The sequence below is a fragment of the Hyperolius riggenbachi genome, chromosome 8 (assembly GCF_040937935.1).
Source record: "Hyperolius riggenbachi isolate aHypRig1 chromosome 8, aHypRig1.pri, whole genome shotgun sequence".
NCBI lineage: Eukaryota > Metazoa > Chordata > Amphibia > Anura > Hyperoliidae > Hyperolius > Hyperolius riggenbachi.
The window spans coordinates 53,923,218-54,067,396 of record NC_090653.1 but is presented as its reverse complement, the minus strand read 5'-3'; the positions used below and the strand labels follow the sequence as shown (position 1 = coordinate 54,067,396).

General features: G+C 42.9%; 2 protein-coding genes and 1 long non-coding RNA gene across 3 annotated transcripts; 1 reads left to right on the top strand and 2 right to left on the bottom strand.

Annotated features, from left to right (window-relative positions):
* Positions 1–1,693: 1,693 nt before the first annotated feature.
* Positions 1,694–2,644, bottom strand: LOC137527302 (olfactory receptor 8G17-like). Its single transcript, XM_068247810.1, has one exon. It carries the CDS (start codon positions 2,642–2,644, stop codon positions 1,694–1,696), a length of 951 nt encoding a protein of 316 aa, XP_068103911.1.
* Positions 2,645–13,467: 10,823 nt separating this feature from the next.
* Positions 13,468–14,397, bottom strand: LOC137527301 (olfactory receptor 8D1-like). Its single transcript, XM_068247809.1, has one exon. It carries the CDS (start codon positions 14,395–14,397, stop codon positions 13,468–13,470), a length of 930 nt encoding a protein of 309 aa, XP_068103910.1.
* Positions 14,398–43,072: 28,675 nt separating this feature from the next.
* Positions 43,073–114,564, top strand: LOC137528160 (uncharacterized). Its single transcript, XR_011023299.1, has 3 exons — positions 43,073–43,182; positions 47,832–47,918; positions 113,978–114,564. It is a non-coding gene; the product is annotated as an uncharacterized lncRNA (long non-coding RNA).
* The last annotated feature ends 29,615 nt before the right edge of the window (positions 114,565–144,179 follow it).

The window sequence follows — 144,179 nt, the reverse complement described above, 5'->3', positions numbered from 1 at the left end:
ACATCTGTGGATGTGCAGAGACTTTGTTTCTCTGTGCTCCACAGCACCACCTGCTGGTTGGAATTCCTCTCCACATATATATACATCTATGTACTGGGTACTCTGCTTCCGTGATTGTGGAGATTCTCCTCTGCTCAGCGCACACGGCGTGCGCTGACTCTGGAAATCTACCTCAGATCGTTACACACAGTCACCGGTATGCTCCTCTGAATGGGAAGGGAGTGTGATGTTGTTCTTTTACTGCCTACATTGATGCATATTTGAACCTCTGAAGGACCACATAAAATGGCAAGGAGGTCCGCATTCGACCAGCAGGCCTTGTTTGACACCTGTAATTTTTTTTGTTAGCAAATTAGTACTTTTCCTGATTGAAAGTGGGTTTCCTGGGTGAATACAAAATCAGCATCAGGACAATCAATCATTTATTTTCAAATGACAGTAGAGTCCCAGTTATCCAGAACTCAACTAACCAGTAGCCTCAACCAACCAGCACAAATTGCCGGCAGTACTCACAGTGGCAAAACTCAACTTCTTAGGCTGTTTCTGGGCACTGCTGTGCTTAAAGTTTAAGTTCCACGGCTCTCCCAAAGTTAATACAGTGTAAGGAAGTACTGTATTTTAGCATTTAATACAGTGTTCATGGCATATATACATTGAGTAGGTTATAGTATTGTATTAGCTAGGCTTATTTGTAACACTGGGCTTTATGCACATAACAGAGGTAATATTGTTGTGCAGCGCACGGCAATATTACTCTTACTTCTGCCAGTAAGTAACGCGAGTTACGCTATTAGTGCGCCACATGGTACTCAAGTAGTGCAACCATTGTAGGACGGGTCACATGACCTTAAAGAGGAACTTAACCAAAACATAGTAGGGGCCGGGGGGTGGAATAAGTCAATACATTGCAAAGTGAGAACTTAGAAAATAGAAGATAGATCAAGAAATGATTGATACTTGCTGTATGAATCATTCATGATGTTTGCTCCAATGTGAGCCTGCAGGTCATCATCTTTACTACTGGCAGACGTGAAAAAAAGTACCAACTGTCATTATCTATAAACACACCTACTAACACACACCTGCTAGCAATGTGGTAGGCTAGAAGATGATATATATATGGGCCACGTCCTTAAAGAGGAACTTCAGCCTAAACTAACATACTGTCATTAAGTTACATTAGTTATGTTAATTAAAATAGATAGGTAGTATAATCTTTTACCCACCCTGTTTAACAGGCAAATGTTTGGGATTTTATGGGAGCAGCCATATTTTTGGTTGAAAGGAGGTGACGGGGAGCATGAGACACAGTTCCAACTGTCCTGTGTGCTGATCACTACTCCCAGCTGAGCGCGCTGGGCTGCAAATACAATAACATCAGAAATCCCATCATGCTTTGCACAGCATCAGGAGAAAAATGTTTGGGCAGATTTATTTGAATGGGCAGAGCTTAGCTTCTGTGCAGCTAAAAATGAGGCTTGGGTAAGAAAAACAAAGTTCTGATGCTGTGAAACTATTAAAGAAACACCAAGCCTTTTCAGTGCTGCTGAGCAGATGTTTTAGTTTGAAGGTTCACTTTAATGACACAGTTTACAATTTGATGGGATTACACTGTCCCAGAAAATCTGTTACTAGATACAGTAGATCATATTAGAGAGAAAAGACACGGGTTTTCATGCCCTTCAGTGACCATTTATTTATGCTTTTTATGAAACCTCAGAGTCTTTCTCAAGGCTAATTTAACATCTTTATTTTTCAAACTGTAAATCAAGGGATTTAGCATGGGGACTGCTGCTGTGTTAAAAAGTGAAAACATTTTACTGGAGTCCAAGTTGCCCTGCCATGTTGGCTTCAAGTACTGGAATCCCAAAGTCACATACAGAAGACCAATGACGGTGAGGTGGGAGGAACATGTGTAGAAGGCTTTCCATCGGTCAATGTTGGAGTGGATTTTCAGTATGGAGATTATAATGAAGACATAAGACAAGAAAGTCAGAAGAAAGGGAAAAATACACATTAAAAGTCCATTGACAAGAATGTAGAGTTCCAAAGTTGATGTATCATTGCAGGAGAGTTTTATTAGTGGCACCATATCACAGAAGAAATGATTGATCTCATTGGATTTGTAAAGAGAGAAGCTTGACAGGTAAATAAGAATTGGAATTATTTGAGACAAACCAAGGACCCAACACACTGTGGCCAGCAAGAGGCAAACCTTTCGGCTCATGACCGTGGTATAGTGTAGGGGTTTGCATATGGCCACATAACGGTCATAACTCATAGCTGTCAGTACATACAAGCTATCACAAGAAAATGAGGAGAAAATGAACATTTGGGTCATGCAAGCAATGAAGTAAACAATTTTATTATGAGTTACAAAAATTACAAGAATTTTATGAAGGGTGATGGTGGTTGAAGACATGTCTAGGATGGACAAGTTGCCCAGAAAGAAGTACATGGGAGTGTGCAGATGACTATCGAAACAGACCAGCAGAAGGATAGTCAAGTTGCCACCAAGAGAGAGTAGGTACATTATTAACACCAGGAGAAAGATCGGAGCTTGAAGTTCTGGAACATCTGAAACACCCTTCATAATAAAGTACTTCAGTGTTGTCTGGTTAGTGGGGCACATTGCTTTTGCCATGTCTCTAGAAACATATAAAAAATAACTACTCTATTTCATGTTTACAGAAGTATTACTAGTTCATGGGAGGTAAATTGTTCAAATATTTTTTCTCTCTTATTGGAAAGAATTCAGACGTTTATGTGTCACAAGAGTATCAAGTTGGGGCTGGTAGTCTCAGCTTGTTAAAATATATAAAGTTTGATCTGCAATACAATAAATAAAGAAAAGGTGAACTGTAAATAGTGCAGTTATTTTCACTATTTGGTGTTACATTTAATTCAACCCCTCTCCTTCATTTTACACATCCAGATAATCTCAAGGCCCTGCCACTTCCCTAACATCTGAAAAAAAATGCCCCTCTTAGCTTGAGAGTCCACCAAACTCCTACGCCCATATGCCATTCACTTTTTCTTATAAGTTTTCTCCTAGGAGATAATGTTCATCTTCTGTTTACAATAACATTTTAGCCTTCTGCAATTGAGAACATACTAAAAAGTAGATGAATAAATACTGCCAACATTATTTTCTTGCTTGGTTGGTGGCTTAAAAAACATTTTATTGACAAGATGTGAAAATATCTCCTTGGAGAAAACTTAGGAGAAAGAGTGAAATGCATATGGCCCCTAGTTTGTGATATCATAAGTCTTTGCCCCAACCCTGTATCTTAATTAATGCAGCATCCTCTTATGTAGCGTTCCACTAAGAATCTCTGTAACCATAGGCAAAACCAACTTTCCAAGAACAGGCCATTCCAGCAAGTTCCACCCTAAAGCTAGGTACACTAATGCGACTACTGGCAGGGATCAGGAATCCTTCGAGCGACAGTTTGAGTCTTGATGCTATATAGAAGTGTTGCTAGCCAGCAGGTTAGCACAGCATTTTGTTACTATGGAGGGAGGAAAATGGACAACAAGCAGTGCATTACAGAGCAGAAGAGGGGAAACGTTCAGCCAAGATCATCCGGAAGGCCAGATCATTTGCAGACAGTCTCTAGTAACCACCTCAGCCAAGTGTAATCAAGCATGTATATGAAGCTTAAGGCCCGTACACACGCCTGACTGCAGGCAACGACGGGTCCGTCGTCACCTCCTGCTGGGCAGGCGTTCCAGCAACAGTCCGGCGTGTGTACAGTCTGTCTGCAGACTGATAAGGCTGTTTCTGAGCGATCCGCCCGGCGGATTGCTCAGAAATAGCCTTATCAGTTCACCGACAGACTGTACACACGCCGGACTGTCTGCTGAAAACCCGCCCAGCGGGAGGTGACGACGGACCCGTCGTTGCCTGCAGTCAGGTGTGTGTACAGGCCTTAAAAGGGAACATTAAGTGAAAATAAACTGATAAGATTAACAATTGTATCCGTCCTCCTACTCCTAAAAATGACTTTTAGATATCCAACAGTTTTATGTTATGTTTAAAAAAGTAGATTTTTTTTCTCAGCTCAATGGCAGTCTGTACCGTGTCTCAGAGAGCTCAAATATATGAACTATTGACTTTTTTTTATCAATCCCTTGCTTTCCCTGCCAGGAAAGTGTTTTATGGCTGTAATTACTTATCAGTGAGGGTTATGCTATAGTGCGACTGGATCCTGACTGGGGAGAGACTGTCATTTGCACAGCTGAATATTAACTCTTTCAGGCAGAGAAAGTAGAAAAGGAGCACAGCATAGATATTGGTATGAATGCCATTGCACATACACATGTTTATCTCATCATGTCACAGGTCAGTTAAGGTCCCCTTTAACTACTCTAAGACCGGCTAACGTCAGTGGGCGTGGCCATGGCGGCAGCCCCAGGACCTCCTAACGCCAATTGGCGTCAAGTCCTGGGACTGCACTTTGCAGGAGATCGCGCGCAGGCTCTTGAGACTGTTAGACGGCGTAAATTATCACCGTCTATTTACACAGTGCAGCGCTGCGATCAGCAGCAGCGCTGCACTGGGGACAGCAGTGTGGCATGGCTGTCCCCCTGGGGGACAAGAGAGCAATCAGCTCTCATAGGCAGAAGCCTATGACAGCCGATCGCGGGATTGACAGGCTGGGGGAAGGGAGGGACGGAGCAGGGGGAGCCTCAATATACAAATATCACTTTTTATTAAAAATATTAACATAAATGTTTATATAACAAAAGAACAAACACAGATGGGGGCGATCAGACCCCACCAACAGAGAGCTCTGTTGGTGGGGGAAAGGGGGGGGATCACTCGTGTGCTGTGTTGTGCAGCCCTGCAGCTTGGCCTTAAAACTGCAGTGGTCATTTTAGTTAAAATGTGCCTGGTCTTTAGGGGGGTTTACCACTGTGGTCCTCAAGTGGTTAAAGCAGAATTCAGGGGGGTGCTTGCTTGTCAAAATAATAAGAAGGCAACATTTTGTTTTACAAGTCTAACATAAAGATACAAAAGTCAGCACAGTGGTGCACACCTGAAGTCAAGCAACTTTTAGAATATGTATGAAGACAATGAAAGGTTGCGTTGCAGAAAGTGGGAGGAGTTGTGTACTCCTAAACAAGTCACAATTTAATAAAAATAAGAAATGATGCTCCTACACTACTAGACTTGCTCAAATATATGTGCTAATCAGTGGCAGCTTCAGCTTCAAATTTGTGGGGGGGGGGGGGGGGGGTTAGGGGCACAATGACTGGCTGGTAAGGCCTATCTGGGTGATCAAAATCGATGTTTATATAGGGCGCCTTAGATATTTTTGCCCTAACTCAGGTGATAAAATAAAGGCTAACTAGTTCAGCAATGATAGGAACCAAATGTAAATATCACAAACAGAACTCAGAGGCTTTTGAGCAGAGGAGATTATCCAATTGATGGTGCTATTATGGAAGAAAAGTTATCTACAGATGTACTAGTTGGCAAGTTGGCTGGCATGCTTTAATCCTTGCTTGTGCTCCTGTGTAGATAGATCACAGAACTGTATGTTACGGGGGGGCACAGTGATTCCTAGGGGGGCAATGCCCCAGCATGCCCCAGTGTAGCGCCGCCCCTGGTGCTAATTGCTCTCATTTAATGTAGATATTTATGCAGAAATCGCACATTGTAAAGCAAAGTAATGAACAAATAACAAAATTACAATTCCAAAGTACGCAGGAAAAAGATACAGTTAACAGATTGTTTACAACTCTAAAATATACAAAGGCAGGTTTTCTAGAATACTATAGCAAAGGAGAAACCGACAAGGAGAATCCCAGCAGGCAGTTTTGAAGCAAAGGGGGAACACAACTATCCCTGTTGTATAGAGTAAAAGAAAATGGCATCAATACAGTTTAGTGCTAGCTCTAAGGGAGAGTGAGGAACGATCTGAAAGAATCACTCCAACGTTTGGTGGGATATCACCTTTGTCAAGGGATTTAGGTACGTCGAGTTCCAGTTTTAAATGAGTGTGATTAGCACATATATTTTAGCAGGTCAATTGGTGTTCGAGCATATTTTTTTTTTATTGAAATCTATAAATCTAACAATAATAATTACTGATCTAAAATGCATATTCAAAAATAAAATCTTAATCGTTTGCAAACCACTCTCTCCTTTTTAACTTTTTTTTGTAAGATACTCAGAGTAACCGCTTAGTTCTGCTAATCTAATTAAAAAAAAAAGTATATTAATACTATTTGTAAATTGGTGACTTAGTGTAGATTATAATTTTGCATTGACTGTTCCTGAATGAAAAGATGGATCTGATTGGTGGATTGCATTGCAGACTGGAACCTACATCTAGTTTTCATAAGAGAGGCCTGCCGTGTTCTAAAATGGCGATCAAGGGTCTTCTTCTCTGGTCACCTCACTCCCGCTTACAAGACTTCCTCCGATCCTCTCCCCTCCTCTGGAACAAAGTGAAAGGAAGGACACGGCACTCAGAAGCTGTGTAGCAACAAGCTGTGTTGGATTCACAAGCTACTCAACATGTTTCGGGCGGAGCCCTTCCTCAGGTGAGGAAGGGCTTCACCCGAAACATGTTGTGTATCTTGTGACTCCAACACAGCTTGTTGCACACCTGAGGAAGGGCTCCACCTGAAACATGTTGTGTATCTTGTGACTCCAATACAGCTTGTTGCTACACAGCTTCTGAGTGTCGTGTCCTTCCTTTTACTTTGTCTTGTACTTGCAGAGGTGGTGTGCCTGCAGGACACTGGTCACCGGCTGGCTGGTTTAGTGCCGGTTTTTCCCAAAACGTGGAGTTTTCCTGTTTATTCCCCTCCTCTGGAACACCCACCTTCAACACATCCACTACTACTCACCCTCACTTACCTCACTTACCCTTTTTAGGTGCAATCTGAAAACTCATCACTTCAGGCAAGCATACTCTCCTAGGACACTTCACCCACTGACCACCATTTTACCACCTCACACATAGCTTCCCTTTACCTGCTGTCATATTCTGTGAGGGCTCCTCTCCACTAGTGCAGCGTGTGTCTCGCAGACGCACGCCGGCACTGAGTGGGTGGGCGGGATCGCAGGTGAATCCCATGAGCCGTGCCGTGCACGGCTATGGGATTCACAGCCTCCGCCGCGAATTCTGCAGGGGGTTCCGGCCGAATCGCTCCCGCAAGCGATTCGGCTGCGGCGCCGTTATCCCCTATGGCAGAGTTTCCCTGTGCGATTCATGTGCGGGGAAACTCTGCGGAATCGCGGCGGAAACCGCAATAGTGGAAACGGGCCCTAAACCTTAGACTGCAAGGCCTTTTGGCCCAGGCTCTCTTCCCCTTTTGTCTCAGAATGCTGTGTAATGTGTGTGCATACCTCCCACCCCTGTGTAGCAATATGAAGTTGATTTGCTCTCTGCATCAGCTGTTCTCTTTACCATTGTCTTGCATTAACTTTGTATTGTTCATTTCTTATTGTTATACCCTGTATGCTGTTGTAAAGCGCCACGGAAGATGGTGGCACTAGATAAATCCATAATAATAATAATATAAATCAATAATAACAATAATACGTTTCCTTCTTCTGTTAGTAGGAAATAAAACAATAATGAAGCATTCTGTAAGTATTAATAAAACATGTGATAGCTAAATTCTCCATACTTGGTGTAGGCTCTTTTGTAAGCTCAAAATTAGTTCTTCTGGTCTACTGAATTGTATGAGACAGCAGAGGCTCAAACATCTGATACGGTACAGTGTCTTCTAAACACGACTGTTGTCCTTGTTCATAGAGCTTATATACTTGTAAATCCCTTTGTTTACTATTAGGAGACTCATAAGTATCAACTGGGAATTGGGATCAGGGAATTAGGGAATAACATGTAATTAGGATTTTAATAATGACGTGTACATTTTAATTGTTATTATTTTTAAATATAGCAAATACCAATTATGGTTATGCTTTAAAATATCACACAAATTATTCTTGTGTTTGATAAATGTAACTGTAGTGAAAATAACTCAATGAAAAAATATTTTTTTCTCTTTATAATATTCCTATATAAATTATTTACTCAGTGTTTGGCCATCGTAAAATATTTCATCTCCCTGATTTACTTTTTGAAATGTATCACTCACTGGAGGTGACATTTTTAGTCCTGCCAGGTGATCTCTATGTAATGTTCTTTTACTGAGAGTTCTATTCACAGAGGGAGATACTGCTTCCTTGGCCATGGCCCTGACATCACACTGTGGGAGGGGTTTCACCACAATATGAGCCATACAGACATCCCTGATGATCTATTCAAGAAAAGGTAAACATTACACATGGTAAAGGGGGTATCAGATGCTGATTAGTTTAATCCTGGTTTAAAGAGAAACTCTGACCAAGAATTGAACTTTATCCCAATCAGTAGCTGATACCCCCTTTTACATGAGAAATCTATTCCTTTTCACAAACAGACCATCAGGGGGCGCTGTATGGCTGATATTGTGGTGAAACCCCTCCCACTAAGAAATTCTGAGTACGTACTCTTTTCAGTTTCCTGTCTGTGAACCCTGTTGCATTGTGGGAAATAGCTGTTTACAGCTGTTTCCAACTGCCAAAACAGCAAGCAGCCGCTACATAACATGCCAGCAGTAAAAATGTCACCATGTGATAAATGTCAGAATATAAAAGGGATTTAACTGGTTCCCCGCCGCCGTACAGTATATCTACGCTCCTTTGGACTTAACTTCCCCGCCCGGAGCGTAGATATACGCACCCCCCGCCGCTACCGCCGCTACCGCCGATGTCCGCTCTCCCGCTCGCACTCCCGCGATCGTGCACGCCGCTGCCCGCTCGCCCGGAGATCAATGAACGGGAAAATACATTCCCGTTCGTTGATCTCTGCCCCCGCAATGATCTGCTGCTTTCGCTAAGCAGCTCGATCATTGTAAAAAAAAAAAAAAAAATACCAGCCTCTTTGTACTTCCTCCAAGCTTCCGGAAGGAAGCTTGGAGGTCGCATTAAACTGTTGCCATCTTGTGGCCAAATAGTAAACTACACCCTAAACTATTTTTCACACACACATACATTACTTATACAAAAAAATTAACTCATTACCTCCCACACTCCCCATTTTTTTTTTTTTTGTAATTAAAAAAAAAATAAAAAATGTACAATTAAAAGAAATACATAAATAGTTACCTTAGGGACTGAACTTTTTAAATATTTATATCAGGGGGGTACAACACTGTTACTTTATAAACTATGGGCTTGTAATTAGGGATGGACGCAAAACTGAAAAAAATGCACCTTTATTTCCAAATAAAATATTGGCGCCAAACATTGTGATAGGGACATAATTTAAATGGTTTTATAACCGGGACAAAAGGGCAAATACATTTCATGGGTTTTAATTACAGTAGCATGCATTATTTAAAAACTATAATGGCCGAAAACTGAAAAATAATGTTTTTTTTCCCATATGTTTTCCTATTTACCCATTAAAACAGATTTAGAATAAAATTATTCTTGGCATAATGTCCCACCTAAAGAAAGCCTAATTGGTGGCGAAAAAAACAAGATATAGTTAATTTCATTGCGATAAGTAATGATAAAGTTATAGGCGAATGAATGTAAGGAGCGCTGAAAGGAGAAAATTGCTCGGATGCTGAAGGGGTAAAACCCCTCAGTTGGGAAGTGGTTAAAATATTTTAGAATGGGCAAACACTGACTAAATCATTTATACATAACTATTGTAAAAATGAAGCACTTTTTTATTACATTATTTTCACTGGAGTTCCTCTTTAAAGTTCCTCTTTAAACTGTGTTGTAATGGATCCCTGATCAGCAGTGAAATATGCTTACATACTTGATTTTGTGATAGTGGCGGCATGTCACTTCAAATTCCTACGATAAATCTGTCCCTCTGTGCCTATACTGGTGATCAGGGGCGTAACAATAGACCCTGCAAGGGATGCAGCTGCAGGGGGGCCCAGGAACCACAGGGGGCCCCGTCCTGAGAGACTGACTGAACTAAGGGCAAGGAGAGAAAAAACAATCTGTTCTCTGCACAATTGTTCTAATGATTGCATCTGCTCAGCCACTGATAACAAATCAAACATGGTTTTGTAGTCAAAGATTTGTAGAGAGTTCCTATTCAGAGTGCAGGGGTAGGGGGCCCCATCCAAAGTTTTGCAGGGGGTCCTTGTGATTTCTAGTTATGCCCCTGCTGGTGATACACCAGTTACGGTTGTGTGCTGACCCCTCTTTGAAATTTGTGCTTCTAAAATGTTTCCACTGCTACTGAAGTGTTTCTCTCGCTGTTTATACCCCTTCCCTTAGATTCGATAAATTGCAGGGAAGACATTTCTCCTGAGTTTTTGTTTTTTCTTACCTTATAGTGATGTTAAATTAGAGAAAAAAGATATACAGTACAGCAGTATATGAAGGAATGTAACGCAGAAGGTGGCAGCACAATATGAGCAAGAGGACCACCACTGCATACCACTACCATCTGCCTCTGGTCATCCCCCACAGCTTGAACACCAACCAAGTTCATCAAGAGTCATTAAGCCTGATGTGAGAAAGGCCGGCAGTGCACGGCAATTTAACTGGTCCTAATGCCAGGGGAGTTCTGTCCATTACTCTGTTACCATCACATATGTTAACAGGATAACAAACTCGTTGCTATGGTGCAATAAAGCATGTGGCACTGATAGAGTAACGTCCATTGCTCCTCTGACGTTAGGACCGCTATAATTGCTGTTCACTGGCGGCACATGTAAACATTTCCAGCCTCTTGTGCATCCGGCCCATTGATATACCAATTTTATCTGTCTGTGGCTATCTTTACCTGAGCAGGGAACATCCATGGTCATCACAGCTCATACCAATGTGGCTCTGAGTACCTACCTGTTTCACACCAGGCAATAGTGTTTTCTCTCTCCAGGGCAATGAATGGTCAACGTGGATTAATTCTTTAATGTTGCTGCTACATCATCCATTACTACCCAACATATCACTGCCTCTGACCAGAGGTCCAACGATTAACCTCTGTATTTGGGGACTTTATTCTCAAGTATATGGATAGTGGATAACCATTTGACCAACCTTGCAGTGCAATGTCAGGGCCTTATTAATCTTGGCACCAATGGAAGATGTGGGCGACCCCATAACATGGAGAGTAAGCATTCGCTGGCATTGACTAGATATGCCAACGTTAAACCAACAAATGTTGATTCAGCTAATTCCTTTAATGACTACATAATGACAATAATGTAGTCATTAGTACGTAATTTATTGCATGCTTTCAAAACTTTTGGTCTTGACTAGAGTGTCCTCCAAGGGTCGATGGGCTCCTACCCCTAGTGAGCAGTAGACTACCTGTTTGAAAATGGCTACCAGGTCATGACCCTTGGGCTTACTCCCCCACCTTTACCCCACTATGAAAAAAGAGGAGGGCAAACATTACAATGTAGAGAGGGTGAGGATGAGATCAGACTGATGCTAGTGGTGCACTGCAGAGTAATGACCAAAATACAGACCATGATAAGTGCTGGCAGACCAAAACCAGGGTGAGGTCATGACTGACAGAACTGGGTCAGGGTATGAGCTAAAGCCAGGACTGGTGGCTGGGGAACTGAGGTAAGTGTACTGGCAGAGGTTAGGATTTACAGTTAGCAGAGCAGGATGTGGGTATTGGGTCAGGACAGACAGCTGTGCAAAGGACTGATTACTCATTATTTCGACAGAAATGGGCAATAACAATAATGGGCAAAGAAAGGAGTCTGACCAGTTGAGAAGTGGACAGAGCTATTGTAGGTGAATATAACTGTAGGAAACAATTTCACTTAGTCATTTTGAGGGGCTGAGATAACACAATGGTTGTATTGCTTGAGTTTGGTGATATCTGAATGAAATTAAGAAATGTATATGAATCTACAACCATTAACCCTCTACTCTTAAACACAACACACGGGAACTCTGGTAATGATAAAAACAACCTGAATGCACAGTAAATTAAGGTGCACTAGTTTAGGATATTCGCTTCCAAAATCATTTGCATTCTGTACTAAACCCTTTCACTAACGTTGAGGTACCCTCCAGGTTGAAAGAGTCCCTACTCTACGAACACCAGTCAGCAAGCAAGCACTCAAACACTCACAACAACCTGGAAGTCTAGTAATAATAAAAATAACATGAATGCAAGTTGTAATTGGTTGCACATATGGTGGATATTCACTTCCAAAATGGTTTGCATGCAAGAGCATACTGTACTAAACCTTTTCACCAGCACTGAGGTTCCCTCTAGGAGGTCGAAAGGGTCCCTACTTTACTGACACCAGTCAGGTTCTGTGGCTATCTAAACACTGTCAGGTTCTATCATTCTAGGGCACACATGCGTGCACATAATTAACTAATTAGCTATCTATCTTTGTACAGCACCTATTATTATTATAATTTATTTATATAGAGCCAACATCTTCTGTACCACTGTACACAGTACTAAACACACATTGTTGAGGATAGATACATGAGAAATTCAAAACTCTATGCAATCATGACATCCAGCAATACAAGTACAAAAACATACATAGTTGATGTGTGGTTTGGACATCCCCAATACTGGTACAAAGTCATATGATAATTTACAGGAGAATAAAAAAAAAACAAGTAGGAGGTCCTTGCCCTTGTGAGCTTACAATCTAGAGGGTAGTGTGGTGGGGGACACTAGAGTAGAAGACACAGGGGTTAGTGGATGAAGCACTGAGCCTCCAATGCTACCTAATGCAAATTATAGGCTTGTCTGAATAGGTGTGTTTTGAGATTACGTTTGAAGGTTTCCAGACTCAAAGTATGACAAACAGGCTGTGGTAGAGCATTGAAAAGAAGAGATATGCAAAGTTGTACAGAGGCACCAGTAGGATAAAATATACTAAAATCGTTGAAAAAATTCGGGCTGCGGTGGTGGACCAGCCAACCCAAAACAGACACATGTACTGTCAATTTGATGCAAAGACAATTTATTCATAAACTCCAAACAGGGGTTGCAACGCGGTTCGCAGGTAAATTCCGGCTTCCTCAGGCAATAAACAACAGTAGTGATACACAGTACGGGGTCAAGGAAAATCTTGGCACCTCTGTAAAAGAAGAGGTGTAGCTCGTGAAAAGTCCTGGATGCAGGAGTGAGAGGAGGTGCCCAAGCTAGAAGACAAAAGAGGAGTGAAGCTTCCAGGTAGGATGGTATCTTTAGATTAATAAGGAAATATGTGGAGGTGACAATTTATTTAGAACCTTGTATGATAGGTCTAGGATTTTAAACAGGATTATTTGGGTAGTTAATATCCAATGGAGAGATACAGTATGTGAATTCAGTCTACTTACTTGCTGGTATTTCTTTTAGAGAACAGTGTACTTAAATGAGTCCTATTTTGAGTTCATTTTGGAAAACAAAAAATCTAGAACAGGAACAAGTGAAAAAAGTTACATTTATTTCAGGTTAGTAATGTTTTTAAAACCCGTTTAACATCTTTATTTTTTAAGCTATAAATGAGAGGATTAAGCATAGGAACAGCAGCTGTGTTAAATAAGGATAAAACCTTTTTTAGGTTCAAGGTACTCAATACATTTGGTGTTAAATATTGGCTGGCTAGAGTTGTGTAGAGCATCGTCACAACTGTTAGATGTGAGGAGCATGTGTAGAACGCTTTACGCCTTCCAGTGCTAGATGAGATCTTCAATATAGAACTAATTATAAATATGTAAGGAACAAAGGTGATTACAAAAGGCGTTAGGATTAGAGGAAAAATGCCTTCTATGAAGAATAACATTTCCAAAACATAGGTGTCATTACAGGAAATCTTCATCAAAGGAACAATGTCACAGAAGAAGTGGTTGATTTCAATGGATGAGTAGCAGGTATAGCTGAATACTATGCCACAGGGGGGAAGAACTTGGAAAAAGCCCATAATCCAACAGGCAAAGGCCAACGTCATGCACATTCTTCTGTTCATGACCATGTGGTAATGAAGAGGATTGCAGATGGCTACATAGCGATCATAACTCATTGCTGTGAGTATCAACAGCTCATGACCAGCGAAGGATCCAAACATGTACATTTGTATCATACACTGTAGAAACGTAACAGATTTATCACCAGTAATGAAATTTATAAGGATCTTATGCAAGGAAATGGTAGAACAAGAGATGTCCACTATGGACAGGTTTCCCAAGAAGAAGTACATGGGAGTGTGAAGCAGGGGGTGTCGACAAGCAATAAGGATGGTCATATTACCACTCAGCGTCGTAATATACATGAGTAGGACCAGAAGGAAAATGGGAATTTGCAATATTGGGTTTTCAGAGATGCCTTTGATGATGAAATATCTGGCAGTTGTCTGGTTTAAATTAATGTTTATTGCCATGTTCTAAGATCTGGATGTGACACAAAAATATAGATGAGTTAACTTGCTTTATCTGGCTTATTACGATGCTATGGTATTAGTGTTTGTTTTATACTAATATATGGTAGTAAGAGCTTACTGCACTAATGGAAAAATGAGGATATGCTGAGATCACCTCTGGAGCCACAAGGGTCTTGTAATATATTCCATACGATCCGCACCATCCAAGGTAAATACTTTATTAGCTCAGTTAAAACATCATAATGTATTAAAGATATTAATCTCACCAACTTGTCCCGACATATGGTGGCCCCAAGTGGAAAAAAAGAATAATGCACATTAGTATTAAATAATAGCAGTAAGGTCATAGTCCCTATTGAGGCCCTTAGGTTCACAAGTTTCCAGTTTGTTTATCCAATAAAATTCCCTCAAGGCTAGCAACCTATGTCTGTCTCCCCCCCTCCATGGGTGAGGTATCCCTTCTATAACTTGAACTCGCAATTGTGATAGGGAGTGGTTCTTACTACAAAAGTGATCAGATACAGCTAGATCCCTATTTTTGTTATGAATATTAGATTTGTGAGAAGCCATACGATCTTTTAAAGGTTGGGTTGTCTTCCCCACATATCCCAAGCCGCAGGGACATTTCAATAAATAAACAACAAATTTAGAATCACAATTATAAAGACCATTAATCTTATATTTAGTCCCCTGGCTGGGGTGGGTGAAGACATCTCCTTTGATCATATAGCTACACAAATGACAATTAAGGCATGGATAATTCCCATTTCTTTTACTACCCATACTTTCTGTTGGACCCAGGTCATTTTTCACCAATTTATCCCTTAGTGATGGAGCTCGTTTGTAAGAAAAGAGGGGGTAGTCATGAAATTCTTTCACTGTAGGAAGCCCCTGTCGCAAAATCGGCCAATGCTTGTTGATGATATGTGCAATTTTGTCAGATAGTATGTTATAGGTCATTACACAGGGTATTCTCTCAGAGATTCCCAGTTTGATTGTTCCACGTTTTCCACATTTATAACCTTTTGATCTAAACTTAAAATCTTCTCTCAAGCATGATATAGGATATTTTCTCGCTAGAAATTTATATTTCATCTCCTCCAATCGTTTATCTCTCACTATGGGGTCCCCCACTATTCTTTCTATACGCTTAAATTGGCCCTTCGGTATATTATATAGGGTATGAGGTTGGTGAAAGGATTCAAAATGGAGGATTGAGTTCCTATCCGTATCTTTCACATGCAGGTCAGTGGTCAAGATCCCTCCATTCTTCTCAACCCACATATCCAAAAAACGGACTCTCTGCTGGTCAGCATGGACAGTAAGCTGTATACAGGGACATCTGCCATGCAGCTCTGAAACAAAATCATCGAGGCTCGAACGTGGCCCCCTCCAAATTAAAAAAATGTCATCAATAAAACGTTTCCACGTCATGGCAAACTGACAAAATAACTGACTGGAAAAAACAAACACCTCCTCGTAGAGTCCCATGAAGAGGTTAGCATAAGAAGGGGCCAAGTTCGAGCCCATAGCAGTGCCTCGCCACTGCATGTAGAAAGTAAATTCAAAAAGAAAATAATTATTTCTCAAAATCAATTCTAAAAGCTGCATGACAAAGCGTCTCTGCCCAGTATCAAAATCAGAACATAGCATCAAATAGAATTCCTTCGCCTCTAATCCACCCTCATGTGGTATGGCGCTGATGTTTTAACTGAGCTAATAAAGTATTTACCTTGGATGGTGCGGATCGTATGGAATATGTTTTATACTAATAGGCATATTTATAAGCAATTTGCAATTTCTTAACATATCACTACTTCTTTAGGCTCCGTTCAGATGGTTGGCGGGTGATTCGGAATCATTGTTTACTGCCCGGATCGACCAACACCCACATTGAGATGAATGAGAGCATTCAGCTCAAGGCATTTACCATAGTTTGTCCACGATTGCAAGTATATAGCGGTCAATCAAAATTTTCTGGATGCTTCATGTTGTTTTTCTTGTGGTTGCGTTCGGCGGTTCCATGCCCCCCTTAGGGCTCAAAACGCAATGTGACACCAGGACAACGGGATCCGATGCCAATCGCTTTTCTGCTCTGTTGCAGATAATAGAAAAAGGAAAATAATTTTTAGACCCTGGAGGATTTATAACTGTAATGGAACCAAATGTGATGTGTGAAATCGGGGGCATGTGCTAGAATTGTTTTAGCAAAGAGATTAAAAAATACACATCAATAGTAGGAAAGTATGCCAGGGTTTGGTTAGGCTGGCACTAGAAATGGTGGCCACTCAGTATTATTAATATATTGGTCAAAATTATTACAGATAAGCTTCAGTGAGAGGGTTACAGAGGCAATAGTGAAAGGAGCAACGCCACCAACAGAATCCCAATGGTGGAATGTGTTCTCCCAGGATGTAAATGTAAACACGTGGCAGCTAATCTATGGAATCTGCTAAGGCAGTGTTCCTCAAACCTGTCCTCGTGACACCCCAATGGTGTATGTTTTGCAAGAAACCTCACCTATGCACAGGTGGGGTAATTAGAGTCTCTGCTACACGGATTCCACTTAGCTGAGACACCCCACCTGTGCAAGTGAGGTTGCCTGCAAAACATGCACTGTGGGGAGTCACGAGGACTGGTTTGAGGAACACTATGCAAGGGGCTGTGGAAATTGGCTGAGACCAAAGACTAGTTTATTAGGCAAAGTTCAGGTGGTCCACATTTACTGTGGACAGACAGAGGCATCTATCAATCTCCCCCGACGCCCCCCCCCCCAGCTAAGCTGAACACATTTTAATAGATGTCCAATGCATGTGGTAGGGGTGCTACATTCTTCCTGAACTATCTATAATTAAGAAAACAAGGCAGTGTAACAGTACCTTCTAACTGCTCAACCCATCCACAGGCAATGGGGTTTATGAAGGATGCCTGTTGTGTTCCCTTTCTCCTTGGCAGTGAGCAGTGCTCAGCTGGCATTGATATTGGGATAACAGCAATCAGCAGCCTTTCATTCCTACTCTTCCTACTCTTCCTCCTCTTTCTGTGATGCCACAACTCTGTCCTGGAAACACAAGAACATCTTTTCCAGAAGCCAGAATATAGGGATGTTTTATGTTTCACTGATTATGGTTGACCACAACCAACTATTTTTATTTCTTCTCTAAATGGGGCTAAAATAACACACACACTGAATCTGTAGTTGCTTCATAGAGCTAATGTACTCAGACTTTACAAAGTGTTTGCTATTCTTGGACTCCATCAGGTACTCTGAAACAACTTACAGATCGCACAGAGGAGCTTGTTTTGAGACTGGTTTTATTGCATATCTGTCAAGCGAGTGGTACCTGGATAAGACCATTAAAAATTAGGGAAAACATACACGACCTTAGGTGCTATTCTAGTTTATGTGCCCCAGCGGAAAACCTCATAGACCAATGGCCGCTCCCTGCTCATGGCAATTTGGTCTCAACCACTAATTGGTAACAAAACGGGGACACAGCTGGAAAGACTACTCAGGCCACCAACTGAATTGGTTTAGTAAAGTTTTGGTAAAGTTTTGCGAGCAGAGGTGGTAACTGAAGCGAACACCATGCCCTAAGGCCAGCGACTGAAGGCCACAGGCAAGGGTCCTTTTGTGCAATTTTAGAGTTTATTTAATGGATAGTGTTTCCCACTGGGTCACCTGTTTCTTCTTGGTGGCTACCAAATTGCCGCAAGTAGGGAGCAGCCGTTGGTCCATGAGCTTTCATGCTGGATCACCTCAACTAGACAAGCTTATGGCCTCATTGAGCAGTAGCTGTAAGTGCCGGTAACTGTTTAGAAAGTATTTGACTACCAGGTTCATCACGTGTTCAAAGTGAAGGACTGGCAGCAAGTTGGCCCAACTGTCACATATGACCTTGCCTGATTCAAGGTTGGTTGAGGTCCAGGTAAAGGAAACTGATGCAGCTACAGCAGAGAGAGAGAGGGAGCATGGTGATCTAGCTTGTCAAGTGAGACCTTTACGGGAGTTGGTAGTGGTTCTTTATACATTACTCATGTACATTTCAATGACAAATCTCAGATGATGCAGATGACAAATGATTTATCACAAGACGAGCTATGAAAGCAGCCCAGCTGTAAGGAGACCCTGCAGAGGGCTATGGCAAACTTCTGCTGAAAGATGAGGATATCCTGATGTGCCCTTCTTCCTGCATCAGCTACTTTGCTGGCTCAAGTCTTCACATCATGTTGTGTCTTGTTAGCATCATCTACCACCCCCTTCTCCTGACTGGCCTCAATTGACACAGCTGCCTTCCATCATCTTTTGGTCTGTGCTATCCTGCAATACAACATGCCTAGCCGCCACTTCTTCTGGAAGCTGTGCTTGAGCATGTGACCGAATATGTGTCTCACAGTCCAACTCTGCATGCCTGCGGTCCCCATCTTCAGCCTTCTCTTTCTGCCTTGGTTAGTCCTTCTCCTCAGAGGAAGTTAAGGGTTGAGCATCAGTGCATGTGGTAATTCCTACCTCAAAATCATGGAATTCTGAAACAGTTCTTCATACTACTACTATGGGAGCCTGTTTATGGATCAGTGCTATTTGACTGCCCTGTACCTGGAAGGAGGTGGTGGTTTGGGTTATTTGCACTGTGGCCGTAAGGGATAAAGGACAACGTCCAATTTAACAAACTGTACCCATGCCTGGTGTCTTGCATACTGTGAAGCTCTAATACAGTTTGGTTGAGGAAAAGCTTAATGAGGAGTAAAGATGTAGCGAACGGTTCGCTGGCGAACGGTTCCAGGCGAACATTGGGGGTTCGCGTTCGCCTGCACCAGGCGAACTTTTCCGGATTCGCCCCATAATGCACTATGAGGGTCAACTTTGACCCTCTGCATCACAGTCAGCAGGCACATTGTAGCTATTAAGGCTACACTAAGCCCTGGAGCCCCACCCCCCCCCCCCCCCCACCCCTTATATAAGGCAGCCTCCGGCAGCCATTACATTCACTCGTCTGCCTGCTATTAGACAGACTAGGGAGAGCTGCTGCATACTTGTTCTTCTAGGGACAGATTAGTTAGGTTCTTGGCTGCTTAGCTTGCTCCTGGCTGATTGTTATTGCTTTTATAGCACCCCTCAATAGCTCTTGTCAGAGCTCATCCTGTACTTTTTTTTCTTCTGTGTGTCAAACTGACACTTTTGTTGCATGCACAGCATTGCTAATTGATAGTGTGTGTGCCACTGCCAGCAGCCCAGCACATTCAGTGACTACCTGTGTGTGTGACAGGGAGCTGCACATTGTACTACCCAGTACTGCATATACCCCAGTACCTGTTGTGTTTACTTAACCCACCTCATCACTGCATATACCTAGCTTTGTGTTGAGTGAATCCAGCTCACTGTATCCTACTACTACCTGTTGTGTTTACTTAACCCACCTCATCACTGCACATAACTACCTGTAGTGTTGAGTGAACCCAGCTCACTGCATATACCTACTACCTGTTGTGTTGAGTGAACCCAGCTCACTGCATATACCTACTACCTGTTGTGTTTACTTAACCCACCTCATCACTGCATATACCTAGCTTTGTGTTGAGTGAACCCAGCTCACTGCATCCTACTACTACCTGTTGTGTTTACTTAACCCACCTCATCACTGCACATAACTACCTGTAGTGTTGAGTGAACCCAGCTCACTGCATATACCTACTACCTGTTGTGTTGAGTGAACCCAGCTCACTGCATATACCTACTACCTGTTGTGTTTACTTAACCCACCTCATCACTGCACATAACTACCTGTAGTGTTGAGTGAACCCAGCTCACTGCATATACCTACTACCTGTTGTGTTGAGTGAACCCAGCTCACTGCATATACCTACTACCTGTTGTGTTGAGTGAACCCAGCTCACTGCATATACCTACTACCTGTAGTGTTGAGTGAACCCAGCTCACTGCATATACCTACTACCTGTTGTGTTTACTTAACCCACCTCATCACTGCACATAACTACCTGTTGTGTTGAGTGAACCCAGCTCACTGCATATACCTACTACCTGTTGTGTTTACTTAACCCACCTCATCACTGCACATAACTACCTGTTGTGTTGCGTGAACCCAGCTCACTGCATATACCTACTACCTGTTGTGTTGAGTAAACCCAGCTCACTGCATATACCTACTACCTGTTGTGTTTACTTAACCCACCTCATCACTGCACATAACTACCTGTAGTGTTGAGTGAACCCAGCTCACTACATATACCTACTACCTGTTGTGTTGAGTGAACCCAGCTCACTGCATATACCTACTACCTGTTGTGTTGAGTGAACCCAGCTCACTGCATATACCTACTACCTGTAGTGTTGAGTGAACCCAGCTCACTGCATATACCTACTACCTGTTGTGTTTACTTTACCCACCTCAGCACTGCACATAACTACCTGTTGTGTTGAGTGAACCCAGCTCACTGCATATACCTACTACCTGTTGTGTTGAGTGAACCCAGCTCACTGCATATACCTACTACCTGTTGTGTTTACTTAACCCACCTCATCACTGCATATACATAGCTTTGTGTTGCGTGAACCCAGCTCACTGCATCCTACTACTACCTGTTGTGTTTACTTAACCCACCTCATCACTGCACATAACTACCTGTAGTGTTGAGTGAACCCAGCTCACTGCATATACCTACTACCTGTTGTGTTGAGTGAACCCAGCTCACTGCATATACCTACTACCTGTAGTGTTGAGTGAACCCAGCTCACTGCAAATACCTACTACCTGTAGTGTTGAGTGAACCAAGCTCACTGCATATACCTACTACCTTTTGTGTTGAGTGAACCCAGCTCACTGCATATACCTACTACCTGTTGCGTTTACTTAACCCACCTCATCAGTGCACATAACTACCTGTTGTGTTGAGTAAACCCAGCTCACTGCATATACCTAGCATCCCCCCGAGATGGACAAAATGGACAAACCAGGTAGAGGAAGAGGTAGAGGCAGACCCAGAGGAAGGCCACCAGGCACCGGCAGGTCTGTGCGAGGTGGTGTTGCTGTGATTTCATGCGGACCTGCCCCAAAATACAGTGCTCAGAAGAAGGCACGTGCCATCACTTCCCAAAATCGTGAGGAGGTGATTGAGTATTTAACACAGAACACCTCATCTCCCGCAGTCACCAGCGCTACAACAAGCACCACATCCGCTGCATTTGACACTTTGCAGGAGTTATTTGGTGGTGGTGGTGGTGAAATCACCGATTCACAGCCACTACTGCAACAACAAGAAGAAGGCGCAGGTACACCACCTCCTACGTCTGAGTTAGGTGGCGATAGTATGGACGTAACGTGTGTGGATGTGGATGATGGACCACCTGAAGTTGGTGCAGTTGAGGAGGTTTCTGAGGAAAGCGCAGCTGGCCAGGAGGATTATGATGACGATTATACGGATACCACATATGTTCCCGGTAGAGGAGATGACCAGGGGGAAAGTTCAGAGGAGGATTCAGAGAGGACTAGGAGGAGACGACTCCATGATAGAAGCAAAGGGAGCTCGTCCTCAGAAACAGCTGGGGGCAGTGTCCGGCGCCAGCTATGGCCAGACAGCCAGCATGCCCTTCATAGTCAACTGCTGATGCCACCGTAGCGCCATCAGCCCAGGGGGGCTCAGCGGTTTGGAAATTTTTTAACGTGTGTGTCTCAGATCGGAGCAAAGCCATCTGTTGTCTCTGCCAGCAAAAGTTGAGCCGTGGAAAGGCCAACTGTCACGTAGGGACAAGTGCTTTACGAAGGCACCTGGAGAGAAGGCACAAACAGCTATGGCAAGAAAACCTGAGGAAAAGCAGCACCCCTCAAAAGACAAGCCACGGAGAACAACCGCGGCAGCCGTCACAGGGGGCTTCTGCTGCTCCACGTTCCCATGGTATTGTTCGTGGCTGGGGGGAGGAAGAATGGATACACTTTTAAACAATTTAAAAATACAACCATCTAAATTTTCAAACAATTTGAAAATACAACCATCTAAACTTTCAAACAATTTAAAAATACAACCATCTAAACTTTCAAACAATTTAAAAATACAACCATCTATCATTTTCAAAACATTTAAAAAAAGGGCAAAAAAACTTGCCCACCGTAAAACATTCTTGACAAATGCTTTCGACTTGCTTTGTCTTCCGCTGGCTCAAGGGTCCATCTGACCACAGATGCCTGGTCTGCAAAGCACGGTCAGGGCAGCTACAGCATTGGTCTCAGCAGGCTCCCACTTCGGGCCGGAATCCAACCTTCATTCCCCGTGGTGACAATGGCAGACTTGCCCTCCATAACGGATTCCCATTAACGGATTTAAAGTTAATTCATTTCAAATACACAGCAGGGTCTCTAAAGTCCGCCTCCTGTATTGTTATTTTTGGTCACTACCTCGAGGCGGGCGTGCATGCCTGCCTGCTGCCCTCCTTGGATGTGTAGTGGTAGCCGTTTCTCAGGCTCCACACCGGATTCCATCCCTCATTCCCCGGCCATTACCCGGGGTCACAAATGGCAGACTTGCCCGCCTCCATATGATTCTCGTGAAAGGAATGTGGTGTCATCTTTGCCCGCCATAACTGGTTCTCGTTAAAGGATTTAAAGTACGTTCATTTTAAATACACAGCAGGGCCTCGAAAGTCCTCCTCCTGTATTGTTATTTTTGGTCACTACCTCGGGGCGGGCGTGCATGCCTGCCCACTGCCCTCCTTGGATGTGTAGTGGTAGCCGTTGCTCAGGCTCCACACCGGATTCAAACCCCTCATTCCCCGGCCATTACCCGGGGTCACAATGGCAGACTTGCCCGCCTCCACATGATTCTCATTGTAGCGGTACTGAACAAGTACACAGCAAGTAGAAAATGTAATTTAAAAATAAAACGTAAGCTTTTTAACAATGCCATGGAAAGTTGAGAAGGAAGTCACACATTACCTGACATCACTGAGTGAGGAAGAGCAATCTCGCCATGTTGCGCAGTAGTCCAGCATGGCCGTCACTACACAAACAGCTGTTTGCGGTGCGTTACACAGTGAGTTTGGTGTGTCAGTGTGAAGCGGTACTCTAATTACACTCCCTGATTGATGTATACACATGCAAGATGTTTGAAAGCACGTTAGGCCTGCAATTCAGCATTCAATGTGATTTCTGCCCTTAAAACGCTGCTTTGCGTCACATCCAGATTTTTCCCCGGGACTTTTGGCATGTATCCCACTCCGCCATGCCCCCCTCCAGGTGTTAGACCCCTTGAAACATCTTTTCCATCACTTTTGTGGCCAGCATAATTTTTCCTATTTTTCAAAGTTCGCCTCCCCATTGAAGTCTATTGCGGTTCTCGAACTTTTTCGTGAATCGAACCTTCCGCGGAAGTTCGCGAACCCGGTTCGCGAACCGAAAATCGGAGGTTCGCGACATCTCTAATGAGGAGACAATTTCACTTACGGTATTCCCTATCAATCCCATGTTTATCATTGTGGTCCTTTCCTTTGGTTCTGCACATGCTTTTTTCAAGAGTTGAATGTGTTAGATATACAGGATGGCTATCAACAGATGCACCAATTCATTTAATAATACTTTTTTTTAATAAGAGTAAAAAAAGTAGTTTTGTTCAGGGGCGTAACTAGAAATCACTGGGCCCCCCCTGCGAAACTTTGGATGGGGCCCCCTCCTGCCAAACCTCCTCCCCAGAAATGCTGGGAGTAGAACAGCACTGTACACAAAACCCTGCTGAACACTGAATAGGGACTGCCTATAAATCTTTGTCTGCAAAACTTTGTATAATTCCTTATCAGTGGCTGAGCAGATGCAGTCATTAGAACAATTGTGCAGAGAGCAGAAAGTTTTTTTCTTTCTGTGCCCTTAGTTGTCAGTCTCTCAGGATGGGGCCCCCTGTGGCCTCTGGGCTCCACTGCAGCTGCATCCCTTGCAGGGTCTATTGTTACGCCCCTGGTTTTGTTTCAACTGGTGACATACAAAAGAAATGACAGTCCCCACTTAAAGCTAAGAAATAGTATAACCACAATCTCCCAGACAGAGATTAAAATGATTGGCTACAGATATTCATTAGTTAACCACTGAGGGTTTTTTCCCATTATGGACCAGAGCGATTTTCACATTTCAGCACTCCTCCCTTTCATCCCCCAGTACATGTATCACTACTTATCACAACGAAATGATCTATATCTTGGGGTCTTTTGCCACCAATTAGGCGTGTATGCTTTACTTTCACTTTTGTCAATGACTACCGGCTTCTCATTGATGCTGATGAACATTGATCACTGGTACTTAGATTGGTGAATGTGTACTGTGTTCTCATTCACTGATTTGTGTACCAACGGTTGGCGTCGAGAATGCATGCAGAAGTGTGCACCGGCGCACAGGGCGGGCGATCGTGGTGGTAGATGAATGTCTACATCTCTGAAACTACGTCCCTGGGATCCTCTAACCCCAGAAGGAAGCTACCAATTGCCTACCTATGGAACTAAAACAAAGAGAATTGTAATTTTAACAAAAATACTTCACATCTGTTTGTGACAATCCCTCCATCTCTAGTCAAGCACAACTTTTATAGGGATTGGTACAATAAAAAAAACTTCTAGGATGGGTCTTAATAAAAAGAGACCTAAAACAAGTAAAGGTACACATAAATCTGACTTGAACCTTTTTTTATCCTCAACTGAATGAAGGGGAAATAAGTATTTCAAGGCCTTTCATTTTAAAGTAAAGATTTGAAGTAGTGACCTTCAGCTTTGAATGATTGTTAAAACACAAGCAATTATTTGAAAATTAACCAGTAATCAGCACATGGAACAATTCTGTTTTTCCATTGTGCAGGAGGAAACCTTCAGTTATCTGATTGATAAACCAAAATTAAAGCTTACTCTTTATTGCTCAAATACCAGCATTCTTATTCAATTCACTTGTTTTCCCAACTTTCTCCTAGGAGATAACTTTTCATCTTCTGTTAAAGAAAAACTGAAGCCAGTTTAAAAATGGCTTTTTCCCTTTTATTTATCTGAGGCATGTTTGCCCCTGTTAAAACGCCACTATCCCACAGCAGAACGAGGGGTCTTTACCCCCCAAATCCCCCCTGCAAAATCCATGACTTTCTTGGTCATGGATTTTGCTGCTGTTGGAGGCAGAGCTTTCAGCAGCATCTCTGCCTCTACCTGAGTCTATCAGCCGGCGGATCTCCGCCTCTCCCCTGCCCCACTCAGTGAAGGAAGACTGGGAGGGGCGGGGGAGAGGTGGAGATACGCGCTGATAGACGCGTGTAGAGGCAGAGCTGCTGCTGAAAGCTCTGCCTCTACAGGAGGCACTCCCCGAGTGTTCCCCAGGGGATTTGGGGGGTAAAGACCCCTCATTCTGCCATGGGATAGTGGCGTTTTAACAGGGGCAAACATGCCTCAGATAAATATAAGGTAAAAAGCCGTTTTTTAAACTGGCTTCAGAGTCTCTTTAAAATTAACTTTTTAGCACTCTGCAATTGAAAAAGCACCAAAAAGTAGGTGAGTAGTATCTTTTTTTCTTGTTGGTGGCATTTTATTGACAAGTTGGGAAATTATCATTTAGGAGAAAAAGTTAATTCCGTATTGGCAAAGCAGTTGTTTGCAAATAAACCAGTAATCAACTCAACTAAAAATACTCAACTAAATATTCTCCATTGTGCCAGGAGAAAACATTTACTTATCTGAGCAAAATTAAAGATCACTCTTGATTGCTCAAAGACCGTGAGGCCCATATGCATGTATCCTTTTTTCCTTGGTATTTTCCAAGGTGTTATTTTCAAACTATAAAATGCCTTTTAAACCCCAGCAATCAAGAAAATACTCAAAATAATTGTCATAGTAATTTTTCACCTATTGTTTGGATTTTTTTTTTAATTGCAAAGTGCTGAAATGTTATATTTATTATTATTTATTTATTTATTGTATTTATAAAGCGCCAACATATTACGCAGCGCTGAACATTAGTTTAGGTTACAGACAATATTTAGGGGTGACATACAGCGATATGACAATACAGGAATACCAGAAAAACCAGATCATGCAGCACAGTATGAGTACTAGGTAATGCTTAGTCAGTCACTGGATGGGAGCATGGAGATTAGGCAAGTCGAGTTCACTCAAATGCATAGCATGGGTGCACAGTAATGGAGGTGCATGATCAGGTAGGACACAAAAGGAGGAGGACCCTGCCCAAAGGCTTACAATCTAGAGGGAGAGGTAGGGACATGAGAGGTAGGGGACCAGAGTTCAGCTGTGGGTTTAGAGCACTTGTGAGGGGTGGTAGGCCAGAGTAAAAAGGTGAGTTTTGAGGGCCTTCTTGAAGATGTTGAAAGAGGGGGCTGTCCTAATGGGTGGAGGTAGAAAGTCCCATAGTGTTGGAGCAGCTCTTGAGAAGTCCTGGAGGCATGCATGGAGCTGGGTGATTCGGCGGGCAGTCAGGCGAAGTTCATTGGAGGAGCGGAGTGAACGGCCAGGTGTGTACCTCTGAGTAAGATCGGAAATGTAGGTTGGACAGGTTTTGTGGACAGATTTGTAGGTCAGACACAGTGGCCCATATGCAATTAACTTTTTCTCCTGAGCTTTTTCCTAGGAGATAATTTTTCATCTTTTATTTAGATTAGCATTTCAGCACTTTGCAATGGAAAAAAATACCAAAAAGTTGATGAAAAAAATACCATCCAAATTATTTTCAGTATTTTCCTGCTTGCTAGTTAGTGGTTTAAACTGCATTTTATTGACAACAAGTTTGAAAATATCACCTAAGAGAAAAATCAGGAGAAGAAGTTAATTGCAATTGGCCCTTGTCAATAAAACACCTTTTAAACTTTTGAGAAAACCCTCAAAATGAATTTGATAGTAATTGCTCACCTATTTTTTACTACTTTTTCAAATGTGAAGTCATTTTAAACAGGAAATGAAAAAAATATCACATAGGAAAAAACTCAGGAGTAAATATTAATTGCATAAGGGCCTTTGGGCAGTTTAGACAAAGAGTGATTTGACCAAAAATACATATTTGATGAAAACCAAAGACAACGTTTCACCAGAAGAACCTGCTACCAGCTGCAAGGCCTGTTATTGAAATTGTTATGGTTTGGTATGCTTTGATGCATCAAGTTCTGGACCATTCAGCAAACCAGAATCCATTGTCTATTCCATACCATCTGTTAGAAGACTGAAACTAAACCAAAAGTGAAAACAAAAGGAGAAAACGAGAGCCCCAATAGTGTATTAACGTTGTTTCAATTCACAGTTTTAAATTGAAGGACTAATATTCACAAGTGTGGGTTGCCAAGTTTTAGGCAACCATTAATCTCGCGTGACTGTCCCCACTCAGGCTAAAAGGTCGCTCTCCGTAGAAAGGAAAAGGGTGTTCACACCCATCCAGCCAGTGGATACAGTTATATTCTAGATTATTACAGAGGCCCCCAAAGGATAAAACCCCATCAATTAAAATCATAAAATGGGGGGTACTGGATGACTTACCTCCCCAATGATGACATATTGCAATTGTTCAAATAAAAGAAACAATTTATTCTTACTCCACAATACACTTTGCAACACGTTTAACGGGTCTACAGCCCGCTTCTTCAGGCAACATAAAAATAGTAGGAGCAACCAGCAATGTCAAAGAGCCTGTTAAGCGGGTCAGAGGCGCTCTTTGCCATTGCTGGTTGCACCTATTTTTATGTTGCCTGAAGAAGCGGGCTGTAGACCTGTGAAACGCGCTGCAAAGTGTATTGTGGAGTAAGAATAAATTGTTTCTTTTATTTGAATGATTGCAATTTGTCATCATTGGGGAGGTAAGTCGTCCAGTACCCCCCATTTTATGATTTTAATTGATGGTGTTTTATCCTTTGGGCGCCTCTGTAATAATTTAGAGTATAAACCAAAAGTTGCCCAAATAGCAGTGCCCATTCTTGGAAAACCATGAAGTAGGTCTGTCAAACATAGGAATTAATGGAGGGATCAGTCAGCTAAGCCAAAACCTGAAACAATTGCTGCTCTGTACTGAGGAAGAGGATCTGTGCATTCACAAAATTCCTTAGTCATCACACAGGTCAAAAATTCTGCATGTCGGGTAGTAATGAGCACAGTTTTTACATATTCATAATTTTGCATCATAATTCACAAGTACGATGCAAAATTGTAAAGTGAAATTTCTGGAAAAATCATAATTATTTTCATATGTAAACGTAGTGAGAAACTAGTGTACAAGATACAGAGGCGCCAAAAGAATTAAAGGTAATTAAATTAACTTAAAAAAAACAACTGGTTAAACAGAGGAGGCAGCGGTGGTCTTACCCCCTCCAGACAGACACAGGCAAGGACTGCGATTCAGACAGTCAACAATTTATTCGGAACTTCAAAAAACAATGCAACGCGTTTCACGGGCCATATATCCCGCTTCCTCAAAAATACAGTAGGAGTCACAGCATCTGTATTAGATCAGCAAACTTGTTCTGAGAAACTGTAATTTTGCTATTTTGCGTAATTTTCATGTAATTTTGTGACAACTTACATGCTATTGTCAATTTTGTGACAACATACATGCTATTGTCACCAATCTATGTTAAGGGGAATAGTGGGAACAAGGGGAAAAAAAAGTAACTTTTTGAAAAGACCTTATAATTTTTGAGATAATTGATTTTGAAATTACAAAAGAAATTTTTTTTTTTTAACTGACTTTTTTAAACGTCACATTTTTAAAATTGATTTTCTCAAAAAGTACAAGGTCTTTTTAAGAATTTTTTTTTCACTTACTTTCACTATTCCCTTTAAGTGCTTACATAAGGTTTTGCTGAAATATATATTATTAGGTAAGAGAGCCAAGTCTTTCTCTAGAGAACAAAAAGGTTGTTTGCAAAGTCGATTTTCATCTCTATATTTATATCTTGTTTGAATCAAGATAAGAGTTTGAAAAGCGTAGACATGTGAAAAAAGAAAGCAAACTATAATAATAATATTAATATAACCTACCGTATCCTTACTACTTGTACATCCTTTTGGCCCATATGCAATTACATTTTTCTTCTGAGTTTTCTCCTAGATGAAATGTTCATGCCTTGTCAATTAAAAGCCCTTTAAACCACCAGCAAGCATGGAAATACTCAATATAATTTTAATTGTACCTTTTCACCTACTTTTTGGTATTTTTTTCATTTGCAAAGTGATTACAAGTATATTACAGAGAAGATTAAAAAGTATCTCCTAGGAGAAAACTCAAGAGAAAATGTTAATTGTATATGGGCTCTTGTCATAAATTGCCTTTTAAACCACCAGCAAGCAAGAAAATACTCAAAGTAATTTTGATAATACTTTTTCATCAACTTTTAGTTAATTTTTAATTGTAAAATACTTAAACATTATTCTAAAGTGGATATGAAAATGATCTCTTAGAAGATAACTCAGGAAAAAAAAGTTAATTGCATACAGACCTTTTGTAGCATGCTGGGACATTATAAATAAAGGATAAAAATATAACAGTAATAATAACTGTTCTAAGAAACATATGCCTTCTTGCTTGACTTTTACTCAGAATGTTTGAGAATAACGATTTATCTCTGCAAATCCAGTTTAAAGGGAAGGTCCAAGCAAAATAAAAAAATAAGTTTCACTTACCTGGGGCTTCTCCCAGCCCCATGCAGCCATCCTGTGCCCTCGTAATCACTCACTGCTGCTCCAGTCCCCCGCTGGCAGCTTGCCGACCTCGGAGGTCGGCGGACCGCATTGCGTACATTTTTACGCATTCCCGCTAGTGCAGGAACATTAACACATACATTTTTACGCATAACTGGTTCAATACATAAAAATGTACGCATTGAACCAGTAATGCATAAAAATGTAAGTGTTAATGTTCCTGCACTAGCGGGAATGCGTAAAAATGTACGCAATGCGGCCTGCCGACCTCCGAGGTCGGCAAGCTGCCAGCGGGGGACTGGAGCAGCAGTGAGTGACTACGAGGGCACAGGATGGCTGCATGGGACTGGTAGAAGCCCCAGGTAAGTAAAACTCATTTTTTTATTTTGCTTGAACCTTCCCTTTAATAAAACGTAGATATGTAACATTTACATAGGAGTGACTTAAGGTATTTTTGTATTGACAGTATTAGATGTAAAGATGTCTAGTTGATTGCCCTCCACTCTGTATTCTATACCAATTGTTCATATATGTGGGGTTCTACAATAGTCATCAAGGTCATAGTAAGATTCTTTGTTTTGTTGGTAGGAAATAAAATCACAAAAATAACATTGCAGTAGTAATAAGCGATATAACAACCACCTTTTTACTCTGGCCTACCCCCCTCACTAGCGCTCTGAACCCGCAGCTGAACTCTGGTTCTCTACCTTTTGTGTTCCCACCTCTCCCTCTAGATTGTAAGCCTTCAGGCAAGGCCCTCCTCCTTATGTCTCCTACCAGTTCCTGCACCTCCATTACCGTACACCCGTCCTGGATCTGAGTGAGTTTAACTTGCCTAATCTCCATGTTCCCTTCAAATGACTGACTAAGCATTACCTTGTACTCATACTGTGCTGCGTGATCTGGTTTTTCTTGTATTCCTGTATTGTCTTATTGCTGTATGTCACCCCTAAATATTGTCTGTAACCTATTAATATATTAAGCGCTGCGGAATATGTTGTCGCTTTACAAAAACAATTGACACCTAAATAAATAAACCAAATGACACATACTTACTTGTATAGGTTCTCTTCTCTTATCTCAATACCAGCTTTCCCAGTCTATCAAGCCACAGAGACGTGGATGTGTGATGCAGCATAGCTTCTTCTAAGCATGAATGTTATCTTTGTGTGTAGTAGAGCTTTTATGTGTTTAGAATCCTTTAGTTTACTACTCAGAGATTCATAAGTGTTAACTGGGAATTGGGGCCAGGGGATTAGGGAGTTACATGTAATTAGTCATTTTCATATTTTGGGTTTACACTAATTATTTTCATTCAACAAATACAATTATTACTATGATTATGCTTTAACATAAATATGTTGTTTGTTTTTATGTTAATAATTTTAAAGGGATTCAACATAGTAGATTTTTGACAAACTGCTTAAAGAGAATATGTATTGTTAAAATCGCTCAAAAGTAAACATACCAGTGCGTTAGGGGACATCTCCTATTACCCTCTGTCACAATTTCGCCGCTCCTCGCCGCATTAAAAGTGGTTAAAAACAGTTTTAAAAATGTTTGTTTGTAAACAAACAAAATGGCCACCAACACAGGAAGTAGGTTGATGTACAGTATGTCCACACATAGAAAAATACATTCATACACAAGCAGGCTGTATACAGCATTCCTTTTGAATCTCAAGAGATCATTTGTGTGTTTCTTTCCCCCATGCACTGAAGTTTCAGGCTGCTCTTTTCTTCCTGCAAACAGCTTTGCCCTTGTTTGTAATTCCTCAGTATGTGAAAGCCCAGCCAGCTCAGAGGACGATTTATCCAGCTTGTAAAAGATAAGAGAGAAGCTGCTCTAATCTAAATAACACACAGGCAGTGTGCATAGAGGGGCCAGGAAGGGTGAGTTCATAGCAGAACCACAACACTGAAGAACTTGGCAGCCTTCCAGACACAGGCCGACAAGTCTGACAGGGGAAAGATACATTGATTTATTACAGAGACAGTGATAGTATAAAGTGCTGCAGAACACAGTAGAATAGCTTTTGGAACTTGTAGGATGATAAAAAACAGGATGCAATTTTTGTTACGGAGTCTCTTTAAAGAGACTCAGAGATGAAATTAACTCAAGCTCTGATACTTACCTGGGGCTTCCTCCCACCCCATAAACGTGTCTAAGTCCCACGCTGTCCTCCCCCGGTCTGCCGTTCAGCCGCGGTGAGCTCCGTTACCAGCCTCAGTGACGTCAGTCCGAGTCTACTGTGCATGCGCGAGAGGTCTGCACATGTGCAGTACCCCTGACTGGCATCGTCTGAGGCTCATAACAGGGATCATTGCGGCTGAACGGCAGACCGTGGGAGGACAGCCTGGGACTTAGATACGTTTATGAGGTGAGAGGAGCCCTGGGTAAGTATCAGAGCTTCAGTTAATTTCATCTCTGAGCCTCTTTAAAATATTTGTGGACTCATGTTTTTGTGAACTTAAAATAATAATGCATTGTCATACATACATAGACATACATAGACATATAACTATGGTAGGGACTAGATTGTGAGCCCCTCTAAAGGGACAGTTAGTAACACATAATATTTGTACAGCGATGCGTAATATGTCTGCGCTATATAAATATAGGGATGCTCATTCGGATTCCACGGAAATGCAATTTCCGAAATTCCGATCGGAAATGTAAGTGTGTTAGGCGGATTTCTGCCGGAAATCGCGGAAATTTCCACCGAAAATCGCGGAAATTCCGCCCGACTTTAACATCGATTTTCTCAAAAACTAAAAAAAGGTCTTTTTGAAAACTTTTTTTTGCATCTTGTTCAGGAGATTCTGCTTAATAAACCTTGAATTTGGTGTTTCTAGGCCTTACGGGGGCTTTGCTATTAACCGCTTAAGTTGGCGGATTTTTACTGTAATGTAAAATGCAGAAAATCCGCATCTGCCTATTTTCTGCATTTAAATTACAGTAAAAATCCACCGAATTTAGCGGTTAATAGCAAAGCCCCCGTACGTCCTAGAAACACCAAATTTTCAGGGTTTATTAAGCAGAATCTCCTGAACAAGATGCAAAAGAAAGTTTTCAAAAAGACCTTACAGTTTTTGAGAAAATCGATGTTAAAGTCGGGCAGAATTTCCGCGATTTCCGGCGGAAATTCCGCATCGGAATGCAGAAATTGGTAGCGGAATGCGGAATCGGTATTTGGCAATGGCGGAATGCGGATTTACCGTGGAATCGGAAATTGGCATTTCCGACCATCCCTATATAAATACATAAATAAATAATTGTCTTTACATCATTGAACTTATAATACTGGTATAATATAATACTTATAATACTGGTATGTTGCCCCCACCCCCATTATAAACAGTAAAGCCACCATCACCCTGGGGGTCAAAAAGAAAGGGGAGCCAGGCCAGAGCAGTAGGTGACTTCCAGATAAAGCACACTATAAGGCTGGTAAAACAGAGTAGAATACCGTTACGCTCCAAATGTCTGCAGGCAGTGCACAACCAAAAACATACAGTCCAGTGTTATGCAAGGAAGAGCAGGTCCGCATGATGATGAACGTAACTTTATTTAGGACGTATCCAATCACTGCATAATATAGCACTGAACTACGTGACACATTTCACTACATTGTTAAAATGACTATACAGCATATAGGAAAGAAGCTGTTACCAGTATACAAAAACAGCATCAATGTTTGCTATAAACTCTTCTGTTTCATAATATTACATTGGAGTCATATGCATACTCAATATAGATTGACTTAAAGTTGGACTACAGGAAACAAAACCAGCATAAGGATGTATAGTTAAAGGTGGTCTTAGTTTACCCCCAAGTAACATTTTAAAGCTCTTTTAACATCTTTATTTTTTAAGCTATAGATGAGTGGATTGAGCATAGGAACAGCACCTGTGTTAAATAAGGCTAACCATTTTTTGAACGCTAAGGTACTAGATATGTTCGGTGTCAAATATTGGCAGGCCACAATGGTATAAAGTAATGTCACAACGATGAGGTGTGAGGAACATGTGTAGAAGGCTTTACGTCTTCCAGCACTCGATGGGATCTTCAGTATGGAACTAATGATAAAGATGTAAGGAACAAAGGTCAAGAGAAAGGGAGTAAGTATTAGTGGAAAAATTCCTTCAATGAAGAAGAGAATTTCTAAAACAGAAGTGTCGTTGCAGGAAATCTTCATTATGGGGACAATGTCACAGAAGAAGTGGTTGATTTCGATGGATGAGTAGCAGGTATAGCTGAATACTATGCCGCAAGGTGGAATGTTTTGGCAAAAGCCTAATATCAGAGACGCAGCCGCCAATAATGTGCACATTCTTCTATTCATGACCATATGGTAATGTAGAGGTTTACAGATAGCTACATATCGGTCGTAACTCATCACTGCCAATATCAAAAGTTCTTGGCCACCAAGTGATGCAAACAGATACATTTCTAACATACACTGAAGAAATGGGACAGTTTTATCTCCAGTGAAGAAATGTATTAGGATTTTGTGCAAACAAATGGTAGAGCATGAGAGGTCCAGTATGGCCAAGTTACCCAGGAAGAAGTACATGGGAGTGTGAAGCAGGGGGTTTCGGCAAGCGATAAGAATGGTCATATTAGAGTTGTAATATACATAAGTAGGACCAGAAGGAAAATGGGAAGCTGCAATATGGGATGACTTGAGATTCCTTTAATGAGGAAAAATATGATGGTTGTCTGATTTGCATTCATTATTATTGCCTGGGTCTATGATCTGAAAGTAATCAAATAGGTAAAAATTAATAGACCCCATTGCACCCAACTGTAGGGTAGTCATAATATTTTCTGTACATTTCTCAGCCTCATTTAAAGAGAACCTGAACTGAAAATAAAAAGTCAAAATAACCATACACAGGTTATACTTACCTACTGTGCAGTGGCGGATCTAGAGGGGTGCAGGCATGGCTAGTGCCATGGGCTCCAGTGCACCATGGGCGCCATGTCTACCCCATGTTCCCCGCCACCTCCGCATCTTGTGCCTGCCGTCCGGTGCTTGATTCCTCCGGTCTCCCCGTCTCCGCCGCCGGCTCTCTGTCCCTGCCGTTAGAATTTACATTAGCGGCAAGAGGAGAGACACGGAGTATGCACACCATCCACCCGTGCGTCAAATGCGGAAGTGACGTCATCAGTCACTTCCTGCATTTGAAGCGCATCGGGTAGGAAGTGTGTGCCCTCTCTGTCTCGCCTCTTGCCGCTAATCTAAACTAATAGCAGGGACAGAGAGCCCGCGGAGGAAACCAGAGGAATTGAGAAGGATTCATGATAGCAACACAGCCACAGGGGGGCCCTACTGCGATTTGGAGGTCGCAGAGGGCATCCTGGAGACCCGCGGTGGGCCCCCCCAATGTGCAGATCATCTGCAGTAATAACGGCAGCTTTCAGCTGGAGCCGAGTCAGTCAGACTCTCCAGCGTGCATGCAGGCCGCCCTGCCCCCCTTCCTCACCCAGCGTGCACGGAAGCTCTCCGTCTCCAAGCCTGTCGCAGCCTCAGCGAAGACAGAGCTGCGGCTGCTAGATCTGTCTGCTCAGGTCAGTGTCCCAGCAGCAGAGAAAGAGCAGCAGTAGCCGAGAAGGCTTATCAGTGAGTGAATGTGCACAGTGCTGACCGCAGGGGTCATCTGGGGAAGAGAGGGGGGCACAGACTCATAGAAGAACATACTTAGAAAACCTGAGGGGGAGGTGGGAGTCTGGGAGACGCATACTTTTGTAAAAGTGCAGTGTCTGGGGGACACTGCATCATCACTGTTTTTAATAAAAAGGAAAAATCTGTGTTAAAAGTGATCTGTGCCAAATATTTGAATGGTGTCTGGTTCAGGGTCCCCTGATCTTTATTTACCTTACAAGTAGTGATAGCTCAAAGTGTTTACTAGCAAACAGTTCACCATGTACCTACTTGCAGGCGAATAAGCTATGGCAGTAGTATGTATAAGTAGGAACGAGCTAGCAGACTGTCCTCAGAGGAGCTCACAATCTAATCCTACCATAGTCATAGTCTAATGTCCTACCATATTATTATTATGTATTTATATAGCACTGACATCTTCTGCAGCACTGTACAGAGTACATAGTCATGTCACTGACTGTCCTCGGAGGAGTTCACACTCTAATCCTACCATAGTCATAGTCTAATGTCCTACCATATTATTATTATGTATTTATATAGCACTGACATCTTCTGCAGCACTGTACAGAGTACATAGTCATGTCACTGACTGTCCTCAGAGGAGCTCACAATCTAATCCTATCATAGTCATAGTCTAATGTCCTACCATATTATTATTATGTATTTATATAGCACTGACATCTTCTGCAGCACTGTACAGAGTACATAGTCATGTCACTGACTGTCCTCGGAGGAGTTCACACTCTCATCCTACCATAGTCTTAGTCTAATGTCCTACCATATTAGTATGTACTTATATAGCACTGACACTTTCTGCAGCACTTTCCGGCTATTGAAAAGTAGTGTGTGTGTGTGAGGGGCACAATTACTTTTTTTGGAGTGAGGGGGGAGGGGCAAACAAAACTTTGCTATGGAGCCCTATTATTTCTAGCTATGCCACTGCCAAGAGGCACAAGATTCGGAGGTGGTGGACATCTAATGTTTGACAGCTAGGAACAGAGAGCCGGGGATGCGGAAGTGGTGATCACTTTATCCCCCTTTCTTTTTGCAAGTCGCATAGAGTTCTGCTGTGATAGCTCATCAGTCTCAGTGATGGCCATGCAACCCTAAATGCATTGTTCTCCTCACTCTGCCTGCCAGACGCCACCAATAATGTATCTAGAGGGGTGCAGGCATAGCTTGTGTGTGTTGGGGGGTCGGGCTATGCGAGAGATTCTTACAATCTAACTCCTGCCGCACTTTGCTATCTAATTATGTGATCTTGATGCCCTTGACTGTGTAATGCTTTTTGTGAGGCCCCTGGCTATTAAATTATTGTATCTGGAGGTGTGTAACTACTTAATATTTAATTGGGAGGCAGTGACTACTTGATTATCTGGAGGCATGTGACTACTGGGGGGGGCGCAATCTCAGTGTTTGCCACGGGTGCTATATTGCCTAGATACGCCTCTGCTCCTGTGTAGTCTACTCCTCAATCTTTTTCTCCTCTCCTGCGTCCCATTTGTCCACTGTGATCAATGGAATTTTCCATCCTCCATTTTAAAAATGGCCATTACCCCATAACAGCTTCCTGGTCAGCACACTGTTAAACTGTAATATCAACCACTTGAGCCATAGGGCAACATGGACATTACCTTGCACATTCAGTTGTTGTAACTGACAGCTGCTGATATATAACCACTAAATGATTATGCAAAATGGAGTGGAGTCCACTGCTGCTACCCAGAAGATCAGTGCTCCACTGAGGTAGGACACCGCGCTGAGTGGGAAACCTTTGGTCTAACTGGATGCCTGTTCTATCCATCCATCCATTAGCTGCTGATGCTCCACCGCAGCAGGGACACCTTTGGTTCAGCCTCTCTATGATGCCAGCCACTAAACCAGAAGTGAGGGCTGCCGCAGCCGGACGCTTCTGTGACAGCCAGATTATCTTGACCAGCACTGCTGAATGCTGCCCAGGAGTCAGGACCCACCACAGAAATGAAAACTACTGCACCTTTTGAACTGGAACACCTTGGCCTGCACTGCCAGATGTCATCAATCGGGATCCTCAGCAGCATTAGCCATCACCGCAGGTTTCCTTCATGAAGAACTGGGTCATCACTGCTGAACCTTTGCCTCCCTATGTCCCCCTCCCCCCCATGTCTCCTTAGGGATGACAGATGATTGGCAAGTGTGACTGGTGGCACTGTAGTATGGCAGCCACGACTCTTGACTTTCGGACATTATCCCCCCATCCTTCCAGAACCTGAATGAGCCAAAACCTATTCCGGGTACAACCCCCCCATTTGTACTTGGTGAAATAAATGCTTCTGATTCTGAAAATATCAAAAATGTCTCCCGCCACTGCTACAGCCCGCTTCATCAAAACATAACAACCCTGAGACAATCTTGGTTGACTATTTGTCTTAATTTGCAATATTTTTCTATGTAGAAAAAGTTGGTCAAATTTGGGATGCAATCATATTCTAGAATATACATGTGAAACTATGGCCCACAGCCATAAAATTTCACCCGCAAGTGGTTTCCCCACTTTGTATCATGTTTGACCCACTGTAGACCACCTGGGAAGCTATATTCGAGGTGAAGCCCTAGATCACCAGAAAGCCTAATGTGGGAGGGGGAAAGCACTAGACACCAGGGAACTGTACAAGGAAGTGTGTGTGTGTGTGTGTGTGGGGGGGGGGGGGGGTCACTAGACACTGGGTAACTGTTTAGGGATGCAAGGGAGGACCACTAGAAACCAAGGAACTGTATAGGAGAGGGAGGGGGGCACTAGACACCAGGGAACTGTATTTGAAAGGGAGGACCACTGAAAACTAGGGAGCTGTATATGGTAGGGAGGAGGACCTCTAGATACCAGGGGACTGTATAAGAAAGGAAATACCACGGAGGACCACTAGACATTAGGAAACTGTATAGTGGAAGGAATGATGACCTCTAGGCACCAGGGAACTGTATACCGGAGGTAAGAAGGACACTAGACCCCAGGGAAGTGCATAGGGGAGGGAGGAGGACCACTAGACATCAGGGAAGTGTATAGAGAAGATGCCAATAGACACCAGTGAACTTTTATAAGGGCGGGAGGTAGCCATTAGACATTGAGGTCAACTTAGTGCCAGTGTTCAATGTTGGCCCACTTTGACACCACTGTTCTAGAATTAATTTTTTTTTCATTTTGTTTGAAAATCAAAACCTTGCAGATAACCAATGCAAGTAAATTAATCTTTAGTCCAAGACCTAGTCAACCTAGAGATTATTTATTTTATTTCCTGCAAGTTGCAACTGAGGGGGAAAATTAAGATGGTAAGAAACTACTGATCCACTGTGACCTCCTATTCTATGCTCCCAATGTGACCAAGTGTAGGCATTCATATGTGGTTGTGACTGGCAGTCAGCAATTGCATGGTTACCACTAGGGATGAGGAAGAACAGTTTCTCAAAAAGCATTCTGGCGTGTAAACGAGCAGGGGGCACAGCAGAGAGGGTTAAGGGGAACAAGTGAAAAAATATATTTTTCAAAAAGACCTTGTTATTTTGGAGAAAATTGATTTTAAAAATGCAACGGAAAAATGGTTTTTAAACTCAGAAAATTACAGTTTAAAAACCATTTTTATTTTTAAAATCGATTTTCTCAAAAACTACAATTTCTTTTACAAGAAAATTATTTGTGTAGAGCATTTTACTCCAGGACAAATATTTATTTTATATTTATATAAATATATTATAAATATATTTTAATTTCAGTCAATTTTAAATATATTATATTTTAATTTCAGTAAAATGTTAATGAATTTGTGTATAGTCCATTATACAGTGTTTAAATAATCTTTTGAGGTATGCCTGTTACAGTGTTATGGTATTTTGCACCTTAGTGGGCCTTACATATTACAATTATCCACCTTAAACATTATTAGAGCTTAAAAGTGGTCTTGCGAAACGTGAGCTGGAATTTTTAAGAAATCTCTGAAATCAGGTCACAATAGTTTACATCCCTCACCTTGGACATCTTGGACTGTGGTAAAAGCTGTGGAAATGTTAGTGGATCTACTATTGAGTGATTGCAGTCATGCAATCTCTAGTTCACTTACCTTTTTGGTTCCAACTGTTAGGCCTGGAACCCACTAGCAGTGCTTTTCTAAGCCTTTTCTATGTGCTTGTGATTTGAAAAGCTTTTGCTAATGTATTGCTATGGGTGTGATACCACTGAAGGGATGTGATTTTTTTTTTAAACCCCCCATAGCATTGCATGAGCAAGAGCTTTTCAAATCACTAGCATTTAGAAAAGCACTGCTAGTAGGCCCCAGAGCTTTTTCTAAATGCTTGTGATTTTAAAAGCTCTTGCTAATGTATTGCTATGTTTGTATTCTCACTTAAAGGGACTCCGAGCAGTGCAAAAACTATGGAAAGATGCATATCATTTAAAGCTCTCTTTCTCCTCTTTCCAATGATATATAAACCGCTGCCCTATGCCTTTTAGTGTTTGCTATTTTCGCGATTGAAATTGCTGCGGCCGCGATTTCGATCACGAAAATAGAGAAAACTAAAAGGCGTAGGGCAATGATTTAGAGGTCGTCAGAAAGAGGAGAAAGAGAGCTTTAAAATGATATCCATCTTTCCATAGTTACATTGTATTACACAAGGCGACTTTTTCTCAAAGTCAGCAGCTCCATTCAGCAAATCGCAGCCGCGGCAATTTCAATCGCGAAAATAGCGAAAACTAAAAGGCATAGGGCGGCGATTTATATATCAATGGAAAGAGGAGAAAGAGAGCTTTAAATGATATGCATCTTTCCATAGTTTCTGCACTGTTCAGAGTCCCTTTAAATGATGTGATTTTATTATAATAAAAAAATCACCAACAGTATTACATTAGCAAGAGCTTTTAAGATCACTAGCGCTTAAAAAGCTTTTGTGGGGTGAATCTGACCTTAAAGTGGGATAAAACTCCGTATTAACTGTAAAAAAAATAATTAAATCATACAATGAGAATTATTTATTTAGCTTACCTATCCTAATTTTTTTTAGTGTTCACTGTCAGATGTAAGAGAAATGTGATATGAAAAATAAAAGAATACTCCTGCTTGTTTCCATCTTTACTGTTTCTCTGTGATGCCAAAAGTGACATCACTTCTGCCCTTTTCTTTTCTTTTAACCCAGCTCAGTGTTAACTTACTGCTTATTTTATGGATTACTGCCCCTTTCACAGCAAACATCACCTAGATAACAGGCTTACATCACTGTGTAAACTCTTCAAAAGGGAGCAGAGGGGGAATTCAATTATGTTCTGGTCATAAAAATGAGAAGCTTCTGTTACTTGCATTTTGAGATAAGCTTGTTACTGTAGCTGAAAAACAAACAAACAACAACAACAAAAAAACCCACGTCCCACAATCCTGCTGGCACTGCACAGTTCGGCACAGTTCAGCACACGGATTAGGTAAAAAAAAAAAAAAATAGGGGACATACAGGGACCTATTTTGAAAAAAAAAGGGTTTACATATATGTTTGAGGCATTAACTATTTTTAGGCAATTTTTTTTCTTTTTTTTTTTTTTGCAGGGAATGTTACAACCACCTTTAGGCTGCTTCCACACAGGGACGTTACAGGCGCACGTTAGTGCGGCCTGTAACGCTCCCCAACTCACAGCAATACAAAGTCAATGGGGCTGTTCACACTGCCCACGTTGCGTTACATGTAACGCTACACGTTCTTCAGAACGTGCAGCATACTATAGTGTTCCAGCGACTTAAGCCGCGTTAGACTGTTTCCACATGCTCAGTGTTGGGGCGGGAAGAGGCCGCTACGTAGCCGCGCACATGGCTACTCAATATGCACTGCACTGGTGGCCGCTGATTGGCTGGCGGTACCACATGATGCGGAGTGTTTCACTCCGCATCACGTGGTCCCACCAGCCAATCAGCGCCACTCTCACTGCCCTAATGCGGAAAGAGACGCTTAACGCGGCTCACTCAACGTCCTCTACCAACACCGGCAGGCGTTGCGTTAGGGGACGTTATGCGACCATAATGTCCACTATAACGCAACGTCCCGGTGTGTAACTAGCCTTAAAGTATACATCCAGGGGGGAAAAATCCACTTACCTGGGGTTTTCTCCAGCCCCTGGCAGCTGTCCTGTGCCCTTGCAGTAGTTCTGCCCCTGTGCAGAAGAAGCCAACCTGGAAGTCTACCTGGCGAGGTCGGCTTCTGCAGCGGAGAGGACCGGGAGACACCCCGGAGCAGCGGCAATGGCACAAGACGGCTGCCAGGGGATGGAGGAAGCCCCAGGTAAGTGGATTTTTGTTTTGTTTTTCCCCTAGCCGTATCCTTTAAGCATTTCTTACTCTTGACTTACATGATTCATGTAAGGACTACCAACTTTTGCCAAGTGACAGGAAACAGTGTTTTACAAATCCAGGCAAATTAGAATAATTACTTATGTCATCTAATGATCTCTTGACCTCTGCACATTAATAAATCATTAAAAATATCTTATTAGTGCTTGTTAATTAACTATTTTACTTGGCAAGTTTCAGCAAAAGAATGTACTAATAAATATTAGATTCAATAAAATCTTCAAAAATAAGATGTACAGTATGTAGATAAAACAGTGATATTTCTGCTGCCATATAATAATGCCTGCAAATGGTCAATTGAATGGAATAATTTTTGGTTGGTGGATTCATATACATACATTGTTCCTTACCATCAAAAAGCAAAGTGTTCCCATGAATTGTATTGTGTGAGCTCTGCACACCACCCTCTGCTGGTCACAGGAAAATAATAGGTCATGATAGCAATAATTTGGAATTAACATATTTCACATACAAGTATGTCACAGTTTATTACAGCTTAGGCCAGAACAGAAGTCCCCATTGTAATCACATGTACCAAAATGTCTGCTGCAGTGTAGTGTCTGAATGCTGACGGCGGGGTATATATACTGTAGCTCATATTTTCTCATAAGTCTCTTATGTTGTTATTAGCAGACTCATATGTATGAGATCTTTGGGGATATAAGACAGGGAATTAGGGAATAAGATGTAATTAGAATTGTTAAATTGTACTTATTAAACTTTTTAAATAAATACAATACAAGTATTATAATTACAGCTATAATATTGCAATTATTATAATTATACTATCACTAGTAAAAAGGCCCGCCTGTTAAAAAGAGCGCTAGGCCCCAGCCGCTACCATCCCGCAACGTGCGCACAGACGTGTCCCGCTCACCCGCCCCCCCACCACTGTCTGAAGTATATGCACACAGGGAGATGTTGCTTGCTTGGCAGTTGGAAAAAGCTGTTATTTCCCACAATGCAATGAGGCTCACAGGCAGCAAACTGTCAGGTCTGGAAGCACGGACACAGAGACACAGGGGTTTTATTATATAGGATAGCTTTATAGTGGACCTGAACTCTTGCACAGGACAGAAGGAAAACAGAGAGAAATGCACCCTGTATGTATTTAGAGAGTTTAGCCTCTCTAGTTCCCCCTAATCTGTGACTAATCACAAGTGTACTTTGATCTCTAACTGTCATTTCAGAGCAGCTAATTCGTAAACACAGGATGTGAACCCAATATCTGCTTCCATGAAAGCAGGAAGTAGACAAACTGCAGGTTTATTGCAGGATTTGTATCAACTGTAACAAATAAATGTTTTTCTTTAACCCCTTCAGGACCATAGGCTTACACCCCCCTAGTGACCAGGCTATTTTTTTACAATTAAGGCCACTGCAGCTTTAAGGGCTCGCTGCAGGGCCGCACACATCAGCACGCAAGTGATCCCCCCCCCCTCCCTTTTCTGATCCCTGCTGGGATGTTTGTTTATTTTTTTATATTTATTTTTTTTCTTAATAAATGTTACTATTTTTTAAACATTTTTTTGTATCCCCTCCCTCCCACCGCCAGCCAATCCCAGCAAGCGGCTCTCATAAACATCAGCCTATGAGAGCCGATCACTCTCTAAACCTCCCAGGGGGACAGCTGTGTCACATGGCTGTTCCCAGTACAGTGCTGCCATAGATCGCATCACTGTATAATGTAAATAGATGGCAGTTTCGCTGTCTAACAGTCTCCTAGCTGCGAGCGCCGCTGGGAGACTGATGACTGTCATTCAAGTGGAGATGCCATCAGCGCACGTGATCTCCTGCAAACCCCCCCCCCCCCCCCGACTTCACGCCAATTGGCGTTGAGCGGTCCTGGGGCCGCCGCCGCGTTCACGCCGATCGGCGTGGACTGGTCAACTACAGGTTAAAGGTTATTATGCCGTTGCTTATATTTTAGAGCAGAGAGGAAGTTCAAGTCCACTTTAATATGATCTTTTTTACAATAAATATAATTATTGTTTATTGTAATAATTCTAACCTTACATTGCTTAAATGTTTCCCAATTAAAACATGTACATACAAAACTATACAAAACTCAGATATTCCACGGGGTCCCTGGCAGAGAATGTGATATAGAAGTATCCAAGTTTACTGCAATTCAATAGGAAAGTCCAAGCTCCTCCTCCACTGTGCAACTTAATACTCCTGCATCAAGATGGGAAGTCTGTAAGCAAACCATACTCTGCAAAGAGAGTACAGATCCCAGGCTGGCAAAGAAGAGCCATTTTAGCTTAACCACTTTACCATTGAGGGGTTTACCCCTGAAACACCAGAGCAATTTTCACCTTTCAGCACTCCTTCCATTCATTCGTCTATAACTTTATTATTACTTATCGCAATGAAATTAACTATTTCTTGTTTTTTTCGCCACCAATTAGGCTTTCTTTAGGTGGGATATTATGCCAAGAATTATTTCATTCTAAATGTGTTTTAATGGGAAAATAGGAAAAAATGTGGGAAAAAATCATTATTTTTCAGTTTTCGGCCATTATAGTTTTTAAATAATGCATGCTACTGTAATTAAAACCCATGAAATGTATTTGCCCATTTGTTTCGGTTATAAAACCAATTAAATTATGGCCCTATCACAATGTTTGGCGCCAATATTTTATTTGGAAATAAAGGTGCATTTTTTCAGTTTTGCATCCATCCCTAATTACAAGCCGAATCGTTTATAAAGTAACAGTGTTATACCCTCTTGACATAAATATTTAAAAAGTTCAGTCCCTAAGGTAACTATTTATGTTTTTTTTATTGTATTTTTTTTTTAATTACAAAAAAAAATAAAAATTGGGGAGTGTGGGAGGTAATGAGTTAATTTAATGTGTAAAACTAATGTATTTGTATATGTAAAATGCTTTAGGGTGTAGTTTTACTATTTGGCCACAAGATGGCCACAGTGAGTTTGTGTTCATGCGACCTGTAAGGGTCTGGAAGGACGCTTACAGGAAGCACTATAAGGCTGGGAAAATCACAATAATCGCGCTGCTTCTCATAGTTGCAGCAGATCATTGCGGGGGCTTAGATCAACGAACGGGAATGGATTTTCCCGTTCATTGATCTCCGGGCGAGCGGGCGGCGGCATGCACGAGCGGCGAGAGCGCGCGCACGAGTGGCGGGAGTGCGGACAGCGGCGGTAACGCGGGAGGTACGGATTTCTCCGTCCCTTGGTTTTATAAGGATAGGAAAAGGGACAGAGAAATCCGTACCGCGGGGAGTAAAGTGGTTAAGTAAGTTTTGGGAACTTCAGATGGCTGGAAATTGAAATGAAAAGATAATTGTAATAATATTAAATAACAAAAAGTATTGCAAAGCACGGTTACATATTTGTAGCAATTTTCAATTAACCCTATATTTTCCTACTTCAAGTTCAGAAGAGGATGAGGTCTTTTGCTGTACCACCAGCTCCTTACCAAACTCCCATTGTTTTATGCAGCGGTAGGCAGAGATATTTTTAGGTTAAATTATGGGGCCCTGGGCAAAATGAACATGAGTCCCTTTACATCCCCCCCCTAAAATGCCTCTAAAATGATTGGGGCCCAAGGCAATTGCCCAGTTGGAAGCACCAGCTCTGGGTGCAGGACAGCTTACTGCACTATACTGGACAATGATAGAAACCTGAAAATTCCAGAGGTATACGCACACACGCTGTAATACCACCTTCCAGGATTGAGCTTAAAGAAAATCTGTAACGAAAAAACGTCCTCTGGGGGGTGCTCACCTCGGGTGGGGGAATTCTCCGGATCCTAATGAGGCTTCCCCCGTCCTCCTCGGTCCCACGGTGGCGGCGAAAATCCTCTCAGAATGATGGCGATGTAAATATTTACCTTTTGGCTCCAACGCAGGTGCAGTATCTGCTCCTTCCCACAGAGATAGGCGGAAATAGTCGATCTCCGTCGGGCCGCTCTACTGCGCAGGCGCAAGTCTCCTGCACCTGCAGTGTAGAGCAGACCTGAAGGAGATCGGCTATTTCTGCCTATCGCCGTCAGAAGAGCCGCAATAGCGACCCCGCTGGAGCCTGGAGAGGTAATTATTGAACAGGCTATCGGGTCTATTGGGCCGCTGTTCAGAGGGCTGCAGCGAGACCCCCGTGGGACAGAGGAAGACTGGGGAAGCCTCATTAGGATCTGAAGGCTTCCCCCTCCCGAGGTGAGTACCCCCCAGGGGACGTTTTTCTTTTTACAGTGTCTCTTTAATCCTGTGGGTGACACTGTGGGGAATGAGCGCGGTAAAGACATTTTGCTCAGGTACAGCCAAGTAACATGTACTGTCTCTATGGACATGGGAGTATGGACTACAGCGTGGTGCATGATAGAGAAGCTTATGGAAGGCAGGGTAAGGAGAAGAACAATGCTCTTAGCTGTTTTTGTTGTTTAAAGATCTGTTGCACTGAATCCTTAAAGGGGTTCTGTGGGCTACAAAAAAAAAACGTGTCACTTACCTGGGGCTTCTACTGCCCCCTGCAGCTATTAAGTCCAACGCCGTCACTGAAGCCCCCTCCGTTCGTCGCCACTGGTGACCTGCTAATTATTCGTCTAATTAGACGAATAGCACAGCGGTTGCGTGGCTGTGGTCGCGGACATCCTCGCTCCCACGCGTGTCATCAGGAGTAGCTGCTCAGGCGCAATACAACATTTTCTTGTACTGCACCTGCGCAGTAAGCTCCTGATGACGTGCACGGCCGCAGTGCTATTTGTCTAGTTAGACGAATAATTAGCAGGTCACCGGCAGCGACGAATGGAGGGAGCTTCAGTGATGGCGTGGGACTTAATACCTGCAGGGGGCCGGTAGAAGCCCTAGGTTAGTGACACTTTTTGGTTTTCTTTATAGCCCACAGAACCCCTTTAAGGGATCGTTCACGCTGCAGAAACAACCTCAGTGTTTTCCAAAAGCACAGGAAAACACAAAATTGGACAGTGAACGCATCTTATGTTATAAATAGGATGCTTTCATCGTTTCAATTGGAATGCAAATGCAAAGCATGCAGATTGGACCACAAATAAAGTCCTACTGCATTTTTCCACAACCAAATCGCATGATGCATCCAACCCCCTTTGATCCAATGCCCCCACTTGTGTAGGCGCCAGTTGCCCACACCACTACTTTCGTTTTATTTCTCTGTTTTGTACTACTACTGAGCTGCCTGTACCAATAATAATTCCATGTACAAACCCCCTCTACTTGGCGAATAAACCTGATTCTGATTTTAATGGAAAAGGTTGTGTGGTTGTGTAATGGAAAGGGAGAACTGGTCACTAGTAGAAGAGAGAGAGGTGGCTGAGCTTGGCTCTGTCTGGCAGCCTGGCATAGTCCCACGGGGATAAACAAGATGGAAATAGCATCTGGATACCTCTGCCCCACTGTCAGCCAGACACAAGGATCCCTGTATGCTAGACAGTGCTCATCGCTGCTGACCAGGAGGAGAGTGATTCTGTCCAGCTGAGCTGCCCATGAGACCGAGCTGTGCGTAGCTGTGGTGATGAGGTCATGTCAGTGGAGCAAGGCTAGCATGACCTTAGAGTAGGGCTGCTTATGGGAGAATCACTGAAAAGGAGATGGAGGAACTTCTTCCTATTTTGACTCACATGCTGCATGGGAGATCTGAGAGCTGTCTATTTATTATGAGAGTTTGACCTGCAAAGTTTATTTCCCTGTGGCACCATAATTCAGGACCAAGGATACTGGCTTTTAATAATTAATGAAAGGTCTTTTTTGACAGGCAATAAAGCGATAAAGAGACAGGGGTCCTGAAGAGCGGAGGCATCCCACATAGATGCTGTTTGATCTAACTGGTCACATCAATTGGGTGAGTTTATTCCCTGATGGGTACCCCAGTGGTGGTCTTGCTCTCTCTGATTGGATTCTATATGAAGTTATTGAATAAGAACTTCTAATGGTGAATAGGACATTTTTTTATGTGTGCTTGAATTATAATTTGTATGGTATTTGATTTTGAGCACCACCAAAGTACAATTAGAGTTGTGATTTGTTTGATTTAATATATTAAACCAAGAAACTAACAGTCTCTAAATCGTTTCACCCCAGGGCCCATATGTAATTCACGTTTTCTCCTGAGTTTACTCCTAGGAGATAATTTTTCATTTTGTATTTAAAATAATTTTTCAGCACTTTGCAATTGAAAAAGTACCAAAAAGTCAGAGAAAAGGTATTATAAAAATGATTCTGATTCTTTTCTTGCTTGTTTGTGGCAAGTTGTGAAAATAAAACCTAGGAGAAAACACAGGAGAAAAAGTGAATCGCATATGGCCCCAGCTAATTCATCTAACGTGATATTGAAGAAATGCCACACTCCCCAACACACTTCTTAAAATACAGTACCAAGTACTTCATATTTTTCTTCTTTATCAGAACCAGAAGTTCTTCATTTTGAGTTTCAGGTATAAGCACTCCAAGATTTTACAGATAAGCCAGGTTTCACCTTTGCTGTTTGCTCCTTTCAAAAATAAATAAAAGCAATTCAGAACCGGGAAGGATGAAGTAATGTCAATGTAGGCACTTTAGCAATGCTCTTTTTACGTCTTTATTTTTTAAGCTATAGATGAGTGGATTTAGCATAGGAACAGCAGCCGTGTTCAATAAAGATAAACATTTTTTAAACTCCAACGTACTAGAGAGATTCGGCGTTAAATATTGGCTGGCAAGAGTTGTATAGAGCAATGTCACAACAGTGAGGTGTGAGGAACATGTGTAGAAGGCCTTACGTCTTCCAGTAGCAGAAGAGATCTTCAATATGGCAGCTATTATAAATATGTAAGGAACAAAGGTGAGGACAAAAGGGGTAAGTATTAGTGGAAAAATCCCTTCTACGAGGAACAGAATTTCCAACACAGAAGTATCATTGCAGGAAATTTTCATGACTGGGACAATGTCACAGAAGAAGTGGTTGATTTCAAAGGATGAATAGCAGGTGTAACTATATATTATAGCAAAAGGTGGAAGAACCTGACAAAATCCTAAAGTCCAACATCCAATGGCCATAATAGCACACAATCTATCAGTCATGACCATGTGGTAGTGAAGAGGATTGCAGATGGCTACATAGCGATCATAACTCATGGCTGTGAGTATCAACAGTTCATGACCAGCGAAGGATCCAAACATGTACATTTGTATCATACACTGAAGATAAGGCACACTCTTATCTCCGGTAATGAAATTTATAAGAATCTTGTGTAACGAGATGGTTGAGCATGAGATGTCTATTATAGACAAGTTACCCAAGAAGAAGTACATCGGAGTGTGAAGACGTGGGTGTCGGCAAGCAATTAGAATGGTTATGTTACCACTCAGAGTCATAATATACATAAGAAACACCAAAAGGAAAATGGGAACTTGCAATCTAGGGTCTTCAGAGATCCCTTTAATAATGAAGTATCTATAGGTTGAATGGGTTGCATTCATGTTACTAAGTTCTGAAAGTGGCAAGACATATGCGTTAGTGTAAAATGTTGAATGCTTGCAGATTTTGTTTTCATAAATTACATTGTGATGTATACAAATATTGTTTATTCAATGAGAAGAGTTGTTTTACATTCCAGGCACAATCATTGTTCTTCTTTGATTAATCCTTTTTCCAAATATTGTAAGATCTGCTGTCCCAGATAGATAAATAGATTAATAAGTTCTTGCTCTGTGCTTGATTGAACTGCAAAATATCATTGTCCGTGATGTTTTGTACAAGCAAATCTAAGTTACGCACACAATGGCCAAGTGTAACGATTGGTGTCAGCAATAACAGATTTTCTGATTACTGGTGATCTGCAGTATCACTAATAATACAGATACTATACCTGATTATGTGGTGATCTGCAGAATCACCAATAATGCGAGTATAGCGAGACACAGGACAACCAGATGTAAAGATAGGTGTTTGGTGCAACAGTAATACAGATAGAGACACCAACTCCCCCAGAGAAACTGGTAGAGGGAGATATCTCTATAGAACACAGGGATCAGCACTCCAGGAAGCTGGAGATGCAGATGAACTAGTAATCAGTTCACCCAAGGAGCAGATGAACTAGTAATCAGTTCACCCAAGGAGTGGGTGGTGCACAGTAAGACAACATATACTGATCACCCGTGGAGCGGGTGATTCAGACTGTACTGCAGCAGGTGATCACCTGAGGAGCAGGAGATCAAGACTGTACTGCAACTCCTAATCACCTGAGGAGCAGGTGATGAGGACAGTACCATAGTTACTAGTCACCTGAGGATCAGGTAATTAAGACTGTACTGCAGCTACTGGTCACCTGAGGAGCAGATGATTAAGACTGTACTGCATCTACTGGTCACCTGAGGAGCAGATGATTAAGACTGTACTGCAGCTACTGGTCACCTAAGGAGCAGGTGATTAAGACTGTACTGCAGCTACTGGTCACCTGAGGAGCAGGTGATTAAGCTGTACAGAGAATCCCTCACCAGGGACTAGGCTCACTGGTGAGGGCAGGAGAGTCAGACAAGCAGATTCGGCAACAAACGGACAGATACGATACAAAGACAGAAGGCTTAAATCAGAGTAGTGTTCAGGCTGAGTCGGCAACAGGATAAGATAGGCAGAAGCACAAAATCTTTAAGCAGAAGAGTAGTCAAGGCTAGCAGAAGGTCATAACAAATAATACAATTCAATTACTACTTTAGCTATCAACAGAATCTGACTAAGTGTGGATCCCCAGCTCCTGCTGGTTCTAGCACACTTTGGGATCTGACTAAGGTCTGAGTGCTAACACGTAGCATTTGCAACAGCAGACAAGGAGCTACTGACAGGCAGACTGAGAGCGCCCCACAGCGCTGCCCCAGTCACTCAACCAATCAGGAGCACTGCTGGAGTCAGCTGACCGGCCGATCAGCTGACTCCCCTTCTATTCGCATAAAGGTCCTGTCGCCTGGCGCGTGCGCGTAGCCCTCAGTCTATGTGCAACTGACGGACCAGGCAAAACTCCACCATGTAACTGCACGGCAAAGGCCGCCGGCTGAGACGCGGAGACAGCCGCCATGCCGCTCACCGCTGCGGCGGCATCTCCGCTATCTATTACACCAAGTTGGTTGCTCTTTTCATTCTCTTCTAATAAGTGTTGTAAACATAATATACTTTTTTGGTGCAATGAATAAACATCTGTAAAAAAGGAAATTATACCATGTTTTCAAATGATAAAACTAATAATTTTATTGATATGAAATTACACCTACCCCTCATGCCACAATTCACATTACACAAACTTTACACAAAAATCCTCTCGGACACCACCTTTAAAAAAAATGTTCAATTGTAGAAAACTGAGGTCCACATGGAATTCACTTTTTCTCTTAAGTTTTCTCCTAGTCCATATATCACATCTAGGGCCGTATGCAATTCACTTTTTCAGGAGTTTTCTCCTAGATTAAATCTTCACACCTTGAAAATAAATTGCTTTTTTAACCACCAGCAAGCAAACAAATGCTCAAAATAATGTTGCCAGTACTTTTTCACCTACTTTTTAGTACTTTTTCCATTACAAAAGTGCTAAAAAGTTATTTTGGTACTTATCCGTTAGCCGGGCGCATCCGGAAGGTGGCGCTAATTACTATTCACCCTCCAGGCCGACATGGATAGTAGGGAAAGCTGTAACTAAGCTGGTGGAGTTTTGTCGCCACCTAGAGGATGCGCCCGGCTAACGGATAAGTACCGTTATTTTAAATCAAAGATGAAAAAATATCTCCTAGGAGAAAACTCAGGAGAAAAAAATGAATAGCATATGGGCCCTTATCATTAATGTGGACCCAAATTAAAAATACAAGATTTCAGAAATAAAATCTATTTTCTAAATTATAATAATAAATAGCAGCCCTTTTTTAGCTACATGATGACAAATATAAAATATTTTACATTTATTGGAGGAACTCCTCCCTTCCTTTCAAATTGCCGGGATTTTTCCAGCAAAATGCTGGAGTAGGTGGTGTCCAGCAAAGAAGGAATTGCTAATGGCTGCCACCTGTATAACCCTAGTTATGAAAAGAGAAGGGTGAAAAGCATGCACTGAAATGCTCATAAGCTTGAAGGAGTGTTTGTCTTTATATGTGTCAGAGTGGTGCAACTAAATATTTTTAATTAAAAAAATGTTTGGTTTGGGTCCGCTTTAAGGGGACTTTTAAGCCACCAGCTAGCAAGAAAACACTCAGGGCCATATGCAATTAGCTTTTTCACCTGAGTTTTCTCCTAGGTGATATTTTCATGACTTGTAAATAAAATGCCTTTTAAACTACCTGCAGGAAAACAAATACTATTTTCCCAGTACTTTTTCACCTACTTTTTGATACTTTTTCCATTGCAAAGTGCTAAAAAGTTATTTTAAATAGAAGATGAAAAATTATCTCCTAGGAGAAAACTCGGGAGAAAAAGTGAATTGCATATGGCCCTCAGAGGCACATATGCAATTAAGTTTTTCTCCTGAGTTTTTTCCTAGGGGATATTTTTAATCTTGTTAATAAAATGCCTTTCACACCACCAGCAAGCAGGAAAATACTCAAAATAATTTTGATTGTACTTTTTCATCTAGTTTTTGTTACTTTTTTAATTGCAGAGTGCTGAAGAGTTATTTTAAATGAGAAGAAAAATTATCTCCCAGGGGAAAACTCAGTAGAAAAAGTTAATTGCATATGGACCAGCATTAATTTTGACAGTTTGTGACTCCGCCACTCTAGAGCGTTTGAACCCCAGTCACCCAATGACCGACTGTAGCAGGTTTAAGGCATCTGCTATTAACAGTGTAAAATGGCAGCAATTTTTTATTATTCCCCTTGAAAATCAACAGGTGAATTTTGATTGTCAAAATCTCAGTCACCCAGTGACCATCTTGGCAAAGTTTGAGAATTAACAGTGTAAGAAGGCCTGCGGTTTATATTTTCCCAGTGAAATTTTTTTGACTCTGCCTACTTTTTGTAACCTGGACACATAATCAATCAATGACTAAGTTTGTAAGTTTTCAGGTTATGTTTGAGAACCCTGCCAGAAACAGAATGGCTGAAATCAATCTAACAAATCTAATTGGCTATTTGTGACTCTACCCCCTTTAGTGAATTTGGACCCCAGTCACCCAATGACTGACTGTATCAGGTTTGAGGCCTCTGCCATTAACAGTGAAAGAATGGTAGCAATGTAAATATTCCCCTTGAAAAACTAATAGGTGAATTTTGATTGTCTGTTGTAGGCTCCACCCACTTTCTAAATATTAATCCCAGTCACCCAGTGGTCAACTGTGTTAAGTTTGGGAACCCTGCCATTAACAGTGTAAGAATGGTTGCAGTTTATATTTTCCCATGTAAAAAATGTAGCTGTTGGCGCCACCCACTTTTTCTAACCTTGACATACAGTCACTCAAATATCAAGTTTGTGAGCTTTGAGGTCCTTGGTATCAATAATTTGTATATTCCCATTGAAATTAATCAAATCTGATTGGCTGTTTGTGGCTCCACCCCTTTTCTGAATTTGAACCCCCAGTCACCCATTGACCAACTGTAGCAGGTTTGTGGCATCTGCTATTAACAGTGTAAGAATGGCAGCAATTTAAAGAGAGACCGAGGTGGGTTTAAAAAAAGAAAAAAAGTAGGCTACCTGATCCGCAGGGCTGAGCGAAACATATAGCCACAAAAAACGCCACTCCCGTGGGCTGCAATGGCCCATTTTCACTTGTGAGAACTCTGGGTCACAGTGCTGAACTGAGAGACTGTATGTATCTCACAGCATACAGGGAGGCAGGGGATAAGCAGGAGGCGTGGCCAGTGAGAGAGAGCTGCCCAGTGGCAGCTCAGGAAACTCTGCAGGAACACCCTTGGGGGGTGTTTTAAACAGGGAATTCCTCTCCCCATGCTTACCTCCGAGTTAGTGACAAATCTTTTCGCTAAACTCGGGGGGATGGGGAGCTATAGCGCGGCAGGGTGGGGGCAGAGAGGGGCGGTTGGGGGGGGGGGGGGTAGAGCCATGTCATTAGGCAGAGGACATGGCTCTGTGTCCCATCTTCCCCCCCCCCCCCCCCCCCCCGAAGAGCCACCTCGGATTCTCTTTAAATATTCCCCTTGAAGCTTGAGACTCAACAGGTGAATTTTGATTGGCTGTTGTAGGCTCCATCCATTTTCCTGAATATTAATCTTAGTCACCCAGTGACAAACTGTGCAAAGTTTGAGAACCCTGCCAATAACGGTGCAAGAATGGCTGCAGTTTATATTTGACCAGTGAAATTTGGTTTTGGCTCCGCCCACTTTTTGTAACCTTGACACACAGTCGCTCAATGACCAAGTTTGTGAGCTTTAAAGAGGAACTCCAGTGAAAATAATGTAATAAAAAAAGTGCTTCATTTTTACAATAATTATGTATAAATGATTTAGTCAGTGTTTGCTCATTGTAAAATCTTTCCTCTCCCCGATTTACATTCTGACATTTATTACATGGTGACATTTTACTGTGGGCAGGTTATGTAGCTGCTGCTAGCTGTTTTGGCTGTTAGAGACAGCTGTAAACAGCTATTTCCTGTCTGTGAACCTTGTTACATTGTAACAAACTGCCAAAAGTACCACGGTCCCAGAGCTTCATGTGGGAGGGGTTTTAGCACAAAATCAGTCATACAGCGCCCCCTGATGGTCTGTTTGTGAAAAGCAATATATTTCTCATGTAAAAGGGGGTATCAGCTACTGATTGGGATAAAGTTCAATTCTTAGTTGGAGTTTTTCTTTAAGGTTCCTGGTGTTAGGAAACCTGCAATTCCATGTCCTACCTGTGGATGGCATCTTGGACTGCCTGGCATATCCACTACTTGCCACTAGATGTCCTCAGCAGGACTTTCTCTGCAATTATGCAGTCAGCTGCAGTGAGCCTATTCAAAGACTCCACCCTGCTACAGACTTTGCAAGTGCCTCTGCGTGCTGCTAGCTGCCTGAACTCCTGGTCCCATTGCTTGTTCTTGATTTCCCGGTCTGACCTCTTGCCTGTTTATTTACCTTGTCTCTGGATTCTGATTTTGTACTGTATTGCTCTCCTGGTTTGTGATTTTGTGCGTGTCTTGACTTTCCCTCGATTATGATTTGGTACTTCATTCTCGGATCTGTATATAGTGTATATAGTCCTGTCACTGATAGTATTTAGCCTGTGTGGTGTGTATGTGGCATTATTATTCACTGTTGTATATATTTTTGCACTTGCTGAATAAACACCATTGTTTGATACTTGCTGTCTCATCTCCTGTATGTGCTGTACAGAGTGGTCACCAGCCCTGCTGTCTGTGAGGTTTATAACACCTGGCATCAAAAAAGTGTGACTGGATGCAGTTTATCAACCAAGGAAATCTGATTGGTTGTTTGTGGTCCCGCCTCTTTAGTGAATTTGGACCCCTGTCACTCAATAACCGACTGTAGCAAATTCGAAGCCTCTGCCATAAACAGTGTAAGAATAGCAGCAGTGCAAATATTCCCCTTGAAAATCAATAGGTGAATTTTGATTGGCTGTTGTAGGCTCCACCCACTTACCTGAATCTTAATCTCATTCACCCAGTGACCAACTGTGCCAAGTTTTAAAACCCTGCGATAAACAGTCTAAGAATGACTGCAGTTTACATTTTCCCATGTAAAATGAATGGCTGAAATTTGATTGGCTGTTTTATGCTCCGCCCACTTTTCCTGGATTTGTAACCTCGGTCACCAAGTGACCAACTGTGCCAAGTGTGGGGACTCGCTTGATTACTGTGAGAATGGCAGCCTTTTACATTTTTTTCATGGACATGAATGGGTGAAATCTGATTAGCTATTTGTAGCTCCGCCCAGGTGTGCAGGGGGGACCCAAGACCCCCAGAACCTATCATCCCAGGTAGTAAGGGATCTGTGTACCAAGTTTCGTTCCAATCGGTCAAGCCGTTTTCGAGTGATCGCGGCACACACACACACATATACATCCAATTTTATATATATGTTATGGCCAGAACCCGAAGTGGCCGGCCAGAACGCGAAGTGGCCACACTACGGGTTCTGGCCGTAACATATATATATATAGATTTTGTAACTATCACCTAGGAGAAAACTCAGGAGAAAAAAAGCTAATTGCGTGGTGCAGATAATTCATGAGAAAAGCTTTCTACCTATACCTATACTGAAGGGGGGGAGGGGGAAAGGAAGGGAATAAGGGAGTCATCTGGCTACCAATACTGGTGGGGGGGTGTCATCAGGCTACCTATAGTAGAGGGAAGGGGAAGAGGGGTCATCTGGCTACCTATACAGGAGGACCCCCTCCTGTATAGGTAGCCAGATGACCCCTCCCCCATCAGGCTACCTATACTAGATGGAAGGGGGGAGGGGTCATCACGCTACCTATACTGAAGGGGGGCAGCTGATGACAGTGGCCTTGGGTGATAAAGAGTACAAATCCGGCCCTGCTCAGGGCCGTTCACACTATGAGCATTTCCGTTTCTTTTTAACGCACTGGCGATTTTAGAAATCACCCTAAAAGCGCTTGTGCAATGTTTCCCTATGAGAGTTTTCACATGTGAGCGTTTCGGTTTCTTTGAATTCGCGAACACGCTACATGTTCCATTTTCTGAGCGCTTTGGCTCAATGGTAGGAATAGGGAAATCGCAAAGCACTTGAAAAAGGGCTTTGTATAGCGATTTCCCGAGCATTTTTATGAATAAATACATTGTATTTATTTATTTCCAGGTGAAAGAGTTCACTTCCTGTGACATCAGGAAGTGAAAAAATAAATCAACAAGCAAAAGCGCTTAGAAAAGCGCTTTTCTACGTGCAAAGCGCAGGGAAAAGCGCTGTTAAAAAAGCTCAATAAACTGCTCAGTGCTTGCAATAGCTCTGGCGATTTATAATGTGAACATAGCCTTAGGGTCTAAAAGCCGTGCAATTTTTTCGCAAGCTTTTAGACCCTAAAAACAAGACAAAAAAACATAATACAGAGAGATCCAGAGCAACCCCTGCATATAACTCAGGCACGGGATTACCGGTCAAAGCTGTGGATTTCTGTCCCAAGCCTGACTCGGGATTGCTGCTAAGGAGGTTCTAAAAAACAAACTTATATCTTTCCATGCAGTTTTTAAATAATCAATGTATTTTCTCTGCTTAGGTAGGTAGGTAAATAATAATATAACAATGCAATAAGACTGTTGAAAGTACACAATACCTCAATTTGGCATGCCTGCTTGTGTAGAGTTTGTTTTCTGATTTCACGGGTGCTAAATTTGTAAAAAGAAAAAAAGAGGAACACAAATCTGAAGGCCTGTTGCAATATAGCATCGGATGAATATTACTATTGGTTTAGTACAAGTAGCTTATATTTACTTTTCAGTCCCTTAGGTTATCATTCACAGCCTTCACAGCCTCATCAATGTGTGCTCTCTGGGAATTAGAGAGAATAACATGCAATTAGGGCTTAGGGATTCAGAAAATAACAAGCAATTGGGATTTTTTGTTTAACTTGCATATTTTATTTATCGTAATTCTCTTATTTACCCAACACATTGTTATGTTGTAAATACTTTTTGGTGATGACATTTGGAAATAAAGTTTGAAATGTTTGAGTTGCAGGTGGACAGGCAACCTAGTTTATAAAGATGATTTTGAAAAGTTTAGCAACTGATTGAGAGAGCCAAGAATGTGTCAATAAACTCAATACCCACTACTCTATAAAATGAGAGCATTCATCCAGACAGAGATGGATTTAGGGGTAATGGGGAAATTGGGGTATATTTGTTTTTTATATTAGTTTTGTTATTGTTCTTTATTTTGTCAGTGTTTAGTAAGCCCCAAACGAGAAGGCATGTAAAAAGAATGGGTAGTGCCTAAGACAGTCTGTTTACTCTCCGTTCCAGTCCAGACCAAACTTCTCATGAATCTCTCCTCTTGGACAAAAATAATTTAAAAAGTTCATCATTGATCCTGTTCTGACCCCTCTTGACGTCTCTCTAACTGCTACCACTGCAATTTCTGCAGGTTTTATTGCTGAACAGTTGGTCAAACTAAGCCATACCACATAGAATAACACTAAAAATCATATTACAGTGCTTATGGCCCTTAAAGAGAACCCGAGGTGTGTTTAAAGAACGTTATCTGCATACAGAGGCTGGATCTGCCTATACAGCCAAGACTCTGTTGCTATCCCAAACCCCACTAAGGTCCCTCTGCACTCTGCAATCCCTCATAAATCACAGCCCTGCTGTGAGGCTGTATTTACATCTGTAGTGTCAGTCTCAGCTGTTCCCCCGCCTCCTGCATAGCTCCGGTCCCTGCCCCTGTCCCTTCCCTCCAATCAGCAGGGAGGGAAGGGATGCAGGCGGGGACTGGAGTTCTGCAGGAGGCGGGGAGAGCAGCAGACTGACACTATAGAGATAAACACAGCCAGCTCTGACAAGCTGTTTGTCAGCAGCTTGGCTGTGATTTATGAGGGATTGCAGAGTACAGGGGGATCTTAAGGGGGTTTGGGATAGCAACAGAGGCTGGGCTGTATAGGCAGATCCAGCCTCTGTATGCAGATAATATTCTTCAAACCCACCTCGGGTTCTCTTTAACATGCCTATCAAATGAAGCCATTAATTAATAAAAAAAATAAAAAACAAAAAAAAAAAACTTACCTAAAATGTTCTGAATACAGGAGAATGACGTTTGTCAGTGTACACCAAAATACTCGGAAAAGTCCTACACTAGACATCTTAATTCAGCAGCCCCCAACACATAGTGGTCACAACTGTGCTTAAAAGTAGTGAAGGCCAAACCTTGCAATTTGACCACAAACCAAAAATTTGTGGCAAGCCCCATTGACTTGAATGGCAGCTGAACTTCTAAAGCCTTCAGGGCATGTCTGCAGCCTCAATTTATCTTAGAAAAGTGTACAAACTGTACCAAACCCGGGGCAGTGACATGGCGGAGAGGGATCAAAGGCAAATTGTTCTGTAAAAAACATATTTTATGCGGAAGCATTTTTTTATGCGTCACAAAAATCACATGTACTGTATTTTTCGCCGTATAAGACGCTCCGGCATATAAGACGCACCCAGATTTAGAGGGCAAAAATCAGGAAAAAAAGAAAAAACTAAACCTAGGTGTGTCTATGATGGAGGGGTGTCTTAAGGACATTTTACCCCCCCTTTTCCAGTTACATTACATACTATTACACCACATAAGGGGACAGTGTTATGATTGGTTGTTCCCATGTTGCCTGCCTATGTTCCTCTATGTGGTCAGTGTAGTGATTGGCTGTTCCTCTGTCCCCCTGTGCTGGTCCTGTGCTGTGTCTCCCTGTGCCTGCTGTGTCCCCCTGTTCTGCCTGCCATGTCCCCCTGTTGTGCCTGTGGCCCCCTGTGTCAGTGTCCCCCTATTGTGCCAGTGTCCCCCTGTTGTGCCAGTGTCCACTGTGGCAGTGTCCCCCTATTGTGCCAGTGTCCCCTGTGGCAGTATCCCCTGTGCCTGTGGCCCCCTGTGCCTGCCATGTCCGCCTGTTGTGCCCCCCTGTTGTGCCAGTGTCCCTTGTGCCTGTGGCCCCCTGTTGTGCCTGCCATGTCCCCCTGTTGTGCCTGTGCCCCCCTGTTGTCCCAGTGTCCCCCTGTTGTACCTGTGCCCCCCTGTTGTGACAGTGTCCCCCTGTTGTGCCAGTGTCCCTTGTGCCTGTGGCCCCCTATTGTGCCAGTGGCCCCTGTGCCTGCCATGTCCCCCTGTTGTGCCTGTGCCCCCTTGTTGTACCTGTGCCCCCCTGTTGTGACAGTGGCCCCCTGTTGTGCCTGCCATGTCCCCCTGTTGTGCCTGCCATGTCCCCCTGTCGTACCTGTGCCCCCCTGTTGTGCCAGTGTCCCCCTGTTGTGCCAGTGTCTCTTGTGCCTGTGGCCCCCTGTTGTGCCTGCCATGTCCCTCCGTTGTGCCTGTGCCCCCCTGTTGTGCCAGTGTCCCCCTCTGTAAGCGTCCTCCAGTGCCGGTGTCCCCCCTGTGCAGGCAGCGTGAGTGCACTTAATACATTACCTGCTCCTGCCGCCGCGCTCCTGGCTCCAATCCTGCCCGATCCTCTTCTTCCATCTACCGCTGCCCGCTGCTGCCCCCGCCGAACATAGCTGGCCGGTCCTAATTAGCCGCAGGGATACGCTATCATCACACGCATGCCGCTGAAAAACGCTGGCCGGATCTAATTAGCCGCGCAGGGATACGCGATCAGCACACCACGTGCGCTGGAGTCATGCATACGCATGCGTGACCCGGTGCACGCTGATCTCGTATTCCTGTGCGGCTAATTGGGACCGGCCAGCGTTGTTCAGCGACATGCGTGTGATGATAGCGTATCCCTGCGACTAATTAGGACCGGCTAGCGTTGTTCGGCGGCATGCGTGTGATGATAGCGTATCCCTGCGACTAATTAGGACCGGCCAGCGATGTTCGGCGGGGGCAGCAGCGGGTAGCGGTAGATGGAAGAAGAGGATCGGGCAGGATTGGAGCCAGGAGCGCGGCGGCAGGAGCAGGTAATGTATATACTGCTTCCCTGCGCACCTCTGCACCCCAAAATCCGTACCTTCTCCGCATTAGACTTTTTAGGGAAGAAAAAGTGCGTCTTATACGGCGAAAAATACGGTAGATTGAAGATTTTTTCAAATAAAGCTCTTTAGAATGCCCACCGTAGTTACCTGCCTAAAAATTGTTGTGTGCAGCCACTTTCTGAGATGCCTGAAAAATGTTGTATTTATCTGCCTTAACATTTTAAATTGCAGCAACACATAGTATGTGAGGCTTCGAAAATTGGGAAATTACCTGCTGAATAAATATTTGAATTTCATCCTCTGTAGGGATGCTCACCGCATTCTGTGGAATTCCGTTTTCTGCAATCCCGGACGGAATTTGGTGGTTCCGTTCCGTCGCATCGGAACGGAATTGCTATACCCTTCCGACGGAATTCTGGATTTGCTATGTGTAATTCCGCCGGAATGCGGATTTTTGTACGCCAATCACAAGAAAGCCCCTTAACCACTTGCCGACCGCCCACAGCTGGGGCAAGGGCTGGGCCCAAACAACCGCAATACGCCCATCGGCGGTGGCGGGCGTGGTTATGCGGCGATCGCGTCATGCGTGATGCGATCAGCCGCCGGTGACAGGCTCTGCCCCCCTTGCGCAGTAACCCGCCGGCCGTTCGGAAGCGCCGGCGGGTTACTAGCTGCCAGATTGCCGCTACGAAGTGTATAATACACTTTGTAATGGCAACAAAGTATATTATACAGGCTGCCTCCTGCCCTGGTGGTCCCAGTGATCGAGGGACCACCAGGGCAGGCTGCAGCCCCTCAGGTAAGCACCTAAGCACACTGATCTGCCCCCTCCTTCCCTCTGATCGCCCACAGCACCCCTCAGACCCTTCCCTGCGCACCCCCCAGACCCCTGTCAATCACCCGTCAATCACCCCGTCACCACCTCTCACTGCCACCCATCAGATCAGACCCTAACCTGCCTCTTACGGGCATCTGATCACTCAACCACACCATCAGATCACCCACAGACCCACCCTCAGATCACCCCCAAAGTGCATTGTTTACATCTGTTCTGCCGCCTAATCACCCACTGATCACCCATCAATCACCCCTTGTCACCACCTGTCACTGCTACCCATCTGATCAGACCCTAATCTGCCCCTTGGGCACCCAATCACCCGACCACACCCTCAGAGCGCCCTCAGACCCCAGCCCTGATCCCCTCACCAGTGCATTGCTTGCATCTATTCCCCCCTCTAATCACACCTTGAGACACCCATCAATCACCTCCTGTCACCACCTGTCACCCCCTAGCACACCTACCCATCAGATCAGGCCCTAATTTGCCCCGTGTAGGCTCCTGATCACTTAGCCAAACCCTCAGATCCCCCTCAGACCCCCTTCCGATCACCTCCCCAGTGCATTGATTTCATCTATTTTCCCTTCTAATAACCCCCGGAGACACCCATCAATAGCCTCCTGTCACCCCCCTAGCACTCCTATCCATCAGATCAGGCCCTAATCTGCCCCCTGCGGGCTTCTGATCACCCAGCCAAACCCTCACCCTCCCTACCGCAGTGTCAGAATTTTTTCTTTCTGATCACTGCTGGTCTCCACGACTTAATTGTGGCTGAGACCAAACATTATGCCACACAATACGCAACCGCCAATCCAAGAAGTTGCCATGCCTAGCCTTTTCGGTGGAAACCACTCCAAGTTTCCAAACGTAACATTTTTTTGGGCCTTCTCCTTAACATGGGTCTAGTCAAAAAGAATGTATTGCGGTCTAATTAGTCTACTCACCCAATACATCACATGCCCATGTTCTCTGCTGCCATGTCCAGGTCACGATTTGAGAACATCCTGCGCTTCCTGCACTTCAGTGCCAATACAACCTGTCATGTAAGAGGCCACCCTGCTTATGACCGGTTCCTCAAAATTCGCCCCCTCATAGACCACCTGTCATCAAAATTTTCAGATGCTTATACTCCTGAACAGTCATTTTGAGGCATTTGGTTTCCAGACTACTCATGGTTTTGGACCCCTAAAATGCCAGGGCAGTATAGGAACTGCACAAGTGACCCCATTTTAGAAAAAAGACACCCCAAGGTATTCCGTTAGGTGTATGAAGAGTTCATAGAAGATTTTATTTTTTGTCACAAGTTAACGGAAATTGATTTTTATTGTTTTTTTTTTCACAAAGTGTCAATTTCTGCTAACTTGTGACAAAAAAAAAATTCTTCTATGAACTCACCATACTCCTAACAGAACACATTATACTACTTCTTCTGAGTACGGCAGTACCACATGTGTGGCACTTTTTTGCAGCCTAACTGCACTAAGGGGCCCAAAGTCCAATGAGTACCTTTAGGATTTCACAGGTCATTTTGAGACATTTGGATTAGAGACTACTCCTCACGATTTAGGGCCCCTAAAATGCCAGAGCAGTATAGGAATGCCACAAGTGACCCCATTTTAGAAAGAAGACACCCCAAGGTATTCTGGTAGGTGCATGATGAGTTCATAGAAGATTTTATTTTTTGTCACAAGTTAGCGGAAATTGATTTTTATTGTTTTTTTTTTCACAAAGTGTCAATTTCCGCTAACTTGTGACAAAACAAAATCTTCTATGAACTCACCAGACTCTTAACAGAATACCTTGGGGTGTCTTCTTTCTAAAATGAGGTCACTTGTGGGGTTCTTATACTGCCCTGGCATTTTAGGGGCCCTAAACCGTGAGGAGTAGTCTAGAAATCAAATCCCTCAAAATGACCTGGGAATAGGACGTTGGGCCCCTTAGCGCACTTAGGCTGCAAAAAAGTGTCACACATGTGGTTTCGCCATACTCAGGAGAAGTAGTATAATGTGTTTTGGGGTGTATTTTTACACATACCCATGCTGGGTGGGAGAAATCTCTCTGTAAATGGACAATTGTGTGTAAAAAAAATGAAAAAATTGTTATTTACAGAGATATTTCTCCCACCCAGCATGGGTATTTGTAAAAATACACCACAAAACACATTATACTACTTCTTCTGAGTACGGCAATACCACATGTGTGGCACTTTTTTGCAGCAAGTGAAGTGACCCCATTTTAGAAAGAAGACACCCAAAGTTATTCCGTTAGGTGTATAACGAGTACATAGAAGATTTTATTTTTTGTCACAAGTTAGCGGAAATTGATTTTTATTGTTTTTTTTTTCACAAAGTGTCAATTTCCGCTAACTTGTGACAAAAAAAAATCTTCTATGAACTCACCAGACTCTTAACAGAATACCTTGGGGTGTCTTCTTTCTAAAATGAGGTCACTTGTGGGGTTCTTATACTGCCCTGGCATTTTAGGGGCCCTAAACCGTGAGGAGTAGTCTAGAAATCAAATCCCTCAAAATGACCTGGGAATAGGACGTTGGGCCCCTTAGCGCACTTAGGCTGCAAAAAAGTGTCACACATGTGGTTTCGCCATACTCAGGAGAAGTAGTATAATGTGTTTTGGGGTGTATTTTTACACATACCCATGCTGGGTGGGAGAAATCTCTCTGTAAATGGACAATTGTGTGTAAAAAAAATGAAAAAATTGTTATTTACAGAGATATTTCTCCCACCCAGCATGGGTATTTGTAAAAATACACCACAAAACACATTATACTACTTCTTCTGAGTACGGCAATACCACATGTGTGGCACTTTTTTGCAGCAAGTGAAGTGACCCCATTTTAGAAAGAAGACACCCAAAGTTATTCCGTTAGGTGTATAACGAGTACATAGAAGATTTAATTTTTTGTCACAAGTTAGCGGAAATTGATTTTTATTGTTTTTTTCACAAAGTGTCAATTTCCGCTAACTTGTGACAAAAAAAAAATCTTCTATGAACTCACCAGACTCTTAACAGAATACCTTGGGGTGTCTTCTTTCTAAAATGAGGTCACTTGTGGGGTTCTTATACTGCCCTGGCATTTTAGGGGCCCTAAACCGTGAGGAGTAGTCTAGAAATCAAATTCCTCAAAATAACCTGGGAATAGGACGTTGGGCCCCTTAGCGCACTTAGGCTGCAAAAAAGTGTCACACATGTGGTTTCGCCATACTCAGGAGAAGTAGTATAATGTGTTTTGGGGTGTATTTTTACACATACCCATGCTGGGTGGGAGAAATCTCTCTGTAAATGGACAATTGTGTGTAAAAAAAATGAAAAAATTGTCATTTACAGAGATATTTCTCCCACCCAGCATGGGTATTTGTAAAAATACACCACAAAACACATTATACTACTTCTTCTGAGTACGGCAATACCACATGTGTGGCACTTTTTTGCAGCAAGTGAAGTGACCCCATTTTAGAAAGAAGACACCCAAAGTTATTCCGTTAGGTGTATAACGAGTACATAGAAGATTTTATTTTTTGTCACAAGTTAGCGGAAATTGATTTTTATTGTTTTTTTCACAAAGTGTCAATTTCCGCTAACTTGTGACAAAAAAAATCTTCTATGAACTCACCATACTCCTAACAGAATACCTTGTGGTGTTGTCTTTCTAAAATGGGGTGCTTGTGGGGTTCCTAAACTGCCCTGGCATTTTAGGGGGCCTAAACCGTGAGGAGTAGTCTTGTTACCAAATGTCTCAAAAGGTACCCATTGGACTTTGGGTCCCTTAGCGCAGTTAGGGTGCAAAAAAGTGTCACACATGTGGTATCGCTGTACTCAGGAGAAGTAGTATAATGGGTTTTGGGGTGTATTGCTGGGTGGGATAAATCTCTCTTTAAATGGACAATTGTGTGTAAAAAAAATCAAAACATTGTCATTTACAGAGATATTTCTCCCACCCAGCATGGGTATGTGTAAAAATACACCCCCAAACACATTATACTTCTTCTCCTGAATACGGCAATACCACATGTGTGGCACTTTTTTGCAGCCTAACTGCACTAAGGGGCCCAAAGTCCAATGAGCACCTTTAGGCTTTACAGGGGTGCTTACAATTTAGCACCCCCCAAAATGCCAGGACAGGAAACACACCCCACAAATGACCCCATTTTGGAAAGTAGACACTTCAAGGTATTCAGACAGGGGCATGGTGAGTCTGTGGCAGATTTCATTTTTTTTGTCACAAGTTAGCAGAAATGGAAACTTTTTTTTTTCTTCTCAAAAAGGCATTTTCCGCTTACTTGTGACAAAAAATAAAATCTTCTATGAACTCACCATGCCTCTTTGTGAATACTTTGGGATGTCTTCTTTCCAAAATGGGGTCATTTGGGGGGTATTTATACTATCCTGGAATTTTAGCACCTCATGAAACCTGACAGGTGCTCAGAAAAGTCAGAGATGCTTCAAAATGGGAAAATTCACTTTTGGCACCATAGTTTGTAAACGCTATAACTTTTACCCAAACCAATAAGTATACACTGAATGGTTTTTTTTGTCAAAGACATGTAGCACAATAAATTTGGACAAAATGTATATAGAAATTTTACTTTATTTGAAAAATGTCAGCACAGAAAGTTAAAAAAAAAAATCATTTTTTTGACAAAATTCATGTCTTTTTTGATGAATATAATAAAAACTAAAACTCGCAGCAGCAATCAAATAGCACCAAAAGAAATCTGTATTAGTGACAAGAAAAGGAGGTAAAATTCATTTAGATAGTAGGTTGTATGACCGAGCAATAAACCGTTAAAGCTGCAGTGGTCTGAATGGGAAAAAAGGTTCTGGTCCTTAAGGGGCGAAAATACTGTGGTCCTTAAGTGGTTAAAGTGAAAACAACTGGTTCTCCCGAGTTTTCTCCCAGGAGATAATTTTTCATCTTCTATTTAAAATAACTTTTCAGCACTTTGCAAATGAAAAAGTACAAAAAAGTAGGTGAATAACTACTATAAAAATTATTTTGAGTATGTTTTGTTTGTAAGCGGTTATAAAGGGCATTTTATTGACAAGGTTTGATAATATCACCTAGGAGAAAACTCAGGAGAAAAAGGGAATTGCATATGCGTTCTTGTGATAAAATGCCTTTTAAACAACCAACCGGCAAGACTTTTTGGCCCATGTTTAGGCACTTTTTCAATTGTCAAATTATTAAAAAAATATTTTATATAGAAGATGAAAGGAGATAACTGAGGAGAAAAACCCAATCGCACATGGGCCAAATTATCCAATCCACTATCCAATAACTTTTCTCCTGAGTTCTCTCTCAGGAGAACATTTTTCATCGTACCTAAAAATAACTGTTCAGCACTTACCAATTGAACAAGAAAACAGAAGCTAAAAAAATAATATAAACTTATTTTGAGTAATTTCGTGCTTGGTTTGGACCTATAAAGTAATTTTATTGATGATGTTTGAAAATATCTCCTTGGAGAAAACTCAGGAAAACAATTATTAGGATAAGGGCCAGTATGCATTAAAGGGAAGGTCCAAGCAAAAAAAAAAAATGAGATTCACTTACCTGGGGCTTCTACCAGCCCCATGCAGCCATTCTGTGCCCTCGTAGTCACTCACTGCTGCTCCAGGCCACCGCTGGCAGCTTTCTGACCTCGGAGGTCAGGGCCAAATTGCGTACATTTTTACACATTCCCGCTAGTGCAGGAACATTAACACATACATTTTTACGCGTTAGTGGTGAAACGCGTAAATTTTTGTTCCTGCACTAGCTGGAATGCGTAAAAATGTATGCAATGTGGCCCTGACCTCCGAGGTCAGAAAGCTGCCAGCAGGGGACTGGAGCAGCAGTGAGTGACTACAAGGGCACAGGATGGCTACATGGGGCTGGTAGAAGCCCCAGGTAAGTGAATCTCATTTTTTTTTTTTTGCTTGAACCTTCCCTTTAACAATTTATGCTTGAACTAGAGCTTTCACTGTTCTAAAGTCAACTGTAGGATATACATGGACAACACTTCATTGAAATTTGAACTGCATAGCAAAGCTTGGCTTGCCCCAGCTGTAAATGTGAGTGCATACGTCCAACTTTCATTGGTCAATTTTACCTCTTCCAAGTAGTATTAGAGCTTATCTAATCTGTTCATAGTATTTAAAAGCCATTGGCCTTCATACTACATGGAAGAGGAGATGGGCCGAACGATCCGCCTGCGAACAGTTCCAGGCAAACTTCGGGTGGTTCGCGTTCGTCTGCAAAGGCGAACTGACCCGGAAGTTTGATTCGCCCCATAATGCTCTATTGAGCAGAACTTTGACCCTCTACATCACAGTCAGCAGGCACATTGTTGCCAATCAGACTGCACTCACTCCTGGAGCCCCACCCCCCCTTATAAAAGGCAAGGTCCTTGTGCTGTTTTACTCACTAGTCTGCCTGCACTAATTAGTTAAGGGACAGCTGCTTGACCGACTCTGCTAGAGAGAGTTTAGTTAGGCTCTTATAGGCTTGTTCCTAGCTAATTGTTATTACTTTCCTCACTCCCTCACTCCCGGAAGGAGGAGGGTCTCATATTCCAGGGAATTGTAGAATTTCAAATGCCAGCTTATATACCTTGGCCAGGAATTGAACCCAGGTCTGAGTGCTTGGTAGATAGCTCTCTTAACCGCTATACCACCACCAACACTACATGCTGAAGGCGGCCTAGCATGTACCATTATGATATATCCTAGAGAAAAATTTGCTTGCTTAAAGATTTGTAGGCTTTTAAAGGCCAGCTTACATACCTTGGCCAGGAATTGAACCCAGGTCTGAGTGCGTGGTAGATAGCTCTCTTAACCGCTATACCACCACCAACACTACATTCTGAAACCAGCCTAGCATGTACCATTATGATATATCCTAGAGAAAAATTAGCTTGCTTAAAGATTTGTAGGCTTTTAAAGGCCAGCTTACATACCTTGGCCAGGAATTGAACCCAGGTCTGAGTGCGTGGTAGATAGCTCTCTTAACCGCTATACCACCACCAACACTACATTCTGAAACCAGCCTAGCATGTACCATTATGATATATCCTAGAGAAAAATGAGCTTGCTTAAGGATGTGTAGTATGTCAAAAGCCAACTCACATTGGCCAGGAATAGAGCACAGTCTCTGTGGCACAATTGGTTAGCGTGTTTGGCTGTTAACTAAAAGGTTGGTGGTTCAACCCCACCCAGGCATGGCCTTGCCTTTTGTGTTCAACAGTTGTCTGAAGAGAACCCCAGATAGCCATGTAGATTCATCTCTCTCTTTCTCTCTCTCTCTCTAGTAGGGATGGTCACCGCTTTCCAAGGAATTGTATTTTCCACAATTTTGGGCGGAAATTGGTCATTCCATTCCATTTGGTCGGAGCGGAATTGCTTTTTCAATCTGGCAGAATTCCGAAATTGCCTGTGAAATTCTGCTGGTATCCGTCGATGCCATTGAAGTAAATTTTCAGCTTAAAACCATCAAGTCCTAGAGAGAGAGAGAGAGAGCAAGTTCATTTATCTCTTGGGTATATCACAATGGTACATGCTAGGCTGGCTTCAGCATGTAGTGTTGGTGGTGTAATAGCGGTTAAGAGAGCTATCTACCATGCACTCAGACATGGGTTTAATTCCCAGCCAAGGTATGTTTAAGCTGGCTTTTGAAAGCCTACAAATCTTTAAGCGAGCTCATTTTTCTCTAAGATATATCATAATGGTACATGCTAGGCTGGTTTCAGAATGTAGTGTAGGTGGTGGTATAGCGGTTAAGAGAGCTATCTACCATGCACTCAGACCTGGGTTCAATTCCCGGCCAAGGTATGTAAGCTGTTTTTTGAAAGCCTACAAATCTTTAAGCAAGCTCATTTTTCTCTAGGATATATCATAATGGTACTTGCTAGGCTGCCTTCAGCATGTAGTGTTGGTGGTGGTATAGCGGTTAAGAGAGCTATCTACCAAGCACTCAGACCTGGGTTCAATTCCTGGCCAAGACCTGGGTTCAGTTACCGGCCAAGGTATATAAGCTGGCTTTTGAAATTCTACAATTCCCTGGAAGATGAGACCCTCCTCCGGGAGGAGGGAGTGAGGGAGAGAGGGATACACTGCCTGATGTTGTAAAGCAGTGTAGGCCTGTAATTGAACATTGAATGAGATTTGTGACCTTAAAATATGTGTTTATGTGAAATCTAGATTTTTGCCTGGGACTTTTGATGTGTATTTCACTCAATCGTGTCTGCCTCCAGGTATTAGATCCCTTGAAACATGTTTTATATAATTTTTCCAGCCGGTAGAAATGTTTCTAAAATTTTAAGTTCGCCTCCCCATTGAAGTCTATTGTGGTTCGCAAATTTTTCCGCGAACCGAACCTTCCGCGTAAATTCGCAAATGGGGTTCGCGAACCGAAAATCGGAGGTTCGGCCCATCTGGAAGTAATAAAATTGGCCAATTATTGGCCAATCAAAATTGAATGTGTGTAAGCACCCTTAGAAGGAGAGCAGAGAGGACCCCCAACTTAATGGAGATTGTCTCCCTCTATCCAAAACTGTGAAATGTTAAATTAATGCAATGAATACATTGATTAAGATTAAAGAGGACCTGAACTGAAAATAAAAAGTAAAAATAACCATACACAGGTCATACTTACCTCCTGTGTAGTCTACTCCTCAATCTCTTTCGCCTCAGCTGCATCCCATTTCTCCACTGTGATCAACGGAATTCTCTGTCTTACATTTTAAAAATGGCCATTACCCCATAACAGCTTCCTGGTCAGCACACTGTTAAACTGTAAGATCACCCACTTGAACCATAGGGAAACATGGACATTACCTTGCACAATTAAGTTGTAACTGACAGCTGCTGATATATAACTGACAGCAACTGGTATATTTCAGTTCTGACAAAATATTGTCAGAACTGGAAGTGATCACTATAAGAAGAAAATGGTGAGCTTCTGAGATGAACTGATGGTGAGCTAAGTACGTAATATTAATTTGCAGCTATGTCCTGTGTTTATTTTAAATAATTTTCTTGCTTGCTGATGGCTTAAAAGGCTTTTTATTGATAAGATGTAAAGTAGAAAACTTTGGAGGAAGAGTGAATTGAACAAGGGCCTAAATATCTATTTTGATTTGTCCTTTGAGGGCTTTTCTGACATCTTTGTTTTTTAAGCTATAGATGAGTGGATTAAGCATTGGGACAGCACCTGCATTAAAGAGAGCTAAATATTTTTTGGTGTCTAGCGTGCTACTTAGGTTAGGGGTCAAGTACTGGCTGAACAGAGCTGTGTAGAGGATTAAGACAACAGTGAGGTGTGAGGAACATGTGTAGAAGGCCTTCTGTCGTCCGAACTTAGAACGGATTTTCAGTATAGCTACTATAATAAAAATGTAAGAAACAAAAGTAAGAAGAAATTGGGTGAAAATCATAGGAAAGAATGCTTCGATTAAGAACAGTAGTTCCAAAAGTTTTGTATCATCGCAGGTCATCTGCAAAAGAGGGACAATATCACAGAGGAAATGGTTGACCGCAGTGGTCAAATAGCAAGAAAAGTTGTACAAGATCATGAACGGAGGAAAGACTTGAAGAAATGCCATCAGCCAACAGAAAGAAGCCAGCACAAAACATTTTCTTTGGTTCATAATTATCTGGTAAAACAAAGGTTTACAGATGGCCACATAGCGATCATAACTCATGGCGGTCAAAATCAACAACTCAAGAGCTTGAAATGACCCAAAAAAGTAGATCTGTGCCATGCAGGCAAAAAATGATATAACTTTACAACCAGTAATGAAACTTGAAAATATCCTATGGAGAGAAACTGTTGAAAACAAAATATCTTCTACAGACAAATTGGCAAGAAAGAAATACATGGGTGTATGAAGCCGGGGATCTTTGCAGGCAGTAAGAATAACGATATTTCCGCACAGGGTTATTAGGTAAATGATGAGGATCAGAAGAAAGAGGGGGAGCTGCAGCTTAGGGTCATCAGATATTCCTTTTATTATGAAATAGTCAATAAATGTTTTATTTATAAACATTTCTTTCTTTAAGGTCCAAATGCGTAGCCACTCTAAAGAAAACTAAGATCAAATTTCTTTTTTAACGTCCTCTTCACCTTTTCATGTCCAGAAAACAGCCTTCAGTTGGAAAAGATAAAGTACAAAGTCTATGATGGGAATTTTTCCAAACTTTTGATTGTAACATTTTTCCTAAATTCATGAACACTTCAAGGCCCCTTTTATACTTGCCTTGCAAGTGTGCGTTGTGTTACACTGTTGCGCCGCAGGGTAACGCAACAACAATGCAAGGCAATGGGTCCTAGCACACTTACTGTGGTGCGTCGTGTTGGTCCGAAAGTGCCCGATCGGCTGCCGACCTGCCGCAAAGTTAAAGGACCACTACCATAAAACATTACATTTTGAAACACCCCCACAGTAGTTATATCAGTCATACAGAATAATCAGTGTCATTTATTTCATTCTCTAGCATGGCCCTTTAAAGATCCATATGACACTGTATACTGTATACGTCAGTCCCTGCACTCCCGCTGACGGACTTCTGTATCTATTAACTGATCATAGGGGAAGCCTTGTCAGTGGTTGTAAATAAACTAAACAACTGATGGTATAATCCTTTTTTTTACCTCGGCCCCAGTCTTCCCAACTGCCATAAATCCTCGAGAAAACTCTCGTGCTGACAAGGTCCCAGCGCAGCCTGCGCGTCATTACAAGCAGGAAGCTCAGCGGTGATGAAATAGGCTGAACAGGGGAAGAGCAGCTCAGGTATCTTATTGCACAGCCGTGTCCGCGCTGTGCTGAGAGCTGTCTCACTGAATGCTTGGAGGGCAGAGGGGGGGGGGGGCAGCGAGGAGGTTATCAGCGCGAGGATTTATGGCAGTTGGGAAGACTGGGGCCGAGATGAAAAAAAAAAGGATTATATCATCAGTTGTTTAGTTTATTTACAACCACTGATGAGACTTCCCCTATGATGAGTTTATAGTTACAGAAGTCTGTCAGCGGGAGTGCAGGGACTGATGGATACAGTATACAGTGTCATATGGATCTTTAAAGCGGATCCGAGATGAAAAAGTAACTATAACAAGTAACTTGTCTATATATCTTATCTAAAGTTTAGATAGATTACACAGCAAATCTAGCTGCAAACAGCTTTAATAGAATATGATTATTTCTTCCTGTGATACAATGACAGCAGCCATGTTTTTTGTAAACATTCCCCTCCTCCTCCCTCCTCCCCTCTGCCTATGAAATCTCTGGCTAGTAATACCTCCCCCTCCTCCTGCCCAGACTGAGCTCCCATGAGCCCTTGCTACTGTCTGAAAGTGCCCTGGCTCTCTGAAAACCTGTGGGCGTGGCTTGTTTAGTTTATAGGGAATTAGAGTATTAAAACAAAAACAAAAAAGTATTTGGCTTGAGGAATGCCCTATAAACAATAGGAAAGGAACACAATTATGCAATGAGTAAAAGTTCATCTCGGATCCACTTTAAAGGGCCATGCTAGAGAATTAAATAAATGACACTACGAATTGTAACATATGTGGCTGCGGGCACGCAGGGTGTCTCTGCAGCCGCTTCGGTTCCCTATTCAGAGTCTTTTTCCGTTCCCTCGGCGTCTAGCATGCCAAGGACGGAATTGTCATTTGCACATAAGGTTTCTGTAACGAGACCTTTATGCTGGGAGGAGGGGCGTCAGCTGACCCACTGGTCGGCTGACGTCAGAGCGGACGTTCGCCGCTCAGGATTGGCTGATTGGAGTGGGCGTGGCTTGGAGGTGTACTCTGCTTCTTAAGCCGTCGCTGCTCACTCGCAACTTGTCTGCGGTTGCGAATACTTATGTGCTAGCGCTCAGACCTTAGACTAGTATCCGGTGTGCTTTGATCTGGGAGGAAACCAGGGATTTCACACAAGACTAGGAGATTGTTTACTGTATATTATTGATATTCTGTGTATGATTCTGGCTAACCTCTGACTCTGCTATTGCTACTCGTCTTTGTACTTTGCCCATCTGATCTAGTTGCCGAATCCCTGCCTGACTAGCTACTACTCTTTTGCCTTCTGACTCTGTACTGTATCTGCCTCTTAGTTACCGAACCTAGCCTGTCTGATGCTCCGACTCACCAGTGGGCCCTCGCCACTGGTGAGGCATTCTCAATAGTGCCCACCAGCTCCTCTGGTGAGGTCTTGCTAAACTTATTGTTACTGTGTTCTATAAGTACCCACCAGCTCCTCTGGTGAGGTCTTGCTAAACGTATCATTACCGTGTTCTAATAAGTCCCCACCAGCTCCTCTGGTGAGGTCTTGCTAAACTTATTGTTGCTGAGTTCTTATAGTGCCTACCAGCTCCTCTGGTAAGGCCCAGTCTATTGTTGCACCAAGCACTACACATACCTTGTATCTTGCCAGCTATACGTGTATTATTGGTGATACTGCAGATCACCACATAATCAGGTATATCTTCTGTATTATTGGTGATTCTGCAGATCACACATAATCAGACGTCTGTGTTGCTACACCGATCGTTACATGAATATTCTGTATGATTGATATAACTACGGTGGGGGTGTTTCAAAATGTAATGTTTCGTGGTAGTGGTCCTTTAACAGTGTGTTACCATTGTACTTCTGTGGCAAAACAACGGCAGCAGAAGTCATGTAAGTCAATGGGCAATGCAGGGATTATAAATTTGTTGGTGGTGACGGTGCAGCGTGCATGCTCGAAATGACGTAATTATGAAAGGGCAACCTAGGAATCCCAGTGATGTACTTCCTGGTCAGCAGGGAGTGTGTCACTGAGCGAGGGGGGGAGACAGGCTGTGAAGGGCATTTTGAGGGCCAGTGAAGGTAGAGGGGAGGGGCAGCGCTATGCATAGGCATGCAGTGTCAGTGCACTCTGCCCCTGGGTCATATGAAGGAAGTGTTTTTGCATTGTGGTGTGATGCCATGGGGGCGGAGCAACACAACACAATGGCCAGGTGTAAAACCAGCCTAAATATAAAGTCGGTTTGCAGAAAAAACAAGCAGACTTCTCTGAGACAACTCAGAGAAGGTTTGCAAGGTTACAAGATTTTAACGAACATACAAAATGAAAGGAAAGGCCTTTTCACTAAAGATTGCAATTACAAATACTGCTTCTCAATTTTGCCATTTTACAAAGAGAGTTTTCCCTGTGTGTTTAGGTTTAAATTTGGCACTGTTATTAGCAAAGTGACCTTGCAATTGGGTAATCGCCAGCAAGTGCATGTGTTCAGAAAATCGTATTGGAAAGTGTGCAACAAACTGTTTAAAGGACAACTGAAGTGAGAGAGCAGGCTGCTATATTTATTTCCTTTTAAACAATATTAAACAATGAAAATTTCCTGGCTGTCTTGCTGATCCTCTACTACTTTTTGTCATAGACCCTGAACAAGTATGCAGACCAGATGTTTGACTTAAAGGGATACTGTAAGGGGGTCAGGGGAAAATGAGCTGAACTTACCCGGGGCTTCTAACCGTCCCTCGCAGACATCCTGTGTTGGCGCAGCCTCTCACCAATGCTCCGGCCCCGCCTCTGGTTCACTTCTGGAATTTCTGACTTTAAAGTCTGAAAACCACTGCGCCTGCATGCCCGTGTCCTCGCTCCCGCTGATGTCACCAGGAGGGTACTGCGCAGACACAGACCATACTGGACCTGCGCTGTGCGCTCTTGATGACATCAGCGGGATCGAGGACACGGCAACGCAGGCGCAGTGGTTTTCAGACTTTAAAGTCAGAAATTCCAAAAGTGACCCGGAGGCGGGGCCAGAGCATCGGTGAGAGGCTGCGCCAACACAGGATGTCTGCGGGGGACCATTAGAAGCCCTGGGTAAGTTCAGCTCATTTTCCCCCGACCCCCCTACAGTATCCCTTTAAGTTTGACTGCATTTGCCGCATGCTTGTTCAGGTATGTGATTCAGACACTACTGATGCATAAAAGATCGGTAGGATGCCAGGCAACTGGTAAAAAAAGGAAATGAATATGCTTCCATATTTCTTTCAGCTCAGTTTTCCTTTAACCTCACATTAGAGGTTACAAAAAGTTAAAAAACCATTGAAAGGTTAAAGTTGCAAATTTACATCAGTAGGGGTACGTCTCTGGATGCTCCAGAGCAGTGGTCCTCAAACTAAGGCCCGTGGGCCACATGCGGCCCCCTGAGGCTTTTTCACTGGCCCCCACACTCAAAATGTATTACTTATAGATGCCGCATGCTGCATCTTTAAATATTGGTGGCCCATATATAGCATAGCAGTGCTGGCACCACCCTTCCACATGGAAGCCAGAAAGCTGTGTTGGTGGCATAATATCAGCTCTGGATCAATGGGAGACATGAGGGCTGCCCATGTTAATAGTCGCTGTCTACCTAGGTTTAATGTAACCCAATGTCGGCCCAATGCTTTCGGAAACCAGGTCACTCTACGTCATCATGCCGGCCACTACGCATCATCACGCCGGCGTGACAGTCCTGTGCATGCGCGTTTCATAGTTAGAAAAATGCGCATGCTCTGGACTGTCACGCAAGGCCACCGTGATTACGCGGAGCTGCCAGCATGATGACGCGGAGCGTCACAGTTCAGGAAGCATTGGGCTGGAGCTGCCAGCGGGACCCGGAATGGTTCCAGAAGGACGCCGGGGGACCTTGCAGCCTACGGTGGACTGGAGGAAGCCCCAGGTAAGTACTAATTTTAAATATAACCCACTGCTCAGGGTCCCTTTAATTGCATATGAGCCCAAATCACTGTTTCTCCTAAATTTTCTCCTTGGTGATATTTTCATATCTTATCAATAAAATGACCTTTAAGCCACCAGCAAACCAGAACATACTCAGAATAATTTTGATAGTGCTTTTACCTATTTTTTTGGTACTTTTTTTTCAATAAAAAAATTGCTAAAAAAGTTATTTTAACCAGTTCAGCCTTCAGTCGTTTTCACTTTATGCATCCGAGCAATGTTCACCTCCCATTCATTAGCCTATAACTTTATCACTACTTATCACAATGAACTGATCTATATCTTGTTTTTTCCGCCACCAATTAGGCTTTCTTTGGGGGGTACATTTTGCTAAGAGCTACCTTACTGTAAATGCATTTTAACAGGAAGAATAAGAAAAAAAATGAAAAAATGCATTATTTGTCTGTTTTCGGCCATTATAGTTTTAAAATAAAACATGCCTCCATAATTAAAACCCACGTATTGTATTTGCCCATATGTCACGGTTATTTCACCGTTTAAATTATGTCCCTATCACAATGTATCGCGACAATATTTTATTTGGAAATAAAAGAGCATTTTTCCGTTTTGCATCCATCACTATTTACAAGCTTATAAAAAAAAATAGAGAGAAATATTTCATCTTTACATAGATATTTAAAAAGTTTAGACCCTTAGGTAAATATTTATGTGTTGTTTTTTTTTAATAGTAATGTTTTTTTGTTTTTTTTATTAAACATTTTATGTGGGCATTTTTGGGAGGGTGGGATATAAATAGTGCTTTATTTGGGGAAATATTTGTGTATTGCAATGTATTTTTACTGTTACTTGTAGTTTTACTTTTTGGCCACAAGATGGCAATCTTGAGTTTGTTTACATGACGTCACTCTAAGCGTACAATGTACGCTTAGGGGGACAGAGCCTCAGAAAAAGCGTAGCTTCCGAGAGAAGCTGTCGCTTTTTCAGCGGGGGAAAGGAATCAGTGATCGGGCACCATAGTCCGATACATTGATTCCTGGGCTACCGAATCCGCGGCCGGGAGTGCGCGTGCACGCGCGCGATCGGCCGCGGGAGCGCGCGGACACGCACGTGGCGTAGGTACTACGTCCAGGAGGCATAAATGGTTAAACAGAAGATAAAAAGTGACCTCCTAGGAGACAGATTTGAACAAAAAATGAATTGAATAAGGACCCTATGCCCATATGCAATTAAATTTTTTTTTTGAGTTTTCTCCTAGGAGTTATTTTTCATCTTCTATTTAAAATAACTTTCCAGCACTTTTCAACTTAAAAAGTACTGAAAAGTAGGTGAAAAAGTACTATCAAAATTATTCTTAGTATTTTCTTGCTTTCTGGTGACCTAAAATGCATTTTATGGACAAGTTTTTAAATATTACCTTGGAGAAAGCTCAGGAGTAAACGCTAATTGCATATAGGCCCTTATCTATAAAATATCTTCTTGTCACTTTCCACATCACTCAAAATAAGTTATTCATAGCTTAGCTCAGTGTTGCCAACTCATCCCTTTAATTACTGACACATATGAATTATACAGGTTTCGTATCTAGGTAGATGCAGGTAAGGCACGGATTATGTGTAAGTAGCCTCAGAACCTGTATAACTTAGATGTGTCAGTAATTAAAGGGATGAGTTGGCAACACTGGCTTAGCTCAGTACTGTATTACCTTTCTCAACTTATTCAAAGTACTTTCTGTGAGAAAACGCAGAAAAGCCGCCGCGTGTACTCAGAACAAGGAGGCTGATTCTACGTCCAACACGGCGGTTTGCACACGTAGGCCTACATCCACTAGTATGGCTGAACGCGGAGAAACCGCCGCATGCTCTGATAGCGGTGCGGCCGGTTCCGCGTCCAGCGCGGCGGGTGCTTTACAACACATGTCTGGTGTGGCTGGGACTGATAGTCCACACAGGTTCAGAAGGACGCGCGCGCGCTGAGAGGCAGAAATTTTATGACAGCCAGAAGGGAGTCAGCTGACCAAGCCGGTCAGCTGACGATTCAACCAGTTTCCATTGGTCCAGCACTTAGGGGAGGCGCTGGAGAGCGCTTTACTATATATACTGGGTGCTGGTCATTCTCTGGTTGTCTGCCGTTGCGATCACTACGTGGAAGCACTCAGACCTATTGTCAGATACTGTGTTACCATTCTATTATACTTCATAGTTACATAGTTACATAGTTATTTTGGTTGAAAAAAGACATACGTCCATCGAGTTCAACCAGTATAAAGTACAACACCAGCCTGCTCCCTCACATATCCCTGTTGATCCAGAGGAAGGCGAAAAAACCCTTACAAGGCATGGTCCAATTAGCCCCTAAAGGGAAAAATTCCTTCCCGACTCCAGATGGCAATCAGATAAAATCCCTGGATCAACATCATTAGGCATTACCTAGTAATTGTAGCCATGGATGTCTTTCAACGCAAGGAAAGCATCTAAGCCCCCTTTAAATGCAGGTATAGAGTTTGCCATAACGACTTCCTGTGGCAATACATTCCACATCTTAATCACTCTTACTGTAAAGAACCCTTTCCTAAATAAATGGCTAAAACGTTTTTCCTCCATGCGCAGATCATGTCCTCTAGTCCTTAGAGAAGGCCTAGGGACAAAAAGCTCATCCGCCAAGCTATTATATTGCCCTCTGATGTATTTATACATGTTAATTAGATCCCCTCTAAGGCGTCTTTTCTCTAGACTAAATAAACCCAGTTTATCTAACCTTTCTTGATAAGTGAGACCTTCCATCCCACGTATCAATTTTGTTGCTCGTCTCTACACCTGCTCTAAAACTGCAATATCTTTTTTGTAATGTGGTGCCCATAACTGAATTCCATATTCCAGATGTGGCCTTACTAGAGAGTTAAACAGGGGCAATATTATGCTAGCATCTCGAGTTTTTATTTCCCTTTTAATGCATCCCAAAATTTTGTTAGCTTTAGCTACAGCGGCTTGGCATTGAGTACGATTATTTAACTTGTTGTCAATGAGTACTCCTAAGTCCTTCTCCAAGTTTGATGTCCCCAACTGTATCCCATTTATTTTGTATGGTGCTAGACCATTAGTACGTCCAAAATGCATGACTTTACATTTGTCAACATTGAATTTCATCTGCCATGTATGTGCCCATATAGCCATCCTATCCAGATCCTGTTGCAATATGACACTATCTTCCTGAGAGTTGATGATTCTGCGCAATTTTGTATCATCTGCAAAAATAGCAACATTGCTCACTACTGCATCTACTAGGTCATTAATAAATAAATTAAACCCAGTACAGACCCCTATGGGACCCCACTGCTCACAGTCTCCCATTTTGAGTACGATCCATTGACCACAACTCTTTGTTTTCTGTCCATTAGCCAGTTCCCTATCCATGAACACAGACTCTTCCCCAGTCCTTGCATCCTCAACTTTTGCACCAGACTTTTGTGGGGAACAGTGTCAAAGGCCTTTGCAAAGTCCAAGTATATCACATCTACAGCATTCCCAATATCCATATTAGCATTCACTACCTCATAAAAGCTGAGCATGTTAGTCAAACAGGACCTGTCTTTAGTAAACCCATGTTGATGCTAAGAAATAAGATTATTTTCTACTATGAAGTCATGTATAGTATCTCTTAGTAACCCCTCAAATAGTTTGCATACAACTGATGTTAAGCTTACAGGTCTATAAGACTATTCAGACTAGTTCCAGGGTGTTGATGATCAAGGACCTCACACCCAAGATTAGGAATCTGTGTTACCATTCTGTTATACTTCAGACTAGTTCCAGGGTGTTGATGATCAAGGACCTCAAACCCAAGATTAGGAATCTGTGTTACCATTCTGTTATACTTCAGACTAGTTCCAGGGTGTTGATAATCAAGGACCTCACACCCAAGATTAGGAATCTGTGTTACCATTCTGTTATACTTCAGACTAGTTCCAGGGTGTTGATGATCAAGGACCTCCCACCCAAGATTAAGAATCTGAGTTACCATTCTGTTATATACCAGACTAGTTCCAGGGTGTTGATGATCACGGAGCTCACACCCAAGATTAGGCATTGTTTATTATCTGTTATGACTTTCTGCTTTCCTGACTACTCTTCTGATCACTGATTCAGTACTTCGCTATATCTGATACTCTGTTGCCAAACCCTGCGTTCCTTAGGATTACCGAACCAGCCTTCTGTCTGTGTACTTTATCTGTCTGTGTGTTGCCGACCTGGCTTGCCCGACTTCGAGAACTATCTCCCAGTTAGGAGATAGTTCACAGATCAGTTAGTGACACCTTCCTTGGTGTCACTCACGCTCTGGCCCTTCCTACACCCAGCCTGACTCCTCCCTTCGGGAGAGTCTCTGGCTACTGGAAGGAACTTGTTCTCTTGTGCAGTATTCCTTACTGCTTTTGTACCTGTACTCCAGGTATTGTCCTCAAAGTATTACTGTTGCACCCAAACACTCATACCTCAGGTGTCCAGAGGTTAGTGATATATCTGATTATCGGTGATACTGCAGATCATCAATAATCAGGTATATATCTGTATTTTTGGTGATACTGCAGATCGCCAATAATCAGATCCTCTCTGTTACACCGATCATTACACTTTCTTTGCATATCATGTGATAAAAGCGCCTATTAAAAAGGGCACCCCATATATATCAATGTTAAACTGTTTTCATTTGGCGATAACTGTATAAAAAGGGCGCTACCTTTGTTTGAAAATCATTTGCAAAAATATATAGATATAAAATATACAGTGGGATGCGAAAGTTTGGGCAACCTTGTCATGATTTTCTTGTATAAATTGTTGTTTTTTACGATAAAAAATGTCAGTTAAATATATCATATAGGAGACACACACAGTGATATTTCAGAAGTTAAATTAAGTTTATTAGGTTTCCAATATGTGTGCAATAATTGTTTAAACAAAATTAGGCAGGTGCTTAAATTTGGGCACCACAAAAAAGAAAAAAAATCATGTTTTTACAAAACATTCTCTATTTCATTCAGGTTTGATGGCTTCCGAGTAAGGGCAGCTCTCTTTAACTCACACCACAGATTTTTAATTATATTCAGGTCTGGGGACTGAGATGGCCCATCCAGAACATTGTACTTGTTCCTCAGCATGAATGCCTTAGTGGATTTTGAGCAGTGTTTAGGGCTGTTGTCTTGTTGAAAGATCAAGCCTCGGTGCAGCTTCAGCTTTGTCACTGATTCCTGGACATTGGTCTCCAGAATCTGCCGATACTGAGTGGAATCTATGCGTTCCTAAATTTTGACAAGATTCCCAGTCCCTGCACTGGCCACATAGCCCCACAGCAGGATGGAACCACCATCATATTTTACTGTAGGTAGCAGGCGTTTTTCTTGGAATGCTATGTTCTTTTTCCTCCATGAATAATGCCCCTTGTTATGCCCAAATAACTTATCAGTCCACAGCACCTGATTCCAAAATGAAGCTGGCTTGTCCAATGTGTTTTAGCATACCTCAAGCGGCTCTGTTTGTGCTGTGGGCTTCTTCTGCATCACTCTCGCATACAGCATCTCCTTGTGTAAAGTGTGCACAGTGACTCCATCTGCAGCAAAATTATGTTATAGGTCTTTGGTGCTGGTCTGTGGGTTGACTCTAACTGTTCTCACCATTCGTCGCTTCTGTTTATCTCAGATTTTTCTTGGTCTGCCACTTCAAGCTTTAACTTGAACTGAGCCTGTGGTCTTCCATTTCCTCAATATGTTCCTAACTGTGGAAACAGACAGCTGAAATCTCTGAGACGGCTTTCTGTATCCTTCCCCTAAACCATGATGGTGAACAATCTTTGTCTTCAGGTAATTTGAGAGTTGTTTTGAGACCCACCATGTTGCTACTCTTCAGAGAAAATTAAAAGAGGAGGGAAACATGCAATTGACCCCCTTAAATACTCTTTCTCTTAATTGGATTCACCAGTGTATGTAGGTCAGGGGGCACTGAACTTACCAAGCCAATTTGAGTTCCAATAATTAGTTCTAAAGGTTTTGGAATCAATAAAGTGACAACAGTGCCCACATTTATGCACCTGCCTAATTTTATTTAAACAACTATTGCAAACTTTCTGTAAATCCAATAAACTTCATTTCACTTCTCAAATATCACTGTGTGTGTCTACTATATGATATATTTAACTGACATTTTTTTTATTGTAACAACCAACGATTTATACAGAAAAAGCACATCAATTAACAAGGTTGCCCAAACTTTTGCATCCCACCGTATATATCGCTTGTTATCTTTCACTTTCAAATAATCGTTTCTAAACTGTATAATTGTTTCTAAAACTGTTCCCTATGCTTTCTCAGAAAAAATCATTTACATTTCAGCTTTTTGCACCACAATTGAGCAGCTTCAGCTATTTTCACCTCGCTAACTTGGAGGTAAACACAGGGGAGAAGAATTCCCTGTTTAAAACATCCACCAGGGACATTCCGGCAGGATTTCCTGAGCTGCCATCTGGCAGCTCTCCCTGGCCACGCCTCCTGCAGCTCCCCCACCTCCCTGCACGCTATGAGAGACACACAGTCTCTCAGTGCAGCATCGTGACCCAAAGGTCTTGAAAGTGAAAGTGGGCCATTGCGGCCCACGGGAGTAGTGAGGAGCGATGTTTTTTGTGGCTACCTAATCCACTCAGCGCCACGGATTAGGCAGCCTACATTATTGTTTTACAACAAATTTACTTCAACTTATATATACAAAAAAGTTTATTTTTACGTTTGACTCCTCAATTATCAATTTTTTATTCTAAATGGATGTTAAAACCATAAACAATGATATCAAAATGTATTTTACACAAACTAAAATGGGGGGTCTTAGGGTTAGGCACCACCAGGGGGAGTGTTATGGTTAGGCACCACCATGGGAGGGTTCTATGTGAGAGTAGGGAGAGGTTAAGTTATAGTAATATATCGGTAAGGATTAAAGATATTTTGCTATAGAAATAAAGGTTACAGTGGGGAATAGTAGAATATAAGTACAGGTAGTCCCCGACTTACAAACGCCCGACTTACGAACGACCCATCGATATGAACGGAACAGATTCTGTGTTCCCATGGGAACAAGCCCAAATTTTTTTTTCAAATTGGACTTGTAGTTTTTGAAAAAATTGATTTTGAAAAATTCAAAGAAAAAATGGCCTTTAAACTTGTATAAGCAAGCAGGCACAGAGGGCAGAGGTGACACAGAGAGGACACTGGAGGCACAGGGGGGCAGAGAGGAAGTACAGGGGACAGAGATGGCACAGTGTTCCTACTTAAGAACAGATTCAGGTTAAGAACGAACCTTCAGTCCCTATCTCGTTCGTTAACCGGGGACTACCTGTATTATAAAGTATATTTTATGTTACATTTTACTAAATGATAACTTGAATATTGTTTATAACTAGTTATAGCTGGGGCCTTTATTGTATGCACACCTTTTTTGGTTGTTGGCTGCTCTAAGGGAGCCAGAGGTAAGAAGTATATGGAGGCTGACATATATATATTTCCTTTTAAACAGTTACCTGGTTGTACCCCTAATCATCATGGGTCTCTAATACTTTTAGCCGTAGACTCTGAACAAGCATACAGATCAGATGCTCTGACTCAAGTCTGCTTGGATTAGCCACATACTTGTTTCAGGGTTGTGATCAACAGAATGCCAGGCAACTGGTATTGTTTAACAGGAAATAAAAATGTCCGCCTCTTTATTCCTCTCACCTCAGGTTACCTTTAAAAGGAAAGGTTAATGTGTAAAATAAATAATGCCAGATACGTCATGCGAAAAGCATTTTGAATCCATACCATGCTAAGAGAATGTAGATATGTGTCCGGTTAATTGCATTGCGTTAGTTTCTCCTAACTTTTCTATATTGTGGTGAAACCCCTCCCACAAGAAACTCTGAGGACCGTGGTACTCCTGGCAGTTTCCTATCTGTGAACCTTGTTGCATTGTGGGAAATAGCTGTTTACAGCTGTTTCCAACTGCCAAAAAAGCATGCAGCAGCTACATCACTTGCCAACAGTAAAAATGTCACCATGTAATAAATGTTAGAATGTAAATTAGGGATTTAAAAGATTTTACAATGGGAAAACACTGACTAAATCATTTATACATAATTATTGTAAAAATGAAGCACTTTTTTATTACATTATTTTCACTGGAGTTCCTCTTTAAAGGGTACCTAAATTGAGGAGGATATGGATTTTCCCTTTAAAATAATACCAGTTGCCTGCCTCTCCTGCTGATCCGCCCCTGAACAAGCATGCAGATCAGGTGCCCTGACTGAAGTCAGACTGGATTAGCTGCATGCTTGTTTCAGGTGTGTGGTTCAGCCCCTACTGCAGCCAAAGAGATCAGCAGGACTGCCAAGGACTGGTATTGTTTAAAAGGAAACTTCCATATCCCTCTCAGTTAAGGTTCCCATTAAAGGGCTGGAACCCACTTGGAATCGCAAATTGTGATTGCAATTGCTTTCATTTTATGGAAGTGGTTTGTAAGTGATATCATGAGCAATTTCTGTAGATTTTTGTAGCGATAAAAACAAAAGTGTCCGTTTTTTTGCCAGCGATTGCAATTGCAAATAGCGGCTTCAATTCTAAGCATGGCGCTTTTAAAGAATTATGGGTAAAACATGGATTTGTGGGTACTTCCTGCGTTTTAAAATCACACACTTACACTGGCAAAGCGATTTTGGAAAGGGCCAGCAATTTATGGCAATCCAAAAATGCTGCCAGAAGCGCTTCATTGGGTCTCAGCCCTAAAATGACTTTTAAGCACTCTGCAATTTAAAAAAGCACCAAAAAGCAAGTGAAAAAGCACTGTGACAATTATTCTGAGTATTTCCTTGCTTGCTGGTGGCCTAAAAGGCATTTTATTGATAAGGTGTAAATATGTCACCTAGGAGAAAACTTAAAGGGGAACTGAAGTGAGAGGTATACGGAGGCAGCCATATTTATTTCCTTTTAATCAATACCAGTTGCTTGGCAGCCCTGCTGGTCTATTTCTCTGCAGTAGTATCTGAATAACACCAGAAACAATCATGCAGCTAGTCTTATCAGATCTGACTTTAAAGTTTGAAACCCCTGATCTGCTGCATGCTTGTTCAGGGGCTATGGCTAATAGTGTTAGAGGCAGAGGATCAGCAGGGCTGCCAGGCAACTGGTATTGCTTTAGGCTTCTTGCACACAGGGACGTTACAGGCGCAAGTTAGTGCAGCCTGTAACACTCCCCCAACGCACAGCAATGTAACACAAGAGGGCTGTTCACACTGCGTGCTGCATGCTGTGCGTTCTACGCGGCTAAGCCGCGTTAGACTGTGTGCACATGCTCAGTCATGTTGGGGAGGAGGGGAGAGTGGCCGGGCACATGACTAATTAATATTCACTGCACTCAGTGACGTGCAGTGTTTACTTCCTCTGTGCGGCGATTGGCCGGGCGGGACCACGTGATGCCGCATGCGTCCAAGAGTACGCATCACGGCATCACGGACGCCAGAGTGAGCTGCACAACGCGGCTCACTCCGACGTCCACACCAGAGAGCACCAGGCGTTGCGTTAGGGGCACGTTATGTGCCCTATAACGTCCCCTAAACGCAACGTCCTGGTGTGTAACTAGCTTAAAAGTAAATAAACATGGAAGCCTCCATATACCTCTCTCTTCAGTTCCCCTTTAAGAGAAAATGTGAATTCAATAAGGGCTCTCAAGTCTTCTGCACCGTTGTTAAATGATGATTGCATTTTCTCTTCTTTACAATACCTCAGTTCAGCATACTTGTTTATGTAATGTCTGTTTTCGCTTTTCAGAAAAAAAAAAAAAGTAGGAACAGAAATCTCAAGGCCCGCTGCAATGTAGCATCTGCCGAATACTACTATTGATTTAGTTCAAGTAGCTTATATTTACTTTTGAATCCCTTAGGTTATTATTTCCAGTCTCATCAGTGTGTACTCGCTCTCTCTCTGGGGATAAACTAGAATAACATCCAATTAGGGTTTGGGGAATGATTGGCAATTGGAACTTTTATTTTTAACTTGCACACATTATTTATTATATTTCTCTAATTTACCCAACACAGCAATTGTTATGCTGTAAAATGCTGTAAATAAACACTTTTTGGTGTTTACAGCTGCATACATTTTTAAACCTTTTAATTAAATTATAGATGGAGAGATAGCCTAGATTAAAAAACATTTTTTTCCTAATTTATTTAGCACCTTTAGAACCTATGATAGTTCCACAGACTTCAATTCATCACAGGAAACATCAAATACCATATTGTGATGATTTGCTCAGCTGCCTGTGCAGGCAGCCAGCCTTTTGACCATGGTGTAGGTTTGCATGCTGCAGGACTCTGGAAAGAAGAGCTTCTGTCAGTTTTGCAGCTTGTGCTTGCAGAGGAATTTGCATACGTTGTCATGCAAATTGCCTGGCCACATTCATTGGAGGCGTGTACTATAAGTACTATGTCTTTCCCACAATGCTTTGCTGTTCATAAGGATTTTGTCCTGTGTAACACTCCTGCCGGGAGTGTCAGCCATGCTCTTTGTTTGAAGTTCAGCTTAGAGTAATTCCTGAATCTGCGCTAGGCAGGTTTACCCTAGTGCAGTTAGGATTGTATTATCTGTTTGTATGTTCTGTTGCCATTGTCCTGTCCCAACAGTGGTCGAGAGGAAATGGTTCTGATCTCTGTTCTTGGAGTATAGCTGGTGCAGCGGTTGCTACCAGCTATCTCTTCTGTTCTGTCTCCTGGGATCGCGCTAGCTACTTTTTGCTAGCGCTGGGGATCCTTCTGTTCTGCAACTCTGTCTCCTGGGATCGCGCTAGCTACTTTTTGCTAGCGCTGGGGATCCTTCTGTTCTGCAACTCTGTCTCCTGGGATCGCGCTAGCCACTTTTCGCTAGCGCTGGGGATCCTTCTGTTCTGTCTCCTGGGATCGCGCTAGCCACTTTTCGCTAGCGCTGGGGATCCTTCTGTTCTGTCTCCTGGGATCGCGCTGGCCACTTTTCGCTAGCGCTAGGGATCCTATCTCTCGCTTGTCCCTGTTTTCGTGTGTCTGTCTTGTCTGCTACGCTTGCTGGAGGCTCGGTGAGGTAGCCGTTAAGCAAGCGTACGCGTCCTCTGTTTCATGTTTGTCTGTCAATGGTTAGTTAGGCGTGCTTGTCTCTATTGTGCTTATCACGTGGAGACCGCGCATAACCGCGTGCACTGTTGCGAATGAGTGCGGTGTCCGCGGTTAGCTAGCGTTTGTTATTTTCCTTGTTATTCTCATTGTATTATTTGCTGTGCCTTTGCTAACCTCGTATTCTGTTCTGATCTGCCTTGTGTCACGTCTGGCGATCGCACCTCTCGCGATCGCGTTCCTATTTCATATCTGCTGTTGTGTGTGCGCGGTTGCGGGGTGGCGACTAGATTGGCGCACACACATACAATCTGTCCCTTTGCTCGTCCTCATTCGCAATTGCCTCTCTTGCGATTGCGTTCTGCGCTTCGTACAAATTCCTGTCTGGCATTTGTGGAGGTACAGAGGATTGGTTCCTCTGCACTCCCCAGCGCCATCTGCCGACAGGAATTTCCCTCTACAGGTGCGTAGCACCTTTTGCTGGGTGCCTGCAATTACACGCTTGTGGAGGATTTCCGCCGTGTCAGCGCACGCGTTGTGCGCTGATCACAGAGAAAGTTCCACAATGGTTACAGTATGAACAGCCCAACCCAAAACCCCAGTGTAGACGGAAATTCCGATTTGTACGATTTTGTCGAGTTTGGGTCCTGTGTCTTTAAGAGCTTTAAAAGGCTTAATTTAGAGACCAAGGCGGAATTTCTTTCTGAATGTGTGAAGTTTTGTCTGAATCCCACCTTTCAGATTTCTGATCCGTCCACGTCGGCTCTTCTGTTTGCCTATGTGCTCTTAAAAGACAATTTGTTCACCTGGGCATATAATCTGTTAAAAATTAATTCTTGGAATGGTAATCTGTATCAGTTGCTTGCAGTGATAGTCTCTCACTGGTTTAAACTGCCTGGCTTACCACCTGCTCTGATTGAGTGTGTAGCTGCTGATAAGTCAGCTGATCTTTTCCTTCCATGCAAAACTTTTCAGTATGACAATCAGTTCAATGTGTCTGTTGCCAGGTTTTAAACAGCAGACATGCAAAGTGGCGAAAAAGAGAAAAACTAAAAAACGCAAGCATCGGAATAAAACACTCCCTATTGATGTTTGTAATGATGTTGTTCCGTCTCCGGCTTTTTTGCCCCAATCCAAAGCTTATGTGGATCCTGCTATAGGTAGGATCGCACACTACATTAAAGCAGTTAAAAAATCTGTTCTTGTTCCTGAACTCCAACCCTATGGAGATTATCTGGATACTGGCCTGTTTGAACCCCCATTTGCTTCCTGGGATGTTGGGGCCTTGCTGGAGGAATTCGATTTTGATTGGAAAGCCTTTTGCGATTTTTACATCGCAAAAAGCGAAGATGTCTTGAATGCTTGTCTTGACTCTATGTACCTTCTGATTGATTCCGATGAATGTGACAAGGATGATGTGGATCTGGTGATCTATGTATGGCAAACGATTTTGGATGAGTTGCACACACACCAACCAATTGATTCCAATAAAGAGACATCGTTGTCGGATGATTGTTCCTGCCTTTCTGGGGTAAAGCATGTGAGTCTTGACTTTGTGCAATCTGAAATGAATGAGTGTGCCGCTGTGGTTGATTCCTGTGCGAATCCTGAAGGATTCGCTCCTGACAGTGTGCAGTTTGAATCTGTGCGATCTGATGCCTGTTTCTCGGATGTTCCTGCAGATTGTGATCGGTATGAGTCTGCCGGTTTCCTCAAGGATGTGTGGGATCCGTTGTCATTTAGAAACAGATCGTTGAGATCTTCCGTTCGTGACCCTGCTATGGGGAAAATTTCTCGACTATGCAGCGTCAAAAGTAAAATTATTATGCCTAATAAAGTTTATCCTGTTGATGTCGCTATTTCTTCTGCAAATGAGTCTCTGTCTCACCCTGTTCTCACCTGTGAGGACCCGTTGCCTGGGGACAGTTGCTCCAGCGTTTCGGTCCTAGATGCCTTGCAGTCTGCTCCGCAGATCGCGGAGGTTTGCGCTATAGAAGCGTCAGTTTCACAACCTAAAGTGAATTTTGATTCGCAGGTTTTGCGTTCTGATTCCTCAGATTCGACATTGTTAGCCGAATCTAAGAGTGAGACAGCACTTCGGTTTTGCAAATCTGATGCTGAACCCTCTTTGCCTTATTCAGAGACGCTTTCTCTGAGCCTGCCCTGTACCATGAATGAAAACATGTTTTCCTTTCACACTGACGTTTGTGAGCCCCCTTTCTTGCTCTGAGGGAGGTTCTGACTCTCCACCCTGTACTCTGGATGAGTCAATATTGCCTTGTACAATATCTCCTGCCCTGCCCCTAGAGGCTCGTCTAGGTATTGCTGCTATTTTTACCTGTTTTTCTGCAGTTTTGGAGTTACAAGCTAGTTTGACTGCCACACAGAATTCTGGGTACAGTGAGAATGAAGTTAGGGAGTCAGTGTGTGTTCCAGTAAATATACCTGTACATTCCCCTCATGATGATGAGATCCAGTCTCAGGTTATGGTGGAACCATTCCTGGGACATCTGCCCTGTCCACAAAATAAAGTTCCAGTTTTGCCCTGTAAAATGGATAGTTCAGAATCCTTCTTAGAAAACTTGAAAAATGATGTTCTGAAAGTCTCCGAGTTCCTCCCAAAGGGTACAGAACTTGTAGGAGATGTCTCCTGCCCCCCAAGTCCTTCTGAGGTGTTGCCCTCTTCCGTAGGCATTGCTGCCTTGCTGGCTACCTTTTCAGCTCTGGTGGAGCTTCAGTCATGTGTAGTCAATGATGATATTGCAGTTACAGAAATTTCCGAATTTGAATCCGAGTCTTCTTTTGAAAGTCCAGTGCTTGAGACCTTTGCTCATGATGATTCTCTGCCCAGTCCTGGTTTTGGTTTCCTCGTGTCGGACTCTGAGGTTGGCAGTTCCCCAACATGTCCTGAGGTTTCTCCTGTGCTGGTATACCCCAATGTGCTCTGTGACCCAGAAAGCCCAAGTGTGCCTCGGTTACCAGCATACTCAGATGCTTCCTCGGTGGAGACATGTTCTGATTTAGCCTGCCTGCTTGCATGCCCAGAAGTGGTCCCTGAAAGTCTTGATCTTGATGGGTGTCCTCGTAATTCTGAATCCGGAATTGTCATTGGTTCCATGGGGGTTCTTGGTAATTCTCCATGTGAGCCTGGTGATTGTTCTGCCCTCTTGGGATCTCTGTGGAGCTTCAAAAGGTTCTGGGAGATTCCGGGAGAAATTTTGCTTGGTCCCCTGGATAAGATCAACGGTGGCTTTTGTGTTGTAAGAGACACTTCGAACAGGTATTGTGGCAGGTTTGGTATTTTCGGACGCTCCTTGGAAGGTGGTGGGTATTGTCTGGAGGGTGTCGATGGCTTCTTCCCTGGCGGTCACAGTCCTGATGGGTGTCATACTGAGACTGGTAGTACTGATGGGCATGTTTCGGTGGCTTCTGTTTCCGATGAGGTCAGTTTCGGGTGGACTGACTCTGGAATTGGACCTTGTCGGGCTGCCCCGACCTTCATGAGTCTTCAGTTTGAGTCTGTTGCTAATAGCAGTTTTGAGGGTCGTCTGGAATTCGACCCTGGAGGGGGGGGGGGGGGGGGGGTACTGTGATGATTTGCTCAGCTGCCTGTGCAGGCAGGCAGCCTGCATGCTGCAGGACTCTGAAAAGAAGAGCTTCTGTCAGTTTTGCAGCTTGTGCTTGCAGAGGAATTTGCATACGTTGTCATGCAAATTGCCTGGCCACATTCATTGGAGGCGTGTACTATAAGTACTATGTCTTTCCCACAATGCTTTGCTGTTCATAAGGATTTTGTCCTGTGTAACACTCCTGCCGGGAGTGTCAGCCATGCTCTTTGTTTGAAGTTCAGCTTAGAGTAATTCCTGAATCTGCGCTAGGCAGGTTTTCCCTAGTGCAGTTAGGATTGTATTATCTGTTTGTATGTTCTGTTGCCATTGTCCTGTCCCAACGGTGGTCGAGAGGAAATGGTTCTGATCTCTGTTCTTGGAGTATAGCTGGTGCAGCGATTGCTACCAGCTATCTCTTCTGTTCTGTCTCCTGGGATCGCGCTAGATACTTTTTGCTAGCGCTGGGGATCCTTCTGTTCTGCAACTCTGTCTCCTGGGATCGCGCTAGCTACTTTTTGCTAGCACTGGGGATCCTTCTGTTCTGCAACTCTGTCTCCTGGGATCGCGCTAGCCACTTTTCGCTAGCGCTGTGGATCCTTCTGTTCTGTCTCCTGGGATCGCGCTAGCCACTTTTCGCTAGCGCTGAGGATCCTTCTGTTCTGTCTCCTGGGATCGCGCTAGCCACTTTTCGCTAGCGCTGGGGATCCTATCTCTCGCTTGTCCCTGTTTTCGTGTGTCTGTCTTGTCTGCTACGCTTGCTGGAGGCTCGGTGAGGTAACCATTAAGCAAGCGTACGCGTCCTCTGTTTCATGTTTGTCTGTCAATGGTTAGTTAGGCGTGCTTGTCTCTATTGTGCTTATCACGTGGAGACCGCGCATAACCGCGTGCACTGTTGCGAATGAGTGCGGTGTCCGCGGTTAGCTAGCGTTTGTTATTTTCCTTGTTATTCTCATTGTATTATTTGCTGTGCCTTTGCTAACCTCGTATTCTGTTCTGATCTGCCTTGTGTCACGTCTGGCGATTGCACCTCTCGCGATCGCGTTCCTATTTCATATCTGCTGTTGTGTGTGCGCGGTTGCAGGGTGGCGACTAGATTGGCGCACACACATACAATCTGTCCCTTTGCTCGTCCTCATTCGCAATTGCCTCTCTTGCGATTGCGTTCTGCGCTTCGTACAAATTCCTGTCTGGCATTTGTGGAGGTACAGAGGATTGGTTCCTCTGCACTCCCCAGCGCCATCTGCCGACAGGAATTTCCCTCTACAGGTGCGTAGCACCTTTTGCTGGGTGCCTGCAATTACACGCTTGTGGAGGATTTCCGCCGTGTCAGCGCACGCGTTGTGCGCTGATCACGGAGAAAGTTCCACAATCGTTACACATATTTTTGGGAATATAAGATGCTCCGGAATATAAGACACACCTAGGTTTAGAGGGCAAAAAAAATATATACTAAACCTGGTGTGTCCTTATTCCAGGAGCGTCTTGTAGTTGTCCTCCTGTGTCCTCTTCTGTCCTCCATTGCTCTGCCTGTGTGTCCCCTTATGTCCCCAGTGTGTCCCACTGTGTCCTTCTTTGCCCCTATTGTCCCCTATATCCCCTCCTGGTCCCACTTTGTCCCGTCCTGGTCCCCATGTCCCGTGTCTTCTCCTATGTACCCCTTTGTCTCTTCCTATGTTCCCCTGTGTCTTCTGTGTCCCCTCCTGGTCCTCCTGTGTCTCCTCCTATATTCCCCTGTGTCGCCTCTAGAGATGGCCCGAACGGTTCGCCGGCGAATGGTTCCAGGCAAACTTCCGTTGGTTTGTGTTCGCCATCCAAGGCGAACTTTTCCGGAAGTTCGGTTCGCCCCCATAGTGCACCATTAGGGTCAACTTTGACCCTCTACATCACAGTCAGCAGGCCCGTTGTAACCAATCAGGCTACACTCTCTCCTGGAGCCACTCCCCCCTTATATAAGGCAGGCTCCGCCGGCCATTACACTCACTCGTGTGCCTGCAATAGTGAGAGAGGGGACAGTTGCTGGCAGACTCTCATAGGGAAATATTAGTTAGGCTGTTATAGGCTTGTTAGCTTGCTCCTGGCTGATTCTTATTGCTAAAATCGCACCCCACAACAACTCTTTTGAGAACTAATCTTGTTCTTGTGATCTATTTTTTTTCGGTGTGTCCCGCTGACACTAATTCATACTGTGTGTGTGCCACTACCAGGCACAGCACATTCAGTGACTACCTGTGTGTGTGTGACAGAAGGTGCACATTGTAATACCCATCACTGCATATACCTACCTGTTGTGTTTAGTGAACCCACCTCATCACTGCATATACCTACCTGTTGTGTTGAGTGAACTCACCTCATCACTTAATATACATACCTGTTGTATTGAGTGAACCCACCTCATCACTGCATATACCTACCTGTTGTGTTCAGTGAACTCACCTCATCACTGCATATACCTACCTGTTGTGTTGAGTGCACCCACCTCATCACTGCATATACTGTACCTACCTGTTGTGTTGAGTGCACCCACCTCATTACTGCATATACATACCTGTTGTATTGAGTGAACCCACCTCATCACTGCATATACCTACCTGTTCTGTTGAGTGCACCCACCTCATCACTGCATATACCTACCTGTTGTGTTGAGTGAACCCACCTCATCACTGCATATACCTACCTGTTGTGTTGAGTGAACCCACCTCATCACTGCATATACCTACCTGTTGTGTTCAGTGAACTCACCTCATCACTGCATATACCTACCTGTTGTGTTTAGTGAACCCACCTCATCACTGCATATACCTACCTGTTGTGTTGAGTGAACTCACCTCATCACTTAATATACATACCTGTTGTATTGAGTGAACCCACCTCATCACTGCATATACCTACCTGTTGTGTTCAGTGAACTCACCTCATCACTGCATATACCTACCTGTTGTGTTGAGTGCACCCACCTCATCACTGCATATACCTACCTGTTGTGTTCAGTGAACCCACCTCATACTGCATATACATACCTGTTCTGTTGTATTGAGTGAACCCACCTCATCACTGCATATACCTACCTGTTGTGTTCAGTGAACCCACCTCATCACTGCATATACCTACCTGTTGTGTTCAGTGAACTCACCTCATCACTGCATATACCTACCTGTTGTGTTGAGTGCACCCACCTCATCACTGCATATACTGTACCTACCTGTTGTGTTGAGTGCACCCACCTCATTACTGCATATACATACCTGTTGTATTGAGTGAACCCACCTCATCACTGCATATACCTACCTGTTCTGTTGAGTGCACCCACCTCATCACTGCATATACCTACCTGTTGTGTTGAGTGAACCCACCTCATCACTGCATATACCTACCTGTTGTGTTGAGTGAACCCACCTCATCACTGCATATACCTACCTGTTGTGTTCAGTGAACTCACCTCATCACTGCATATACCTACCTGTTGTGTTTAGTGAACCCACCTCATCACTGCATATACCTACCTGTTGTGTTGAGTGAACTCACCTCATCACTTAATATACATACCTGTTGTATTGAGTGAACCCACCTCATCACTGCATATACCTACCTGTTGTGTTCAGTGAACTCACCTCATCACTGCATATACCTACCTGTTGTGTTGAGTGCACCCACCTCATCACTGCATATACCTACCTGTTGTGTTCAGTGAACCCACCTCATCACTGCATATACCTACCTGTTCTGTTGTATTGAGTGAACCCACCTCATCACTGCATATACCTACCTGTTGTGTTCAGTGAACCTACCTCATCACTGCATATACCTACCTGTTGTGTTGAGTGCACCCACCTCATCACTGCATATACCTACCTGTTTTGTTCAGTGAACCCACCTCATCACTGCATGTAATCAGAAAAGTTTGCTTTCTTAAAACAGAAATAATTGGCGATGATTCAGGTTGTAGTGAGCTCCGAGATGTCTCCCAGTGCATCACTGCTGAATATATGCAAATTTACACACTCCAATGAGTTCTGGGTCACCATGAGCTTGCTGGTTAGTCTGCTCCTCCCTGTGCACACCTAAAACTAACTTTCTCATTCTCAACACCTAAGGGCTCGTTTCCACTAGTGCGGCGTGCGTCTCGTAGACGCACGCCGGCACTGAGCGGGTGGGCGGGATCGCAGGCGATTCCCATCAGCCGTGCCATGCACGGCTATGGGAATCGCAGCCTCCGCCGCGAATTCTGTGGGGGTTTCCGGCCGAATCGCTACTGCAAGCGATTCGGCCGGCGGCGCCGTTGTCCCCTATGGCAGAGTTTCCCCGCGCGATTTGCCTGCGGGGAAACTCTGCGGATTCGCGGCCGTTTCCGCGAGAGTGGAAACGGGCCCTAAAACTAACCTGTCCTCTGCCTAGCACTAACCTCCCTCCCTGCTAGCTTTCACCTAGCCCTAAACCTACAGGCCTCGCTATTCCATGCCGCTTTATGAATTTCACTACTGTGAACCTGAACTCCTTAGTGTTCATTTCGCCATCCTCATCACTATGTGAGTTTGGCTGCAATGTAACTAAAGTCATTACCGATCCATGCCTTGGATTTGTAATAGCCAAGCGCCAGCACCCAAAGTAGCCCCTCCTATACCAATTGGTTCATCATAGCCACTAATTAGCATTGTGATTTATGGTGTTACCATAGGCTGCTTGTGCCCAAATGTACTGATCCATCCAATCCAGATTTAAAGGGAACCTGAAGCGAGTAAAATTATTTAAAATAAGCACATGACGTAGCTGCAAATGAATATTACATACTGACCTCACAGTCAGTTCCTCTCAAAAGCTCACCATTTTCTTCTTACAGTGATCCCTTCCAGTTCTGACAATATTTTGTCAGAAATGAAATATACCAGTTACTGTCAGTTATATATCAGCTGCTGTCAGTTACAACTGAATGTGCAAGGTAATGTCCATTTTTCCCTATGGCTCAAGTGGGAGATATTACAGTTTAACAGTGTGCTGACCAGGAAGCTGTTATGGGGTAATGGCCATTTTTAAAATGGAGGACGGATAATTCCATTGATCACAGTGGACAAACAGGACGCCTGAGAGGAGAAAGAGATTGAGTAGTAGACTACACAGGAGGTAAGTATGACCAGTGTATGGTTATTTTGACTTTTTATTTTCAGTTCAGGCTCTCCTTAACCACTTGAGGACCGCAGTGTTAAACCCCCCTAGTGACCAAGCCAGTTTTAGTAAAATAGGCCACTGCAGCTTTAAGGCAAGGCTGCAGGGCTGTACAACACAGCACACAAGTGATTCCCCCCTCCTTTTCTCCCCACCAACAGAGCTCTCTGTTGGGGGGTCTGATCGCCCCCAGATGTTTTTTTTTTAATAAATATTTATTTCTTTATTTTTTATTATATCCCCTCCCTCTCTCCCCCTCTCCCCGTAGCCAGCCAATCATGGCGATCGGCTATCAAAGGCTTCTGCCTATGAGAGCCGATCTCTCTCTAATGTCCCAGGGGGACAGCCGTGTCACACGGCTGTCTCCAGTACAGCGCTGCTGCTGATCGCAGCGATGTACTACCCTATTAGACAGCGGTTTCCCCGTCTAAGTCTCCCGAGCGGCGATCGCTACTCGGAGACTGAAGGTGGGGCAGAGCTCCGCCCCCCAAGCAGGAGATGCGCGCACAGCGTGCGTGCAATCTCCTGCTAGCCCCATAGATGGCCGTTCACGCCAATCGGCGTGGAGCAGTCCTGGGGCTGCCGCACTACTCATGCCAATTGGCGCCATCATTTCCGCCACCCGATCGTTAAATTTATGAATGGAATCAATGTTTCCATTCATAATCTCCCCACCGCCGCTGTGATCAGAGGCTTCTGATGGAAGCCTACGTCACTTCCACTTGTTACAATGTAACAGTACATTGTATCCTATGTAGCGTAATTGTACGCTACATAGAATTTTGCTCATCGGGACATCTTGTGGCCAAATAGTAAAATATACCTGCTGACTATAGGGAAAAAAAATTATAATATATATGTCAAGAGGGCATCTTATTATTAAATAATGGGCTCAAAATTAGTGATGGATGTAAAACTGAAAAAATGCACCTTTATTTCTAAATAAAATATTTCACCATACATTTTACTAGGGATATAATTTTAATGCTGCAATAACCGGGACAAATGGGCAAATAAAATGTGTGGATTTTAATTACGGTAGCATGTATTATTTTTAAATTATAATGGCCAAAAACTGAGAAATAATGATTTTTTTTCTTTTTTTTTGTATTATTCCTGTCAAAATGCATTTAGAATAAAATAATTTTTAACATAATGTACCACCCAAAGAAAGCCTAATTGGTGGCGGAAAAAACAAGGTATAGATTATTTATTTGTGATAAGTAGTGATAAAGTTATTGGGGAATGAAAGGGAGGGGCGCTGAAAGTGGAACATTCCTCTCGTCCATAAGATGAAAAATACCCACGGGCTGAAATGGTTAAGGAGAAAAAAAAAAAAACCTCAGTAGGGAAGTGGTTAAAAGGACTCCGAGCAGTGCAGAAACTATGGAAAGATGCATACCATTTTGAAGCTCTCTTTCTCCTCTTTCCAATGATATATAAACCACCGCCCTACGCTTTTTAGTTTTCGCTATTTTCGCGTTTGCCGCAATTTCGATTGCGAAAATAGCGAAAACTAAAAGGCGTAGGGCAGCGGTTTATATATTGTTGGAAAGAGGAGAAAGAGAGCTTCAAAATGGTATGCAGCTTTCCGTAGTTACTGCACTGCTCTGAGTCCCTTTAAGATCAACTAAGAACTTAAACTTTTCTTAGAAAATATATCTACCTTCCACTTTTCAATAAGCTAAGGCCTTGTCCCCACTTGATATTAAATGTCTATTTTGATCTCTCCTTTGCTCGTTTGAGGGCTTTTTTGACATCTTGGTTTTTCAAGCTATAAATCAGCGGATTAAGCATCGGGACAGCACCTGAGTTAAACAAAGCAAAAAGTTTTTTGGTGTCCAACATGTTACTTAGGTTTGGGGTCAAATACTGGCTGAAGAGAGCTGTGTAGAGCATTACAACAACAGTGAGATGTGAGGAACATGTGTAGAAAGCCTTCTGTCGGCCCACGTTAGAATTGATCTTCAGTATGGCAACTATAATAAAAACATAAGAAACAAAAGTAAGGAGAAATTGGGTGAAAATCATAGGAAACAATGCTTCTATTAAGAACAGTATTTCCAAAAGTTTGGTATCCTCACAGGTGATCTGCAACAGTGGGACAATATCACAGAGGAAATGGTTGACTTCGTTGGTTAAGTAGCATGAAAAGTTGTGTATTATCATAAATGGAGGAAGGACTTGAGAAAATGCTAACAGCCAGCAGAAAGAAGCCAGCAGAACACATTTTCTTTGGTTCATAATCTTATGATAACACAAAGGTTTACAGATGGCCACATAGCGATCATAACTCATGGCGGTCAATATCACCAGCTCGAGGGTTTGAAGTGACCCAAAAAAGTACATCTGTGCCATGCAGCCAAAAAATGAGACAACTTTACAACCAGTGATAGAACTTGAAAGTATCTTATGGAGGGAAACTGTTGAAAACAAGATATCTACTATAGACAAATTGGCAAGAAAGAAATACATGGGTGTATGAAGCCGAGGATCTTTGCAGGCAGTAAGAATAATGATATTGCCACAAAGGGTTATTAGATAAATGATGAGGACCAGAAGGACGATGGGAAGCTGCATCTGTGGGTCATCAGATATCCCTCTCATTATAAAATAGTCAAAAAATGTTTGATTAACATACATTTCTTTGTTTTAAGGTATAGATGTTTAGCCACTTTAAAGAATATTAAGATCAAATTTCCACACCTTCTCTTCTCAAGAAAACAGCCTCAAATTGGAAAATAAAAAGTACAATAATTATTATAGGAATTTGCCACTAGCTTTTGAACACAAAAACATTCCTAAACTCATGTATACTCTAAATAGAGCTCTAAAGTGAAAGTAATGTGGCCAGTTTAACTTGCTTGGGGCCCTAAGCAAAGTAGAAGATTTGGGCCCCCTCCCATAGCCAAGTATAGCTGCCCCTAGTATAGGTAGCAGGCTATAGGTACCCCCAGTATAGGTAGCCAGGTCTATAGGTGTCCCCAGTATAGGTAGCCAGGTCTATAGGTGTCTCCAGTTTAAGTAGCCAGGTCTATTGGTGCCCTCAGTTTAGGTAGCCAGGTCTGTAGGTGTTCTCAGTTTAGGTAGCCAGGTCTATAGGTGTCCCCAGTCCAAGCACCTGCTTTAGTTGCCTCGTGGATAATCCGGCCCTGATTACTAGACTATACACTGAGGAGTTTATAGCAACCCCCCTGTGCAGGAACATGGTCTGTCCTGCAGAGTCGACACATTTTTTTTTATCTTGGTGTGTCAAGATGATTTTACAACAGAGAGGCAGAGCTGTGTGAGGAAAGAAACTGCTCCTAACACTTGTGGTAATGTGTGCCCTAACATACAGCATTTAAAAAAAAGTTGCTTGAATCGATAGATGTCCTTTAAAAAGCTGTCGGAGAGATGCAATGATTGAAACTGGAATGAGGACAGGTAGATTTGCTTTACAGCACACTTACAAAGCACGCTCTGCATTAGGGGTATATCACCTGCGGATTAGCCGACCACCCCCACTCACTTTTATCCCAAAATTTTGGCGTAAAAAGTTGGCTTATTCATGTTGATACATGGTCTATCTTTCTCCCTAACCAGGAAAATTTAAGCTTTTCTAATTTTCTAAAAGACTTTTTTAGTGGGGGAATATCAATTGATTTATTGAGGGTATGTTAGATTAATGTGCCACGGTGGTGTAGTGGTTAGCGTTCTCATCTTGCAACGCTGGGTCCCCAGTTCGAATCCCAGCCAGGTCAACATCTGCAGGGGGTTTGTATGTTCTCCCCGTGTCTGTGTGGGTTTTCTCCGGGTACTCTGGTTTCCTCCCACATTCCAAAAACATACAGATAAGTTAATTGGCTTCCCCCTAAAATTGGCCCTAGACTACGATACATACACTACACAATATAGACATAGGACTATAGTAGGGATTAGATTGTGAGCCCCTTTAAAGGGACAGTTAAGTGACAAGACAATATACTTTGTACAGCGCTGCGGAAGATGTCGGCGCTATATAAATACTAAATAATAATAATAATGTATTGAGGGCCTTTTCCACATTGAGGGGGATTAATAGGATAAATTGTTCATCATTCAGCATACCAATATTGAGGGTACGTGACTTAAAGGACTACTGTAGGGGGTAGGGGTAAAAAGAGTTGAACCCGGGGCTTCTAATGGTCCCCCACAGACATCCGGGGGCTGTGTCCTCGCTCCCGCTGACATCACCAGGAGTGCAGGCGCAGACTGTACTGGGCCTGCGCAATAGACGCCTGGTGACGTCAGTGGGAGCGAGGGCGTCAAAGTAGGAAATACCAGAAGTGAACCGGAGGCAGGGACCGGAGCATTGGTGAGTGGCTGCTCGGGCACAAGACGACTATTAGGTAAGTTCAACTCTTTTTCCCCCTACAGTACTCCTTTAAGGCTGTTAGTATTGATAGCTACACTATGACACACATTGAAGAAGTGTTTTCAGAAGAGGGAACAAAATTATTTTCTACCCTTGCTCTTCAACGTGCTTATCAGCATCATTATCATTATTTTTCTTTCTTTTTGTATGAGGAGAACCCGAGATCTCACAACATTTTTTACATATCAGTTGTCATCTATGTATAGATCCTTACCAGTTCTTTCAAAAACTCAGGTTGTTGTGGGTGCTCCAGGGTGCCGGCGTGGGTGGGTGCAGTAGGTGTGGTGGGTGGGGAGGAGAATGGGAGCCACAAAGGCAAAGCAGGGCTTTTCAGCGCCTGCTGCAAAATCGCGCAGTGCTGAAGCTTTGCGTGGCTATAGTAGTGGTGCTATGGTCCACGCCCCGCGCAAAAGGTAATTTGGGGATCCAGCAATTGCCAGACCCCAAAATTACTTCTCCCTCTGAGTTGCAACAACTCGGAGAGGGAATAGTATTTAACACCCCCCCCCCCCCCCCCCACTGAATTTGTGTGGCAGCAGGGTGAGCTTTCATTCGGCGAGAAGACCTGGCACCAGTACGCCATGTACGCACTGCGGGGATGGAGCTCTTCTATGTCTTCCATCCCTCGAGCACAAAGCATCTTTAAATCTCCCTCCTGGGCTCCCCGTTGGTCTTGTTCCCACTGTCCTCCTTTACATCTTCAAAATTGGTGTTTGTAGCATGTACGGGGGCTTTGTTATTAACCCCTAAAGTCGGCAGCCATTAACTATTAAGAAAAGCATATGCGCAAAAGACGTCATTTTTTGGCGACTATTTTGCACTTGATCCTACTCCACCATGCCACTGTCTGGGTTTTGGTACATTTTTTACACCTTTTAAAGAAATTGTGGCTGAAGGTTTTGAAGTTCACCTGCCCATTAAAGTCTATGGAGCTCGCCACAAATGGTCTGTTTGCAAACACAATGCCGAACGCAAAACTTTAATGTTCGCCCTATCCCTACTTACCTTTACCCACAACAGCTGACACACAGGGCCCTATGCAATTACCAAACTCGCCAGCGCTAAGTGCTGGCGAGTTCTTAAATTAGGCGTCAGCAAGGTCACCTAATGCAATTGCATTTAACACCCCCCAGGGCGGAAAAGAACTTGCTTGGGTGATATAATCGCCCAGCAAGTTCCTTTCCCCCTATGCAATTGCATTTTGCACCCCCCGGGAAGCGATGCTTCCCGTCAAACATAGGTGCTAACTTTTCACCTGCTCTAAGCAGGCGAAAAGACCTATCACTGCTGTCAGCGGGCTGATTTTGGCATCTGGGTGCCTCCTTTACTAAGGAAACCCCAGATGCCAGTGATTTAAATAGGTAAAGGAGTCAGTTTTGACTCCTTACCTATTTAAAATGTAACAAAAAAAACATACCTCCATCGTGTAACGATCGGTGAAGCACAGAGAGGATCTGATTACCGGTGATCTGCAGTATCACTGGGAATACAGATGTATACCAGATTATAAGTGATCTGCAGTCTCACCGATAATCCGATATACTAGCTAACCTCTGTTCACCTGAGTAGAGTGTAGTGTTTGGTGTGACAGTAACACTTTGAGGACTAGGCCTCAGTGCAGCAAGGAGTACTGCACAGATTCCTTCCGCAGACCTGAGCTCTCCAAGACGGGAGGAGTCAGACTGACAGTAGGAAGGAAGTCTGAAAGTGACCCTCAGGAGGAAGGGTCGCTAACAGAGCGAGGAACCGCCTCTAACGGTAAGGTCGGTTCTCAAGGTCGGACAAGCCAGGTCGTACACACACAGACAGATACAGTACAGGATCAGAAGACAAAGGCGGAGTCAAAGTACAGGCAGGGTTCGGCAATGGGGTATCAGATATATCGAGGTACAGAATCAGGAGGCTGAGGCGGAGTCTAGGAACGAGCCGGGGTTCGGCAACAGAGTATCAGAAATATCGAGGTACAAGATCAGAGTTCAGGAGGATAGTCGAGGCAGGCAAAGGTCATAACAGATAATCACAATCAAACTAGTACTTTAGCTATCAACAGAATCTAGCTAAGTGTAGGATTACAGCTCCAGCTGGTCCCGGCACACTTGCGGATCTGACTATGGATCTGGGTGCTCCCACATATGTGATCGCAACGCCAGACAAAGAGCAAGTGAACAGCCAGCAGTATATATACACAAGGACCTTTCCAGGACCTCCCTAATTGCTGGACCAATGAGAGCAGTGGAAATTGTCAGCTGACCCAGCTGGTCAGCTGACTTCCTTCTGACTGTTATTTAAACTCTGCTTCTGTGCGCGCGCGCGTGTAACTCTGAATCCAGGTGGACTATGAGTCCCAGCCACACCAGTACTGTTTAGCAAAGTCTCGAGTGAAGGAGCCGCCTCCGATGCGGATTCCGCTGTTACCAATGCGGATTCCGCCGTTACCAATGCGGATTCCGCCGCACTGCCTATGCGGCAAGCGGCGTTTTTTCCGCGTTGTGACGCCATGCTGGACGCGGAAACAGCCGCCTCACCTTGAGAGGTAGCGGCTTTTCCGCGTTTCATTACACATCGTTCCCGTCTCGCCGCATGTCCCATGCCGCTCCTCCGCTCATCTCTGTGACTGTTATTGTTCTCGGAGCCCGGCAAAGCATCTTTGAGTCTCCCGCCGCGGCTCCCCATTCGTCCACTAGGTGGCCCAATGAGAATCATCCTGATTCTAATTGGTCCAATTAGAATCAGGATGATTCTCATTGGGCCACCTAGTGGAGGAATAGTGGAAGAAAGGTTAGAGATAAAATTAAGGGGAAAAAGGATGCCTTCAAGGTCCTAAAACAGGAAGGGACCGAGGCTGCATTAAGCAATTATAAGGAGTGCAATAAAAGTTGTAAAAAAGAAATTAGGCTGGCAAAGATTGAAGCTGAAAATCAAATCGCTAGGGATATCAAATCTAACCCAAAGACGTTTTACAAGTACATAAACTCTAAAAAAAGAAAGGTTGACTGTATTGGACTCCTAAAGGATGAGGGTGGGAACTCAATGGTGGATGACCAAGGTAAGGCAGAGTTATTAAATGCTTTCTTTGCTTCTGTCTTCACAAAGGAAACATCACTGTTGCAAATTACAGATGCAGACGAGTCTCAATCTTCCAACTGTAATATTAAATACTTAACGCAGGAAGAAGTGAAGGCAAGACTAAATAAATTAAAAATAGACAAGGCACCTGGCCCGGATGGCATGCATCCTCGGGTCCTAAGGGAATTAAGTTCAGTTGTAGATAAACCTCTTTATCTTCTCTTTCAACTGGCAGAGTCCCAGTGGATTGGCGTATAGCCCACGTTTTCCCATTATTTAAGAAGGGCAAAAAAATCAGATCCAGGAAATTATAGACCTGTAAGCTTAACATCAGTTGTATGCAAACTATTTGAGGGGTTACTAAGAGATACTATACATGACTTCATAGTAGAAAATAATCTTATTTCTCTGCATCAACATGGGTTTACTAAAGACAGGTCCTTTTTGACTAACATGCTCAGCTTTTATGAGGTAGTGAACGCTAATGTGGATATTGGGAATGTTGTAGATGTGATATACTTGGACTTTGCAAAGGCCTTCAACACTGTTCCACACAAAAGTCTGGTGCAAAAGTTGAGGATGCAAGGACTGGGGAAGAGTCTTTGTGCATGGATAGTTAACTGGTTAATGGAGAGAAAACAAAGAGTTGTGATCAATGGATCATACTCAAACTGGGTGACTGTTAGCAGTGGGGTCCCACAAGGGTCTGTTCTGGGTCCAGTGCTTTTCAATTTATTTATTAACCTCCTTGGCGGTAACCCCGTGTGTGACACGGGGTAAGCCGCCGGAGGGTGCCGCTCAGGCCCTGCTGGGCCGATTTTCATAATTTTTGTTTTGCTGGACGCAGCTAGCACTTTGCTAGCTGCGCCAGCACTCTGATCGCCGCCGGCCCCTGCCCGATCGCCGCTATCTGCTGCGGCGCGGGCCCCCCCCCCCCTCCAGACCCCAGCGCTGCCTGGCCAATCAGTGCCAGGCAGCGCCGAGGGGTGGCCCGGGACTCCCAATGACGTCCCGACGTCAGTGACGTCGGTGACGTCATCCCGCCCCGTCGCCATGGCGACGGGGGAAGCCCTCCAGGAAATCCCGTTCTATGAACGGGATTTCCTGATCGGAGATCGCCGAAGGCGATCGAAGCGGGCGGGGGGATGCCGCTCAGCAGCGGCTATCATGTAGCGAGCCCTCGGCTCGCTACATGATTAAAAAAAAAATTTTTTTAAAAAAAACTGCTGCGCTCCCTCCTGGCGGTATTTTTCATACCGCCAAGGAGGTTAATGACCTAGTAGATGCAGTAGAAAGCAATGTTGCTATTTTTGCAGATGATACAAAATTGTGCAGAATCATCAACTCTCAGGAAGATAGGGACATATTGCAACAGGATCTGGATAGGATGGCTATATGGTCACATAAATGGCAGATGAAATTCAATGTTGAAAAATGTAAAGTCATGCATTTTTATCATACCAATGGTCTAGCACCATACAAAATAAATGGGATACAGTTGGGGACACCAAACTTTGAGAAAGACTTAGGAGTACTCATCGACAACAAGTTAAATAATCATACTCAATGCCAAGCCGCTGCAGCTAAAGCTAACACAATTTTGGGATGCATTAAAAGGGAAATAAAAACTCGAGATGCTAGCATAATATTGCCCCTGTTTAACTCTCTAGTAAGGCCACATCTGGAATATGGAATTCAGTTCTGGGCACCACATTACAGGAAAGATATTTGAGTTTTAGAGCAGGTGCAGAGACGAGCAACAAAATTGATACGTTGGATGGAAGGTCTTACTTACCAAGAAAGGTTAGATAAACTGGGTTTATTTAGTCTAGAGAAAAGACGCCTTAGAGGGGATCTAATTAACATGTATAAATACATCAGAGGGCAATATAAAAGCGTGACGGATGAGCTTTTTGTCCCTAGGCCTTTTCAAAGGACTAAAGGACGTGATCTGCGCATGGAGGAAAAATGTTGTAGCCATTTATTTAGGAAAGGGTTCTTTACAGTAAGAGTAATTACGATGTGGAATGTATTGCCACAGGAAGTAGTTATGGCAAATTCTATACCTGCATTTAAAGGGGGCTTAGATGCTTTCCTTGCATTGAAAGACATCCATGGCTATATTACTAGGTAATGCCCAATGATGTTGATCCAGGGATTTTATCTGATTGCCATCTGGAGTCGAGAAGGAATTTTTTTCCCTTTTGGGGCAAATTGGACCATGCCTTGTAAGGGTTTTTCACCTTCATCTGGATCAACAGGGATATGTGAGGGAGCAGGCTGGTGTTATACTTTGTTCTCTGGTTGAACTTGATGGACGTATACCTTATTTGAACCCAAATAACTATGTAACTATGTAACTTATAAAATGTGTTCAATGTGCTGACCATTGTGTTGGATTGTCAATGCAACCCTATTCTCCCACTCTTCACACACTGATAGCAACACCGCAGGAGAAATGCTGGCACAGGCTTCCAGTATCCATAGTTTCCGGTGCTGCACAGCATAGTATCTTCACAGGATAGACAATTTCCTTCACATGACCCCAAAGATAAAAGTCTAAGGGGGTCAGATTGGGAGACCTCGGGGGGCCATTCAACTGGCCCACGATGACCAATCCACTTTCCAGGAAACTGTTCATCTAGGAATTGTACAGCAGAAGGAAATGGCAGCGCTTCCAAACAGACGCTGCACCTTAATTGATTACCTGCACAAGTATGCAGAGCTCGAATAACGGGCATATTACACACCTTGCATTCAAAACCGGTACAGTAAAGGGGGGCGTTAGCTTCAGCATAAGTTGTGCACAAATTATCCCTACTAGACTCTCCCACGGCGGTGGCGGGCCCCCCTTGAGGCTAAATACACACCTTGAATACAATTTGCATCTGATTTGTATTCAAGGTGTGTATTTAGCCTCAAGGGGCTGGGCATATCTCTGGAGCTTTCACTTCACTTTCAGCCTGTGAGCGCTGCCCATTGCTTGCTGTCTTTTGAACAAATGTTCATCTAGGAATGCTCGGGCCTAACACCCGTAATGTGGTGGTGCACCATCTTGCTGAAAAAACTCAGGAAACGTGCCAGCTTCAGTGCATAAAGAGGGAAACACATCATCATGTAGCAATTTTGCATATCCAGTGGCCTTAAGGTTTCCATTGATGAAGAATGCACAAATACCCTTACACACAGAAACAATAATATATTTGATGACGTAAAATACTTAAAGAGGAGCTGTTAGGTATAAGGTCTCAGAGAAAATAAACACATATATCAGTAGCTAAAGATTGGCTGTACTTACATTACATATGCATTTCACTGTCCACGTTTGGATTTCACAGAATTTGTATATAGTATATGCAGAGATTGATGCTCCTGACAGCTCATGGCAGGCTCCATGTTTTTCTGTCAAATGTGTCGTCATGTCCTGCTTGCTTCCTGATCACAGATAAGCTCCTACTTGAACAACACAGTGTGCAGTGAATATTAATGAGCCATGTGGCTAGGAACAATAGCTGACTCCTGCAGTGTACTCTGCCCGGATATTTATCAGTGCTACGCGCTGGACTGATTAGAAGCTCCTGTACCGTCTCATTAGCAGCCGAGGGGAGGGCCCCAGAATGCTTTGCAGTTTAGTATGCGGCTTGCGTCCTTATGGTTCTATAACAGCCTTTCTGATAAGCACACATCAAAGGTAACTGAGATTTTTATCTTCACTAATTGCTTTATGGCTTCCTTCTAAACTGTTTAACACAGGAGAATAGAGGTTTAAATTAGCTTCTGCAGCCTGACAGTTACTCTTTAACTACAAATAACATGAATAGCAAAATGTATATATTTTTAAAAGAATAAATAACCTTACAATCAAGTATGAATTAAAAATATTATGAATAGATAAAGACGTATATTTGTAATAGAATAAATAGCCTTACAATCATGTACGCATTACAAATCTTAAAATAACGGTAATATTAAAAGCGATATAGTAGTAAGATAATAAATCTGAAAACTATCATTTACATAGTATAATTCTGAAAACAAGGTGAACGCCAAAAGCGATATATTTATAATACAATAAGCTTAAAAACTAAAATGTATGCATTATACTTATGAAAACAAATTTTAAAAAGATAAAATAAGTGAAAATGAAGATTTGCGCATTATACTCCTGAAAGTGAAATTTAAAAACGATAAAATAAGTTCAACCAAAATTCAAAACAAATTTGTAAATGATATTTGTCATAAGGTCGCATTCACAGTGGAACGTTATGGTCGCGCGTTATAAAGTCTTATAACGCAGCTTGCCGCACTGCAATGCTAATCCTATCTGCCGTTCACAGTGCGTCGTTAAAGTTGCGTTAAAAAATGTTGCGTTGTGGTAACTCACTGCCTGCAGTGCTTTACGTCTTAATGCAGACACGTTGCGACTTAAATGTCACATTAAACCGCAATGTCCCACTGTGAATGCGACCTAAAGCTTATTTTGTAAACTAAAAGTTTTGTTATCCTGATCCCTGCAAGCGCTATTTGTTAGGCGCCCTTATTTCTTCTTTGGCACGCCCAATAGCCGATATTTTGCATTGCAGCCTATGGTGCACCCTTTTTGTCCATTAGCCATATGCACCCTTTTTTTCTGTTTCCTGTTTGTCACAATAAATCTGTTTTCATTCATGCTCCACCACTCCAACTTGTATCTTTTCCTAGTTCTGCATGGGAAAATCTTGCTATTGACATTGTGGGTTCTTTAAAGAGTAACTGTCAGGCTGCAGAAGCTAATTTAAACCCTTATTCTCCTGTGTTAAACAGTTTAGAAGGAAGCCCAAAAGCAATTAGTGAAGATAAAAATCTCAGTTACCTTTGATGTGTGCTTATCAGCAAGTCTGTTATTCTTAAGAAGACGCAAGCCGCATATTATTGCAAAGCATTCTGGGGCTCTCCCCTCGGCTGCTAATGAGACCTTACAGCAGCTTGTAATCGCGTAGCACTGATAAATCTCAGGCAGACTACACTGCAGGAGTCAGCTATTGTTCCTAGCCACATGGCTCATTAATATTCACTGCACACTGTGTTATTTAGTACAAGCTTATCTGTGATCAGGAAGCAGGCAGGACATGACGACACATTTGACAGAAAAACATGGAGCCTGCCATGAGCTGTCAGGAGCATCTATCTCTGCATATACTATATACAAATTCTGTGAAATCCAAACGTGGACAGTGAAATGCATATGTAATGTAAGTACAGCCAATCTTTAGCTACTGATATATGTGTTTATTTTCTCTGAGACCTTATACCTAACAGCTCCTCTTTAACACATGGAATCTATGGATAGATAGAAGTAGGTGGATTTGGTGTGCCACATACATTTGTTTGTCTTCCATCCCTCAACGCGCACTGTTCGGGTCCCTTTGTGTCACCCTCCGAATGCTGGATGTGCAGCCCCAAGCCACGCACCACCTCCAAAGCATTCCTGCAAAAATTGCTACTGCACATGCGCAGAATGCTCCCAGCCACATGAGCAAGGAGGCACGTGGTCAGGGGTGTGCATGCGTAGTGGCTATATGGAGGGGGACACCAGGAAGACCGAGCAGCATGGAATGAGGGACCAGGAAAAATTTAGGGGGCTGGAAGAAGCCCCAGGTAAGTAGCTGACCATAGTTACATAGTTACATAGTTATTTGGGTTGAAAAAAGACGAGTTCAACCAGAAAATAAAGTACAACACCAGCCTGCTTCCCTCACATATCCCTGTTGATCCAGAGGAAGGTGAAAAACCCTTACAAGGCATGGTCCAATTAGCCCCAAAAGGGAAAAAAATCCTTTCCGACTCCAGTTGGCAATCAGATAAAATCCCTGGATCAACACCACTGAGCACTACCTAGTAATATAGCCATGGATGTCTTTCAACACAAGGAAAGCATCTACGCCCATTTAAATACAGATATAGTATTTTTTTTTTCAAAGAAAGCTTATTTTTTTCACAAGACAAACATAATAGCATTATTCTTCCCTCTACCGGGAAGCCACATGCAGAATGTTGCTCTTTGTAAATATTATTATTTTTTATGTATATAGTGCCAACATCTTCCGTAGCGCTGTACATAGTATAAAACAAATAGTACAGAGCATAGATAGATGAGAAGTCCAAAACGCTGTACAATCAGGACATCCAGCAATACAAATACATACATCATTGATATGTGGTTTGAGACATTGCCAATGCTGGTACATGCTCGTATGAATAAACATAGAACAATTTATATAGTCTTCACCATGAAATTAATCCCATTTGATTTTTTTTTATCCTGTGGTCTCATAAGGATAATTTATTTCTTCATTAGAGCTTAAAATTGGTTGTTGTTGCATACATATTTTTTTATGTATTAGCAAATATGAAAATGATTATAAAACTGTAAACACACTGTCTAGAACATAAAATGATCATAACATTAGACAAAATTAAGTAAATTTTTTTGCCTTAAAGGGATACATAAGTGAAAGCAAAGTGAAGAGGTGAACAATTGTATCTATCCTCTTACTCCTAAAAATGATTTTTAGATATCCAACAGTTTTATGTTATGTTTAAAAACTAAAAAAAACACAGATTTATTGTTTTGTCTCAGCTGAATGTAACAGTGTGTCTCTGTGTCTCAGAGTGCTCAAATATACAGAGTACCCAGCAAGCTCATGGTGAACCAGAACTCCTAGGAGTGTGTAAGGGGGCTACAATGGACCAAAAAGCCCTCTTACTAAAATGCTATGCAAAGCAAAAGTGTTGCATAGCATTTTAGTAAAAAGCCTTTTTGGACCATTGTAGCCCCTTACACAGTCCTAGGAGTTCTGGTTCACCACGAGCTTGCTGGGTACTCTGCTACTCTAGGGGCCATATGCAATTCACCTTTTCTCCTGAGTTTTCTCCTAGGGGATAATTTTTCATCTTAAAATAACTTTTCAGCACTTTGCTACGGAAAAAGTACCAAAAAGAAGGTGCAAAAGTACTGCAAAAATTATTTTGAGTATTTGTACCCTCGCTGGTGGTTTAAAAGACATTTTATTGACAAGTTATAAAAGTATCACTTTGGAGAAAAAGTGAATTGCATATGGCCCTAGGTGTTTTAAGTCCTACCCCATAGAGCCACATTAATCCATGCCATGCACTGATGAAGACCAACTAGTCTGAAACAGTCTGTATGCATGTTGGATTAATGTAGCTCTGTATATTTAACAAGCTAACATATCGTTGCACGCCAGCAGATCTGGAGGTGTGTTTCGCTTACAGGGACAACAACTGATGATTTGCATATTTCAGCAGTGATGCCCTGGGAGACATCTCGGATCTCGGAGCTCACTCCAACCTGAATTATTACAAATACTTTCTGCTTTAAGAAAGCAAACTTTTGTTTTCCATAGTGACCAAATATATGAACTGTTGACCTTTTTTATATATCCTTCTGGGCAGGGAACTGGGCTTCCTACAGCAAAGTATTTTAAGGCCGTAATTCCTTATCAGTTGTTTGATTGGGTCCCAATTAGAGGAAAACAGTCAGTTGCATAGTAGAATATTAATTCTTTCAGGAAGAGAAAGAAGAAAAGCATCACAGCCTAGTTATTTGTGTGCTTGGTACTGTACATTCACATGTCTATCTTATCATGTCACATGTCACCTACGGTTTCCTTTAAAACAAAAGGCCATTGTTAGCCAGGTGTTCATCCAGACCTGCTGGTTTTAAGCTTCATAGCACATCTATCGAATATTAACTTTACAAAGCTGTAGGATCCCAATTGCAGACGACTGCTCAAGTAGTGTGAGTGAAAGAGAGCTGCCCATACTCAGAAGCCATCAAACCTGAATGAACTAGAGATGATTTGTAAAGAGGAATGGTCCAAAATACCTTCAACCAGAATTCAGACTCTCATTGGAACCTACAGGAAGCATTTAGAGGCTGTAATTTCTGCAAAAGGAAGATCTACTAAATATTGATTTCATTTATTTTTTGTGGTGCCCAAATTTATGCACCTGCTTAATTTTGTTTAACCTATTTTGGTTCCTGGACGTAGTTTTTACGTCCAGGAACCATGCGCACTACCGCGTGCTCCCGCGGCCGATCGCGCGCGTGCACGCGCACTCCCGGCCGCGGATTCAGTAGCCAGGCAATCAGTGTATCGGGCTATGGTGCCCGATCACTGATTCCTCTCCCCCGCTGAAAAAGTGACAGCTTCTCTCGGAAGCTGTGCTTTTTCTGGCTGTTCCCTTCCCGATGCGTCACTCTAAGCGCGTGCTACGCTTAGAGTGACGTCATGTAAACAAACTCATGGCCGCCATCTTGTGGCCAAAAAGTAATACTACACCTGTAAGGAAAAAAAAATAAAAATTAACAGACATTTACATTATAAATCTATTGTTTACCTCCCACCCTCCCAAAACTACCCAAATAAAATGTTTACTATAAAAAAAAAAAACATTACAATAAAAAAAACAAAAAACATGTAAATATTTACCTAAGGGTCTAAACTTTTTAAATATCAATGTAAAGATGAAATATTTCTATATTTTTTTATTTTAAACTTGTTAATAGTGATAGATGCAAAATGGAAAAAATGCACCTTTATTTCCAAATAAAATATTGTCGCCATACATTGTGATAGGGACATAATTTTAACGGTGTAATAACCGGGACATATGGGCAAATACAATACGTGAGTTTTAATTATGGAGGCATGTATTATTTTAAAACTATAATGGCTGAAAACTGAGAAATAATGAATTTTTCAATTTTTTTCTTATTCTTCCTGTTAAAATGCATTTACAGTAAAGTAGCTCTTAGCAAAATGTACCCCCCAAAGAAAGCCTAATTGGTGGCGGAAAAAACAAGATATAGATCAGTGCATTGTGATAAGTAGTGATAAAGTTATAGGCTAATGAATGGGAGGTGAACATTTCTCACGTGAAAACGACGGAACGCGAATGGGTTAAACAATTATTGCTCACTTTCTGTAAATGCAATCAAATTCCTTTCACATCTCAAATATCACTGTGTGTGTCTCCTATGTGATATATTCAACTGACATTTTTTATCGTAACAACCAACGATTTATACAGGAAAATCATGACAATTAACATGGTTGCCCAAACTTTCGCATCCCACTGTAATTGTTTCTAAAACTGTATAATAGTTTCTAAAACGTTTCCCTATGCTTTCTCTGAAAAAAATCGTCAACTTTTTGCATTGAGTAGCTTCCGCTATTTTCACCTATGTTACAAATTATTTATATATATAATATTATATATTATAAACATATATATATATATATATTGACTCCTCAAATCATCATTTTTTATTCTATGTTAAACAAAACTATAAACAATCATATACTAATTTACATTACACAAACAAAACAGGATTAAGGTTAGGCTTAAGCAGGGGGGTCTTTGGGTTAGGCACCACCGGGGGGGGGGGCTTAGGGTTAGGCACCACAAGTGGGGTCTTAGGGTTAGGCACTACTAGGGGAGTCTTAGGGTTAGGCACCACCAGGTTCTATGTTAGAGTAGGGAGAGGTTAGGTTATAGTAAAATATTGGTAAGTATTACAGATATTTTACTATTTGAATGAAGTAGAACAATATTACACAATATTTTATAACTTTTACTGGTGCTCATTTTAGTAAATGTAAAAATAGAGGTAGGGAATAGCAATCTCAGTAAAGATGGAACAAATCCCAAATTTCCTCAAAGCCAAATCTCGAAAGGTTCTTTAACTATGTTTTGCATGTAAGAATAGTACAGTAGTTGGGCTTAGAATAGTATATTCTAAGTCTAACTACTATTCTTACACGCATCACACAATTTATATGTACAGGATTCACTAGATTAGCAATTCAAGATTTTTTTTAAATTTGGATTTGAGGAAATTTGGGATTTGTTCCATTCCTAGATATCAGTATTGTAAACAATATTTTACGGCATATCCTGGTGCCCATTTTACTAAATGATAACTTAAATATAATTTATTTCTGGTGCCCTTTTTACCTGGAGCCTTAATTATATGCATACCATACTGTATTAAATGTTTCCATTGACCAGCCCTTTGCTTCGTTGAAGGGCTTTTTTAACATCTTTATTTTTTAAACTGTAGATCAGGGGATTAAGCATAGGGACAGCAGCTGTGTTAAACAGAGCAAAAAGTTTTTTGGCGCCCTGGTTGCTGTTTACATTTGGGGTCAAGTATTGACTGAATAGGGTTGTATAGAGCAGAGTAACAACAGTGAGATGTGATGAACACGTGTAGAAGGCCTTTTGTCGACTGGTCTTAGAAGGTGTCTTCAGAATAGCAGTTATAATAAAAATATAAGAAACAAAAGTGAGGAGAAACTGGGTGAAAATCATAGGAAACAATGCTTGGATGAAGAACAGGGTTTTCACAACAGTCGTATCATTGCAGGTGATCTCCATCAAAGGGACAATGTCACAGAAGAAGTGGTTGACTTCGATGACTGTATAGCAGGAGAAGCTGTAAACTATGCCAACTATAGAAAGATTTTGCAAAAATCCCATCAACCAACAGAAAGAAGCCAACAAAATACATGTTCTTGGGTTCATAATTAGATGATAACGCAAAGGCTTACAGATGGCCACATAGCGATCATACCCCATGATGGTCAATATCAACAGCTCAAGAGTTTGCAGTGAGCCAAAAAAGTACATTTGTGACATGCAGGCAAAAAATGAGACAACATTACAACCAGTGATGAAGTTCGTGAGGATCCTATGTAGGGAGACCGTAGTACAAAAGATATCTACCACAGACAAATTGGCCAGGAAGAAGTACATGGGGGTATGAAGCTGAGGATCTCTGTAGGCTATAAGAATAGTTACATTACCACACACAGTGCTGAGATAAATAATGAGGACTACAAGGAAGATGGGAAGCTGCATCTTTGGGTCATCTGATACTCCTTTAATGATGAAATAACCAGAAAATGTTTGATTCATGTACATTTTTATAAAAGCCTGAAATTTGAGAATGAACACTTCATTGGGTGATAAAATTAGAATAACAAAAAAGTTACCTTAAAAAAAGATCAAGATCAAATTTCTTCTTTAGGTTCCTCCAGAAGGATTGGTCTTGGTGTGCCCATGATTGGAATAAAGACATAATGGGTCCGATCCAATTCACTTTTTCTTCAATGTTTTCTCTTAGATGAATTGTTATCAATAAAATGCCTTTTTAGCCACCGGCAAACAAGAAAATGCTCAGAATAATTTCGACAGTACTTTTTTGCCTACTTTTTGTCCTCTTTTCAATTGCAGAGTCTGGAAAAGTTATTTTAAAAGGAACCCGAGGTGAGAGGGATATGGAGGCTGACGTGTTTATTTCCTTTGAAATAATGCATATTGTCTGGCAGTCCTGCTGACCCTCTAATACATTAAGCCATACACCCTGAACAAGCATGCAGATCAGATGTCTCTATGAAAAAGCAGACAAGACTAACTGCATGCTTGTTTCAAGTGTAGGCTTTAGACCCTTCTGACCAGAAAGATCAGCAGGACTACCCGACAACAGGTATTGTTGAACCACTTTAGCCCACAGGCCATTTTACCCTAATGGCCAAAAGCCATTTTCACTGTTAGCGTTCCTCCCATTCATTTGGCCATAACTTTATTACTGCTTCTCACACCTCATCTATATCTTGCATTTTTTTTCACCATAAATTAGGCTTTTTTTAATTTTTCAATGATTACTTTATTTTCCATGCATTTGATAGGGAAAAACAAAAAAAAAGGAAAAAAGTACAATGTATGGTGACAAAATATTATTTGGATATAAAGGTGTATTTTTTCTGTTATGGTTTTTTTGCGACCAGTCAATAATGACAAGGCCATTAACACTAAAATATATATCACAGAGTCCCTAGGGCAGCCATTTAGGTATTTGTTTTAAATTGTTATTCTTTTATTTTTCATAAGTGTTGGAAAACTGTATGTTGACTGTAATTTTATTAAACCATCCCAGGTTACCAGGAAGAGGTTTTTTTTTACACTTTTTGTTTACTTTCGTTATAAATGGACATGGCCTCTGATCATGGTCATGTTCATTCATTCCAGGCACTGTGATTGGTTTGGGGAACACTTGTTCTTCTACACCAATCACCAACATGTAAAAGCTACCGGGTACAAATGCCGAGAACAAGTGTTCGTACCCACAGCAATAACACTGGACATGTACACATGTTCAGTTAGATTTGAGCAGTGTCTATCTAGACTATTGTCGAAGATAAATTGAGGTTGTTAAAAGCTAATCAATGTGGCAGCCTCCATAGGTCTCACACCTCAGGTTTCTTTTAAACAGAAGATGAAAAATTGCCTCGTAGGAGAAAACTTAGGAAAAAAAGTGAATTAGATAAGGGTCATTATGCTATGTTCCAGATCAGGGCACCTGGATCAGAGTCCCTCCGGCCAGCAGTGGCAACACCTGCAAAGCTGGCCCATTGCCCAGACGCTGCCTACTGCGCAGGCATGGCCCTGAGCCAGGAGCACCCTGATGACTCTCCAGCAGCCAGAAACGCTCTGCGGATGCACAGTAGCAATTTTTGTGTACTGCTCATGCACAGAACGCTCCAGTTTCAGTTTGGACTAATGCTCCCAGGGATGGAAATGTCCTGATTGGGTGCGGCAGGGAGTTCCAAAGTGTAGGGGAAGCATGGCAGAAGACTCTGTCTTCAAAGGTTTTGAGGTGGACCCTGGGGGTGACCAAGTTATTAGATCTTTTTGATCTAAGAATGTGGAGGGTTTGATGCAGATGCAACACTACCTTTAGGTATCCAGGGCCCAGATTCTGCTAGGATTTGAATGTCAATAAGCCAATTTGAAACAGAATTCTCCATTTTATTGGTAGCCAATGGAGTGAGCGAAGAGTTCGTTTTATGTGGAAATGGGAGGTTGGCTTGTTAACAGCCTTGCAGCAGCATCTGTGCCAATTGCAGATGGTGCAGGCCTTTGTTTGGAAGGCCTGTATAGAGAACATTGCAGTAGTCCAATATAATGTAATGAAGGCATGAACTAGGGTTGGAAGATCTGTTGGCGGTATGAGGTGCTCAATTTTTGCAATATTCCTTAGGTGAAAGAAGGAATGTTTCACAACAGCTGAGATTTGATTCCTGAAGCTTAATTTCCCATCAATCATACTGATTGCATTTGGTTTCAGCCAGTTATTCATCCACACCTGAAGCTCAGCTCAGCATGCGGTTATTTGTGAGGAAGGGTCCGTTATGCCAGGTTTGAATAATAAATATAGCTGGGTGTCATCAGCCTAGAAATTATATATCAGGCCATGTTTTTGGATGATTGTGGCAGCATGTACAGTATATGGTGAACAGCAAAGGGGACAGTATCACACCCTGGGAGACACAACATTTTAGTGGTACAGGGTTGGAGAAAAAGGGCCCCAAGAATACTTTTTGTGTTCTGCCAGCCAGGAAGGAAGTCAAGCAACATAAGAATGGAACATTGGCCTCGGTCTCTTACCATGAAAAGATCATTGGAGATCAGGGTGAGGGCTGTTTTTACAGCTGTGATGTTTACTGAAGCAAGTAATTACCTTCCTGCTAAATACTTTTTAAGCACCTACATGCACACATTGGCTGTCTCAGCACAGCCCCTTTAATCACAAGCCGCACTATACAGCAGCTCTAACAGGCACTGTCTGTAGATGGAGTCACCTGACATATACAGCCCGTCTCCGCACCAGGGGCTTGATTCACTAAAGCTTGCTGTGAGAGATCGCGGAAAAGCCGCCACATGTGCTACTGAGCAGGCGGCTGATTCCGCGTCCAGTGCGGCGGTTTGCACGCGGAAGCGTGTGTTTGGTAGCAGGGCAGAACGCGGAAAAGCCGCCACATGCAACAACAGTAAGGCGGCTGGTTCCGCGTCCAGCGCTGCGGTTTGCACGTGGCAGCGTGTGTCTGGTGTGGCTGAGTCTGTTAGTGCACATAGACTTAGGAATACACGCGCGCGCGCTGAGAGGCAGAATTCTTATACTAAGCAGGAAGAGTCAGCTGACCACGCCGATCAGCTGACTCTTGAGCGGGATACTATTGGTTGAGCAATTAGGGGTGGTGCTGGAGAGCACTACTCCATATATAGTTCCTGCTGGTCACTTGCAAGTTGTCTGCCATTGCGATCACTACGTGGAAGCACTCAGACCTAGTCAGATCCTCAGTGTGTTTGAACCAGGTGGACCTGGGTATACACACTTAGCCAGATTATTTGAATTGTATTCTGTTTATGCTTAAGCTAGTTCCAGGGTGTAGAGACCAAGGACCTCACACCCAGCTTAGGGAACTGTGTTATCATCTGTGTTATACTTCAGACTAGTTCCAGCGTGCTGAGACTACGGACCTCACACCCAGTCTAGGGAATACTGTATTATCATCTGTGTATTCTTCAGATTAGTTCCGGGGTGCTGAGACCAAGGACCTCGCACCCAGAATAGGCATTGTTTGATATATGTTATGACTGATAGCTTTTCTGACTACCCCTCTGTCTTCTGATTCGGTACCTTGTATATCTGATATTCCGTTGCCAGACCCTGCTTTACTTGGATACTGAATCAGCCTTCTGTCTTTGTACTTTATCTGTCTGTGTGTTGCCGACCCGGCGTGCCCGACCTCGAGAGCTATCTCTCCCCTTAAAAGAGATAGTCTCCAAATCAGATAGTGACATCCATCTTAGGTGTCACTCACTCCTAGGTCCTTCCCGTCTCCAGCCTGACTCCTCCCCCCAGAGAGCCTCAGGCTGCTGGAAGGTTCCTGTTCTCCCAGAGCTGTGTCTCTATATTGTATACCACCTGCTCAGCAGGTACATGAATCAAAGTACTACTGTTACACCAAACACGCACTTATCCATAGGTGTCCAGAGGTTAGCAATATATCTGATTATCGGTGATACTGCAGATCATCAATAATCAGGTATATATCTGCATTCTTGGTGATACTGCAGATCACCAATAATCAGATTCTCTCTGCGTGCTGACACCAATCGTTACACTTGCAAAGTGTTAGCACGCCAGTGAAAAGCCACTTTGCATGTGCTAACATGCTTTGCACATACTAACTAGGGTGCTAAGTAGTTTCCATGTGCAAACTACTTAGCACCGTAGTTTGCTTGTGCAAACTACTTAGCACCCTAGTTAGCATGTGCAAACTACTTAGCACCATAGTTTGCTTGTGCAAACTACTTAGCACCCTAGTTAGCATGTGCAAACTACTTAGCACCTACGGTGCTGAGTACCCTAGTTTGCACGTGCAAAGCTTTTAGGCGTGATAATTGAGTTATCCCGCTTTTGTGAAGCAAGCCTCAGGACTGCACTGCTGATCACCTGAGCCCAGTCCCCAACCTGGAAACCAGCAGTTTTTTCATCCAAAACAGCCCAAGAGAAACAGGTGAGATCAATCAGCCAGCTAGCAGCCATGTACAGCACACACATGGGGGGGGGGGATGCTCCTTTCTTGCTATTATATGTGAATGTGGGTCAGCTATACTCACAGCTTTGTTAAAAGAGAGAGAATTGAGGAATCCAGTAAACCCTTAACATTTATTAAAACTTATCTCAACAATTAGTTCTGGATAAGTGATAATTTCAGATGAGCTCTCTACAGCAGATCATAGAAGATGGAACATGGACATTTTGTTGCACCAGAAAGTAACAGTCGTTTTCATTAAATCAATTAAGGAAATGTTATTTATTTTACACTGGACATACTGAATCTATAATCCCTTCTGTTGTAGTAGTATCACACTCTGAATCTATGGGTTGGAGACATGGAGGGAATGGGGGGGTGGGGGGCTTCATATTAACACTGCTGAGCAAACAGTTACTAGCTTTCTGCAGGCACATACCATGCGGTGCAGGGAGAGAAGAGACTAAAGGGCCACTATCACACAAAATTGTAACATTTAAAATACATACTTGTAAGAAGTACATTTCTCCCAGAGAAAAATACACTATAAATTACCTTTTTCCTATGTTGCTGTCACTTACAATAGGCAGTAATAATCTGACAGATCTGACAGGCTTTGGACTAGTTCATCTCCTTACAGTGGATTTTCAGTATTTGCTTTATTGTTTACAAAGGCACTCTATGGCAAGGGTCTATATAAGGATGCCGGACAGCTGGCCTCCCTATTGGATTGCATGCTATTTTGACAGTTGGGCTGACCAACTGCCATTCAGTAAGTGTTTTTGGAAAAAAAGAAAACCATGAAAATCAGGGAGGTTACTGTGAGATCAGTAAGTGAACACTTGTGTAGCACTAGTAATGAACAGAGGCATAACTAAAGGGGAGCAGCCCCAGTAATCACAGAGGTGCCCGGAGCTGTGGGGTGTCCCAACTGGTACTAACCTTCCCTTCCTCCGATACAGGGGACTATACTTCAGATCAGTTTTTTGTGGCTACACTTGTTATTGGTTGATATTCATGATGGCCACACTTGTTTTATGATCCTTGTGAGATCGGCCCCATGGCCTTGAGGGGCATCAAAAGGAGGTAAGGGAAGGGGTGTGAACATTGAGGGGGGATTGGATCAAAATTTTGTAGGGATCCCCCATGAATTGTAGTTATGCCGTTGGTAGTGAAAACTGTTTTTTTTTCCCCTTTAATACAACCAAGTTTTCTTCTTGTGCATATGACCACAGTTGTACAAACACCAACTATCATTTTAGCAATACCCTTGTCTGGACCAGTGATGGTCCTATCTAGGAGAACTCGTGGAGAAGCATGTGATTTGTTCCATCAGCTGATAGACTGGCAAAGCTCTCATTTGCTGTGATCACATCCAGCTTTAGCACATGATCATGACTAGCAAATAAGAGACTTACATATCTATCACTTGACCAAACTGACCACATGCTTCTCCATGAGTTCTCCTAGACATGACCACCACTAATCCAGACAAAGGTTGCAAACATTACTAGCAGATACTATTTGAAAAATCCAGTCTAGGTTTGTGGACTCACTCATTTTCTCCAATTTTGTGGGGGAAACTGCATAAAAAGTCCGTTCAGCATTATGTCCAGAAAGTTAATTGTTTAAGCATTTTTTAAAAAACTAGTTGCCTGCTGCCGATACAAATATTTTATATATTTTACCTTAAAAAAATGTGTTTTAAAATGGCTTAAATTGTTAGTTTGCTGTATATGGTAATTGCAGATTTGTGCTTTTAAAGAAAACGAGGTGTTTCTTCAATTGGAGCTTTAAAATAATGTGTCACCTGCTTGAGAAATGAATCTGTTCCCAGGAAAATGGAAATTTTCACAAGCTGAAGAGCAAAGTAACAATCTGTCCACTGACAGCAGCTACTGGGGTGTCTCATGCAAGATGCAGCTGCTTGGAAATATAATACAATATGAGGTCTCCAATGGGTAATTAATCCCATTCACTTTGGTGCTTTTTGGTCTCATAAGGACAATTTATTTCCTTATTATAGTCTGAATTATGCTGCTGTTGCATCAACATTTTTAAGTCAGACGTTTCCATACACTTAGGGTGAAATCTTTAAAACTTCCTTTATAACTCCTCTACTGATGTTATACCAGAAATCTATACATTTAGAGTTTCTTTTACAACACCTACTTTGTGCAGGGCAAAAGTTTTTCTCCAACAATGTTCACATACAGATTTTTTCACCTTTTTTGACTTTGTCACATTTCTGGAATGTCACAAGCTTACAAGTTCTCACCCACACTTTGCCAATGTGCTTTTTTCACAGTTTTGAAAAATCCAGAAAATTATGTCAAGATGTCAATCCTTTACAAAATTAGACAACTAACCACAGATTGCCAGTTAAGTCTCATAAACACGCTAGTTGAAACTTGCTCAAGGTGGCCACTGATTGGCCCGGTGGATCAATTTCGCCCAGCCCTGGCCGAGAGCATTTTTCTCCACACTCACTCCCAGCCACCATGTGATGTCTCTCATCATTATTATTATTTAGTGTTTATATAGCGCCGACATCTTCCGCAGTGCTATACAGAATATATACAGGTCCTTCTAAAAAAATTAGCATATTGTGATAAAGTTCATTATTTTCTGTAATGTACTGATAAACATTAGACTTTCATATATTTTAGATTCATTACACACAACTGAAGTAGTTCAAGCTTTTTATTGTTTTAATATTGATGATTTTGGCATATAGCTCATGAAAACCCCAAATTCCTATCTCAAAAAATTAGCATATTTCATCCGACCAATAAAAGAAAAGTGTTTTTAATACAAAAAAGTCAACCTTCAAATAATTATGTTCAGTTATGCACTCAATATTTTGCCGGGAATCCTTTTGCAGAAATGACTGCTTCAATGCGGCGTGGCATGGAGGCAATCAGCCTGTGGCACTGCTCAGGTGTTATGGAGGCCCAGGATGCTTCGATAGCGGCCTTAAGCTCATATAGAGTGTTGGGTCTTGCGTCTCTCAACTTTCTCTTCACAATATCCCACAGATTCTATATGGGGTTCAGGAGAGTTGGCAGGCCAATTGAGCAGCACAGTAATACCATGGTCAGTAAACCATTTACTAGTGGTTTTGGCGCTGTGAGCAGGTGCCAGGTCGTGCTGAAAAATGAAATCTTCATCTCCATAAAGCTTTTCAGCAGATGGAAGCATGGAGTGCTCCAAAATCTCCTGATAGCTAGCTGCATTGACCCTGCCCTTGATAAAACACAGTGAACCAACACCAGCAGCTGACAAGGCACCCCAGACCATCACTGAATGTGGGTACTTGACACTGGACTTCAGGCATTTTGGCATTTCCCCTCTCCCCAGTCTTCCTCCAGACTCTGGCACCTTGATTTCCGAATGACATGCAAAAGTTGCTATCATCCGAAAAAAGTACTTTGGACCACTGAGCAACAGTTGAGTGCTGCTTCTCTGTAGCCCAGGTCAGGCGCTTCTGCCACTGTTTCTGGTTCAAAAGTGGCTTGACCTGGGGAATGCGGCACCTGTAGCCCATTTCCTGCACATGCCTGAACAAGGTGGCTCTGGATGTTTCTACTCCAGACTCAGTCCACCGCTTCTGCAGGTCCCCCAAGGTCTGGAGTCGGTCCTTCTCCACAATCTTCCTCAGGGTTCGGTCACCTCTTCTCGTTGTGCAGCGTTTTCTGCCACACTTTTTCCTTCCCACAGACTTCCCACTGAGGTGCCTTGATACAGCACTCTGGGAACAGCCTATTCATTCAGAAATTTGTTTCTGTGTCTTACCCTCTTGCTTGAAGGTGTCAATGATGGCCTTCTGGACAGCAGTCAGGTCGGCAGTCTTACCCATGATTGCGGTTTGAGTAATGAACTAGGCTGGGAGTTTTTAAAAGCCTCAGGAATCTTTTGCAGGTGTTTAGAGTTAATTAGTTGATTCAGATGATTAGGTTAATAGCTTGTTTAGAGAACCTTTTCATGATATGTTAATTTTTTGAGATAGGAATTTTGGGTTTTCATGAGCTGTATGCCAAAATCATCAATATTAAAACAATAAAAGGCTTGAACTACTTCAGTTGTGTGTAATTAATCTAAAATATATGAAAGTCTAATGTTTATCAGTGCATTACAGAAAATAATGAACTTTATCACAATATGCTAATTTTTTGAGAAGGACCTGCATAGTGTTGTTGTCACTAACTGTCCCTCAAAGGAGCTCACAATCTAGTCCCTACCATAGTCATATGTCTATGTATGTATTGTGTAGTGCATGTATATTTTAGTCTATGGCCAATTTAGGGGGAAGCCAATTAACTTATCTGTATGTTTTTGGGATGTGGATGTGGAAACCAGAGTACCCAGAGGAAACCCACACAGACACGGGGAGAACATACAAACTCCTTGCAGATGTTGACCTGACTGGGATTCGAACCGGGGACCCAGTGATGCAAGGTGAGAGCACTAACCACTATGCCACCGTGATGCCGTGCTGCCCTTTCATGCACCTCCCCACAAACCCTCTGTCCCCACCATAGGAATAGAACACTTCTCTAACCTGTAGGCTAGTGATGCATCTGTACAGCCTCAGCCCTACAATGCCGTCAGAGGGATTTGGGTCTTGATCCCCACTGGGCAACATGCCTTGAACATATGTATTAGGCTTTAGAGTGATAATAGTCAACATATATCTGAAGATCTGCCATCATATTCATGGGCCCATACGCAATTAACTTTTTCTCCTAAGTTTTCTCCTAGGTGATATTTCCACACTTTGTCAGTAAAAAGTCTTTTACACCACCACCAAACAAGAAAATACTCAAAATAATTTTGATAGTACTTTTTGATACTTTTTTGGTTGCAAAGTGTTGAAAGGTTATTTTAAAGAGGAGATAAAAAAATTATCTCCTAGGGGAAAATGTAGGAGAAAAAGTTAATTGAATAAGGGCCACTGTCTCTTTGACATAATGAGAAAAGAAAAAAAAATAAACCTGATCCTCAGAAAACAAAAATGTGGACCTCCACAAATCCTTCGGAACAATTTCCAAATTCCAAGGTTCCAAGTCCATTTGTATAAATAATAATATACAAGTATAAACACTATGAGATTGCAAAGCTATCATACCGCTAAGTAGGGAGACACATTATTTTTCCTATACTGTAAAATAATATACTTTACTATGAAAGTGAAAATCAGTCCCAGAACAGCAGCAAAGGACCTTGTGAAGATGCTGAATTTAACAGGTAGACAAACATCTATAGAAGAATTAATTTGTACACAGTTTTTATCTTGGCCCTCTGAGGAAGTAGCCTCAGAGCCACGAAACGTGCATCAGGCATTTTTATTTTGCATCTTCACAACATGTTGGCCAGTTTTATAGAGTTTCATTCATAAAAATACATTTTTTTCATATTTCTTATGAGGATTGAGGCGTTCTTATTGAAATATAATAATTGATATACTGTATGTACTGCATTAATCACAAATATATTAAAGGTTGCTCTTATCATTCTGATTATTATGGTAAGTACTAATTGATGTAACTGTTTAGCTATTGCATTGACACTATTGAATAATAAAAACACTCTCGCAGACGAAACCCTTTTATTTGATAAATCAGGTTCCTCAATATTTTTCAGTGATACCTTGTTTTGTATTTTAACAATTTTCCTTAGAGAGAATGTGATGTGAAAGAATAGAAGCTCTTCAATATTTGTGCATGCATTGAAATCCAATAAAACATGCCATTAAAGTCTATGGTGATTTACTGAAAACTAACTACAAAATGCAAACAGGAATGCACATAAAACTCATTACAATGCTTCACAATGCACAATAAAACAAGCTGCAAAGCACTGACATACACTAAAACTGTTTTCCATTCCATTTTCATGCACAGTTTTTTAGTATGAAGTGTGAACCCTGTGTGGGCTTATTCTCACTATGTGCAATTTCTTGTGGATTTCTTAAAGCGTAGCATGTATTCTGCAATCGACTACTGTATTTTTCGGCCTATAAGGCGCACCGGACTATAATATGCACCTAAGTGTAGAGGACATAATATATTAAATTGTCTGGCCTCTGCTATGGCATTTGCAAAATGTTTTTTTTGCCGGGGTCAAATTACATTGGTCTGTAAACCTGCACCACCATGTGCAGAGCCCATCACCGCATCTCTTGTCAGTGTCACTTACCAGGGATACAACAAAGATTGATTTTCTCAAAAAAAAGCTTTACATTTTTTGGGGTAACATTGTCTGGCCACTGCTACAGCGTTTGCAACGTTTTTTTTTTTTTTTTGGGGGGGGGGGGGGGGGGGGTCAAATTACATTGGTATGTAAACCTGCAACATCATGTGCATAGCCAATTCACTGCATTTCTTTTCAGTGTCATTCACCAGGGATGCAACAAAAATTGATTTTCTTTAAAAAAAAAAAAAAAAAATTTTTTTTTTTAATTTTTGGGGTAAAATGTGTAGGCCACAACGTTGTCTGGCCTCTGCTACAGTATTTGCAAAATATGTTTTTTTTGGTCAAATTACATTAGTATGTACATACATGTGCAGAGCCAAGTCAACGCATCTCTCGTCAGTGTCAGCAAGGCTGAAACAAACAGTTTAAAAAAAATTGTACGTAAAATGTACTGTATATCCATGACATCCATTCCAGACCTGTTAGCGCTCAATTTCATTGGCTGCATGGTCACGTAACTAGTTACCGTGGAGGAGTCCACAAACAAACACGACTCTGCATCAACTCCGTAATTTTTGGTGGGACCTTTGCTATGGATCCCCCTCTGGCATGGCACAGTCCAGGTATCAGGCCCCTTGAACCAACTTTTCCATCACTTTTGTGGCCAAAAACAATCCCAGTAGGTTTTAGAATTCACCTGCTTATTGAAGTCTATGACAGTTTGCTCGAGTTCCCCTGTTTGCAAACTTTTAACTACTTTAGCCGCATGGACGCGAGTTTCACGTCCCCGGCTGCTGTGATGTGAGACTCGCATCTGTGCAGTTTGCGGGGCTGCGTGCGCTATTGTGCATGCGGAAGCCCATGATTGCGATGGTCCTGGAGACAGGGGGGGATTGGTGGCAGGGGACAGCAGGTCCTTGAGCCAATTCATGCTTGTCTGGCGAGAATGATCACTGTTTTTGTTCAAAAACAGTGATTATTCTCAAAAGGTGCTGCCACCGATCGTTAGATTAATGAATGAGAACTTTGTTCCCATTCATTCATCTCCCCTCTCGACCCCCTTGATAGTCGACATCAGTGAGATGCCTGCGTCACCTTTGAAGAACACAGCCACGCATTACTTCCTATTTAGCATACTTATTGTACTCTAATAGGTAATAATGCATGAGGACATCTTGTGGTCAAATAGTAAAATTACACCTACATACATTAGGGAATCATTTTTTTTATATGTATGTCAAGAGGGTATATTATTATTAAATTATTGGCTTGTGGTTAGTGATGGATGTAAATCTGAAAACATTTACCTTTGTTTCCAAATAAAATATTGTCACCATACATTGTACTAGGGATATAATTTAAAAGTTGCAATAACCGGGACAAATGGGTAAATAAAATATGTGACTTTTATCCACAGTTTTACATTTTATTTTAAAACTATAAATGCCGAAAACTGAGAAAGAATACATTTTTTATTATTCTGATTATTCCCATTAAAATGCATTGAGAATAAAATAATACTTAGCATAATGTACCACCCAAAGCAAGCCTAATTGGTGGTAAAAAACGTATAGATCATTTTGTAGTGATAAGTAGTGATAAAGTTATTGGAAAATAAATGGGAGAAGTGCTGAAATTTGAAAATTCCTCTCCTCCATAAGGTGAAAACAACCCATGGGTTGAGATGATTAAAGGGAACCAGAGATGAACGTTTCACACAAAATAAACATATCAGTTGATAGCTTGTAAAGAATAAATGCTCTACCTGATAATTTTGCCGCTCTGGTGTGCCTTTTTTAGTGTTTTTTATCCATTATTGCTCCAGGAAAAAATCAAATATGGCCGCCGGCTCATATCCCTTCTCCTTCCGGGTTATATGAGTTGTTCTGGATGTGCTGTCTTGGCTATATGAGACTATGCTGCTATCTAGGCTAAATGCAGCCTTTCATCTATGTGCTTTCATTTTGGTATGATCTGCTTGTAGGAAGTGTCACTGATAATAACTGCAGTTTCATTCCTATGAGAATCTAGTGCACACAGAGCACACAGGGATCATATTACAGCCACAGAGCTTCTCTCTCAGGAGCAGCAGCCCCTCCCAGTCATAACAGCTCTCAGTATGCAAAGCAGAAGATCTAAGCCAGGAGGGGGAAGGCTTGGGCTTGAAAGGACTCCACAGAAGAGTGACTCAGCTATAATGATTCCAGGTCAAACCTCGACTGAATAGTCGGTGGATTCTTATCACAGTTGCTAATAGACTAATTAAGCAGATAACAATGAAACTAAAAGCAGGGTAGGTGTTTACTGTCATGTTCCCACTGATGTATGTAATAAAATACATGAGGGTGCTTCATCTCTGGTTCTCTTTAAGGAAATCTGCATTCGAGGTTCGCAAACCAAAAATTTGATGTTCGGCCCATCTCTACCCTCAGCACTAGTGATGATAGTAAATGCTAATTGTGATTACGCAAAATTTCAAATAAAATTAAGCAATTGTAGCCCCACTTAATTACGATTTGGAAATCCAATTGATTTTACATAATCCAGTCATAATTATGCATAATTACACATAGTTTTGGGCCTATTTAATAGTGGTTATTAGCTTATCCCCCTACATGCTCCGTATGTGGGGGTGTATAATGGAAATAGGTTAAAAACATTTTTTTTTAAAAGACCTTGTAGTTTTTGAGAAAATCGATTTTAAAAATTCAAAGGAAAAATAGTTTTTAAACTTAACCCACTATTATTCCCACGACTCCACTTAACTAAAGATGTCGCGAACCTCCGATTTTCGTTTCGCTCGTGAACTTCCACGGAAGGTTCGGTTCGCGGAAAAGTTCGCGAACCGCAATAGACTTCAATGGGGAGGCGAACTTTGAAAAATAGAAAAAATAATGCTGGCCACAAAAGTGATGGAAAACATGTTTCAAGGGGTCTAACACCTGGAGGGGGGCATGGCGGAGTGGGATACATGCCCAAAGTCCCGGGGAAAAATCTGGATTTGACGTAAAGCAGCGTTTTAAGGGCAGAAAACACATTGAATGCTAAATTGCAGGCCTAAAGTGCTTTCAAAAATCTTGCATGTGTATACATCAATCAGGGAGTGTAATTAGAGTTCTGCTTCACACTGACACAACAAACTTACTGTGTAACGCACCGCAAACAGCTGTTTGCATAGTGATGGCCGTGCTGGACTGGTGCGCACCGTGGCGGTTTTCAAGCCCATATGGTCGCCGGGCTGTGGTAGCTCAATGATAGAACAACAGTGACTGTCCAGATGATCAAATTTGGTCTGACCACAATGAAGCAACGACCTTGTTATCTTTTGTGTGCCACCCCCACCCGAGACACTCAAATAGCCGGCGGTCATTGCTTCATTGTGATACGCAAGCCCCTTCACTGCGGCAAGGTAATGATCACGAAGGGGGATGGGCACATGTACATGCCTTTTGTTTTTTTGTTGCAGCCGCCCGCAGTGCAGCCAGAAAAATTAGGCAGGCATGTACACGCACCAGAAAAATTAGTGTAGCGGCCGCTGCTAGCAGCGGCCTTAAAAATTCAGGAATCCGCCTAGAGTCCTGGACCCTGTTGGTGGTGGCGGAGAAGGCAAGTGGCCTGCAGGCAGAGATGCTGTGTGTGGGGACTGACTTAGTCTTCGGTCGTGCAGTAGCACTCCGTGATCCATGCCTCATTAATTTTGATAATGGTCAGGTACTGAACACTTTTGTGACTTAGGCGACTTCTCTTCTCAGTGACAGTGCCTCCAGCTGCACTGAAGGTCCTTTCTGACAGGACGCTTGCGGCAGGGCAAGAGAGAAGTTGTATGGCAAATTGGGACAGCTTTGGCCACATGTCAAGCCTGCGCAACCAGTAGTCCAAGGGTTCATCGTCGCTGCTCGCAGTGTCTACATCCACACTCAAGGCCAGGTAGTCGGCTACCTGCCGGTCCAGGCGTTGGTGGAGGGTGGATCCGGAAGGATTATGGCGAGGAGTTGGACTAAAGAATGTCTGCATGTCCGACATCATCCTGAGATCGCTGGAGCGTCCTGTCCTTGCCTGCGTGGACTTGGGGGGAGGAGGATTACTGCCAGTGGTACCTTGATTGCGTTGTGCAGCCACATCACCCTTGAAAGGCATTGTAAAGCTTGTTCTGCAAGTGCTGCATCCTTTCCTCCTTGTGTTGAGTTGGTAACAGGTCCGCCCCTTTGTGCCTGTACCGAGGGTCTAGTAGCGTGGCCACCCAGTACAGGTCATTCCCCTTGAGTTTTTTTATACGGGGGTCCCTCAACAGGCTGGACAACATGAAAGAAGCCATCTGCACAAAGCTGGATGCAGACGTGCTCTCCATCTCTTCTTGCTCTTCCTCAGTGACGGCACGCAACTCCTCTTCCTCCCCCCAGCCACGAACAATACCACGGGAACGTGGAGCAGCAGAAGACCCCTGTGACGGCTGCCACGGTTGTTCTTCTTCCGCCGCCTCTTCCTCCTCCACAGAAACACCTTACTCATCATCATCATCAGAGTCTGACTCCTCACGACTCCTCTTCTTCCTCCTCCTCCCCCCTCTGTGCTGCTGCAGGTGTTGAGGAAACATCTGGTTCAGATGAAAATCGCTCCCACGACTCCTCCTGCCGTAATTGTTCTCGTTCACGCTCCTCCACAGCTGTATCCACCACTCTACACACGGCACGCTCCAGGAAGTAAGCGTAGGGGATCAAGTCGCTGATGGTGCCCTAAGCGCGACTCACCAGTTTGGTCACCTCCTCAAAGGGCTCCATGACCCTGCATGCATTTCACAGCAGTGTCTAGTTGTTGGGCCACAACATCCCCATCTTCCCAGATTGTGTCCTTATACTGTAATTATACAGGTACTGGGTGATGGCTTTCTCCTGGTCTAGCAGGCGAGAGAACATGAGCAAGGTGGAATTCCAGCAAGTCGGGCTATCGCAAATCAGGCGTCTCACCGGCAAGTTGTTTCTACGCTGAATGTCCGCAAAGCATGCCATGGCCGTTTAAGATCACCTGAAACGCCCACACAACTTCCTGGCCTGCTTCAGGACGTCCTCTAAGCCTGGGTACTTGGACACAAATCTTTGCATGACCAGATTCAGCACATGTGCCATGCAGGGTACATGTGTCAGCTTTCCCAAATTCAACGCAGAAATAAGGTTGCTGCAATTGTCACACCCCACGTTACCGATCTCCAGCTTGTGCGGGGTCAGCCATTGCTCCACCTGTTTGTTAAGAGCAGCCAGGAGAACTGCTCCAGTGTGACTTTTCGCTTTGAGGCAAGACATGTCTAACACTGCGTGACACCGTCATACCTGGCATGCAGCCTAGGCCCTGGGGTGCGGGGGCTGTGTAGCTGAAGAGGAGATTGCGGCACCAGCCAAGGAGGAGGAGGAGGATGACGACAGCAAAGAGGATGTAGCAGGCGGAGAGGAGGTGGCAGGAGGCTTGCCTGCAAGCCGTGGAGGTGTGACAAGTTGGTCCGCTGAACAGCCACTTACTCCCTGCTTGCTGCCATCGATCACCAGGTTGACCCAATGGGCTGTGTACGTAATGTAGTGGCCCTGCCCGTGCTTGGCAGACCAGGCATCCGTGGTCAGGTGGACCCTTGACCCAACGCACTTCACAATAGATGACACCACTTGCCTCTCAACTACACGGTACAGTTTGGGTATGGCCTATTGTGAAAAATAATTGCGGCCTGGTATTTTCCACTGTGGTGTACCAATGGCCACAAACTTACGGAAAGCCTCTGACTCCACCAGCTTGTATGGTAATAGCTGGCGAGCTAATAGTTCCGACATGCCAGCTGTCAGACGCCGGGCAAGAGGGTGACTGGCAGACATTTGCTTTTTACGCTCAAATACTTCCTTTACGGACAGCTGGGTACTGCTGTGGGCAGAGGAGAAGGAACCACTCAAGGGCAGAGTCGGTGTGGAGGAGGGTGGCTGTGAAGGTGCAAGGGAGAAAGCGGATGAAGATGATGCATCGGAAGGAGGAAGAGGAGAAGGAGGGTGGCTTGTCTTTTGCGTGCTGCTTTTCCTCAGGTGTTCTTGCCATAGCTGTTTGTGCCTTTTCTCCAGGTGCCTTCGTAAGGCACTTGTCCCTACGTGAGAGTTGGCCTTTCCACGGCTCAATTTTTGCTGGCAGAGAGAACATATGGCTTTGCTCCAATCTGAGACACACATGTTAAAAAATTTCCAAACCGCTGAGCCCCCCTGGGGTGATGGCGCTATGGTGGCATCAGCAGCTGACGTTGAAGGGCATGTTGGCTGGGTGTCCATAGCTGGCGATACATGGCGCCGGACACTGCCCCCAGCTGTTTCTGAGGACGAGCTCCCTCTGCTTCTATCATGGAGTCGTCTCCTCCTACTCCTCTCTGACTCCCCCTCTGAACTGTCCCCCTGGGCATCTCCTCTACTGGGAACATACATGGCATCCGTATAATGGTCATCATAATCCTCCAGCCCAGCTTCGCTTTCCTCAGACTCCTCCACAACTGCTCCAACTTCAGGTGGTTCATCATCCCCCTCCTCACACGTTACGTCCATACTATCGCCACCTAACTCAGACGTATAAGGTGGTGTACCTGCGCCTTTTTCTTGTTGTTGCAGTAGTGGCTGTGAATCAGTGATTTCATCACCACCACCACCACCACCAAATAACTCCTGCGAAGTGTCAAATGCAGCGGATGTAGTGCTTGTACTAGCGCTGGTGGCACTGGCTGCGGGAGATGAGGTGTTCTGTGTTAAATACTCAACCACGTCCTCACAATTTTGGGAAGTGATGGTACGTGCCTTCTTCTGAGCACTGTATTTTGGGAGAGGTTCGCACGAAATCACAGCAACACCACCTCGCACAGACCTACCGGTGCCAGATCGCCTTCCTCTGGGTCTGCCTCGACCTCTTCCTCTACCTGGTTTGTCCATTTTTCTCCATCTCGGGGGGATGCTAGGTATATGCAGTGAGCTGGGTTCACTCAACACAACAGGTAGTTATATGCAGTGAGGTGGGTTGATTCAACACAACATGTAGTTAGATGCAGTGAGGTTGGTTCACTGAACAGTAAAGGTAGTTATATGCAGTGTGGTGGGTTCACTGAACAGTAAAGGTAGTTATATGCAGTGAGGTGAGTTTACTCAACACAACAGGTAGTTATATGCAGTGAGCTGGGTTCACTCAACACAACATGTAGGTAGATGCAGTGAGCTGGGTTCACTCAACACAACAGGTAGTTAGATGCAGTGAGCTGGGTTCACTCAACACAACAGGTAGTTATATGCAGTGAGGTGCGTTCACTCAACAGTAAAGGTAGTTATATGAAGTGAGGTGGGTTCACTGAACAGTAAAGATAGTTATATGCAGTGAGGTGGGTTTACTCAACACAACAGGTAGTTATATGCAGTGAGCTGGGCTCACTCAACACAACAGGTAGCTATATGCAGTGAGCTGGGTTCACTCAACACAACAGGTAGTTATATGCAGTGAGGTGGGTTCACTCAACACAACAGGTAGTTAGATGCAGTGAGCTGGGTTCACTCAACACAACAGGTAGTTAGTTATATGCAGTGAGATGGGTTCACTCAACACAAAGCAAGGTATATGCAGTGATGAGGTGGGTTAAGTAAACACAACAGGTACTGGGTATATGGAGTACTGGGTAGTACAATGTGCAGCTCCCTGTCACACACACAGGTAGTCACTGAATGTGCTGGGTTGCTGGCAGTGGCACACACAGTATGAATTAGCAAGCCTGTGTCTGCAACAAAAGTGTCAGTTTGACACACACACACTCAAAAAAAAAAAGAACAGGATTAGCTCTGAAAAGAGCTGTTGAGGGGTGCTATGAAAGTAATAATAATCAGCCAGGAGCAAGCTAAGCAGCCAAGAACCTAACTAATGTGTCCCTAGGAGAACAATCTGCAGCAGCTCGCCCTAGTCTGTCTAATAGCAGGCACACGAGTGACTCTTAATGGCCGGCGAGCCTGCCTTATATAAGGGGGGTGGGGCTCCAGGGCTTAGTGTAGCCTGGATGGCTACAATGTGCCTGCTGACTGTGATGCAGAGGGTCAAAGTTGACTCTCATAGTGCATTATGGGGTGAATCGAACTTCCACAAAAGTTCGCCCGCTCCAGGTGAACGCGAACCACCAAAGTTCGCCTGGAACCGTTCGCCGGCGAACCGTTCGCTACACCTCTACACTTAACATACGTAGCAATTTTGGGGTTGATAGCATGTATGGAAGCTTTGCTATTAACCACAAAAGTCAGCACAAAATTACAGAAGCTTTGCTATTAACCACAAAAGTCAGCACAAAATTACACTTAACATGGCAATTATGGTTCCTGAGTCCAGGTTACAGATGAAATTACATTTTTTATCAAAATTTTGCATTGCAATTTCACATCATAATTGATAATTACAATGCGACATTACGATTCTGCTAAATTTGTGCTTATCATCACTACCCAGGACAACTGATTGAGTATTTTGTTTTAAAGCTATTTAACCACTTCCAAACAGGATTTCCCCCCTTCAAAACCAGAGTAATTTTCACATCATGCTCCTTCCATTCATTCACCAATAACTTAGTCACTATTTATCACACTAAAATGATCTTTATATTATTTTTTTGCTGGACGAACTAGGCTTTCTTTGGGCAGTACTTTTTTGCTAAGAATTATTTTATTTTATATGTATTTTACAGGGAAGAAGAAAAAAATTACAAAAATTCATCATTTCTCAGCTTTCTGCCATTGTAATTTAAAATAAAATGTGCTATTGTACATAAAACAGACACATTTTATTTGCCGCCTAACACCAATTGGCAGGTGCAGAGTGGCTCTGTTGTTCCTCCATAATGCCATATGGCGTCATCTCGCCAGGAGCGAGATCAGATGAGAGTGCGCGCTCGCGCGAGCGCCCATCAGTAAACAGAGTGTGTCCCAGCCATCAGCCAGCAATTGTGGCTGGCAGGATGTTTTTTTTTTTAAATTACAATGCAAAGTATGTCACTATGTCGCCGACATCTTACACAGCACTGCACTTAGTATTGCCTTGTCACTTAACTGTCCCATTGAGGGGCTCACAATCTAATCCCTGCCATAGCCAGATGTCTTTGTATGTAAAGTGTAGTGTAGGTAATGTAGTCTAGGGCCAATTGGGGGGGGGGGATTAAAAAATAGGTTTTTTAATATAAAAAAAATTGATCTTTTTTATTTAATAAAAAAAAAAAATAGCAGCAGCAGGCTGATGGCACCAAATAAAAGCTGTATTTATGGGAAGAAAAGGAGGTAAAATTCATTTGGGTGCTAAGTTGTATAACCGAGCAATAAATCGTTATAGTTGTGAAGTCCTGAATTGTAAAAAATGGCCTGGTCACTAGGGTGCTATAATCCTCTGGTCCTCAAGAGGTTAAATAGTGACCATAGTACAATGTATGGCGATAATATTTTATTTGGAAATAAAGGTGTATTTTTTTCCATTTAGTGTTTTGTTTATACGATAACAATAATTACAAGACTTTATTAACAAAAGCAACAGTAATATACCCTCATGACATACATATTATAAAAAGTTCCTAAGGTAACTATGTATGTAGTTTTATTTAAATGATGTAATGTTTTTTTTTTATTTTGGTTGGGGAAGAAGGGGTTAAAAAATGATAATAATAATGTTTTTTACTTTTTGGTCACAAGATGGCTCCACACTTAGTTCCCGAGTACTGTAAACAGTAGACAGGAACTAGTGTGTGTAACTGCTTACTTTCTGTTTTGTGAATGAGAGCCTGCCTCTCGCTGACTCCTGTCCTCATTCATCACAAGCACTATGATCAGGTTTGGGAACACCTGTTTCCCATTCACCGGTCACGGAACCGTGGGATTGCAACGAAGCCGAATAGAAACAGTGATCATGCGGCGGTAAGTAAACAATACATATATTTACGCCCCTTGTCCACAAGTGAAGTATACAGTATATGTAGCAAAGATCTGTAAGTGGTTAATTAATGCATTCAGAAAACATTTCCTGTGAGATAACTGAGGAGAAAATTTAATTGAATCAAGGACAGAACATGAGAGGTAGACAAACTGAGATAATCACATGTGGAAACTTCCAGCTGAAACTTTGGACATGTTCTTGGAGTTGTTGTTTTCATTCTAACATTTGAGATTGTTTGATGTTATTTTTCTAAAGATCTATCAATGTATTTATTTTTTTTCTTTACATTTTCTGTGACTACAGTAACAGTGACTACAGTGGTGTTTAATAAATACAGCATGTAGTTGTTTTCTTGTACTTTGGCTTCTTTGTGCTCTCTGGACCCATATTTCACTACAGTATGAAATTAATAGTATTAAATTCCTGCTTTTTGTTGTCCTTTGTTCTTCTGCAGGGCTTTTTTAACATCTTTATTTTTTAAGCTGTAGATCAAGGGATTAAGCATAGGGACAGCAGCTGTGTTAAAAAGAGCAAAACGTTTTTTGGCCTCCAAAGTACTACTGAGGTTCGGGGTCAAATATTGAGAAAAAAGAGTTGTGTAGAGCACTATGACAACGGCAAGATGTGAGGAACACGTATAGAAGGTCTTTTTTCGGCCAGTACTTGAATGGATCTTGAGAATGGCAGCTATAATAAAAACATAAGAAAGGAAAGTGAGAAAAAATGGGGTGAAAATCATAGGAAACAAGGCCTCTATAAAAAATAGGGTTTGTGCAAATGTTGTATCATTGCAGGTGATCTGCATCAGAGGGACGATGTCACAGAAGAAGTGGTTGACTTCGATAGTTGAATAACAGGAAAAGGTGTACACTATCCCGGCTGGAGGAAGGACTTGTGAAGAAGCCAACAACCAACAAAAAGAAGCCAATAAAATGCATGTTCTTGGGTTCATGATTGCGTGATAATGCAAGGGTTTACAAATAGCCACATAGCGATCATAACTCATGGCGGTCAGTATTGCTAGCTCAAGAGATTGGAATAAACCAAAAAAGTACATCTGTGTCATGCAGGCAAAAAAGGAGACAACTTTACAACCAGTGATGAAACTTGTGAGAATCTTATGAAGAGAGACCGTTGAACATGAGATATCTACTACAGACAAGTTGCCCAGGAAGAAATACATGGGTGTATGAAGCTGAGGGTCTCTACAAGCAACAAGAATAATAAGATTACCACACAGGGTAGTGAGATAAATGAGTAAGACCAGAAGAAAGATGGGGAGCTGCATCTTTGGGTCATCGGATATTCCTTTAATAATAAAATAGCCTAGGAAAGTTTGATTTACATACATCCTTATGATTAAAACCTAAAATCTGAAATAGACGATTCTCTCAGTTGATGATAAAATTACTCTTTTGGAGAATGCAGAGTTTAATTTGCCATAAAGAATTTTACAGCCAGGACTGCTTTTCCCAGATCTGTTCTCTATAAAATAAAAGATTTACCTTCAATTTAACCTCTCAATGGTAAAACCCCAATTTTATTGAAGCAGAAACATCCACTTCCAAGGCAGCTCTGAAGTACACCACAAGGGCTTCAGATTATCCATCCCTCCCCCCCCCCCCCTTTCCCCGAAAAAAAAATAGATACAATTTATAAATAAATTAAGAAGATCCATGTGAACAACTTTTTCTGTTTTGGTGGATGTTTTTACACTCTTACTTAGCAACTTCTTCCATAGTCAGAACTTTCGAAGTCTTCAACTTATTTGTGGTGGACTGGTGGTTTATATTCAGGGTCGGATTTACCATAAGGCACTATAGGTACATGCCTACAGGCGCCTGATGATGGAGAGGTGGCTCCCTCCCTCGTTCCCCATTCAGAGTCCTGATCAGAGCATAAATGAGAGATTACTCACCCGGCTCTCGGCATTCCACTGATGAGATCTCCCTTCAGTCAAGGGCACCTCTAGCTACCTAATACTGAGTTTCTTCTAGCTACCTAATACTAAGGGGCAGGTGTAGTTACCTATGACGGGCATGGAAAGTAAGGGAGAAGTGACAGCTGGGCCAGCCAGCACATTCATGATGGGGTTTGCAGGTTCATGGAGGGTGAAGTCTAAGGAACCAGGAGATCTGTGCCTATAGGTAGGGCTGCTGAAATCCGGTTCCGGGAGATACCCGGATAGTTGCTATCCGGATATCTCCCAGTAAACCTGACAGGTTTACAATACCAGGTTCACAACAGGAGTACAGAGTACAAGGCACATTTTCCTGTGGTTCCACCAATCTGGAATATCTGATCATGTGTGCTAAATGCCCCAATGTTCTGTACGTGTGAGAAACTGGACAAACTCTGCGCAAACGTATGAATGGACACAGGCACACTATTACCGATACCAAATCTGGACTCCCAGTTGCTACACACTTTCGGTCCAACGGACACAGCATCTATGATCTTCGTGTCACTGCCCTGAAGGGTGGCTTCAAAACGTCAAATGATCGATTGATAGCAGAAACAAAATGTATAAATTGGTTCAAAGCTGTGGAGAAGGGTTTGAATAAGGACCAACACTTTTTATATTGGTATGAGGCTGATGATATTTGAACTTTCTCAGCCATTATAGCTGAACTTGTGAACTAAGAATTTACGATACCTCTGGGTCAATCCTAATCCCAGGTATGTGAGCATGGAGTAAACAAGGATCCTTATCTCAGCTAACAACCTCTAACCCCATTTAGATGCTCTGTTTGAATTAAGGCATCTTAATGACATGTATTTATGCTTGAAAAAAATATCTGTTTTCCCTTTTGATGTTGCATGTATATAGCTGTCTGTACCATCAGCTTGCAAGCAAACAGGATTTAAGCCCAACAAAGGCTGCAAGGCCGAAAGCTTGCTTATTTTTATTCATTTTTAGTTAGCCAATAAATGGTATCATCCTGATTTAAAACTACTTGCTTTTACTGATGGCTAACATGGGACAATACCCTACTGCTGCTCCCAGTAAACCTGAGCTGGGTGCGCGGGGGGGGGGGGGGGGTCAATCTTGCCTGTCTGATGTCTTCTCCGTCCGTCCCTCAGTGCCTCCCACGATGTGCTCGACCCATGTCACGTGATTACAAACACTTCCTCCTTCAACCCGGAAGGAGGAAGTGTTTGTAATCACGTGACCGCCGCTTGGACCGCATCATGGGAGGTGCCAGGGACGGACCGAAGAAGACATCAGACAGGTAAGATTGACCCCCCCGCCCACCCCACACAGGTAACTGGGAGATATCCGGATAGAACTATGCAGATGTCTCCCCGGTTTGGATTTGAGCAGTCCTGCCTATTGGATCCTGTGATGTAAATTCGGGACTGTCTATGATAGAAGCAATCACCTTAATGAGGCACTGTAGTAACGTATAGCAGAATGCAGTAACTTATTTAGAATACCTCCTTTTACATTAATCATCGTGGTTACAGCATTAGAAAAGCTTCCTATATCTATATAGTGACGGATATTAGTTACTAACCTCACCCTTTCAGTGATGCTTAGCCTAGGCTGTTTATCTATGAGGGATCCCCCTCCCCCCAAGCATTCTGGTTGACCGGGTGGGGTTTCTACTGGCTTCAGAACTCACAGTAAACAAACATTCCACAATGCACCCACCTGCAGTAAAGATGTCGCCACCTGTGATAAATTACTGAATGTAAATCACGTTGAAGAAAGATGTTACAAAAAGCAAACACTGAATAAATAATTTATAAATTAATATTGTAAAATATAAGCAATTTTATTTTACATTATTATTAGTACAGTTCCTCTTTAGAGATGGCCCGAACAGTTCGCCGGCGAACGGTTCCAGGCGAACTTCCTGTGGTTCGCATTCGCCATGTAACACAAACTTTTCTGGAAGTTCGGTTCCCCCCCATAGTGCGCCATTAGGGTCAACTTTGACCCTCCACATCACAGTCAGCAGGCACATTGTAGCAAATTAGGCTACACTCTCTCCTGGAGTCACTCCCCCCCTTATAAAAGGCAGGCAGCCCCGGGCTTTACACTCACTCGTGTGCCTGCATTACTTAGTGAAGGGACAGCTGCTGGCAGACTCTCATAGGGAAAGATTACTTAGGCTCTTGTAGGCTTGTTAGCTTGCTCCTGGCTGATTGTTATTGCTAAAATAGCACCCCTCAACAGCTCTTTTGAGAGCTAATGTTCTCCTGATGTGTTTTTTTTTTGAGTTGCCCACTGACACTGCATTATACAGCCCTATCTGTTGCAGCTGGACCTTGGTAATTGCTATTACTGTGCCAGCAAGGCCCTGCCTAACTATCTATACTGGGACACCTACCTATGCCTACCTAACTACTGGGGCACCTACTTACCTATATGGGGACACCTACCTACCTACCTATACTAAGGGACCTACCTATGCCGACTTACCTATATTGGGTCTCCTAACTATGCCTAGCTAACTACTGGGGCACCTACCTATGCCTATCTACCTATATTGGGACACCTACCTATGCCAACCTACCTATACTGGGACTCCTACCTGTGCCTAGCTAACTACTGGGGCACCTAACTATGCCTACCTACCTATACTGGGACTCCTAACTATGCCTAGCTAACTACTGGGGCACCTACCTATGCCTATCTACCTATACTGGGACACCTACCTATGCCTACCTACATATACTGGGACTCCTACCTATGTCTAGCTAACTACTGGGGCACCTATCTATGCCTACCTACCTATACTGGGACTCCTACCTATGCCTAGCTAACTACTGGGGCACCTACCTGTGCCTATCTACCTATACTGGGACACCTACCTATGCCTACCTACCTATACTGGGGCACCTACCTATGCCTACCTACATACAAGAAGATGATAAGGTCATTGCTTCATTGTGGACAGACCAAATTTGATCAGCTGGACAGTCACTGTTGTTCTATCATTGAGCTACCACAGCCCGACGACCATATAGGCTTGAAAACCGCCACGGCCTGCACTCTCACCATGGTACGCACCAGTCCAGCACGGCAGACACTACACAAACAGCTGTTTGCGGTGCGTTACACAGTGCGTTTGGTGTGTCAGTGTGAAGCAGTACTCTAATTACACTCCCTGATTGATGTATACACATGCAAGATGTTTTAAAGCACTTTAGGCCTGCAAACACTGCCCTTAATGCCCTTAAAATGCTGCTTTGCGTCAAATACAGATTTTTCCCCTGGACTTTTGGCATCTATCCCACTCCACCATGCCCCCCTCCAGGTGTTAGTCCCCTTGAAACATCTTTTCCATCACTTTTGTGGCCAGCATAAGTGTTTCTAGTTTTCAAAGTTCGCATCCCCATTGAAGTCTATTGCAGTTCGCGAAAGTTCGGGACCTTTCGCGCAAGTTCACGAACCCGGTTCGCGAACCAAAAATCAGAGTTTCGGGCCATCTCTATTCCTCTTTAAATGACCAATACCAAGCAGGGGGAGACATTACTTTGATGTTCTTGGTTCTCCATGCCTTCACCCATATTTCTTCATCCAGACCTTAAAGAGAACGCGAGGTGGGGTTCTGAGAATAAAATCCCCATACAGAGGCTGGGTCTGTCTATAGAGCCCAGCCTCTGTTGATATTTAGATCGCACCTAAGCCCCCCTGCGCTCTGCAATCCCCCCATAAATAACAGCCACGCTGCTGACACGCAGCTTGTCAGAGTGGGCTGTGTTTTCCTTTGTAACGTCAGTCTCCACTCTCCTCCGCCTCCTGCATTGCTCCGGTCCCCGCCCGCGTCCCTTCCCTCCCCGCTGATTGGAGGGAAGGGACGTGGGCGGGGACCGGAGCTCTGCAGGAGGCGGGGGAGAGCAGCTGTGATTTACGGGGTCTCCCTGAGTGCAAGGGGGATTTAGGGGCGATCTAAATAGCAACAGATGCTGGGCTCTATAGGCAGACCCAGCCTCTGTATGGGTATTTCGTTGTGAGAACCCCGCCTCGGGTTCTCTTTAAAGAGACTCTGTAACAAAATTTTTAGCCTTATTTCTTCTATCCTATAAGTTCCTATACCTAATGGGGTCTGTCTTACTGCAGCCTTTCCTAGTTGCACAGTGGCTATATTATCTATGTTATATAATCTAATCTTCTCTCCTCTGATGGCTTTGTCGGGCTCAGGCACTCAGTGTAACGATCGGTGTAACACAGAGAGGATCTGATTACCGGTGATCTGCAGTATCACCGAGAATGCAGATATATACCTGATTATAGATGATCTGCAGTATCACCGATAATCAGATATATCTCTAACCTCTGGACACCTGAGTAATATATGAGTGTTTGGTGCAACAGTAATACTTTGAGGAGAGCACCCTTACAGCGCGAGGCAGTAGGAGGTACTGCCCTGAGAACAGATTCCTTCCAAGGCCTGAGACTCCCCAAGGGGCGGAGCCAGGCTGGGAGTAGGAAAGATCAGAGAAAGAGTGACACCAAAGGTGAAGTGTCACTGACAGGTCTGTGAACTATTTCCCAACAGGAGAAATAGTTCTCGAGGTCGGACAGGCCAGGTCGGCAACAGACTGACAGATCCTGAGTGCAAGGAGACTGATGCGGAATCCTAAGACTAGCCGAGTTTGGTAACAGAGTATCAGAATGACAAAGGTACAGAATCAGAGATCAGAAGAATGGTCAGGAAAGCAGAAGGTCATAACAAATAATCAACAATTCCTAGACTAAGGTGTGAGCTCCGTGGTCATCAACACCTTGGAAACTGGTCTAGATAATAACACAGATGATAACAGAATTTCCTAGACTAAGGTGTGAGTTCCGTGGTCATCAACACCTTGGAAACTGGTCTAATATAACACAGATACTGACAGGGTCTGAGTGCTACCACGTAGTGATCGCAATGCCAGACACCAGAGGAATGACCAGCACCCAGTATATATACACCAGTGCTCAGCAGCGCCTCCCCTAAGTGCTGGACCAATGAAAGCTGCTGAATTTGTCAGCTGACCGGCTTGGTCAGCTAACTCTCTTCTGACTGTCATAAAAGCTCTGCCTCTCAGCGCGCGCGCGTCCTTCTGAACCTGTGTGGACTATCAGTCCCAGCCACACCAGACATGTGTTGTAATGTTTCTGCCGTGTTGGATGCAGAATCCACCGCAGCGCTGTCTGTGCGTGCGGCGTTTTCTCCGCATTCAGCATTGCTGATAGGAGTAGGCCTATGCGTGCAACCTGCCGCGTCGGACGCGGAATCCGCCGACCTGTTGTCTGGGCATGCGGCGGTTTCTCCGCACTCTGACTGCGCGGCAGCTGCCATGTTGAACGCGGAATCCGCCGCCTTACTCTGAGTACTAGCAGCGGCTTTTCCGCATTTCCTCACACTCAGGCAGGAATGTGCTCCTCTGCTTGTGATAGGCAGAAGTTATACACATCCTCTCCAGGCCCCCTGCAGGCTCTGTGTGAGTCACAGACTGAGCTCCTCTCAGCCTATCACATGCCATGTCTTTTGTTTGTAAACAGTACCTAAAACTGTTAATTACAAGCCAGGTTTGCAGCAGAGAGTGGCAGAAACAGCACAGAAGTGCCCAGGAGAAGATAATGAATAGAATGGTATGCTTTTTATTGTAAGAATTTTAGAGTACAGATTATCTTTAAGGTCTATTAAAAATCTGTGAATTGACTTGAAGATTGCAATCCACCAATTGTCACCATCCAATCTTACTGAGGCTGTACTGAAGAATGGGCAATAATTGCACAGTCTAGATGTGCAAAGTTGTTAGAGAAGTATCCCAACAGAATCAAGGCTGTAATTAAAGCAACAAGTGGTTACTTTGTTAAACTTCTTTATGAAGAACAGCAAAAAATATATACTTTACGCTTTAGAACTGGACATTGCTTTGCATGCCTCCCTTTTGCTTTTGCTACAGACTGCATATGGAAACTTTGCTACTAATTGGAGGGACTTTGTGAGATGGGATTTTCCCCTTGTTAGATCAAAGACAGTTCATGATTAGTGTTCTTCATTGCAGGCCTGATCAATAGTGCACTTAGGGTAAAGGCAGTGAGATTTACCTGAAGTGGTTCTTCTCCATTGCTGGGGGTGATATGTGCGGGTGGTGACGTGAACCAGCGTTTGGGAATTTTATGGGGATAGCATTTGTGGGACGGGCACAACACTGTAATTTAAATATGAATTGCATAATAAATCTTTTGTATTTTTGCTAAAATGGGTTTGAGCAGCTATTTTTATATGTTTAAGGTGTGCTAGGCATACAATTGTACGCGATTTTCTTCAAAAAATATATACTATTTTATATACTATTGTACATTATACACTTCTCTTGCGCAGGCTGGCAGCGACTCGAGGAAGTTACGGGACATGGTGCACAGGAAGAAGGCAGAGGACGGTTGCGTGGGAGCGATCTGTGCAGATGGGGCTGGAGGAAGCCCCAGGTATGTATAAAGCTTTTAGGTTACGTCAGCTCTGGTACACTTTAAAGTTACAGGTACACTTTATTATTATTGATTTATAAAGCACCGACATATCGCTTGCCGCTGTACAAAGAAACAAACATGGGGTACATAATAATACAGACAGTGATGTACACCAATATATAAAATACAGAGTCAGTACAAAATACAGAATCAGTACAAAGTACAGAATTGGTAGTTACAATCAGGGGTGCTCGGATACCACTTTTCAAAATCCGAATTGTCCAGATATCCGGATCCGGATTGGATATTGGAATCCGAACTTTCAGATATCCGCATTCATGCGGATATCCGAACGCATTATCCGGGCTATTCGGGCGGATTTGGATATCCGAATGGAAAAACCAGAAGTGGGCTTTAAATTGCTTTTAAAAAAGGGTGTTTAGGGTAAATGAGGCATGTATCATGATTATTTTTTAATGAGAAACACTAATTGATGATGTAGGGACTTAAAATCCCCCCCCCCCCAAAAAGAAAAAAAAGGCTGTCAATTAACATCAGGACTAGGTTCCAGACAGCGGTCGTGCAGCCCACATTGTGTCCAAAGTCCAACCGCACAACTGGAACAT

Bases quoted from the DNA above. Each gene is read 5' to 3' on its own strand.
- LOC137527302 (XM_068247810.1), bottom strand. From the start codon at position 2,644: ATGGCAAAAGCAATGTGCCCCACTAACCAGACAACACTGAAGTACTTT.
- LOC137527301 (XM_068247809.1), bottom strand. From the start codon at position 14,397: ATGGCAATAAACATTAATTTAAACCAGACAACTGCCAGATATTTCATC.